Consider the following 130,292-nt stretch of genomic DNA (forward strand, 5'->3'; position numbering starts at 1 on the left):
GCTTCTGACATCCCAAAGCACTTTACAGCCAATGAAGTGCTTTATGAAGTGTTTTGCCACTATTGTGAAGGAGGAAACGCCAAAGCCAACTCCAAAAGCCAAAACAAACACTCAAAATGCTGGAAACACTCAGTAAGTCTGCATGTGTACAATAACTTCAGTGTTATGGGGAGGACCTGGTCATATTTCGTCTAGTAAAAAGAAAAGCAAGATTATTCTACATTTGGTTGAATTTTAACATCAAATTCTGTTAGTCCAGGTAACAATTGTTTGTGCCTGTTCATGGTGGAGGGGGGCAGTTAATGATTTTTAACTTGAATTAATCACGTGATTCTCTTGAGTTTCAAGTGTTATCAGATATCGAAGCTCTTTGCTCAGGCAACCCTAAGTGTAGACAAGCACATTCTGACAGTGGTTAAACTTCACTGCTGACTGCTCAGGCTGGTGATGTGCAGAATTGCCCCTCTGCATCGAGCTTTCTACCCCACGTCAGGCTGATCGCCAAGATAATTTCCTGGTGAAGATTCACCCTTCATCCAACGCCACCAAATATTCTGATGAAAAACCATTGACCTGAAAGTCTAACACTGTTTCTCTTTCCTGATATGCTGTCAGACCTCCTGAGTATTTCCAACATTTTCAGTGTTTGTTTTGGCTTTTGAAGCTGGCTTTGGTGTTTCCTACTTTACAACAGTGGCAGAACATTTCAGAAAGTACTTCATTGGCCGTAAAATGCTTTGGGATGTCCTAAAGTTGAGAAAGGTGCTAACGTTTTTTCTTTAGTTATTGAAGGCAGTGACTATGTTTTCAAGTTTACCTTTCTCCTAAAACTCTTGAATGCCAATCTGGCTCTTGTTTTCACTGGCGATCACTCTCCCAGTGCTGTAAAGACATATGATGGAGTGTGTATCGAAAGCTGTGTCATCACATCCATCTTGTGAATAAATGGACTGTTCCTCAGCAAGGCCTGTGACAATCAGTCTTGTTGCCAAGGTATGAAGATGAATCTAATTATGCAACAGAAACTGTCAAAGATGAAGCCTACTGTCAGCTCAAAGACTGAGAAATGTCGCCTCCCTTCAGGGTGATGTTCAGCAGTGTTAACGTACTGCGTTCATCAACTTACATCCCCATCTTCTGATGAGGTGTGAGGTTATGTGAGACATGACTCAAAGGATAAATAAGGCACAACTGTTGACTCCTGGATCTGATAGTTGTGAGAAATGGAGGTGATCCTGTGGTGTGGGGAAACTTTTATAGAAAATGACAGCATAGAAGGAAACTGCTGGACTAGTGTTTGCTTTCTAACTGCTGCCACCTCCTCTAATCCCATTTCTCTTAAATATTTTGAAGCCTATTCCACATCTTCTGTAATTCCATTTCTGGAGCTCGCCTGTCGACCAAGATCAATACACCCGCTGAATCTAACAGCTACTTTGTTCACACATCCTCTCACCCTGCATCCTATACAAACTCTATTCCATTTTCCCAGTTTCTCTGTATCTGTTCCTAATGAGTACATTATCCTTCTGTTCTCAGGCAGTCTATTCTGACAAGTCTTCCTTTTTCCCCAATCAAGGATTCCCCTCCATGATGGGTGAGAGGTCCCTTGACTGTGTCCATCTCATTTCCAAGCCACTCATTTCTGTTCCCACCCTGTCCCCTCCTTCCCAGAACTGTGATAGAGTCTCTTCCACCCCACTACCTTTAACTTTTCAATGAAACATCATTTGTTGTTTCTGTCACCCCTGCATGACTCCACCACCAAACACACCTTCCCTGCCACCATGAACCACTCCTCAATTGCCCTCAATGTACTCTCCCCTTTCCACAGCACCATCCCTTTGTTATGAGTCTGTGCCTCTTTTTGAAAATGTGACTTTTCAATATTCAACTGACTGGAAATCTTGCAACTTGAACTGAGACAAAGCAAATTGCTTAAAATGCAAGGCCACATTCCAAGGTGATGGTGAAAAACAAACCAATCATCCTCAGGGGAGTGTGAAGAGAGAGACATTTCCTATAATCCAGACACCCATCAAAACTCGTAACTGTCTAAGGAAGAGACATTATAAATGCAAAGAACTGGATATTGAAACAATGGCTGCCAAAGACAGAAACAAACTAAACCTCTTGGAAACACACAATGGGTGAAGTATTCCAAGGCAAGGCTGCTAGTCACGAGAGAGAGATTGCAAGTGACACAGGCGGTGTCAAGAAAGTCTTCAGCAGATGAAACAAGCTGAAGGCTAATCTCTCTCCCACCCTCTCTTTTGGAATAAGAGTGTTGCCTGGTTTGAGAAGCCAACACTACCAGAAATCTACAAGTGAACCAAGATCTTATAATAATTACAATATCTTCTACATCTGACTGCATCCAAGAAACCAGCTAAACCTAAAATCTACGCCTCAAGGATAATCAAAGGAGACAACCTTATATTATTTTACATTTTTTTTATTTGACTCTATCAACCATTGACCAGAAACTGAACTGGACTAGCCATATAGATACTGTGGCTACTAAAGCAGGTCAAGGCTGGGAATTCTGCAGACAGTAACTCACCTCCTGATGCCCCAAAGCCTGTCCACCATCTACAAGGTACAAGTCAGGAGTGTGATGGAATAGTCTCCACTTGCCTGGATGAGCACAGCTCCAGTAACACTCAAGAAGCTCAACACCATCCAGGAAAAAACAGCCCACTTGATTGGCACCCCATCCACAAACATTCACTCCCTCCACCACCAACACACAGGGGCAGCTATGTGTAAAATATACAACATGCACTGCTGTAACTCACCAAGCCCCCTTAGATAACACCTTCTAAACCCATGACTGTTACCATCTAGGACAAGGGCAGCGATAGATGGGAACACCACCACCTGGAGGTTCCTCTCCAAACCACACACCATCCTGACTTGAAATATATCACCGTTCCTTCACTGTCACTGGGTCAAAATCCTGGAACTCCCATCCCAACAGCACTGTGAGTGTACCTACACCACAAGGACTGCAGCGGCTCAAGAAGGCAGCTCACCACCACCTTCTCAAGGGTAATTAGGGACAGGCAATAAGTCCTTGCCTAGCCAGCGATGCCCACATCCCATGAATGAATAAAGAAAACTCTAACTCTGCTTATTTTGTGTGCGTGTGTGTCTGAATGATTGCATGAGGGCCGAATGTTTGAAGTTGCATTTTTATTATCTTTTTTGCATTTACTGGTTAATAAATTTGCTCTTTCTTTGACTCAAGGAAACTGATTGGCTCCTTATTGCTCACAGCTTAAATAGGAAAGTACATTCTGATTTGGAAAAGGCATATACTTGTGAAAAAGAAAGTTAAACTGTTGATGTAGCCAACCGAGGAGGTTGAATAGAGGGGGAGCCTGTTCACCCCTCCTCACCTGGTCAACACGATGCAAACGCAGGCATGCAACACCTGCCCTTTAACCTCCTCTCTCCTCACTATCCAGGTGAAACCACAATTTACTTGTACATCTTTCAATTTAGTATACTTATACTTTAGCATAAGTACTCGCTACTTATGATGTAGTCTCCTCTGCATTGGGAAGGCCAATCGCAGAATGGGTGACTGCTTTGCTAATCTCCTCCTTTCAGTCTATAAATGGGTTTCCAGTTGCCTCTCATTTTAATTCCCCACCCCACTCCTATTTTGACATCTCTGTTCTCTACCTGGAACATTGTTCCAATGAAGCTCAACATAAATTCTTCCTCTGGCCATAGGTTTTGTTTCTTTACTTGTCTCATTCCCACTCCATTTTGCCTTACACCACCATCCCTTTGCTATTTAATCTTTCCTACTCCATCCTATCACAGATCTTTGCTTTTTGGACTCAAAGACGGCATTTAGAGGTACACCGGGCCTTAGGGCCTCTTCTTTTCTTGATCTATATCAATTAGGGACGGGCAATAAATGCTGGCCTAGCCAGCGACACCCACACTCCATGAACAAATAAAGAAAATCAATGACTTAGACATAGAAATGTACAATTTCCAAATTTGTGGATGACGCAACAGCTTTGTGAAGTGTGAGGAGGATAGTGATAGGCTGGTGGGAAGGGCAGACTTACTGCAGGTGAAGTTTAATGCAGACAAGTGTGAAGTGATACATATTGCTAGGAAGAATTTGGCAAGGCAATATTGAATAAAGGGTACAACTTTAAATAGGTGCAGGAGCAGAGGGACCTGTGGATAAATGTACACAAAGTGTTAAAGGTGGCAGGACAGGTTGAGAAAGTGGTTAATAAGGTATGTGGAATTTATAAATAGAGACATCAAGTACAAAAGTGAGTAAGTTCTGTTAAATGTGTATAAAACGCTGGTTCAGCCTCAACTAGAGCATTGTGCCCAGTTCTGAACCCCACAGTTTAGGAAGGATCTGAAGGCATTGGAGAAAGTGCAGAATAAATTTACAAGAATGATTTCAGGGATGAGGAACTTTAGTTACGTGGATTGATTGGAGAAGCTAGGACTGTTCTCCTTGGTGAAGAAAAGGTTGAGAGTAGATTTAGTCGAGGTGTTCAAAATCATGAGGGATTTGGACAGAATACAGTCATTGAGTCATAGAGGTCTACAGCACAGAAAAAGGCCCTTTGGCCCTTGGAGTCTGTGCCAGTCAAACAAGTACCTAACTATTCTAATCCCATTTTCCAGCATTAGGCCCATAGCCTTGTATAGAGTCATAGAGTAGATAGGGAAAAACTGTTCCCATTGATGGAAGAGTCAAGAACCAGAGGACAGCAATTTAAGGTAATTGGCAAAAGAAGCAATGGCAAAATAAGGAAAATGTCTTCACACAGCAAGTGGTTAGGATCTGGAATGCACTACCTGAGAGACTGGTGGAAGCAGATTCAATTGTGGCTTTCAAAAAGGAATTGGATAATTATCTGAAGAGAAATATTTGCAGGGCTACAGGGAAAGTGGGATTAACTGAGGTGCTTTTGCAGGAAGCCACCAACATGATGGCTGAATGGCCTCCTTCTGTGCTGTAACCACTCTTGGATTCTATGATTTAAATCTTCCTTCCTTGTCTCTTAAACTGGAGTACAGTTCCACAAGTATCAACTCATCCAAGCCAATGCACTATAGAGAGCATCATGACCAAGTCTGGTCTAGTCCTCACCCAATATTTACACCTGGTGGTGGGTGGGTGGATGGGGGTGATGAATGTGGGTAGGAGAGTTGGAAGGTGGGAGGTTGTCAATGGATAGTAATTGGAAGAAGACCTTGTCTGTATCTAGTAAGGATTGGGAAATGATCCTCAGAGCACTCACTACTTCCTCCCTGGCTTCCTTCAACAGCCTGGGATACAATCCATCTGGCCCTGGTGATTTATCCAACTTCAAGCATGCCAGTTCCTTCAGCACTTCCTCTCTCTTACACTTATTGTGCCATTCTATAAGATCATGGCTGATCTGAATCTGGTCTTAACTCCGCTTTCTTGCCAGTCCCCCATAACCCTTAACTCTCTTGTCAATCAAAAATCTGTCTAACTCAGCCTTGAATATATTCAATGACCCAGCCTCCACTGCTCTTTGTGGTAGAGAATTCCAAAGATTAATGATCCTCTGAGAGAAGAAATTTTTCTTATCTTTAAACCGTGTCCCCTAGTTCTAGATTCCCCCATGAGGATAAACGTCTAACCTGTCAAACCCCGTCAGAATCTTTTATGTTTAGATCACCTCTCATTCTTCTAAACCCCAGTGATTATAGGCCCAACCTGCTCAACCTTTCCTCATAAGATAAACCTTTCATTCCATGATTCAACTTAGTGAACCTTCTCTGATCTGCCTCCAATGCTAGTGTGTCCCTCCTTAAATAAGGAGACTAAAACTGTACGCAGTACTCTCGGGCAGGATTTTCTGGTTGTTGGGTGGGCATGGTAGGTGGGCCTGGGAGCAGTCGGGAAATGGCCTGTTGCTTGCGATCGGCCCCTCTGACCACAATTTCATGCTAGCTGGACAATTAACCACCAGCCAGTGTGAAAGGCATGCTGAGAAGCTCAGTACTGCTGGGGTGGGGGCAGGAGGAGGGCAAGAACTGAAGTCAGCATGGGCGTGGGGGAAGCGCGCAATGAAAGCTCCCTGAAAGCAGAGAGCTGCCTCAGGCAGCTGAAGTGTTTTAAACCAGTGAATAAAGTTTTTAAAATTCTGGAAAAAATGCCCACACAGCGGATTCACTCACCTTAACATGTAGATTTGAAAATCCTGCCCAGACATTTTTTTCAAAATTTAATTATGGAGACCTCATCCCGCCCGTGGATGAGGTTTCCTCAAAAACCCAAAGGCCGCCTGGCCGATTCACCCACCCGCTGACCGTAGAGTTGGACGGGCAGTGAAAATTACAGCTTAATTAATTGATTCATAACCTTAATAGGCCTTTTAATTGTTGGTGGGCGTGCTGCCGACTCTCGCATGTGCCCGCTGACTGAAATATTGTGTGAGTGCGTGATGACATTGGCGCCGCTCGCCCGACACCATCAGACACTATTTCGCACTCGGGCATGTCAGCCATGTGCCCACATGCCAAGTGGAAAACCCTAGTGGTGCCACCAATGGCCTGTATAATTACAACAAGGCTTCCCTACTTTTACACTCCATCCACCCTGCAATAAAGGTTTGTCCCATTACTACTCCCTTCGTCCTTGCATCATGAACTCTTTTTGTCATGTAATCTCTCCTGCCTTTCATCCCATCACGTGGCCGTCCCATTTGTGCTTCCCCACTTTCACTAGCTTAAAACCTGTTACATCTCCAATTTTTCCCAGTTCTGATGAAAGATTATTGACCTGAAACATTAGCTGTTTCTCGCTCCAAGAAAATGCCAAACCTCTTGAGTATTTCCAGAATTTTGCGATCTTATTTCAGATTTCCAGTATCTGCAGTATTTTGCTTTCTTCTTGATGTGACCAACTTGCTGTGCCCTTGTTACTGCAGCTCTGCAGCCTATTCTAAATCTGAATTAAATAGAAAATGTAACTGTCACAGCAAGAATACAAATCTTGCCAGATTGTAATGATATCACCTTTCAGGCCACAGGCTTGTAAAGCTAATTCTGTTTCTCTCCACAGATGCTGCCTGACCTGGTGAGTATTTCCAGCATTTTCTGTTTCTATTTTTTTATTCCTTGTTTTAATTACCATCAATATCAAGCAACAAAATAACTAAAATTGTGTTTAATCTTAGAATATTAAGAGCTTGAAATTAAACTGTATGAGTATTAATGTCCTTGTGGTCAGGGTATTTATGCGAAATGCCTTGCCTGTGATTTTGACAGAGATATAACATACTTGCACTAAAATAACAGAGAAAGAAATTTGAAATGAAAGTGTTAAATGTTATTATTCGCACAACCTCATTTCAAAGACCTTACTCTGATTTCAAAATTTGCAACAACCCAATAACTGGAATATCAATTAGGCCACTGAATTCCCTATTGATGCATTAGATACTTTAAACTGGAAATTATAGTGCTCAGTATGTATGTAGTCTTACTGTGTCAAACTTTTCTGTGTACGATTAACTGGAGAGATTAATGCAATGTCTCCTTTAAAATAATGGGCAAAAAGCCATTTGACAGCAGTGTATTGCATGTTTGTGTAATGTGACTATGATTTTCAGGTTTCAGTCTATGCTTCCTTCCCCCCTCTCTTTCTCATGTTTTTACTCAAAATCTGGATGACAGACATAATGGCTTGATTCTGACCAGCAATGAAACTGTCACCAAAACAGAAGCATCATAGGGATAAAAATAAAATAGTGCAGATGCTGGAACTCTGAGATAAACACAGAAAATGCTGGAAAAGCTCAGCAGATCTGGCAGCATCTTTGGAGAGAAAAACAGGGTTAATGTTTTGAGTCTGTATGACTCTTCCTCATGACATAATTACAGCATCATAGGGAGATGTACATGTAGATGTCTCTACCCAGTAGGAATGTTTCCTATCTTGCTGTTTCTAGAGAAACAGGGATGAGAAGCGTTACAAAAATATGCAGTTAAAAGCTCATTAAAAACAGTGGCCAGTGTGCTGTTCCCCATTAAGTTTGCAGTGTTCATAATCCACAGCAAGAGGACAAATCTATCCCCAAAAATATTGCTGATCATGAAAAGAATTCAATGAGCCAGCAGCAACTGAAATTAAAGATACTTAACCACAACAGTCACATGTTTGTCTTTAGAAGTGACACTCTTTAGATCTATGCCATTGTCTATTTGCCTCTCCCAATCCCTTCTGCCAAAATGCATCACCAGAAATATTGACCAGAGGAAGGTTTCAGGATTGCAATTGCAATATAATTATACATGGAGGTCAAATCCATTCTTCCTTCTATTACACAGTATCTGATTGCATTGCTAATGGGGACTCCAAATGAATGCAGTCTTTAGATAGAGAGGAGTTAGAAGGTGGAAGGTATAATCGGACCTGAATATGTAGACATAAGTTTTTAAAATATTATTTATTAAATATTTATTAAATATCCATTTTAAAGTCATACATTCTGTCCTCATATTTATAGTTTCGCTATAAATGACTATACTCATATCTATAATGAAATTGTTTATTCAAACTTGTGACACTGTAATTGCAGACTCCTGTAAGGGTGCTGCTGCACTGCCTCCACTGGTGAAGGGTGTAATTACAGCATGACAAGTTTACATAGATAATTTCCATTATAAATGTAGATATAGAAATTTAGAATGGGGAAAAATGACAGGAAACACAGACAAATAAGCTGTTTAATGTCTTACAGATTTGTAATATAAAATGTTTTAAATGTGTGATATTCTTCTTAAAATTATACTAATAGCATGTAAAATGATACATTTTGAAGCACAGTAATGTATCAGAAACTATTTCAGTTAAATAAAAGCTATTGTGTTTTCCAGTTTTGTAATCCACAATTTTTCTTTAAATGCCATTTTGACGCAAAGGGCGAAATATCACCAAGATTAATATAAATTAAAATATATTGCAATATATATATTTTACATGGTAGTTAGTTAAAATATATTGCAAAGTATCTTTCTCCTAAGATAAAAATATTTTAAGTGCAAAGCTATATTATTGGGAGTGTTGGTAAAGAATTAGTTACAGTATTTGTATATGTGTCCTCTTCATCGCCCTGGCTTTGCTTCCAAGTGGGAGATGGCTGCCCCGTTTCCTTATTGAAGCTTTGTAGGGTGTAGTGGGCTTCAAGGTCAGTTGTCCCAGTGTGACCCGATTCCCTATTCGCCCAGATCTCTGCTGGATTGGTGGGGCCAGGTGATGATAGTCTTGGCGTGCGAGGAACAGTGGTTGCTGGGTTTCTGGTGGGCAATCGATCTAATCTGTTTCCGTGTAACCCAATAGAATGTTTCCTTTCTTGGTTCTTAGGTGCCCTGTCCAAAAACATTAATTTAGCAAATAGATTTTGAGTCTCTGTCAGATTGTTAGTGCTGTTTTTGTAAGAGTGCTGATGGTCCAACTCAGTATCACTCACCCTAGTGGGAGCAGTCTTAAATGGACCTGGGTCCGTTGTAGGTCTGGACGTAGCCAGAATGTTCTCAATCCCTTTGGATCTGCTGGAAGAGTGCACAACCGACTTCATTCCATCGTCTTCATTCACTTTACTTCTAGTTACTTCATCCTGCAAGTCATGACGAGCTGCATCTGTTGACATAGTCAGAGCGTGGGTGGTCTCCATGTCACTCTTGCCAGAAAAGCCACCTCTCGATCTCACCGTTGCCATTCTGTCCATTTTGATGTTCTTCATTTTGCTGTCAGAATCATTCCTTAAATGTTCATTCAGCCCTAGCAAACTCGATGCAGTTCCCAATTCCTCTGCATTGGAGGGACTGATTACCCAGCGGCTTGATCCTACATTCGCCACATCGTCCTTGTCGGCCTGATTCGGGTCATTAGGATTGTTTGTTGGCTTATTTTGGCTGCCCGCCTGGGGCGTTTGCAGCGTGGAGATCACTGGAGCGCCGATTCCGCTGTCCGCGGTGCTGAAGTTTCCGCTGTCGGCAAGAGCGTTCTGCTTATGGCTCCTTTGATCGGGAGCCTTGGGAGTGCCGCTATCCATGGTGCTGAACTCCACGCGTTTAGTGGCCCTGTGGTTACTGTTGTCCATGGTGCTGAACACTATGCTCTCGGTGGTCGCAACCTTGCCGCTGGTGACTCTGTGGTCACCGCTGTCCATTGTCCTGAGCTCCCCGCTCTCGGTGGTCGCTGCCTTGCTGTTGGTAACCCTGAGATCGCCGCCGCCGCTGTCCGTGGTGCTGAAGTGGGTGACAGCACCATCCATGATGCTGGAGCTCGCACTCTGCGAGTTCACAAAACCGCCAACCCCACCGCCTGTGTTTCTCAAATGGCTCCTCTCGTATCGCGGATTGCTGAAACCTTTTGGACTGCTTCTTATAGCGTTGAAGGCGCTTCTCTGCTTATGCCCGGAGCTGAAGTTGCCGGTGTCTGCATTAATCAGGGTCAAGTTGCTGTTGGACGGTCCTGGTTTGGTCCGGACCGGCTCCCAAATTAAAGTGTAATAGATCACCAGAATCACAGCAGTCAAAGATACACAGAGCAAATAAGCAAAAACCGTTGCAAGTCTCATCCACGTCTTTTGGGTTTTTGCCGTAATTTTTGCTTTCTTGTCTCCCGTGAAGCTGGGACCCCTGATCTGCTTCCCAATGCCATCAGACGCCCTGTTTTTCATTTCGGCCTTCAAGCTTTTCAAAGCAAAATAAAGTAATGGCCACTTTATAGCTCGGAGAAAAACGCGGGTCTAATTCGTCATTGCTCGCATGTCCGAAAACCTCTTATTATTAGCCTTATCTTTTCGGTCTCTCCAGCGAGACTAACATAGAAACATGCTTTTGTTTACAGCGCCAGGCAGAGAAGTTGTCCCGCCCCCTACCTCCACCAGTTGGCTAGTGTCAAAATGAGGAGTCTTGTTAGCTCGGCAGCATGTAATTTAAGAAATTCCAGCCCACCTCTGCTCGCTAAAACAGAAATACAGTGATTGATTTTGAAGGGCGATTCTTTTCCCGAATATTTCCCTCCACAAATAGCAAATAATCCATGTTTGTTGCCTCTTTTGATTCTTACACAGAATCATAGGTGACACAGCACAGGTAGTGATTATTCGGCCCATTATGCCTGTACTAGTTCTTTCCAATCTTTCCCCATAGCTCTGTATTTTTCCCGTTCAAGTATTTACCAATTTTCTTTTGCAAGTTATATGATAACCTGCGTCCATTATTCTTTCAGACAGTGCATTCCAGATCATAATAATCCACGATATAAAAATATGTTCTTCATCTCTCTGGTTCTTGAATCAATTAACTTAAATCTGTCCCCCCGGTTACTGCCTCTGTGGCCACTTGAAACATTTATTTACTCCTTAAAAACCCCATCGAGGTTTTGAATGTCTCTATTAAATCTCCCCTTAACCTAAAGCACAAAGGAGTGCTCGAAATCTGAAATAAACAGAAAACTCAGCAGGCCATGGCATCATCTGTGGAGAGAAACAGAATTAACCTTTCAGTTCTGATGAAAGGTCACAGGTTTGAAACATTAACTTTCTCTCTCCACAGATGCTACCAAAACCTGCTGAGCATTTCCAGCATTTTCTGTTTTTTACTCCCCTTAACCTTCTCTGATCTGAAGAAAAACAACTTCAGCTTCCCTAATTTCTCCATTTAACTTGAAGGCCTTGATGCCTGGTATCATTCCACCAAATCTCCTCTGCACCCTCTTTAAAGTCTTGTTATCATTCCTAAAGTATGGTGTCCAAAATTGGCCACAATATTCAGCTGGAGCCTAACAAGTGTTTATAAAAATTTAGCATAATTTTCTTGCTTTTGTAGTCTATGCCTTCATTTATAGATATAGTCTTGGGTTGATAAGTGACAACAACATTCATGCCACACAAATGGCAGGCAATGACCATCTTCAACAATAGCCTATCCAGCTGTACTTGACAGCATCTGAGACAAAACTTGGTCAGCACCTCATCCACTAGCACAAACCTCCACTCTCCCTATGACTGGCACACTGAGGCAACAGGATTCATGCAGCATTAAGTTAAATATCCCTCCATTATCAGTAAACCATGGTTGCAGTTTGGACTGTCGAAAGGCTGCACTGCTTCTCAAAATGTCAGTCAAGTTATCGGAATCAGGAAACTAAATTACAACCTTGTGTTTTCTGTTCTAATGTGTAGCTTGTTTTCTATAAAAGGAAAACTGTCACAATTAGATGGGGAGTGGAAACTGCACTAGACTGGAGCCATCATGTTAACAGTGCAGTGATGAATAAGGTGGATGAAAGAATTTCTTCTGCAGTTCTAGAGGGAATTGTAAAGAGCCTTTGATTATAGATGAGTGGCTGCATAGCAATGCTTAACTGGAGACCTGTAACTTACAAGAACTCTTCTCCCAAAGAGAGTAAGAAAGATAAATGAGACTAATATACATTATAACAAATACAAGATCATAATTATTTATAATTCATTTGTATTCAGTTTTTTTAACCTTTCTCAAAAGGTTTGTTTTATAATATGTTTGATTCTATACACGGATCTGGTAGGAATCCATTTATTAAATACTAATAAATCAGAAATTCCTAACAATGGCCTGATCCCAGCCAATCTTGTACTATCAGTCTGACTCATTCATTTAGTGGCATGAGTTGGCACAGCTCGTGTGACAAAACGTGCAGACTACATGTGTTGTTATTGATAAATCCACTTCTTTCAAGAAGAATACAGGGTTTCAGTAAAAGTGCACTTTAAAATATCTCAAAACACAATGTGAAGGTGCTCTGATGCAGAACCAATCCTTGAATGGGCTTAACAGAACAGGACAGGGATATGGAGAAGCTTGTTACATAGGATGAATGCTTTTAATGTTGATGTCAAGGTGGAACAGTTCTGTGTGCACATTAGGGGTAGGTGGTGGTGGAATGGTATTGTCACTACACTAGTATTCCATAGACCCAGGATAATGCTCTGGGGACCTAGGTTTTAATCTCACCATCTGTCATGGAATTGAATAAAAATCTGAAATTAAGAGTCTGATGATGATCATGAAACCATTGTCGATTGTTGTAAAAAAAAACCCATCTGGTTCACTAATGTCCTTTAGGGAAGGAAATCTGCTGTCCTTCCCTGGTCTGGCCAACATGTGACTCCAGATCCCCACAGCAATGTGGTTGACTCTTAACTGCCTTCTGAACAAGGACAATTAGGGATGGGCAATATATGCTGGCCCAGCCAGTGACACCCACATCCCATGAACAAATATTTAAAGAATTCATTTCACGTCATATTATTCCCAATCTGAAGCTGCCAGAGGCCAATCACACTTCATAAGGGCAACAGAGGAGAAATCAGAGAAAACCCCAGCCAGCCTATGGTTGGTTACAGATGGAGACATTAGCACAATGTTAATCTGTCCTGCTTTTATTTGAATGGCACTGTGGGATTTGTCTTTTAACATCCACCTGAAAGGGCAGACCCAGGACATCTCATCAGAAACAAAGCAACTCCAAGAAGGCAACATTCCCTCAAGTGTTGCCCTGAAGTATCAGCTGGTTTATATGTGCTTACTTTCTAAAGCCACAGCCTTCTGTCTCACATAGTGATAACACAGAGCAACAGCTGACATATTAACTTGTCCTGCATACCTTGCAATACTAGAAAAGACTGAGACACATTATACCATCGAGTGGGTCATTTGGGTCAAACAGCTGGATGGAATTAGGATACTCCTGTTTTGATAACATGTGAACATTTGAATTAGGAGGAGGTGGCCATTCAGCCCCTCGTGCTTGCTCTGCCATTTCATGGCTGATCTGATTGTGGCTTCTACTTTCCTGGTGACCCACTATCACATTTGACTCCCTGGTCAGTCAGGAATCTAACTCAGCCTTAAAAATATCTAATGACCTTGCCTCTACCACTCTCAGGAGAAGAGAATTCCACAGACCAACAACCTGCAAAGAAAAACATTCTCCTCATCTGGCTTAAATGGGAATAACCCTTTAAAATGTTGTGGGTGGTTGGGGGAAAACAAAGAGGAGCAGGCAGAACCTTGCATTGATCAGGCATTAGATAGCACAAATAGTGCACACTAGAGTCTGCCTGGGCAGTGGTTGATTACAGTACTACTGACTGAAGTCAAGTAGAAGAGATTGAAATAAATGGTCAACATGGAAGAGAAACATCACAACACACAACTGTCTTGGTGCAAGTGTCTTAGTAATTGCCAAAACTAGAAGGACAAGGACAGCAAGGACACTGGAATATCACCATCTTCAAGCTCCTTCCTCCCCAAGTCACACATCCTCAATTACCATTTCTTCTTCATTGCTGGGTCAAAATCTTAGAACTCTCTACGTAGCAGTGTCGTGGGAGCACGGTCACCACACAGATTGCAGCAGTCCAAGATGACCTTCTCAAAGGCAGCTGGGGTATGCAATAAAAGGAGAACATTTGCAACAAAATATTTGTTGGATATCATAAAGAGATGCTTCAATTTTAAAAGAATGAGTTCAGTGAATGGTTCCATTGCCAAGCATTCAATAGAAGAACGTAATTTGGTCCAGAACATGTTTATTATATTATAGCAATATAACTGCATTGCTTAGTGTTGCAAAAGTAATGTACAACTTACTGTTTCTCTCCCCGCAGCAAAAGGCATAACTCTAAATCTAAATTTGTTAAATTTTGTGGTTGGGGAAGCTGCAGTTTAATTTGCAACTGCTTGAAAAAAATATATATAGTTCTCAAGATCCTTTGGTATAAAAATTATTGCCGTTCCTGACGATCTTTTAAGAATTTCCAATCTGACCTTTCAACCCCAGGCCCACTAATTTCTTGTGCCAAACAATTTGCCAATCCGATTCCCACTGCCTCTGCTCCGACTAGTTCTGAACTCATTATGTGGTAGATGCCGATACATCAGTTATCTTCCCATGTGTGGATTGATGTGATATTCCTCCCGAGCTGAGCGTCTTCATTCCAGAGGTCTTGATCAACCTGTGAATAACATGGATGCCGGTTAGCAGGAAACGCAAAACAAGCCGACAACTGTGTTTCTAGATTAGTGCATTAATTGCTGCAGAAAATTCAATCTCCACTTAAAAGTAGCGTTCCCATCTCCTATCCTACCATCCTTCCAACACCCACAGGCCGGAGGTTGATATATTTCAGGAAAATCATTTGGCTTATTATAATGTATCCTTCCTGAATGAACCAACTCATCCACATTATCGTGGTGGTTATCTTGAAGCATTTCAGGTTCCTACCTCTGATATAACCCGGAACATCACGCTGAATGAAATTGCCACACATTTCCTCGATTTGTTTTTTGCTAGTTTAAATCTATGCCCCTTTATCCTGTCAGTTACACTGGAGGTAATATTTCACAGTAACATTTCTCTCATCTGCTACATGCATCTCACCTTCAATTATCCACACACACTTCTGGCTTCAGTAACTCCAAAGCTTCTTGCTTTTTCTTTTCAAACTTAACAGTTAGAGTCAGTGAAAAAGGACGCAAGATTTTTTTAAAAATAGGCCTTTTGAAGAAAGCTGCCAAATATTCAAGTCAGCCAACCACCATGGCTACACCACTTTAAAAAAAAAATCTGTATTAAAACTAAATGTGCAAAAAATCTGTATTAAACATCATTGAACTTGAAAAATCAAGGGAAGAACATATGGCCCCTCAGGTCTGTTTCATCGTTCAGTATGATCATGGCTGATCTTCTGCCTCAGCTTCACTTTCTCACCCTCTCCCTGAAGGGGAGCTAATGCATTCCAATATCTCCAATATCAAGCTCCAGAATCATGAGGTGTAAATCAAATCCAGGGAGCTCTTTCCTTTTAAATGAGTTATCTTCATTAACATGGAGCCCGTATAATTGATATGGACCTTCCCCACATTGAACTTTATTGGTTCACCATTTACATTAACCTCTGCCCTTTCCCAGTCAGGCACTACAATATTTCACCAGCTCCCCTATGTGTACAGCAGTTTCTCCTCAGGCTTCAGAAACAACGAAACCCTAATTTCAGCGAGATGGTGGCATTGTGGTACTGTCACTGACCAATATTCCAGAGACCCAGGGTAATGTTCTGGGGACCTGCGTTCGAATCCCACCAGATGGTGAAATTTGAATGCAATAAAAATCTGTACTTAAAAGTCTGATGATGACCATGAAACCATTGCCGATTGTTGTAAAAAGCCATCTGGTTCATTAGTATCCTTTAGGGAAGGAAATCTGCCGTCCTTACCTGGTCTGGCCTACATGTGACTCCAGACCCACAGCAATGTGGTTGGCTGTTAAATGAGCAATTAGGGATGAGCAATAAATGTTGGCCTAGCCAGCGATGCCCACTCCCCATGACTGAATAAAAATAAATAAACCCAACCAGACAGTGAAAATCTCTTACTGATTAACAGTAAGCTCTTCAGAGAAACATTACTGAACAGCGCAAGTTAGCCCCTTCCACCCTGATCACCCACCTCTTCAACTAGAGTACAAACATACGAGAATGACAGACAGGAAAAGGCACGATTGTCCATTCAGCCTGCCACACACCATGACTGCTGGAACTAACCTATCACATCACTCTTAAAAAGACAGACTTGATCTTTACCTTGCTTTTAAAAGTTGTTAAACACAGTTATAGCCAGCTGCTACTGTGGCTTATTGCGTTACGCACATGGAATCGTGTTAGGCCAGGTATTAAGGATTATGGAACCATGGGAAGTAGATAGAGTCAAGGTACAGATCAGCCATGATCGAACATACTGGTGGAATAGGCTTGAGGGGCTGAATGGTTTCCTCCCATTTCTAGGCTGCTGGTCTCTATCTGGCAACACCAGTTGGAGGTTTGCATGTGTGCCTATCAGGCTCAACTGTGATGGTACATTATTGGTGAATAGCCTATGGACATTCAATAACAAGCTTCACACTTCAATCGATGACCACTTAGGCAAAATAGCACAGGCTTCCTGTGAAATGCAATTCAACATGAGTCAACTAGAGAAAAGAGTAAGTTGCAGGGTGTGGGAAAGAGAGAGAATAGACAAATGACTTGACTGAGAACCTCCCCAATCAGCTTGCAGGCATTTTGGAACAAGCCAATTTTTAATATTCTTGCCCATTTGTTGGGGAAAATACAAACTTACTTTTGGTCAGGTGAAATAAACATCTGGGAAAAAAAAACAGTTCAACAGCAACGTAGCCATTATATAAAAAGACAAACTCATTTAAACATGATGTGATAATTAGAGACCTCCCAACACAGGCTCGGATTTCTGAGTTATTTGCTGAGACCATTCATTTGCATTAATATAACAGATAAAGAAACACCACACGGTGCGTTAAAGCATTGTTTAATACCCAGATTATAGAAAGCGTTTAATAGAAAAAAGTATTAGTCAGTAAAACAGCAATATTGTTATAGGGCCCAGAACTCACCTAGTGCCTTAGGTCAGCACTGCATTGTCAAATAGATTGCTTTCTTTTTAAAAAAAAAGCTATTATGTGGATCCATCTAACATACAAACATTTGCATTTATATATTCAGCAGCTGGAATGTTAGTTCCCTTAACAGTCACAAGTGTTAACAAAGTTCTGAGAATGTTGACAATTTTGTTCAATACGCCAGAGACCCTACCCATAGCCGCTAACGTAATTCTGATCCCCCTCCCTCCTACACCCATTATATTCTCCAGTTAAAAGTTCATCAAAAATATCTCAAGTCTTACAAGTAAAACCGCGACTGTCCAGCATGAATACTGATGCTGGTGAGATTGACAAACTCCTTTGTGTACAATTTTAACCCCATCAGGTGGTATCTAGCAGCATATCATTGAGTAATAAGCAATTTCAAGAATGTAATTGGGTGGAAGTAGATGTGCACCTAAAAAAAGGAAAAATTCCCTGGCTATGAGGAAAGAAAGAGAGGGTAGGGTTAATTGGGCTGCTCTTACAAAGGGTTAGCATAGACACGATGGGCTGAATGGCTTCCTTTTTTCTGTGCTGTATTATTCCATGATTCTGAGAACGAATTAAACTGATTACTTAAAAACTACTCTTTCCCCTTTCCTGAAGGCACCATGTCTCACTGGGGACAACTGTCCAGGCAGCACCAGCTTTATTAGTACACTGAATGGTCATATCTTAAATAGCAGGCAGTGCCAGTCTATTCAAACTCTGGTGGGGTACTTATAGTCGAGCCCTGATCTGGTCCACATCCAGAGTCCTAATACACGTTCACATTAATAGTCACTGGGTTGGAATTAGAAATCTTTATGTGCATTCAACAGCGCTCCTGTTGAAACATGGCATTCATTTATGAGTGCACACTGCAAGGATAAGTCTCAAAGCATTACCTTACACTGCATTAGCCATGGCTCAGGAGGTCATACATTCAAGTCCCACTCCAGAGACTGAAGCATAATCTAGGCTGACACTCCAGTGCAGTACTGAGGGAGTTCTGCACTGATCGGATGTGCTATCTTTTGGGTGAGGTGCTAAGCTGAAGCCCCATCTGTCCTCTCAGGAAGATGTGAAGATCCCATGGCATTATTTTGAAGAGCAGGGCTGCTCTCCCTCATAGCCTGGCCAACTTTTATTCCTCAACCCATCAGTAAAATAGGCAGATAATCTTGTCATTTAATCTGGACCTTTCTGCGTCTAAATTCGCTGCTTCCTACTTCTAAACAGTAATTACACTTCCAAGTACCTTGCTGGCTGTTAAGCATTTTGGGGCACTCTGGGGTCATGAAAAGTGCTATGGAAGTGCATGTTTTTTACTTTCCTAGTCTCTGCCACAGGAAACAAGGAAAAAAAAAAATACCGTGGGGGATCGGGGATTTCCAGCATTCGTAGTAAAGGTGAAAATCTATGAAAACGATTGGGTGCCTGGGAAAAATCCCACAGCCAGACGAGGATGTTAATGTAGAGTGGGAGCGGAAAAAGCACCCCTTGGGCATTCTGCAGCCCGCGACACAATGGATTCAAGTTGCTGTGTCTGGTAAACACTGCTTGATGGAAAATTCCAAAACAAAACACTTTGCGTCACTCCACCATCAATACTTGTGTTCATATAGGTTTGCATAAATATGACACAAAATTTGTATAAAGTCTATGCTTGTGTACACAACAAGTATTTGTGGATATATCTAAAAATGGAAAAATAAACTGGCAACTAATCATAACTAGAGAAAAAAAAAACTTAATGGCAAATCCAGAAAACGTACTATCGATAGTGGAGAAAAAGGTCCACCAAGGCATGGCCTTAATCAAATATACCTAGTCTAATCCTAATGAAAAAGAGTTCAATTCATTTACACGTTTCTGTTACTCTCTATGGACATTGTGGCTCCATTGCTTAATTTATCACTAATATTGGCTTTAAATACTGCTTCTTACGCATGCTACTTTTGGTAGGGTTTAGTCACCTTGTAGTTAAGATCAAACCTTGACAAAGACTGGATGAGGCCAGGGTAAAGAGCTTATGGTATGCATTGCATATTTGCTTTGGTGATGAGCACCTTACTGTTTTACTAATGTCTTGCACATCATGTCAAAGTAGCAGTAAAAACACACAAAGGGCATTTTCTACATTTAAAGACAATTAAAAATCAGACGTTATGCGTCCAGTTTATGTTCTATAACCCTCCCGACAGCCCACTGGAGGTCTCGATTGTCCAATCCAAAAACCAAGCAGGTGGTAAATAAATCCGACACAGGTAGAAACCACGGCCATTTCTTCAGAAAGCTTCCATTGTTCAGACACAAGAAGAAAACCAGAAGCACAGAATATAGAGGTGTAAAAAGGGGAAGAGATCTCACAAGCACGTGTAGCCCATGCTTTCCCGAGACAGCGCGGCAAGAGAATGAAGTTGGACAAGAAGATTGGAGAGTAGAAACTGCAGTTCAGAGTAACAGTCGTGGGATCTGTCCCAAATTGAGTCCGAGTCCTCAGCCCAGCACCTCGGAGACCAAAATGTTAATGTTAATGTCCTTGGAGCTGGTTAATATTTGCCTTTTGGTTAGGGCTGGAGGAGGTTAGAAATGTTAGGCGCATTGTCTAGTTTGGTTAAGCAAAGACTTGAGGTTAGACAGCATGCTCAAGTTTAGCCCAGAGTGAGAGGAGTCTTACGAAAACAAACCGTCTCGTAGCTAGTAATTCGGACTGCACCTGAGCTGGGCTCATTATCTTCCACACAATCCATGCTCTGTGCTGTCCTTCTGATGGGTTCCAAGGCATCACCTTCAAGAGAGAAAAATACATTTTTAAAAAGGCAACGCCCATTTTGCAAGCAACATTACGTTTTAAGAACTAAAGGTGTCAGGGAATGAGGTGTTGTATTAACCATAAAATAATAGAAAAGTTACGATGCAGAAAGAGGCCATTCAGCCCATCATATCTGCGCTGGCCATACTTAAGAGGAAAAAGAAACTAGCTGCTCATTTTAATCCCACTTTCCAGCCCCTGCTCCGTAGCCTTGCAGGTTACAGAACTTCGGATGCAGATCCAGGTACCTTTTAAATGAGTTGAGCATTTCAGCCTCAACCACCAATTTAGGCAGTGAATTCCAGACGCCCACCACCCTCTGGGTGAAAAAGATTTTCATGTTCCCTCTAATCCTTCTACCAATCACCTTAAATCTGTGTCCCCGGGTAATTGATCCTTCAGCTAAGGAAACAAGTCTTTCCTACCTACCCTATTTAGGCCCCTCATAATTTTGTACACCTCAGTTAGGCCACCCCTTAGCCTCTTTTGCCCAAAGAATAAAACCCTAGCCTATCCAATCTCTCCTCATAACTGCAGTTTTCAAGCCCTGGCAACGTTTTTGGGGGAATGCTTTGCATTAGGAAAGATGTTGAGGTCATGGAGAGGGAGCAGAAGAGATTCATCAAGCTGATACTGGGGGGGTGGGGGTGGAAGAGGCTTTAATTATGAACGGGGCTCTTGATTGGAACAGAGAGTGTGGAGATCTGCCAGGTGTATGTGAAAGAGAGAGGGGGGAGTTTTAACAAGGCAAACATGGAAAAACTAGACCTCATCAAGAGGGCAAAGATAGGAGTTTTTTTTTAAACATAAAGCAGGGTTCCTCAGACAACTGTGCAGAAGCATAGAATCCATAGAAGGTTTCTCTAAAGAGAAATTAAGAGTTCGAAAAATAACCATTTAAAAAAAGATAGCGGAGGAAAGAGCACAGTAAAGGAATTAAATGAATAGTTTTTTTCCCAGAAAAATAAAGGAAGAGATGTGATGGGCTGGATTTCCACCTTCCTCATCAGGAAATTCCATGATGGTCTTCATACTCCTGAGGCTGGGTGGGGAAAGACTGTGTACATTTAGCCTAAGGGCAGATCATAGAATTTATTTTATTGATTAATATATAGAAGCTAATTTCAAATAATGAGACATCGCTGCCAGATACAAAGTCAATATCCCCACTGAATATTAAATTTAAAAAAATTAAAATCTGCATGTGCAGATAGCATTTCACAGTAAAAACAGAACATCTGGAAAGAGAGCAGTCAGGAGGTTGTTATCAAATGCTGACTGGCCTATTACATATCTTAAGCTATTTTAAATTTCTGTTTTGCAGGTCTTTCCACATTTTTCCTTTAATAAAATATAGAGGGTTGAAATAATTACTCATAAATCGTGCTGCATGTAGTGGATTTTTAACAAACTGCAATAAAAGAATAATCAATGCTTTGAAAAATGTCTAACAGCCCCTCCATGTTATACATACCACCGTTAAACTGAATAAGCATGGATTAGATTCCTCAGTAGAAACTGGGAAAGCTTTACAATGGAGACATTTGACCGGCGAATCTTGCTGAGTATTCAGAACTGCATGAGGGTTTGGGTGAATTAAATTTGAACTGCATGTTTGATAGCATCACAATGGTGTAAAGTGATCCCAAAAAGTGCTCACCTTAATCCCAGATCCTAAAGTAAAAAAAGCAGGAAATATCCTCAACCCATATAAGATAAAAAGGGAAGTTGACCAGGGCTTGCAATTTCGACTGACGATGTGATTATAGTGCACAGTTAACACTGACCTGCTGTCTTATTGACTTCTTGTTGCTTAAGCGCCTCTTCTGTTGCTGCTTGTGCAGCCAATATAGTGGCAGCATCACTGCTCCGATCACCAGTGTCAGGTTCCACTCGCTCTTTCGGGATTTCACCAGCAGGATTGTTGCTGCCACTCCTGTCTTGCAGAGGCGACTGGTCTGTTACAGACACAGGCTCCTTCTCAGTCTGTACATCCAACGCATGTGATTCACCATCGGCGGTGATGCCCCCAGGCTTGATCTCCACTGCAAATGAAAGCATCGCTCATTAACTCAAACCGAACTACCCAAGCTCGAGGCACCCAGGAGCACAGGATAGGAGGGGAATTCTGGAGCGTGTTAAAGTCTTCTCCCCTGATGAAGAAGGCCGGGACCCAGAAATTGGGATAGGTTTCAGCTCAAGAGTACTGACAGAAGAAACATGGGAAAGGAGGTCTCTCTACTTATTCACTCAGTGGAACTGGTGGATGCACGGATGGGATGTAAAAATAAAAGGTGGCTGGCTGAGGCATTATGAAATGATCTCAAGGCAGTTTTTCCCCACCCCACTCTGAACACAATGTGCTGCCTGAGATTTGGGAGTTGGTCATTTGGTTTGGGACAGAGTTTAAAAAATAAACAGGTAGGAAAAAAATGGAGGGATAAATGGAGAGAGAATCTATTGTACTTGCCCCCCTCCCCCCAAATCTTACCATTCTCTTTACACTCTGGAGGAGAATCCTTCGTTGTGTTAGCTGTTTGCAAGGGACTCTGTTCCACATTGCTTCTTGGTGATGATGTTTCCATCTCTTCTGCCCAGTCTTTGACTGGGTAATGCCCATCGAGTGAGAAAGGGCTCAGGGGTTTGGATCCGGTTTCTTTAAGCTGGACAGCCACATCCTTTGGAGGAATGTGAAGTTTGGGAGTCTCCCTGGACTTCCTGGCTCGTTGCTCTTTGGCACCGATCTCTGGGCTTCTGTTGGTGTGCTGTGCTACTTCTACCCCCATCTCTACCTCCTCCTTTGTTCTTCCAACATCTTTCTTCTCCTCATCATCAAATGCCTTTGTTCCCTCCAGTTCACCTTCACTGTCTGATACATCTTCTCCCACTATCTCCTCTTCACCATCACTAGCATCTTCCCATTCATCTTCATCATCTGCCTCGTCTACAGGTGACTCTTCCATATCGGCCTTGAGCTCATTAAGGTTCAGATCTTGAACTGGTTTTTCTTGAAATTCCTTTTCCTGTAATGATCAAATGAAGAGGATGACTTACAGCTTCACTGTGCTTCAAGGATTTGACAACTTGAACACAAATACAAGCAGTCGCTCAAACCTTTCCCACACAGTCGAGGTATATTTCATTCAGGTTTAGTGAAGCAACTTTTAGTCAAGAGCTTGTAGCTACAAGACAAATATTAAACTGTTAACTGGGCAAGTGGAGTTCAACTCATGCCTACATCTGTACACAGACTGTTTCTGGTACAGCGCCCATCAGCCTTAGCCAGGGAGGGGAAGGAGGGGGTGCACCTTAGATTTTTATACAACGGGACCGTACCCACCTGTTGCTGTTCACTTATTTGCTTCTGCTCATGCTCTCCTTCACATGTTTCCCAGCGATTGTCATGCATGCTACAGAGAAAGAAGGGAAACACATTTCAGCACTGGAGAATTAAATGCACAAGGCCATTAAACACAGGGAGCTGCTTAAAAGAGATACATTCTGCACATCCTCTCCAGGCAGTTCCTGTTTTATATCATTGGAACTCGCTTCACTTTAAACTCCTTCCCTGCTAAATCACTGAAGAGTGTTGGACAGGATGTAGTATATATTATAGGACAAGCTTTTAGAAGGTGCATCTTTGGACAAATGTTGATTGAAAGGTTTTACATTTTTCGCCTCCTGGAATCTTTCTGCCTCCAGTGCCACCCCCACTTTCCTTCCCCACCCCCACCTACCTACACACGCACAATGCAGAGTATGGTTGGGTGACGTTCCAGACTGAGACTGGCTGAAGTTCCCACCTTCAGGGTGTCAAAAACCCAAAACCACCAGAGGTGCTGACCCTGACTAGATTAGAGGTTAAATCCGAGACCTTCCATCAGTGGGCCCTCTCCTCGTTCCCTCCCTTGTTTTTAAAAAGGGGCCCTGAGAAAGATTATTTGCCTTTTCACCAGCTTCTTAGACCCTCTTCTCAAGCCAGGTTAACCCTGACTATACCACTCAAATGGCTACAAGGACACAGGTAAAGACAAAAATGAATTTTATGACACAGCCAGGACTTGGCTCTGTTTTATCAATGGCAGCCATTACTGCTCTGATGAAACGAGCTTGGAAATTCATTTTCATGTAGTCAGGGAACTCCATAAGCTCAGCCCCCGAAAACTCACGTGGAGCAGAAACACCAGTAGAGACCAGCTGAGTCCAAATGAAAACCTGTTCAGCAAGGCTGCTCTCTTCCTTGGGGGAGATGGGGTAGAGTAGATAGGGAGAAACTGGACAGCGTAGACAGGGAGAAACTGTTCCCACTGGGAAGAATCGAGAGCGAGAGACAACAGATTTAAGAAAATTACTGTAAGAAGTAATGAGGACAAGAGGAGAAACCTTTCCATCCAGTGAGCGGTCAGGGTCTGGAGCGTGCTGCCTGGGAACGTTGGGGAGGCCGGTTCGGTGGAGCCATTTGAGGGGGAATGGGATTATTATCTTTAATCATTCATGGGACGTGGGCTTCGCTGGCTGGGCCAGCATTTATTGCCCATCCCTAGTTGCCCTTGAGAAGGTCGTGGTGAGCTGCCTTCTTGAACCGCTGCAGTCCATGTGTTGTAGGTACACCCACAGTGCTGTTAGGGAGGGAGTTCCTGGATTATGACCCAGTGACAGTGAAGGAATGGTGGTGCATTTCCAAGTCAGGATGGTGAGTGACTTGGAGGGGAACTTCCAGGTGGTGGTGTTCCCATCTATCTGTTGCCCTTGTCCTTCTAGATGGTAGCGGTTGCGGGTGTGGAAGGTGCTGTTGAAGAAGCCTTGGTGAATTCCTGGAGTGCATCTTGTAGATGGTACACACTGCTGCTACTGTACTGAGGGGGGAGGAGTGTGGAGGCCTACGCAGAGAAATGGCACAAGGTGAATTCCTCATTCAGAGAACTGGTGCAGGCATGATGGGCTGAATGACCGCCCTCTATGCTGTAACTATTCTGCAATTCGGTGCGGTGAATTCTATCAATACTTGCAACAGGAGTGTGGTGGTGCACTGGCTCTGTATAGTTTCCCCTGCTCCCTCATCAGAAGCGCTTAACAGAGCTCAGTTTAATCAGCTTCAAACAGGCTTCGAGGGAGGTCTAAGCAGTCCAACAAAGAGAAACATAGCAAAAGGTAAATGTCTTATTAGACAAGAATTAAAATGCTTCTCCTACCTGTAATTTTTACCCCCGCGTTTGTCTCTCCCTCTCCTGGAATCCCTGCTTCTGGATTGAGAAATAAAGTCTGAAACTGTTGGCAGCTTGGGAGGGCGTCGGTCATCTGAAAAAGAAGTGGACGTTACCAGCTACAGCCTCCACACAGTTAACAAGACCCCAAAACCAAATCCCACCCCACACCTGCCCCAAGGAAGAAAGCAGCCTTTTGCTGAACAGGTTCTCATTTTGTTTCTCAACTTGCTAGGCATGAGTTTTAACTGCTGAATAACAGCACTTGGAATTTCCTGAAAACAGTCCTGTTAGTGTCTCCAGAACTGGTGTATTTAGAGTTTTTCTGAAGACAGGCACTGATCGTCTCAGAAAGGACAGGAATAAATGAACGACTTTGTACATTTTGTTACAGTAAAGCAGTTAAGAGCCAGCTTGGCTCAGTTGGTGAAAATCTTGCAACCGTCCGAAGAGCAGGGGCCCGAGTGCCACTCCAGGGTCGAGCTCATAATCTAGGCCAATATTCCAGTGTAAAAATAGACGGACTTGTGTTTCTATAGAGCATTTCATGACCTCAGTGTTCCCAATGTGCTTTACAGTCAATGAAGCACTTTTGAAGCGTAGCTTCAAGGTAGTGTAGGAAACATGGCAGCAAATTTGTGTAAAGCAAGCTCCCACAATCAGCAATATGATAATGACCAGATAATCCATATTAGTGATGTCGGTTGATGGATAAATAATGGATCAGGACACCGGGGAGAACTCCCCTGCTCTTTTTCGGAATAATGCTATTAGTGCAGGCTGGTTCTCAAGTTTAACCAAAAAGGTTTATTTAAAAGATGGCACCTCTGACAGTGTGGCACTCCATTGAGGTATCAGCCTAGATTTTATGCTCAAGTCTCTGGAGTGGTTCTTGAGCCCACAACTTTCTGACTCAAGATGTGCAAGAGCAAGAGCCCCACTGAGCTGATTAAAAAGTGGGGAGATGTCAGGATTCACACTCACAAACCAAACATATGCAGAAGAGTGACACAGCAAACCTGTATGCTTGGCACTCAGATTTGATTTCTTAAAGGTCTTCAGTCCTCCAGATGTTAAGACAGTCATAAAAGAAATAGAAATAGGAAGAAAGTAGAAATGGCAAAATGATGAACACTTAAATATATAAAACACAAAAACACAAGAGTGCGCAAACCAATCCAGCAGAAGTTAAAATAGACAGCTGATTTGTAACCAATTACCTGCTCAATATAAGTGCTAAAACCATCCAAATATGACAGTATTTTAGCTTTGAAGAGGCATTTTGAGAGTCCACTTGCCAAACAAACCAATCAGCACTCTCTTCTCCTACAGTATATATTGCTTTACATTTGGCATCCTAGTGAATTGTCCTGATAAGTGCAAGGTGAAAAGTTTTGACAAAAAAAACCATTTTTCCCAACATTACTTAAGTTCTGTGCTCCCAGAATTTTTATTTTAATAAAAGCCAATTTCACTCGGTTATAAGTATCACACTCTTTCCCCAAGAAAGAGACAAAGGATTAAGTCTGTCTGCTAGACTGTCCCTGAATACACAACGTTGGAGAGCTCCTCAGTTCTTGGTCTACTTTGCTGATCCTCCATTTTCCATTGTGGGGAAACAATTCTTCACACAAAGAGTAGTGGAAGTGAGAAACTCTCTCTCTCTCTCTCTCCTGAAAAAGCTATTAAGACTGGGTGGGGAGATGGGTATATTAATTGAAGATTTAAAAACAGAGATCGATAGATTTTTATGAAGTAATGGGTGTGGGACCAAGTAGAGTAGATGGGAGTTTGGATACAAATCAAATGCGAGTGAATGGTCTCCTCTAGTATCTATATTACATCATCTCACTCGAAGTACCATTTCTACATCTTAATCTCTAACTTATTTCTTTTAAAAGTATTTTTCAGTAGTTTAAAGCAGAAAAAAGGGACTAAATTAGATTGTGGGAAAAAATGTTCCTTGCTGCATCAGGTATTCTATTTTTCCAATGGCAACACAGGCTTAATGCCACTGAGAGGCATTAAAACCTTCCTGGGTGAAGGTATAGGTGGGTTATTGGGTAACTCTGATGGCTGGGTCAGGAAAGGAGCACCACAGGTGAACAGTCACAGTCATGAGCATCAGGAGGCTAGCTCCACCATTTGGGTCTTGGTTAGGGAGGCCATCTGCATAATCCAGATGTGGGATAGGTGGACCTTGCCAGACTTGGGAATGTGACTACATACTCACTTCATACTTTTTCCTCAAAGACTTGCATTTTGATAGTACCTTTCACAACCCCAAGATGTTCCAAAGCTCTGTATGACAAATGAAGTACTTTACTCCTGCCACCAAAGTGTAGTCAGTCACTGTTATAAATATAGGAAGGGTCTTCTCCAGAGGTCTGTAACATCACAGATGCCAGTCTTCAGTCCATTCATTCCACATGATATCAAGAAACAGCAGAAGGCACCAGATAGCGTAAAGGCTGTGGGCCCTGATAACATTCCAACAATAGTACTGAAGGCCTGTGCTCTGAAACCAGCTGTGCCCCTAGCCAAGCTGTTCCTGTACAGCTACAACACTGGCATCTACCCAGCAATGTGGAAAATTGCCCAGGTAATTCCTGTCCACAAAAAGACAGGAGAAATCTAATCCAGCTAATTACTGCCCCATCAGCCTCCTCTTGATCATCAACGTGGTGGAAGATGTCATCGACAGTGCTATCAAGCAGCACTTACATAGCAATAACCTGCTCACTGATGCTCAATTGGGTTCCGCCATTACAGCCTTCATCCAAGCATGGACTAATGAGCAGAACTTGAGAGGGGCTGAGAGTGACTGCCCTTGATATCAAGGCAGCATTTGACCCATCAAGTAGCCCTGGTAAAATTGAAGTCACTGGGAATTGGGGGAAAACACTCCACTGGTTGGAATCAGACCGAGCACAAAGGAAGATGATTGTGGTTGTTAGAGGGCAATCATCTCAGTCCCAGGACCTCACTGCAGGAGGAGTTCCTCAGAGTAGTGTCCCAGGCCTAACCATCTTCAGCTGCTTCATCAATGACCTTCCTTCCATCATAAGGTCAGAAATGGGGATGTTCACTGATGATTGCACAATGTTCAGAACTATTTGTGGCTCCTCAGAAATAGAAACAGTCCATGCCCACATGCAGCAGGACCTGGAGAACATTTAGGTTTGGGTTGATAAATGCCAAGTGACATTTGTGCAGCATAAGTGCTGGGCAATGACCATCTCCAACAAGAGAGAATCCAACCATCACCCCTTGACGTTCAATGGCATTACCATTGCTGAATCCCCACTATCAACATCCTGGGGGCTACCATTGACCAGAAACTGAACTGGACTAGCTATATAAATACAGTGGCTACAAATGCATGTCAGAGGCTAGTAGTTCACCTCCTGACTCCTCAAAGCCTGTCCACCATCTACAAGGCTCAAGTTAGGAGTGTGATGGAATGGTCTCCACTTGCCTGGATGAGTGCAGCTCCAACAACATTCAAGAAGCTCAATACCATCCAGGTCAACGCAGTCCACTTGACTGGCACCCCATCGACCACCTTAGACGTCCACTCCCTCCACCATAGCAGCAACTCACCAACACTCCTTCGACAGCACCTTCCAAACCCACAACCTCTACCACCTAGGAGGACAAGTGCATAAGATACAAAAGAACCTCACCACTGCAAGTTCCGCTCACCATCCTGACTTGGAAATCTATCACCGTTTCTTCTCTGTTGCTGGGTCAAAATCCGGGATCTCTCTCCCTAATAGCACTCTGGGTATATCTACACCATACGGACTGCAGCGATTCAAGAAGGCAGCTCAACACCACCTTCTCAAGAACAATTGGGGGATGGGCAAGAAATGCTGGCCTAGCCAGTGATACCCATACCCCATGTGCACAGCAAGATCTCACAAACAGCAATATGGTAATGACTCCATTATCTGATTTATAATGATATTGGTTGAGGGATAAATGTCAACGCAGGACATTGGGCAGAGTTCCCCTGTTCCTCCCTGGAGCAGTGGCAATGGAATATTTTACATCCATCTGAGAAGGCAGACAGGGCCTGGGGTTTAATGTTGCATCTGACAGTCGGCAACTCCTACAGTGCAGCACTCCCTCAGTACTGCACTGGGACTGCCAGGCTGGGTTATGTGCTCAGCTGCCAGATTCTGTGTGCAGTATAAATGCAGTTTCCAGAGCTGCTGCTGCTGCTGTTGTTGGGGCTACAAGCCAAATGAACAGGTTCCAAGCAGAAAGATTTTCCATTGATTTGAGAGTAGCCAGCAAGCAAAGCAGAGCAGAGATAGTGCAATGACCTTTAATCGCCAGACTGCAAGGTGGCCTTGCTGGCTAAATATGAAAATCCTTTCTTTGATTGATTTTGCACTCTTGTGAAGGAGGAAACAGGTTGGAATTTATTTTACCATGCAACAGCAGCTGACTTTCTGCATTGTTTTGGCCAGTTCTGTTCCCTGGGTTTGAACCCAACGCAGGCTAGAGAAAGAGGTTTTCTCCCCTCTGCCAGCTGCACAGTCACAATGCGAAAAATGTCTGCGGAAAGAGTCTGAACTTGGCTCCCAATGGCTAAAGACTAATGGCATAAAGCTAGTAGCCACTTTGGCAGAAGCCACACAGGAAGAAATCAAATCAGTGCAGTGCCATGAACAAACTTTGGTTGGAATTTAGGCAAATAATAACTCGCCAACACCATACAGAGGGGAAGAAATACTTAGATCCACAAACTCTTTATCAGTGCTTCAAGGTCAGAGGCAGAGAATCTTACAGCACAGGAGGAGGCCATTCAGCCCATCATGCCTGTGCTGGCTCTTTAAAGAGCTATCCAATTAATCCCACTCCCCTACTCTTTCCCCAAATCCCTGCAAGTATTTATCCAATTCCCTTTTGAAAGTTACTAATGAATTTGCTTCCATTGCCCTTTCAGGCAGCACATTTCAGGTCACAACTCTACATTAAAGAAAAGTCTCATTTACCTCTGTCCATGTGTGCCTTTTGCCAATTATCCTAAATCTGTATCTCTGGTTACTGACCCTCCTGCCACTGGAAACAGTTTCTCCATATCCACTATCAAAACCATTCACGATTTTGAACACCTCCCTTAACCTTCTCTGCTCTAAGGAGAACAATCCCAGCTTCTCCACATTAACTGAAGTCTCTCATCCCTGGTACCATTTTAGTAAATTTCCTCTGGACCCTCTCCAAGGCCTTGACATTCTTCCTAAATATGATGGCCAGAATCGGACACAACCCTCCAGCTGCGGCTTGACCAATGATTTTAAAATTTAGCATAATTTCCTTGCTATCAGGGCAGAACCGCATTAATAGTTCTGGGACCTCCCAGTCAGCAGAGACAGAACTCCCTCATTCAATCTTCAACACAGGGTTATTGATCAGAAGGCAGCGATAATGTCAACCCATTGTAGACAGTGGCGCTGGGTAACTCTCCCAAATAGAGAAGAAAAGTGAACAGAAAGAAATAACCACACAAGGTGAAAGAAGTGCAGGCCTAACATTCAGACACAACCAGAGTCTTTATGCCCAAGCCCCACAGGGACAGGTACCAAGTACTGGATCCAACAGTGTGGATGTTAATTCCAAAAGGCAGCAGACAGGCAAAATTGACTTTGTTTCCCCCCAAGTTGTAACTTATAAAGAGGGCAGGCTTGGAGGAAGTTACCTTTTGCCATTTTCTTTAAATTTAGACAGACTAGGCAGGTGCAAGCCTAGGTGGGGTAGAGGTACAATGGGATCTCGGCGTACAAATACAACAATCACTATAAGTTGCTCCACAGGTTAGCAGGACCTTAGAAAAGCAAACTAAGCACGAGATTTCATTTCTAGAGGGATCGATTTGAAAAGCAGCGAAATAATGTTAAACCTTTTTATTCTTTCATGGGATGTGGGTGTCGTTGGCTAGGCCAGCATTTATTGCCCATCCTTAATTGCCCTTTAAAAAGGTGGGGGTGAGCTGCCTTCTTGAGCCCCTGCAGTCCCTGTGGCGTAGGTACACCCATGGTGCTGTTAGGGAGGGAGTTCCAGGGTTTTGACCCAACGACAGTGAAGGAACGGAGATATATTTCCAAGTCAGGATGGTGAGTGACTTGGAGGGAAACTTGCAGGTGGTGGTGTTCCCATGTATCTGCTGCCCTTGTCCTTCTAGATGGTAGATGTCGTGGGTTTGGAAGGTGCTGTCTAAGGAGGCTTGGTGAGTTGCTGTATTGAACCTTGGTTAGACCATACTTAAGAGTACTGTGTGCAGTTCTGGTCACCATATTATAAAGAGGATGCAGAGGCAATAGAGAGGGTGTAGAGAAGATTTTTACAAGGATGATACCAGAAATGCATGGGCATACTTATCCAGTCTGTCAATTCTTTCCTGATATCTCCTCTCTTGAGAAAAAGCTGAGTGCTGACCTAATAGAGCTAGGAGAGAGAGAATGTTTCCTCGTGAGGTGGAGATTAAATAGAGCCATCACCAAGAAATCCTATAGGGAATTCAGAAGAAACTTCTTACCCAAAGAGTGGTTGAAGCAAATAATATAGATGCAATTATGGCGAAACTGGACAAGCATATGCAGAAGGAATAGAGGGTTACTATGGCAGATTTAAATGAGTAAAGATAGGATGCAGTGCGAATGGAGCATAAACACCAATATGAACTGGTTGGGCTGAATGGCCTGTTTCAGTGCTGTATATACTATCCAATCTGTAAAAACATTTTAACAGTTGCGTCCCTAATCCTCTTGTCTTTCAATTCGAGACAAATTTCGATGGGAATTGAACAATCCTTGATGGTTATGTTGGGAATTCCTCCTCCTCTGCTACATGAAGCTCATGATTCTGCGACTGCTGATGGGGTAACCTACCTCGCCTGCTGCCTCCTTCAAAATTCCCAGTGGGACTTGGATTATCTTTGAACCTGATAGAGGGGGAGGAAGAGAAAAATAAATAAAATCAATGAACAGATTAAAATACAACTTTTCTCTTTGCTGGAACAGAGTACAATAGATAGGAGCGTGCAGCGAATCAAATCAAGAGCATCACAGAGGAGTTTTTTACGTTTGCCAGAATCATAGTGCAGCTGGTTGGAATGACAGGCCCCTTTAAAGAGACGAGTCATTAATCAGGTGTCTTCCTAGGAGCTGAGGGAGAAAGGATCAAACAATAATAAGTTTCTCAGTTGAGTTTGGCTGATGCGGCTGGATACAAGGGAACGAGAAGTTGCTGGTGGAAGGGGGCAATATTAACTGCAGCTTGCGCTCACTCCCTCCATTACTGTAAACATTCACTCCCTCCACCACCAACGCACAGTAAGCAGCAGTGTGTGTACCATCTACAAGGTGCACTGCAGCAGGCTCCTTCGATAGCACCTTCCAAACCTGTGACCTCTACCACCTAGGAGGACAAGGGCAGTGAACGCATGGGAACACCACCATTTGTATGGGTGTACCTACACCACATGGACTGCAGCGGTTCAAGGCAGCAGCTCACCACCATCTTCAAGGGCAATTAAGGATAGGCAATAAATTTTGGCCTTGACAGTGACGCCAACATCTGAAGAACTACATGGAGAATACAGCACAGTAACAGACCATTCAGCCCAACTAGTCCATGCCAGCATTTTATGTTCCATGGAGTCTTTTGCCATCCTTCTTCACCTAAGGTTCTAGACTCTTCTCCCTCGTATGCTTATCTAGCCTCCACTTAAAGGCATGAATTAATTTTAAAAAGCAATAGCTCAGTTAAGTAGTGGTGATATGCAATTGTTCTGTGGCCTAGTGTCTCAAGTCTTGTTCTATGCCTTAAAACTGACAGAAAATATAATGGGAAAAAATTCAAACCTTTGAAACAGATTATTTCCAAAACTAAAAACGATTATTTTTGTCATTGTCTTAGACTGACAGTGAAAGCCACAAGTATCACAACATAAAGGCCAAGAACTCTCATAAATGACCAGAACCACACAGAGCACTTTGACAAGAGGGATTATAAAAACAGCTGACACTCTTGAAAGGTACGAATAAAGCACCTGGGGAATAAAAATGGGGTGGAAATTAATGCTTGGGTTTTAATTAGAGATGGGAGTTAGCAATAGTTTAACAGTGCCCTAGCGCTCTCAAAAAAAAAAACACATACATAGATTCCGTTTTCTCAGCATCCCATTCCCGCCTCCACTGTCCTGTTGCATTGCGATGCCGTGCGAGCCTCTCCTGGTCGATCTGCTCCCGCTCCTTCTTCCAGCGCATGTACTCCGCCCTCTCGCGACCAGTCATTGACATAGTCATGTCAACGGAGCCCTTGGAACCTGACCGTCTGCCCTGTGGGAGCAGACACAAGCTGGATTATTCACTGAAGGAGTCACAATAGGCGAGGGTGAAACAGATAGCAGTTTAACGTGGTGCAATCTGCTCGATTAAATCCCGGATAAGGGCTCTGGGCAAAAAAGATGAGGACACTTGTCACTTCACTTACACATCCAATTCCCGTTGCCTTTACAGAGGCTCTAAATTTGTGAAAAACTGTTCGCAAAATAATCTTTGTTCTTTTCCTTTGACATCCATGCAATACTTTGGCATAAATTATGTCACTGAAGGGTTAAAGTGTTGCTTTTTCATGATACAATGACAGGGAATAAAGACACCCTGGGCTCCTCTTGCACCTCAACTGATGGTGATGGGTTTCCTTAAATCTGAAGTAAACCCCAGGCTGGATCAATGCGGATCAGGACGCAGGGAGGAAACAGATTAGAATCAGGGGCAGAATCTTTTGGTAGAAACTGAAATGGAAAGGGAGGCAAAGCTTTGCTGAATTTGATGAAGGTTTCCATCCCTCAGCATTAATCATCTGTTTCTGTTTACAGATCCTTTGGATCCTGCCATGTGTTTCCAGCACTTTTGCGTCCCAGGTTTTTAAGTATTCGGATAAAAGCAAAATACTGTGGATGCTGCGAATCTGAAACAAAAACAAAAATGGCTGAAAAAACTCAGCAGGTCCGACAGCCTCTGTGGAGAGAAAGACAGAGTTAACATTTCGAGTCCATACGAAGTCCTGAAGAGTCATATGGACTCGAAACGTTAACTCTGTCTCTCTCTTCACAGATGCTGTTAGACCTGGTGAGCTTTTCCAGCAATTTTTGTTTTTAAGTAGTTGGACTTTTGTGGACCCCATTCCCCCTTTAAATCTCCTCCCTCAGTGATGAACACAAGGGCCTCTCATTTAAATCTTTACAGATAAACAGGCCCCTTGTAAATCCTCCTCAGTAAAGGACATTGGACTCCCCCTGCCATTTAACTCACAGGACCCTATAAATGTTCTTCACAGCTGCTGCCCCTTAAATCCTCCACATTAAACAGACCTCCTTAAGTCTCCATCAATGGAGAAAGTAGACCGTGGTTCATTGCTTCACTCAGAGGGTGGCGAATCTTTGGAATTCTCTAGCCCAGAATGCTGTGGAAGCTCAATTTCTGAGCAAATTCAAGACAGGAATCAACAGATTTCTGGAGACTAATGACATCAGGGGATATGGGATAGTGGGGAAAAAGGTGAAGAGGTAGATGGTCAGGTATGATGTTTGAATGGCGAAGCAGGTTTGACAGGCTGAATGGCCTATTGCTGCTGCCATGTTCCTCTTTTAGCAGAGGGCAGGACTGCCACTGTGACCAGGGGAAGAACGCAGCCTGTTTCACGCCTTTCTGATTGAGTCAATCCATGTGGGAAATAACTGAGGTACATTTTTTTTAAAAAATTCATTCACGGGATGTGGGCGTCACTGGCTAGGCCAGCATTTATTGCCCATCCCTAATTGCCCTTGAGAAGATGGTGGTGAGTTGGCTTCTTGAACCTCTGTAGTCCATGTGGTGTAGGTACACCCACAGTGCTGTTAGGGAGGGAGTTCCAGGATCTTGGCCCAGCGACAGTGAAGGACCGGCGATATATTTCCAAACCAGGATGATGAATGACTTGGGGGGGATCTTGCAAGTGACGGTGTTCCCATGTATCTGCTGCCTTTGTCCTTCTAGATAGCAGTGGTCATAGGTCTGGAAGGTGCTGTCAAAGGATCCTTGATGAATTCCTGCAGTGCATCTTGTAGACGGTGCACACTGCTGCTATTGTGCGTCAGTGGTGGAGGGAGTGAATGTTTGTGGATAGGGTGCCAATTGAACAGGGCTGCTTTGTCCTGGATGATGTCGAGCTTCTTGAATGTTGTGGGAGCTGCACTCATCCAGGCAGGTGGGGAGTATTCCACCACACTCCTGACTTGTGCCTTCTAGATGGTGGACTGCTTTGGGAAGTTAGGAGGTGGGTTACTCGTCTCAATTCCTAGCCTTTGACCTGCTCTTGTAGCCATCGTATTTATATGGCTAGTCCAGTTCAGTTTCTGGTCAATGGTGAACCCAGGATCTTGATAGTGAGGGATTCAGTGATGGCAATGCCATTAAACATCATGGGGCGATGATTGGATTCTCTCTTGTTGAGATGGTCATTGCCTGACACTTTCTGGTCAATGGTAACCCCAGGACAAAAACAGAATTACCTGGAAAAACTCAGCAGGTCCGGCAGCATCGGCGGAGAAGAAAAGAGTTGACGTTTCAAGTGTTCATGACCCTTCAACAGAACTAGGTGAATCCAAGGAAAAGGGTGAAATATAAGCTGGTTTAAGGGGTGGGTGTGTGTGTGTTGGGGGGGTGGGGGGGGAGTGAGAGAAGTGAAGGGGGGTGGTGTGGTTGTAGGGACAAACAAGCAGTGATAGAAGCAGATCATCAAAAGATGTCAACAACAATAATACAAAAGAACACATAGGTGTTAAAGTTAAAGTTGGTGATATTATCTAAACGAATGTGCTAATTAAGAATGGATGGTAGGGCACTCAAGGTATAGCTCTAGTGGGGGTGGGGGGAGCATAAAAGATTTAAAAATAATAGAAATAGGTGGGAAAAGAAAAATCTATATAATTTATTGGAAAAAACAAAAGGAAGGGGGAAGAAACAGAAAGGGGGTGGGGATGGAGGAGGGAGTTCAAGACCTAAAGTTGTTGAATTCAATATTCAGTCCAGAAGGCTGTAAAGTGCCTAGTCGGAAGATGAGGTGCTGTTCCTCCAGTTCGTGTTGGGCTTCACTGGAACAATGCAGCAAGCCAAGGACAGACATGTGGGCAAGAGAGCAGGGTGGAGTGTTAAAATGGCAAGCGACAGGGAGGTTTGGGTAATGCTTGCGGACAGACCGCAGGTGTTCTGCAAAGCGGTCACCCAGTCTGAGTTTGGTCTCTCCAATGTAGAGGAGACTGCACTGGGAGCAACAAATGCAGTAGACTAAGTTGGGGGAAATGCAAGTGAAATGCTGCTTCACTTGAAAGGAGTGTTTGGGCCCTTGGACGGTGAGGAGAGAGGAAGTGAAGGGGCAGGTGTTGCATCTTTTGCGTGGGCATGGGGAGGTGCCATAGGTGGGGGTTGAGGAGTAGGGGGTGATGGAAGAGTAGACCAGGGTGTCCCGGAGGGAACGATCCCTACGGAATGCCAACGGGGGGGGTGAAGGGAAGATGTGTTTGGTGGTGGCATCATGCTGGAGTTAGCGGAAATGGCGGAGGATGATCCTTTGAATGCGGAGGCTGGTGGGGTGATAAGTGAGGACAAGGGGGACCCTATCATGTTTCTGGGAGGGAGGAGAAGGCGTGAGGGCGGATGCGTGGGAGATGGGCCGGACACGGTTGAGGGCCCTGTCAACGACCGTGGGTGGAAAACCTCGGTTAAGGAAGAAGGAGGACATGTCAGAGGAACTGTTTTTGAAAGTGGCATCATCAGAACAGATGCGACGGAGGCGAAGGAACTGAGAGAATGGGATGGAGTCCTTACAGGAGGCGGGGTGTGAGGAGCTGTGGTCGAGGTAGCTGTGGGAGTCGGTAGGCTTGTAATGGATATTGGTGGACAGTCTATCACCAGAGATTGAGACAGAGAGGTCAAGGAAGGGAAGGGAAGAGATGGACCATGTGAAAATGATGGAGGGGTGAAGATTGGAAGCAAAATTAACAAATTTTTCCAAGTCCCGATGAGACCATGAAGCAGCACCGAAGTAATCATCGATGTACCGGAGAAAGAGTTGTGGAAGGGGGCCGGAGTAGGACTGGAACAAGGAATGTTCCACATACCCCATAAAGAGACAGGCATGGCTGGGGCCCATGCGGGTACCCATAGCCACACCTTTTATTTGGAGGAAGTGAGAGGAGTTGAAGGAGAAATTGTTCAGCGTGAGAACAAGTTCAGCCAGACGGAGGAGAGTAGTGGTGGATGGGGATTGTTCGGGCCTCTGTTCAAGGAAGAAGCTAAGGGCCATCAGACCATCCTGATTGGGGATGGAGATGTAGAGGGATTGGACGTCCATGGTGAAGAGGAAGCGGTTGGGGCCAGGGAACTGGAAATTGTTGATGTGACGTAAGGTGTCAGAGGAATCACGGATGTAGGTGGGAAGGGACTGGACAAGGGGAGAGAGAATGGAGTCAAGATAACGAGAAATGTGTTCCGTGGGGCAGGAGCAAGCTGACATGATCGGTATACCGGGACAGTTCTGTTTGTGGATTTTGGGTAGGAGATAGAAGCGGGCCGTCCGAGGTTGGGCGACTATCAGGTTGGAAGCTGAGGGAGGAAGGTCCCCAGAGGAGATGAGGTCAGTGACAGTCCTGGAAACAATGGCTTGATGTTCAGTGGTGGGGTCATGGTCCAGGGAGAGGTAGGAGGAAGTGTCTGCGAGTTGACGCTCAGCCTCCGCGAGGTAGAGGTCAGTGCGCCAGACAACAGCAGCACCACCCTTGTCAGCGGGTTTGATGACAACGTCAGGGTTGGACCTGAGAGAATGGAGTGCAGTAAGTTCAGAGAGAGAGAGATTAGAATGGGTGAGAGGAGCAGAGAAATTGAGACAACTAATGTCGCGCCGACAGTTCTCAATGAAAAGATCAAGAGAAGGTAAGAATCCAGAGGGAGGGGTCCAGGTGGAGGGAGAATATTGGAGATGGGTAAAAGGATCCGTTGAACGGGGAGAGGACTCCTGCCCAAAAAAGTGAGCCCGGAGACGAAGACGGCGGAAGAAGAGTTCAGCATCGTGCCGAGCCCAAAATTCATTGAGGTGAGGGCGTAAGGGTATGAAACTAAGTCCTTTGCTGAGCACTGAGCGTTCAGCATCGGAGAGGGGAAGGTCAGGGAGTATAGTGAATACATGGCTGGGGCTGGAAGATGGGGTGGGGACGGAGGGACAGGCAGGGGTGGAGGGTCCTAGATGGGTGTTGGTGTCGATGAGTTGTTGGAGCTTGCGTTCCTTAGCACTTGAGAGAAAGAGAAAAAGTTTCTTGTTGAGGCGTCGGATGAGACGAAGAATAAAATGAAACTGGGGGCACGCGCAGCTTTGAAAAAGGGTACAGCAGTGCTGCTGGAGGGAGAGGTCGAGTGTGTTCATATGGCAGCGCATGGCACCGAGTGTGGATCTCAGAATGTGACGGGAACAGCAGTCCGAGAAATGTTTTATGTCCCGGAGATACCTGTAATCCTGGGTGGGATCGAAACATGGAGGGGTGGAATTTCAGGTAACCCCGGATGTTGACAGTGGAGTTTTTAATACCCTACCTGCCAGTCCTTGTCACGATCCAATCCAGTCTTCACCTTGTCGAAGTCAGGCCCACCCCAATTCCGGATGTGCCGTCGGCTGCCATCTTTCCGGTCACTGTCAGGAAGGGATCCCAAGCGCCGCGGGTCATCCAGAAAATTCCGAAAAGGGTTTTTCTCACCAGAGCCATCCTTAAAAAAAAAAACAAAATCCATCTCGTTTCAAAACAGCATCACCACGCGACTTTATAAATACCAAGCCCAACCTCATGTTGTCCAGTGTTGGCATAAGAAAGCCTAGTGTGTCAGCCATGGCTCACCTCTGGGGCAGAAGGTCATGGGTCAAGACCCACTCTAGGGCACAAAATCTAAACCGACAGCCCCAGGGAAGGGAATGAAAAAGGGAAGGGCAATCAAATTCAACTCCTTGATTTGTTAATGTTATCACCTAAAGATGAACTGCAGCAACGCACCAATGGCTTTTCACAAGCACCTTCCAAACCTGCAACCTCTACCATCTAGAAGGACAAAGGCAGCAGATGCACTGGAACACCACCGCCTGCAAGTTTCCCATCAAGTTATACTCCATCCTGGCTTGGAACAATGACGCTGTTCCTTCGCTGTCTCTGGTTAAAATATTGCCCATTCTCGTTGCCTTGAGGTCAGCCACATAGTGTGGGTGTAGTCACCTGTAGCCCAGAGTAGTTAGAGGGATACACCACCCTACTCCTGAAGGGATATAATGAACCAGTTGGTTTGAAATGACAATCTGACGACCTCCATCCAGTTTCCTTGCTGTCAACCTACAAAACCATCAGATTTATTCAGTTCAAAAACAAAGCTGTGGTACTGAGGGAGTGCTTCGCTGTCAAAGGTGCTGCCTTTTGGGTAAGATGTTAACTGAGGTCCCTGTGTGCTCTCTTAAGGCTTACATAAAAGATCCCATGGCCGAAGGGCAAGAGAGTTTTACCCAGTGCTCGGCCCAATACTTATCCTTCAAACAACATAACAACAAACAGCTTACCTGGTCATTATCACATTGATGTTTGTGGGAGCTTACTGTGCACAAGTTAGCTGTCGTGTTTCCTACAACTGTGACTACACTTGAAAAGTACTTCAGCGTCTGTAGAGAATGGTCATGAAAGGTGCACAGGATCCTGGGTATGAAGTGCTGTATCAGATCACTTGCCCTACATGTAAAACCTTATTGAAACTGAAATATGCCTCTAACACAAGGTCACAGCAACTTAGGTGGTGCTAATTCAGAGGCTGGTGTGCAGAATGAAAAGATAGACTTTAATGCCTTGCACTTGTCAACTACGGTTTTAAGCAGCCAGCTCATTTCTTTAACAATCCACACACTGTTTAACAATTATGCCAACCATCAGTCCTTCTGATCATATGATACCTAGTCATGGTTTAGACTAGTTTACAATAAAAGGGCTTGTGGACAATTCACACTATAAAAATGAATCCTTAAGATCCATCATGGAGAACACACGTTTGAGTCAAAATATACTGGAAGCTAAATCTGGGCATCACTTAAAGAAGGGGCAACAGAAATATTAAGCAGTCTCAGATACAAAAACAGAAAATGCTGGAAAAACTCAGCAGGTCTAACAGCAAGTGTGGAGAGAAAAAAAGTAGAGTTTACATTTCAAGTCCTTATGACTCTTCTTCAGAGCAGTCTCAGATGCTGCTCTGAACTTACTTTGCCTTCAGAACAAAAAAATATAGGAAGTAATCAAATCTAAATGGCACATTCACTCAGAAATAACACACACACACGCACACACAGTCCCAACCCTGCCATTCAACTGGGACTATTATCCAAAAAGCTCATCCATATGGAATAGGGCTCATTAAACACAGCTGTGTGTTTGTTAATAAAGAGACAAGACCTTTCCCCAGGAGATATTTCACGGATATACAGGAAGCAAAAGGCAGTAATTTAGGACAACAGGTGTATTAACAAGTCAGAAGGCATGCAGTACCTCCGCCGCACAGTCATGTCTCAATCTGCCCCATTATTCTAAACAAGTTGCCTTAAACTTTCTCAAAGGTATTAATCCTTGCTGAAATGTAGTTTCACTGGCTCCTCTACACTACGATTACCAGCTCTGTACGAGCCTAAACCAGAAACACCTGCAGGACAAGCCATTCAGCCCCTCAAGCCTGTTCCACAGTTATATCACGGCTGACCCGTTTATAAAGACTTCAGCTCCAATCCCCCATCGGTGTTTGATATCCCCCTATATTTTTGCTAGACAAAAAAATCTCTTTTCCCATGTTGATCCCAGCATCCTTTTCGGAAAGAGATTCCATATTTCCGCTACCCTTTGTGCAAAACATTGCTTCACAACCTCATCCCAGCCATAATTTTAAAGATTATTCCTGTCGCTTCCACACCAGAGGAAATAGTTTCTTTGCATCGACTCTGTCATTTATTATTTTGTCATTTTAAACACCTCAATTAGATCATCTTTCAATTTTCTAAACTCAAGGGACTGCACACACACACACACGAAGACCATGATTAATCTGTAGTTTGACAACATTTAAACCGATTTTCACTGTGCCCCTTTCTTACATCGATCAACCGCAGACTCGCCTGTAAAGACGGTCAGGCTGATTATGAGGCAGATGAGATCGGATAGGCCAGGGCACTGTCTTCAGTTGAAGATATCCTCAAAGATTTAGAATTTGGCTTAAAAACTACCCACATTTACGAATAGGAACAGAAAATACTGCAAATGTGCACCAAGTCAATTAGTCAATAAAGGGAAAGGTAAACTACTGCTTCAAGTTCTACTGGATTATGTATGCCACAGAAACAGGCCATTTGGCCCAACCAGCCCATGCTGGAGTTTATGATCCACTCGAGCCTCCTCCCATCTAAATCTACCATCGTAACCCCTTATTCCCTGCTCCCTCATATGCTTGTCTAGTTTCCCCTTAAATGTACCAATACTATTTGCTTCAGCCACTCCCTGTGGGAGTGAGTTCCACATTCTCACCACTCTTTGGGTAAAGAAGTTTCTTCTGAATTCCCCACTGGATTTCTTGGGGGCTATTTTGTCTTGACGGCCTCTAGCTCTGCTCTTCCCCACAAGAGGAAACATTCTCTCTGCATCCACTCTAGCAAAACCTTCATAACTCTAAAGTCCTCTATTCGGTCACCTCTCACATTCCAGCTGCCTGCCACCCCCACCACCAAGAAGAGAGACCCAGTTTGTCAATCATTTCCTGATATGTATAGGTTGAGGCATCATTGAGCTCACATGAAAGGTCACCCCCTTGACTGCACCTCCCAAACCTGCAGCTCCACCACTCGAAAGGTATAGAGCAGCAGGTGGATGGGACACCAACACTTTGTGCGTTCCCCTCCAAATTACACCCCATCTTGACTTGGAGATATATCATCCATTTCTTCATCACCGGGTCAAAATTCTGGAACTGTCTCCCCAACAGTGCCGTAGGAAAAGCATCACCGCAATTCAAGAGGGCAGCACACCACCACTTTCCCAAGGGCAATTAGGGATGGGCAATAAATGCAGCCCTTGCCAACACTGCCCACATCCCTAGGATTATCTTCCAGCATTTGTTGCTCTCAGTTTAATTTCCTTCTCCCTCAGCATTGGCCTTCAGTCTGATGGCGTTCGGTGTCCATGGGGTTAATGGAAGTTACAACCCTTGCAGGTCACTGCATGAACAGTACGAGTGAATCATTAATTGCTGCTGCCTTATATGCCAAGTCATCTCTAAAGGGCAGAGATGCTTCATTCATCTAATCAGTTGATGTTTTATGTAGAGAAGTTCCAATGCCCTCTCACTCAGCAGCGCTGCTAAGGGATCCACAGTATTTTTGCTTCCTTCAGCAATGTCAAACTGCAACAGAAACCATACCATCACTCAGTCGCCAGGATTTCTTTAGCATGTCAAAAACAAAAACAGAATTACCTGGAAAAACTCAGCAGGTCTGGCAGCATCGGTGGAGAAGAAAAGAGTTGACGTTTCGAGTCCTCATGACCCTTCGACAGAACTTGAGTTCGAGTCCAAGAAAGAGTTGAAATATAAGCTGGTTTAAGGTGTGTGTGTGGGGGGCGGAGAGAGAGAGAGAGAGAGAGAGAGAGAGAGGTGAAGTGGGGGTGTGGTTGTAGGGACAAACAAGCAGTGATAGAAGCAGATCATCAAAAGATGTCAACAACAATAATACAAAAGAACACATATTATCTAAACGAATGTGCTAATTAAGAATGGATGGTAGGGCACTCAAGGTATAGCTCTAGTGGGGGTGGGGAGAGCATAAAAGATGTAAAAAAAAATGTAAAATAAATAAATAAATATTTTTTTTTTATAATGGAAATAGGTGGGAAAAGGAAAATCTATATAATTTATTGGAAAAAAAAGAAAAGGAAGGGGGAAACAGAAAGGGGGTGGGGATGGGGGAGGGAGCTCACGACCTAAAGTTGTTGAATTCAATATTCAGTCCGTTGCTCCCAATGTGGTCTCCTCTACATTGGAGAGACCAAACGTAAACTGGGCGACCGCTTTGCAGAACACCTGCGGTCTGTCCGCAAGAATGACCCCAACCTCCCTGTTGCTTGCCATTTTAACACTCCACCCTGCTCTCTTGCCCACATGTCTGTCCTTGGCTTGCTGCATTGTTCCAGTGAAGCCCAATGCAAACTGGAAGAACAACACCTCATCTTCCGACTAGGCACTTTACGGCCATCCGGACTGAATATTGAATTCAACAACTTTAGGTCGTGAGCTCCCTCCCCCATCCCCACCCCCTTTCTGTTTCCCCCTTCCTTTTTTTCCAATAAATTATATAGATTTTCCTTTTCCCACCTATTTCCATTATATAAAAAAAAATATTTATTTTACTTTTTTTTTTACATCTTTTATGCTCTCCCCACCCCCACCACAGCTATACCTTGAGTGCCCTACCATCCATTCTTAATTAGCACATTCGTTTAGATAATACCACCAACTTTAACACCTATGTGTTCTTTTGTATTATTGTTGTTGACATCTTTTGATGATCTGCTTCTATCACTGCTTGTTTGTCCCTACAACCACACCCCCACTCCACCTCTCTCTCTCTCTCCGCCCCCCCACACACACACCTTAAACCAGCTTATATTTCAACTCTTTCTTGGACTCGAACTCAAGTTCTGTCGAAGGGTCATGAGGACTCGAAACGTCAACTCTTTTCTTCTCCGCCGATGCTGCCAGACCTGCTGAGTTTTTCCAGGTAATTCTGTTTTTGTTTTTGTTTTGGATTTCCAGCATCTGCAGTTTTTTTGTTTTTATTTCTTTAGCATGTATCTTTCCTAATACACTTTACACAATCTGACCGTAGAGAGAAAAGGAGATTGTGGCTACTGATGTGTGTTTTTCCTACAGCAGTAATTGCATAAAAATTCCTCCCCAAACCCCCACAACTGATTTTCTCTCTTCTTAATGCTCAGCTCTTGATGGGTTCCTGTCCTTAGGCACCGAGAACCCCCTCGCATCCTGCGCACGTGACTCGTACTGATATCCGAATCTTAACGGTGAACATCAGCAGCCACTCCGAAGGCACCACAGGCCAACCCAATCTTTCCCGCGTCCATATCTTATCAAACATCTTGCAGTGAGTAATCATGTCCTGTCCACAATTTTCAGTCCCGTTATTCTGTCCACGTTTCTCTTCCATTTTTGCTATGTCAACTGTTATAGTGCAGTTGCAGGCTTGAACCACTAAGTGGTTCTGTGGAGTGAGTTTCTGACATCTATGTATGAGGTGATGAAGGAGTTACTAAAGACTTGTATCCAACAAATTATGGACAACAGCCATCTATAATATTATAAAATTGTGTTAATGGTGTGCTCATGTTACATTGACATCCATGGGAAAACAGCGAAGGTAATGCCTGTCATGTGTATTTCCACCAGAGACAGAATAACATCTTTATGCCTGTTACAACAGACGGCTAATCATCAGCAGGAAACTTGGCTGATTTTTCACCCATCCAACACCCCTGGGACCATTACAGGCTGCCCTGGTTTCAACTGATCACAAACCCAGGCCCTCTGATTTGTGTGGCCTCAGTACATTTAACCAGAGCCTGAGCAGCTAATTAAAATGCGCTTGGACTGTGAATGACAGATATAAAATGAAGGACCAAATGGCCTCCTTCTGTATCTCTCTAATGGATCTCAGCTAATCCTTTTGGACTCTGCTTCATTCTCTATGAAAATTTTACTTAGCTCCAACGATGTAACCTGACCTGTACTGGTCTCTCCACTTCCTGAAAAAGTTGAGCATTTTAAAAGTTAGTTGCTGCAAACCAGTTTTAAAAGGGTTGAACAAGCTCAAGTTCACCCAGAATTCTGACCCATGGACAAGACCAAAAGGGGAGCTCTAGGGTGAAACGTGCTCTGGTTAACTAGCCTCACCATCTGGCTCCTTTCATACTCAGCAATCTTCTCCATTTCTTCATTCATTTTCTCAATGTTCTGTCTTCGCTTTTCTTCCCATTCCTGTGAAAGTAAAGAAATGGCCCAAGTTGAAATTTTTGCACAATTTGCCCAGGCTCACTTTCCCAGCCTCACGAAACTAAACTACATCCTGAAGGCCGCAGACCGCCCCCCTCCCAACCGCCACCGCCACTACTCTCGGGCCCAAGTCCTGTGGTGGGGACGGGAAGTCAGAGGGACTCCTGCCTCAGACCCCAACAGGAAAACCTGCTGAACCGCCTGATGTTGGGTCTATTAATTATGCAGCCGGGGTTTTCCCGGCAAATCAGATGGTGGGGGGGGGGGGGGCAGGAAGTCATGTGCCCCGCCGTCATATCCGGGTGCCGTATTTAAAAGGCGCCGGGACAGCTACTCTTTCATCACGCCAGGAATTTGGACCTAGACATGGCTGCCAGGAAACAGCAAGCCCCGGCCCCAAGGTTCAGTGATGTCTCGCTGGGCACGCTAATGAAAGCCGTGGCGGACTTGGGAGGGAGGGGGAACATCCCTTTCCTAAGGGATGGGAGGAGGGGGCCTGCTTGTCTCACCACACCTGTACAGAAGGTGATCACCAGGGTGGTCAATGCCAATTGCATTCAGAGGAGGACCGCCCTGCGGTGCAGGAAATAAATGAATGACCTAATTTGCGCCACTAGGGTAAGCAAACCCTCTAGCCCCCATATCCCCATCACTGAAAGAGAACTGGGACATGGGCCTCAATGGCAAAGCCACCCTCTGTGCTGCTCACACATAAAAGCCCTTCGCAAGGCGCTGGGGTGCTGCCTCATTGCCCCATTGCAGTTCATGTGGTCTGCTGGCAGATGGGCAACTGTGGGCTGTTGACCTAGGCACAAAATTTGGAGGGTGATTGGCACAGAGGGGTAGCCAAATGCTGCCATGTAACCAGATGCTGCTGCCATGCCTCTGTTGTCCTTGTCCTTCCATCGGCTCTGGAGGGTGCTGCCAAAGTACCCTCGGAGACCAGCAGCAGTGCAAGTTTCACACGGCACGTGCAGCTGCCAATGGGTCAGTGGCGGAGGTTGGCAGCGTGCGAGTGGCACCTGCGTCAGAAGGTGCTCCACAAACCATCTTCTGTCTTCTCACAGGAGACGACAGCGCACAGCAGGTGCGAGAAGGAGAAGGCAAGGTTCAGGCAAGGTCCCTGGCGCTTGGAGGACTGCTGGGGAAGGGGCTTCTGCTAATCCGAGTCTGATGACGAATCTGGGAGCGATTGTGGGCAAGGCGCTGGAGATGCAGCAAAAGGCAGAGGAACGTCAGGCAGAGGTGTCAAGAGACCCTCAGCAGAATGGCACGTGAGGTGAAGGAGCCCATCCGCCTGCTCTCTCATGTAGTGGCATTGACATTTGTGCACATCGAGGCCTCCATGGGAGGGATGGCCATGGAGAACCTGGTCCAGCAGACTGCCCAGTTTCTGCTGGAGACGCGCTCAGACCTGTAACCATGGGCGAGCTTTTCCTACAGGAGGGGGACAGGCACCTCGATCTCCCTCCAGGTGCCCCTTTCCCTCAAGGAGACAGGGATGGGTCCCTCGGGCACCCTAGCGGAGGGAAGAGTGTGAGGCGGACACCCCAGGGGCTTCCACTCAGGACTCTCCAGGGCTGTCCATGCGTTCCAAGTCCCCTCTGTCTCTGACCCTATCAGCTCCAGTCTCTGGGACCTTTGAGGGTGCATCTGCCCCACAGAAGGAGACCCAAAGAAGGCTGGGACCCTCTAGGCCACGAGCCTCCAGAGGATGACTGCCAAGGTCACTGGAGATGAGATGTAGGATGCCTCCACCTCTGGACATCAGGCAAGCACATAGATGCACTGGTAGGGTAAGGAAAATTAAGAAGTTCTAAGTTCACTCTGGTAGTATAGGTGTATAAGCATTGTAAATAGTTGTTGCACAGTTGTAAATATATGTTTAATTGCACCTTATGGAGGTCTGCTGGGTTTTAATTGCTTCTGTTCATGTTGATACCTGTACACTTCCCCCTCACCCCTTTTAAGGGGCTGGACCAGGCTGGGTGTGTGCCCCCCAAATCATGCCTGCACATGGGGGCATCAATCTTTGCAGGGCCCTTGCAAGCCATGTGTGAAAGGCCTCTCATACATGCTGCCCCCTTGCCCTCCTATGTCTAGTCTATGTAAAACACCTTCCCCTCCTCAGGGCAGCATATTAGGGTTCCCCTTCGCTTGTCCAGTTGAGCCCATCACCGTCACCATTCACATGCCTTCACTCCCCAACAAGCCCACCCCAGTCATAGTACCCATGCCCACCCTTATCCCAGCGATCCCTAGGATCTGCGTTCACCTGTGTCCCCTCCAACAAACCAAACCACCCTTCACCCACTGGAACCTCACCCTCCCACATCCCACTGCCCCCTTTAACTGTTATGGTTCCCACTTACCAATAGTACCCTCTGTTTGCCCCCCAGATCCCTCCACTGACCAGTCACCTGTGGACTAGCCCCTCACTGACCCCACTTTCACAGCCCCTTCCTCACCCCCTCAACCCAACCTCTGCTTGCTTACTTCCACCCCCCCTCCTCCCCCACCCCCCCCGGACCCACAATCCCCCAACTCTGGCATCCCCACCCCCTCTCTGCCCTCTCCTCCCTTCCATGCTCCAACCCTGCACCCCACCCCACATCTTCCACCGAGTGGCACAACCTGCCATTCCGGCGAGTCCTCCACATGCACATACCACGTTGGTTTGGTCATATTTCGGATGGGTGTGAACTCCCACTGGCGCGACCGGGGGTGGGTGGGGCGGAGCAGGTGCTCATTTCAATCTCCTTAATAATAAGAAGCTAAACACCTTTCCGGGGGCCTTTGGCAGGAATGTCGATCCACCACGACGTTTGGGAGCGCAAGCTCCCGCTGTCAGGAAACCGATTTTTTCCATGTTGTATTCTCTGTCCCCACCCGCCAAGAACTGTGCCCCTCATGGGGGTGGAAAATTCCAGCCTCGGCCACTGCCAAATTCTGTTGTGGGGGCTACAATTGACCTCACTGTCCCTATTCAGGCAAACAGCTATCAGGAGCAGGAACCCGGGCTGATTTGCCACCCACCCAATACCAGTGACCATCTTAGAGGTCCCCGAGAGTCAGAAATATCAAACACAGGTCCCATCTAGTATCACTGTGCAATGACTGTGTTAGCATTGGGTAAAGATAAGACTGGAATTGGTTCTGGATCCCCAATACACCAGGGCAAGCTGCCAAAACCCAGAGTGCTGATTGGTCATTTGGCCTACGGAGGCCCATTGACTGGTTAGCACCTGATGTGCCAGCTAGGCTCAGTTGGTAGCAATCTGATTGGAATCAGGATCCAATGGTTATGTCACTGAGCTCTCCCCTAGGTCCTCTCCCCTTGGTCCAATCAATAAAGGCACATATTCACTCCACTAGCTGGAAACTGCTTTCAGCCCAGTACCCCAAGCCTTTGGGAACTCCCAGTTCACTGCAAAAAGCAGCAAATTAATCACCAGTGAATTCTTAGCTTCCTTTCCAACCGGTGATGTTTAGACAGGTCTGGTGCCAGTTTTGGTCAAATTTCCGCAACAAATTCCAAAGCAGAAACCGGGAAGATCTACTACATGCACAAGGGAACATCTAGAGTGCAGCAGGCACATGGCAGAACCCAGAACCTTTTCCCTGGAACTTGCCCAATCGATGATGGATGTCGTTAAGGGGCAGAGGGGGAGATTAAGCACAATCGGACGCCTGTGCCCTCAGTAACCAGGGCACATATTTAAAGGTAAGTGGCAAAAGAAACCAGTGAGTTATAATGATGTGGAGGGCACAGCCGGAAAGGGTAGTGGTTGCAGATCTTGTAATAACTTTCAAAAGGGAAATGATAGAAATACCGAAAAGAAAACCATTTGCCGGGCTACAGGGAAAAGAGCAGCGGGAGTGCGGCTAATTGGATAGCTCTTTCAAAGGCACAGCATGGGCACAATGGGCCGAATGGCCTCATTCTGTGCTGCAGGATGCTTTGATTCACAAGATATTTATGAGAAGTGGAAAGAAGTTATTTTGTGTGGCAAGGGGCGTTTGCAAATTTAACTGGATTAGTTTTAGGGGTCATTGTAACCCATAACTGAAGAAAATAGCTTTAAAGTCAGGGTTTTGAGGTCGCTGGGCGGGCGCGGGAGCGGCCAGGTAACAGTCCGCCGCCCGCGATTGGGTCCCAACTGCGATTTCACGCTGGGTGGGCCAATAGAGACCCGCCCAGCATGAAACGCGGCTCTGCACTGGCTGGGGAGGGCTGGGAGGGTCCAACGGTGACCCAGATGCTGGTTTAAAAGTGCCCCAGGCAGCCCCTGCAGGGCGGCTCCGGTATGTCTGCAAAGGAATCGAGTGCGGCTGGACACCTCCCCCGCCCTGGCTTTTCCAACGAGTGCCTCGCCGTCCTCCTGGAGGAGCTGACTGCCAGCACGGGCACTCTTGTCTTCAGGGATGGGAGGCGGTGGCCACCGCACCTCACCGAGAGGGCAAGGGAGGAGGTGGCAGCAATGGTCAGCCGCCATGATGTGGTGCGGCACACCTGGGTCCAGTGCCGGAAGCGCTTCATTGACCTGCTGCGCTCAGGAAGGGTGAGTACTACGTTGGTGTGGGTCAGTGCGCAGAAGTGTTAAGGTGTGGCCATCCACCACGGACTTGGAAAGCAGCCAGGCTTCGGGAGAGAGGGGTTAAGACAGCGACACTCGAGTAGGAGTAAGGGTAAAATAAAAGCAAGGGTCCATATTCTGTCTGGTTAAGATACGTCTGGGGAGCACAGTCCTGTGATTTGCACATCCGGCGCAACGTGGGAAATCCTAGACGCTCCTAGGCGGTCTGGATGACCATGTGAGCAGGAGGTGCCTCTGAGTGGAGTAACTCGAGCTCTGGGTTTTGGAGGTTGAGTGGCAGCTGAGTGCACTATGATGCATTCACGAGGCTGAGAGGTTTGTGGACGTGGTCACCCTGCAGCTTAGGGAAGTGCAGGCAGAGAGGGGGTGGGTGACCACCAGACAGAAGAAGGGGACCAGGCTGGTAGTGAGGGAATCCCCTGACTGCATCTCACTAGCAAACCGTTTTTCGGCCTTGGAAAACGGTGAGAGTGACGGTTCCTCTGTGGAGGCCAATCAGAGCAAAGGCCATGGCACTGTGGGTGGTCCAGCTGCTCAGGGAGAGAGGAAGAAGTATGGAAGGGCTATATGGTTGGGGATTCGTTAGTGAGGGGAGTAAACAGGCGCTTCTGCAGCCATAGATGTGACTCCAGGATGGTATGCTGCTCCCTGGAGACAGGGTCAAGGATGTTACGGAACGGCTGCAGGACATTCTGAATGTGGGGAGGGTGAACAGCCAGAGGTCGTGGTCCATGTTGGGACCAATGACATTGGAAGAAAGAGAAATGAGGTCCTGCAAGCAGCCTTTAGGGAGTTAAGTAGGAAATTGAAAAGCAGGACTTCAAATCTCCGGATTACTCCCAGTGCCACACAGCAGTGAGTATAGGAACAGAAGGGTAGAGCAGATGAATGTGTGGCTGGAGAGATGGTGCAGGACAGAGGGCTTTAGATTCTTGGGGCATTGGGGCCGTTTCTGGAGCAGGTGAGACCTGCACAAGTTGGATGGGTTCGATGTGAACAGGAACGGGACCAACATCCTTGCGGGGAGGTTTGCTAATGCTGCTGGGGCAGATTTAAACTAAATTGACAGGGGGATGGGAACCTGAAAAGTAGTTCAGAGGGGAGAGAAGCTGAGATGGAATTAGAAGTTAAAACGCTGATCTTTGGCAGCCTGGCTGAAGGAGCGTTGGATCAAGGCATCACTGGTGTCCCTGCCTCCCTGCAGGTTAATGAAGTCTGCCTCCATGTCCTTAGCATTCTCACCATGCTCATCTTTGGGCCCATCATCTGTGGCCTGTGTAGTTGTGTCAAGATCCCCTTCCCCCAGTGGGTCCCCCCTTGCCAGTGCCAGATTGTGGAGAGCACAGTACGCAACCACTATCAGTGACACCTGCTCTGCGGGCATTGTAATGCTCCCCTTGAATGGTCCAGGCATTGGAAGTGCATCTTGAGAGGACCTATGGTCCTCTCTACCACCGCCCTTATGGAGGCATGACTTGTATTATAATACTTCTCTGCATCTGTTCTTGGGTGGCGGAGAGGCATCATGAGCCACCTCTTCAACAGATAGCCCTCGTCACCCAGCAGCCAACCATCCAGTTGGGCTGGAGCACTGAAGAGCCTCGGCAACTGTCTCAGGATATAAGCATTGTGGGAGCTGCCTGGGTACCTTGCGCAGACTTGTAGAATCAGCATCCTGTGGTCACACACTATCTGCACGTTCGAGGAGTGGAAGCCCTTCCTGTTGACGAAGGCACCCGGCTGACCCGCTGGTGCCTTAATGGCCACATGTGTACAGTCTATAGCACCCTGGACACGGGGGTACCAGCAATCACTGCAAAGCCACTGGCTCACTCAGCCTGGCTGGCCTCATCCATACAGGAAAGAATAAATGTCAGTACCCGCCTGAACAGAGCTTCTGTCACCAGCTTGATGCAACTGTGGACAGCTGATTGGGAGACTCCACACAGATCCCCCAGTGACCCTTGGAAAGAGCCGATGGCATAGAAATTGAGGGCCACTATGACCTTCAGAGCTACTGGCATGGGGGTGTCCATCCCCACAGTCGGAGATGATCTCAGGCCCAATCATCTGACAAATGGAGGTCACGGTCTCCCTTGAGAGGCGGAGCCTCCTTCGGTATTGGGGAGGCGATGGTACAGTGGTATTGTAACTGGCCCAATGATCCAGAGACCCAGGGTAATGCTCTGGGGACCTGGGTTCGAATCCCACGATGGCAGATGGTGGAATTTGAATTCAATAAAAAATCTGGAATTAAAAGCCTAATGATGACCATACTGATTATTGTAAAAACCCATCTGGTTTGCTAATGTCCTTTAGCAATGTGGTTGGCTCTTAAATGCCCTCTGACATGGTCTAGCAAGCCACTACAAAGTCACAAAAAAAGGAATGAAACTGGACCTCCACCCAGCATTGACCTAGACACCGTAAAAGACAACGACAACAGCCCCATCGACCCTGCAAAGTCCTCCTTCCTAACATCTGGGGGCTAGTGCCGAAATTGGGAGAGCTGTCTCACAGACTAGTTAAGCAACAGCCTGACATAGTCATCCTCATGGAATCATACCTTACGGATAATGTCCCAGACACCACCATCACCATCCCTGGGTAGGTCCTGTCTCACCGGCAGGACAGACCCAGCAGAGGTGGCGGCACAGTGGTACACAGTCGGGAGGGAGTTGCCCTGGGAATCCTCAACATTGACTCCGGAGCCCATGAAATCTCACGGCATCAGGTCAAATGTGGGCAAGGAAACCTCCTGCTGATTACCACATACCACCCCCCCCTCAGCTATACTACTTGGAGGAAGCACTGAGGATGGCAAGGGCACAGAATGTACTCTTGGTGATGGACACTGAAGTCCCCAACCCAGAGTGGCTCGGTAGCACCACTACTGACTGAGCTAGCCTGAGTCCTAGAGGACATAGCTGCTAGACTGGGTCTGCGGCAGGTGGTGAGGGAACCAACAAATGGGGAAAAACATACTTGACTTCATCCTCGCCAACCTGCCTGCCGCAGATGCATCTGTCCATGACTGTGCAGTGGTCACTCCTACCGATACTGTCATTGTGGAGACAAAGTCCCACCTTCACATTGAGGACACCCTCCATCATGCTGTGTGGCACTACCACTGTGCTAGATTTTGAACAGATTTAGCAACTCAAGACTGGGCATCAACACTGCCCTGTGGGCCTTCAGCAGTAGCAGCAGAATTGTACTCGAACACAATCTGTAACCTCATGGCCCAGCATATCCCCCACTCTACCATTACCATCAAGCCAGGGGATCAATATTGGTTCAATAAAGAGTGCAGGAGGGCATGCCAGGAGCAGTACCAAGCATACCTAAAAATGAGGTGCCAACAAGGTGAAGCTATAACACAGGACTACTTGCGTGCCAAACACCATAAGCAGCAAGTGATAGGCAGAGCTAAGCGATCCCATAACCAACGGATCAGATCTAAGCTCTGCATTCCTGCCACATCCAGTCATCAATGGTGGTGGACAATTAAACAGCTCACAGGAAGCTCCACAAATATCCCCATCCTCAATGATGGGGGAGCCCAGTGCTTTGGTTCAAAAGCTAAGGTTGAAACATTTGCCACATCAGCCAGAAGTGCCAAGTGGATGATCCATCTCGACCTCCTTCGGAGGCCCCCAGCATCACAGATGCCAGTCTTCAGCCAATTTGATTCACTCCACATGATATCAAGAAATGGCTGAAGGCACTGGATACTGCAAAGGCTATGGGCCCTGGCAATATTCCGGCAATAGTACTGAAGACTTGTGCTCCGGAGCTTGCCTCGTCCCTAGCCAAGCTGTTCCAGTACAGCTACAACACTGGCATCTACCCGGCTTTGTGGAAAATTGCCCATGTATGTCCTGTACACAAAATGCAGGACAAATCCAACCCGGGCAATTACTGCCCAATCAGTCCACTCTCAATCATCAGGAAAGCAATGGAAGGGGTCATCAACAGTTATATCAAGTGGCACTCGCTTAGCAACAATCTGCTCACCGACGCCCAGTTTGGGTTCCACCAGGGCCACTCAGCTCCTGACCTCATTACATCCTTGGTTCAAACATGGACAAATCAGCTGAACTCCCGTGGTGAGGTGAGAGTGACTGCCCTTGACATCAAGGCAGCATTTGACTGAGTGTGGCATCAAGGAGCCCTAGCATAACTGGAGTCAATGGGAATCAGGGGGAAAACTCTCTGTTGGTTGGAGTCATACTTAGCACAAAGGAAGATGGTTGTGGTTGTTGGAGGTCAGTCATCTCAGCTCCAGGACATCACTGCAGGAGTTCCTCAGGGTAGTGTCCTTGATCCAACCATCTTCAGCTGCTTCATCAATGACCTTCCTTCCATCATAGGGTCAGAAGTGGAGATGTTCGCTGATGATTGCACAATGTTCAGCACCATTCACCACTCCTCAGATACTGAAGCAGCCCATGTCCAAATGCAGCAAGACCCTGGGCAATATCCAGGCTTGGGCTGACAAGTGACAAGTAACATTCACACCACACAAGTGTCAGGCAATGACAATCTCCAACAAGAGAGAATCTAATCATTGCCCCTTGATGTTCAATGGCATTACCATCACTGAATCCCCACTCAACATTCTGGGGGTCACCATTATCCAGAAACTGAACTGGACTAGCTATATAAATACTGTGGCTACAAGACCAGGTCAGAGGCTGGGAATCCTGCGATGAGTAACTCACCTCCTGAACTCTCCAAAGCCTGTCCACCATCTACAAGGCACAAGTCAGGAGTGTGATGGAATACTCCCCACTTGCCTGGATAAATGCAACTCCCACAACACTCAAGAAGCTTGACACTTTCCAGGACAATGCAGCCCGCTTGATTGGCACTCCAACCACAAACATTCACTCCCTCCACCACCAACGCACAGTAGCAACAGTGTATACCATCTACAAGATGTACTGCAGCAGCTCACCAAGGCTCCTTAGACAGCATCTTCCAAACCAATGACCATTACCATCTAGGACAAGGGCAGCAGATACATGGGAGCACACCACCTGGAAGTTCATCTCCAAGTCACTCACCATCCTGACTTGGAAATATATCAGCCGTTCCTTCACTGTCGCTGGGTCAAAGTCCTGGAACTCCCTTCCTAACAGCACTGTGGGTGTACCTACACCACGTGGACTGCAGCGGTTCAAGAAGGCAGCTCACCCCCACCTTCTCAAGGGTAACTCAAGGGATGGGCAATAAATGCTGTTCCAGTCAGCGAAGCCCACATCCTGTGAATGAATTAAAAAAAAACAGGTAGCTGCTTCATCACCTGTGAACCCTGGCAGCAGGATAGTGGTGTCTTCTGTGGTCCCTTCTGCCTTGGACTACCTGCTAGCCCTGCACCCCTTGTGCCTGCGCCTCTCCTCCCACAGGTCCCTCCCCTGGAAGCTGCACTGGGACACCTGGCTTCCTCTCTCTTCTGCCCCTCTCTTCCTCCTCAGAGGAGGTGCCTCCAGTGGAGGCCACAATCCCCATTACCAGGGTAAGGGAAGGCTGTCTGTTACCTGGGAGGGTCCACACGGTCTGAATCCTCTGGGGTCCTGGCAGGCAGCAATGAGTCCTGAAAGGAAGCCTGGAAATGCTAAGAATGAAGCCCAGGACAGAGATGAGGCTGCCAAGTACCAACAAGCAACCAATCTCCAAAACTCCTCACTACTCGCACTGGGCAATGCTGCTGCTGACCCTTTTTATCCCACCCGTGGATGAGGTTTTTGAAAACGTCAGCTGGCTGCCTGCCCATTTCGCTCGTGTGACGAGCACGAAATCATACAGGCAAGGGGAAAACAAATCAATCGCCATCAGTTGGACTGTTAAGGGCCTTAAGTGGACTCTTAATTAATGGTAAGTATAGCTCTGGCACATGCACGATATTTCGATCGGCGGCACGCACAAGTGTGTCAGGACACTCGCCCGACATCATGGCGGGTAATTTTACCCCTGATTGGGTGGGGCACGCGCCCGCCCACGAGATGTAAAATTCTGCCTTCAGGGTTTAAATATATTTACATACAGCAGCTGAGGCGACAAACTCCACCTTGCAGCCTCCTGGTTGTGGAAGTGTGCTCCAAGCAAGTGACTAAATTGATAAAAGGTCAAGACACAGGTCGTTGAGGGATTTTCCTACATTAGAGACCTTAAATTGCTATTGTTCCTTACTCACAATTAAGGAAGTTGGGAGAGTGGGTGTGTTCAGAACCTCAGTGATCTCAGTTTTACTTCAGCAAAGCAGCATTGGATCTAATACGGTCCTTCATGAAAACAAAGAGGAGTCATATAAAGTTGCTCAAAAAAGTAGCAAGCCTGAGGATTAGGAGCAGTTTAGAATTCAGGGCTAAGAGGTTGATTAAGAGGGGAGTACGAGAATAAACTTGCAAAGAGCTTGAGAGGACTGTAAAAGCTTCTCTCAGTATGTAAGGAGAAAAAGATTATGAAGACAAATGTAGGTCCCTTACGGTCTGAAACAGGAGAATTTATAATAAAGAACAAGGAAATGCCAGAGCAATTAAACGACTTTAGTTCTATGTTCGAAAAACTTCCCAGAAATGTTAGGGAACCAAGGGTCTAGTGAGAAGGAGGAATTGAAGGAAATTAGTATTACTAAAAAAAAAGTGCTGGAGAAATTAATGGGACTGAAACCCAATAAATCCCCAGGACCTGATAATCTACATCCCAGGGTACTAAAGGAGGTGGCCATAGAAATAGTGGATGTGTTGGTTGTCATCTTCCACAATTCTGTAGATTCTGGAACAGTCCCAGATTGGAGGGTGGCAAATGTAACCCCACTATTTAAAAAAGGAGTGAAAAAACACCAGGGAATTACAGACCGGTTAACCTAACATCAGTGGTAGAGAAAATGCTAGAGTCTATTATAAAGGTTGCGATAACAGAACACTTAGAAAATATCAACAGGATTAGACAAAGTCAACATGGGTTTGTGAAAGGGAAATCATGTTTGACAAACCTACTAGAGTTTTTTTTGGGGACTTAACTGCAGAATAGATATGGGAGAATCAGTGGATGTGATGTATTCGGATTTTCAGAAAGCTTTTGATAAGGTCCCACATAAGAGGTTAGCGTGCAAAATTAAACCACATGGGATTGGGGGTAATATATTGGCATGGATTTAGAATTGGTTAGCAGACAGGAAACAGAGTAGGAATAAATGGGTCTTTTTCAGAGTGGCAGGTGGTGATTAGTTGGGTACTGCAGGGCTCAGTGCTTGGGCCCCAGCTATTCACAGTATATATCAATGATTTAGGTGAGGGACCCAAATGTAATATTTCCAAGTTTGCTGACGATACAAAGCTAGGTGGGAATGTGAGTGGTGAGGAGGGTGTTAAGAGGCTTCAAGGCGATTTAGACAAGTTGAGTGAATGGGCAAATACATGGCAACTGCTGTATAACGTGTATAAGTGAGAAGTTATCCACTTTGGTAGGAAAAACAGAATGGCAGAGTATTATTTAAATGATGATAGATTGGGAAATGTTGATGTACAAAGAGACCTGGGTGTCCTTGTTCACCAATCACTGAAAGCAAGCATTCAAGTGGTAAGGCAGCAAATGCTATTTTGGTCTTCATTGCGGGAGCAAGGAAGTCTTACTGCAGCTGTACAGGGCCTTGGTGAGACCACACCCGGAGTAGTGTGTGCAGTTTTGGTCTCCTTATCCAAGAAAGGATATACATGCCATAGAGGGAGTGCAGCGAAAGTTCACGAGACTGATTCCTGGGATGGCTGGATTATTGTATGAGGAGATATTGGGCCAACTAGGTCTGTATTCACCGGAGTTTGGAAGAATGAGAGGTGATCTCATTGAAACGTATAAAATTCTGACAGGGCTGGACAGACTGGATGCAGGGATGATGTTTCCTCTGGCTGGGGCGGGTCTAGAACAAAGGGTCACGATCTCAGAATATGCGGTAGCTCATTTGGGACTGAGATGAGGAGAAACTTCTCCACTCAGAGGTGAACCTGTGGAATTCTCTACCACAAAATGCTGTGCAGACCAAGTCACTGAATATATTTAAGGAGGAAATGGATGGATTTCTAGAGTCTAAAGGCATCAAGGAGTATGGGGAGAGAGTGGGTGTATGATGTTGAGACAGTGGATCAGCCATGATCATATTGAATGGCGGAGCAGACTCAAAGAGCCGAATGACCGACTCCTGCTTCTATTTTCTATGTTTCTATGAGACGTTTGACCCATTTTATTCCTGCTGTCCCCACTCATTAATCTTCTCCACTTTTGAAGCTACTCCCACAAACATTAACAGCTTAAGTCCACCCCCAGATGACCACTCTTAGTGAGAGTGCAGGAAAATAAGCTATGGGAAGCCCATCGGAGGGCATCACATCACAGCTGGGTCCTGCCCTCCTCTCAGGCCTGCACACTTGTCCACCCGCTTCCCAGCGGCAATCTCAGGGCAGCAATTAGACAGTCAGAGAACAAGTTCCTCTCTCTTTTCCAACATCCGGGGGCAGAGAAGGGAATTGTAACATCTCCAAGAGTTGGGGGGGTTTTCTTTTCTATACACTTGTCCTCCCCACACTGGGGATTCATTTACTTACCAAGCCACTTCAACTTAAAACACCCCTTTATAGCATTTACAAATTTACATGAACTCTCCTCGGGTGGCTTTGTGGAGGGAGCCCAAAACCAGGGGGCCATAAATATAAGATAGTGACTAATAAATCCAAGAGGGAATTCAGAAGAAGCTTTTTACCCAGAGAGTGGTGAGCATGTGGAGCGTGCTACCGCAGGGAGTGGCTGAAGATGAATAGTATGGATACGTTTGAGGGGAAGCTGGATAAACACATGAGCGAGAAAGGATATGTAGATAGGGTGAGATGAAGAGGGATGGAAGGAGGGTCGTGCGGAGCATAAGCACCAGCATGGATCAAATGGGCCAAATGGCCTGTTTCTGTGCAACTTTTAAGTTGTCCATTTGTGCCCCCTTCTCAATTAAGCCACTTCCCAGTCTTACTAACCTTTACTCTTCTGTCCTGTGGCGAAGCACTGCCAGTTCCACAGGCCCCACTATCGCCACCTCCACCTCCAACACCACCACCACCTCCACCACCACCGCGGCCTCTTCTGGTGCGACCCCCTCGGTTAGGGTGCTCCCCACCGGGGCTCTCGTGCCCACTGAAGCCTCGGGGGCTTCTTTCTTGGTGATCTGCCCGGGTTGTCCTGTCTGGCCTGCTGCCGGGGGAACGGAGATGGCTGCCCCTGTCTGCTGCCTGCCTGAGGCCTGGGGAATGGGGGCCCGATGTCCACGGCCGTTTCCCGGGTGATTCCAGGTTGCCGCGGGATGAGTTCACCGTCTTTCTGTCGTTCGCCATTCGTTTCTCCTGTCGGCGATAAGGGTAAAGGATTTTAGACAGCGTACAGCAAGACAACACTATTGCCTAGTGAATGATTTTTATTCAGGAACACACAGCGTGATTGGGTTTAGAGCAGGCTGTGTATCTTTAACCTTTCCAACTCTGCCTCTGCTGAGGAGATTGGAACCCAAAGTCTAGGCTGATCCTCCCAGTGCAGTACTAAAGGAGCACCGCACTGTCGGGGAGGGTCAGGGCCGAGGGGGTGCCGCACTGCCGATGGGACCTTCTTTCAGATTGGACATTAAGCCCCAGGCCCCGCCAGTACTTCGAGCACCTTACTCACCGTTGGGGATTTACTAAGGTCGACAGTGACGGTTAGAATCTCCTTTTCACCCCACTTGCGATCGTGCTCGGTTTCATGTTTGGGTTTCCGATTGGTCACGGAGATTCCGTCCTCTTCTGCCTTCATCCGATCTGCTTCGATCTCCTGTTTTAAAACCAAAAGAAAAATAATAAAGCTCATCCCGTTCGACCAACCATCTGGAAAATAAGACAAGGGAGAAAACTGCCGCCAAGTGAAACACTTTCTCAACTCGCCAGGAGTAAGGACATTCTTGTATGTCTGCGCGATGTGTTTTGAGGGAACAATGGTCCACAGTCACTCCTCCTCATCCTGGGGATTGTTACAAATGGTAACAGTCAAATTGGGCTTGGGGAAGGGATGATTTGATGGGGTTTCCATGGCTTTTTAATCCAACGGCCTCTATTGGTAGCGAACGGGGGAGGGAAAGGTCTATCTCTGCTTTGGTGACGAGGGATTGGCCTGGGAAGGAGGACCCAGCCCAATGGGATGAGCGGGAGGTGGGGCCCAGCTCAGTTCTGATGCACTGCAAGTTCAAAATTGCCGACACTCACTACAAGGTTCTACTCACTAGTAAGCATGCTGCACCTCACCTTGTGTCTCTTCATCAGTGCCTCGTTCTTCTTTCGGAGGGCTTCAATCCTCCTGTCCAACTCTGCATCTTTCTCCTCTCGTGTCTTCATATTGGGATCTACTGTCATTGACTGAAATGAGAGAAGGGTTACCTGATTCGCAGCTCAGTGCTCCTCGAGGCTTAACTGGGCCCAATATCTCCCAGCTCTGTAAAAAGCGACAGCAACAACTTGCATTTATACATTGTACCTTTACTGTGGTGATGCATCCCCAGCCACTTCACGGCAGTGTTATCAGACAAAGAGCTGACACTGAGCCAAGGAAGGTGACATTAGGGTAGGTTTCAGGAGGCTCTTGAGAGGAGAGAGAGAGAGAGAGAGAGAGGTGGACAGGTTTAGGGAGGGAATTCCAGAGCTTAGGGCTTTGACAGCTGAGGGCACAGTCACCCATGGCAGAGTGATTAAAATTGGAGGTGTGCAAGAGGCCAGAACTAGATGAGTGCAGATATCTTGAAGGGCTGTAGGATTGGAAGAAATTACACAGATAGGGAGGGAAACCATAGGAGGAATTTGATTTGGAGGATGAAGATTTTAAAAAATTGAAACATTAAGATAGAGCGTGTCCAAGAGCGATCTAAAGGGTTCGAGGACTGGAGGTGTTCACAGAAATAGAGAAGTAGAAGGCCATTTAAACAAAAGGATGATCATTTAAATTTAAATGCGCATTGCCAAACTGGGAGCCAATGTAAAAATTTACTTAATTAGCCAATTAGTGTCCCGAAGGTGTACTTGCTGTCCAATTAAGAATGGTGGATGGGCTCTCGAAACTGGAGGGCCAATTGGCAGACGTCCAACATAAAGGAGCTGCAGCCTGCAGTTCAGGTGAGGCAGAGAGAGGGCACCTCCATCTTGAGGAAGCCTCAAGCAACTTTTAAAAAATTTTCATTAAGAAGTAGCCATAATTGTCGGTGCCAAGGGAGCGCTGCGCTGGCGGGGGGGGGGGGTCAGCGTCGAGGGAGCGCCACGCTGGCAGTGGGGGGGTCAGCGCCGAGGGAGTGCCGTGCTGGCGGGGGGGGGGGGGGGGGGGGGGGGGGGCGGGGGCATCGAGGGAGCACCACGCTGGCAGGGGGGGGGGGGGGGGGGGGTGGTCGGCGTCAAGGGAGCACCGCGCTGTCAGAGGGTCAGTACCGAGGGAGCGCCGCGCTGGCAGAGGGTCAGTACCGAGGGAGCGCCGCGCTGGCAGAGGGTCAGTACCGAGGGAGCGCCGCGCTGGCAGAGGGTCAGTACCGAGGGAGCGCCGCGCTGGCAGAGGGTCAGTACCGAGGGAGCGCCGCGCTGGCAGAGGGTCAGTACCGAGGGAGCGCCGCGCTGGCAGAGGGTCAGTACCGAGGGAGCGCCGCGCTGGCAGAGGGTCAGTACCGAGGGAGCGCCGCGCTGGCAGAGGGTCAGTACCGAGGGAGCGCCGCGCTGGCAGAGGGTCAGTACCGAGGGAGCGCCACGCTGGCAGAGGGTCAGTACCGAGGGAGCGCCGCGCTGTCAGAGGGTCAGTACCGAGGGAGCGCCGCACTGTCACAGAGGGTCAGTACTGAGGGAGTGCTGCACTCTCGGAGGGACGTTCTTTCTGATTGGGTGTTAAGCCAAGGCCCTGCCAGTTCTATGAGGACTTTACTCAATGTTGGGGATTTACTGAGATCAAGAGTAACCATCAGGATCCCCTTTTCACCCCACTCCTTTTGCCTGAGATGCCTTTGAATGGGGGGCCTGTGACCACAGCTGTGGTTGGTCAAGTGGGGTAGACCTCAAAACCTGCTTGGAGCACTGATACCCTGACTGTTAACTTGGTACCCTGACTGTTAACTATGCTGTTGCTGGGTTAGTTAAGGAGTGGAACAGTCAGCCGGAGATCCCAGTCCCAATCTCCAACTGGTGCCCTCTGCTGAAAAGTGCATGGACTTAGAATAGACTGCGATGCACTCCAAGGTCAAATTGCCCACCAATACTCATTATCTAAGAGAAGGGATTGGAAGGTTGGAGGAGGCAAGGCTGTGGAGGAAATTGAAAACAAGCATAAAAGATGAATTCACACAAGAGGAAAAAGGTACTTTAAACATTCATTCAACCAAAGCTGCAGAAATGTTGTGAAATTCTGTGCACTCACCATTGTGACTTGCTGTGCATTGGTAATAGTGCTGGACTCTCTTTAAAACTCCTGCAGAATGTGAAAACAGAATCAGGAATTTATAGAGTTTTAGTAAAACTACAAAACAATCAAGTTAGCAAAGTTTGTACTGTGAAGAGGGAACCAGATTGTTAAACGCCGTGGGACTGTGATGAGTTAGTTGATGCCAGCTGGGTTCAGGGAGAGAGCAGCTGAGATAAATATTAAAGAGGCCACCTTGTTCCTGCTCACATGGTTAGTGAGGTCTGTCATTTAAAAGGGGCATCACACCCCCCAAAGGTTTAGCGGTGGTCCCCGGTTTGATCTGGTCTGAGTTCAGTGATCTCAGCTGTAATAGTAATAAGACTGGCCTCAGCATTCTCAGGTTAGCAAGGAAGAGTACAGCCAGGGTTCGGGGTTCTGATGGGAACATGTTTGCATACAGTCAAGGCTGAGGTTAGCTGAAATGCTCCTGGTGGCTGCAGTGTCCATATTGAAATATCACTTGGGCAGGACCTGTAGTATGTGTGTTACAGTTCATTCTGGGAGTCTGAGTTTCTATGGCAACATGCACATTGTAGTCTGGAGCTATGGATAGCGATGGTAGAGGCTCCAATCTTCTTTCCATCACATAGCTGACCAGGAATCTCTCCCACTCTTACCGCCTGCCATTGGCGTGTATTGGAAGGATTTGCAGGTTGATACCCAATCTGTTTGGCCACATTATGAACACACCTTCCATAAAGCCCAGAGTTCAGAGGCAGGGATGCTAACCCACTGTGCCACGAGACTTCCGTCATGAACCTATACTCAAAGGGATTACTGGACAGTAACCAACTCTTCCCAGGATTTTGACCCAGCATTGGCAATCTGTCCAAGATGGCCAGGGAATGAGATAGGCCAAAATATTCAGGGGTCTCGGGGATCAGCAGGGAAAGCTCTTTCAAAGAGCCAGCACAAGCATTATGGGCCAAATGGCCTCCTTCTGTGATGTAAGGTGCTTTGATCAATGGGCTTAGAGCCAGCATCATGGTGTCAGTGGTATAAAGCTATACTAACAGCACTGCCTCCTGATACATGGGCCTTGCACAAACTGCATCTTCCAGATTTCCTAAGAGGAAAGTTGCCCGTAACAACGCAAATTATTTTTTTCTAAAAGCAACAGCAGTGGCTCTGGACTCAACTCAATATAGCTGAAGCTTTCAACATTAAACAAATGCAGCTGCTGATCTCCGGATTCATCAATCAGCATATCAAAGCTCTTAATCAAAGACAACATCAAAGGACGTCTTTACTGGGATACCAGGCAGGAAATAAGGGAGGGTCAAAGCAAAGTTCATTTTAGATTTTAAAAATGGTGTACCGCATATACATATACATATTCATACGCAAATCATATACAAAAATGATATTATTTCCTGGAGATAAGAAGTTAAATCGTCCGAACTCATATGGTCTCTTTCATATATCACCTCTGTGCTCGCTGACCTTCATTGGCTCTTGGTCCAGAAACACCTCAATACTAAGAGTCCCATCCTTGTTTTCAAGTCCCTCCATGGCCTCGCCCCTCCCTATCTCCTCCAGCCCCGCAACCCTCTGAGATTTCTCTGCTCCTCCAATTCTGGCCCCTTACCCACGCCCAATTTTAATCTTTCCACCATTGGCGGCCATGCCTTCAGCTGCTTGGATCCTGAATTCTGGAATTCCCTCCCTAAGCTGCTCCATCCCTTTCCTCGAAGATGTTCCTTAAAACCTACCTCTTTGACAAAGCATTTGGTTCCTTCCTTTTTATTTTTTCATGGGATGTGGGTGTCGCTGGCTAGGCCAACATTTATTGCCCATCCCTAATTGCCCTTGAGAAGGTGGTGGTGAGCTGCCTTCTTGAACCGTTGCAGTCCATGTGGTGTAGGTACACCCACAGTGCTGTTAGGGAGGGAGTTCCAGCATTTTGACCCAGCGACAGTGAAGGAACGGTCATATATTTCCAAGTCAGGATGGTGAGTGACTTAGAGGGGAACTTGTAGGTGGTGGTGTTCCCATCTATCTGCTGCCCTTGTCCTTCTAGATGGTAGAGGTGGTGGGTTTGGAAGGTGCTGTCGAAGAAGCCTTGGTGAGTCGCTGCAGTGTATCTTATAGATGGTACTATAACTGTGCATCGCTGGTGGAGGAACTGAATGTTTAAGGTGTTGGATGGGGTGCCAATCAAGCGGGGCTGCTTTGTCCTGGATGGTGTTAAGCTTCTTGAGATTTGTTGGACGTGCACTCGTCCAGGCAGGTGGAGATCACACTTCTGACTTGTGCCTTGTAGATGGTGGACAGGCTTTGGGGAGTCAGGAGGTGAGATATTTGCTGCAGAAGTCCTAGCCTCTGACGTGCTCTTGTAGCCACAGTATTTATATGGCTAGTCCAGTTCAGTTTCTGGTCAATGGTAGCCCCACGATGTTGATAGTGGGAGATTCAGCGATGGTAATGACATTGAATGTCAAGGTGTGATAGTTAGATTCTCTCTTGTTGGCGATGGTCATTGCCTGGCACTTGTGTGGCGTGAATGTTATTTGCCACATGTCAGCCCAAGCCTGGATATTGTCCAGGTCTTGCTGCATTTGGACATGGACTGCTTCAGTATCTGTGGAGTCACAAATGGTGCTGAACATTGTGCAATCATCAGCGAGCATCTCCACTTCTGACCTTATGTTGGAAAGAAGGTCATTGATGAAACAGCTGAAGATGGTTGGGCCGAGGACACTACCCTGAGGAACTCCTGCAGTGATGTCCTGGAGCTGAGAAACTGACCTCCAACAACCACAGCCATCTTCCTTTGTGCTAGGTATGACTCCAACCAGTAGAGTGTTTGCCCCGATTTCCATTGACTCCAGTTTTGCTAGAGATCCTTGATGCCACATTCGGTCAAATGCTGCCTTGATGTCAAGGGCAGTCACTCTCACCTCACATCAGGAGTTCAGCTGATTTGTCCATGTTTGGACCAAGGCTGTAATGAGGTCAGGAGCTGAGCGGCCCTGACGGAACCCAAACTGAGTGTCAGTGAGCAGGTTATTACTAAGCAAGTGCTGCTTGATAGTACTGTTGACGATCCCTTCCATCACTTTGGCCTTTTCTAAACCTGTCCTAATTCTGTGGCTCGATGGATAATTTTGATTGATAACACTCGTATGCAGCACCCTGGGACATTTTACTTTTAAAAGGTGCTATATAAATGCAAGTTATTGTTGACAAATGTCCTGCTGTCAATGTCAACAACTTCTAGTTTGTTTCTCATACACAGAGGCATCTCTGACTGTTTACTGAATAGGAAATAGAGACTGCTGAACTGGTCTGATAATCCCGGTCTATTCCCACTCCCAGGCCTCCTTGACGTAGTCCAGGCCCGACACCCACTGGAACCTGTCGGGAATGCTGAGGGAGAGGGATGAGTGTGGAGGGAGTTCTTGGGCCCTTTGGGAAGGGTCCCTACCTGCTCAGTGGACCAGAGGGGCTCCAGGTAGATAGAGGGTCAATCATTCCTGGTCAGACTTGGTGGAAGATTCCAGCTCCTTCACACCTGGTGATCTTGGTGGGATGAATATTGGGTGGTAGATACATGATAAGAATATAAATAATGTCAGGGATCAACAGACTCAGGAGTTCTCACACACTGACACACACACACACACTCTGACACACACACACACACACACACACAGACACACACACACACATACACTCTGACACACACACTCTGACACACACACACACTGACACACACACACACACACACACAGACACACACACACACACACACACACACACACACTGACACACACACACACACACACACTGACACACACACACACACACACTGACACACACACACACACACACAGACACACACACACACACACACACACACATACACTCTGACACACACACTCTGACACACACACACACTGACACACACACACACACTGACACACACACATACACACACAGACACACACACACACACACACACACACATACACTCTGACACACACTCTGACACACACACACACTGACACACACACACACACTGACACACACACACACACACACACACACACACATACACTCTGACACACACACTCTGACACACACACACACTGACACACACACACACACTGACACACACACACACACTGACACACACACACACACACACAGACACACACACACACACTGACACACACACACACTTTTCTTATTGAGCTCGGGAATTAAAACTCAGGTCTCAACTCAACAGTTAAGTGAACCTTTTGACAAAACAGGAGTGGAAATTAGAAACCAAAACAGTGAGTGCCAGGAAAACTCAGCAGGTTGGCAGCCTCTGTGGAGAGAGAAATAAGGGTTAACGTTTTGAGTCCAGTATGACTCTTCTTCAGAATGAAATCAGGCCCACAAGACAACACTTGGATTTTCTATTCCACTGGCCAAAACTAATTTCACCCCATCCGCAACCCCCCCCCCCCCGCCCCCCGCAAAAAGGAACTGAGCCGAAGGTAAGAACTGACTAAACCTCAAAGCTCCTTCAGACGAAGGAAATCTCAACTGGGAGATTAACTGCTTGACCCTGTCAGATCGCTGTGAACAGCAAAGTGTCACACCGGCATGGGATTATGCAGCCAGCACAAACTCCACCCTCCCACCACCATCTGAGTGCTGAATCTCACACACGTACAGATTACATTGGGAAAATTAAAGCCCTGGAATGTTGGCTGCTTCGTGTCTGAGAGATGGACAGCTGGGTGAGATAGCAGTGCTGGCCAGATCCTGTGAATTATAAAGAATATTCCAGCACAGAAACAGGCCATTCAGCCCATCTTGTCTGTGCTGGTGTTTATGCACCACATGAGCCTCCTCCCACCCCCTCTTCCTCTCACCCTATCCTTCTACTCCTTTCTCCCTCGTGTGTTTATCCAGCTTCCCCTTAAACGTATCTATCCTATTCACCTCGACCACTCCTTGTGGGAGCGAGTTCCACATTCTCCCCACTCTCTGGTTAAAGAGGTTTCTCCTGAATCCCCCATTGGATTTATTAGTGACTGTCTCATATTTATGGCCCCTAGTTCTACCCTACCCTACCCCCAACACCAACACTAACTCCCACCATCCAACCCTAATCTCCATCCACCCCCACCCAAAACAGTCACATGGCCCAAGTACACCCAGCATTGGGCTTGTCTGCCAGGGGAAACTGTCTCCGGAACGCTGTTCCCATACAGCCTGCCGCCTTGGACCAGCCTCTGATATGTTTGCCCCAAGAGTTAAAGAAATGGAGGGTGGAGCACATAAGCCCAAACTCCCTGAAACTGCCCAGAAATGCTGGGTATGAGAGTGACACTTAACGTGGCGAAAGGCAGTCAGTTTGATATACACACACAACAAAATACATGCAGCTGTTACATTACAGGCCTAAGCTGGGTCTGTTTCACAATATGTATCAGTTACCTCTAAGGCCCCTTAGCAAACCGCTCCAGAAAGTTTGTCCTCTCTCCCAGCACCTTCTAAACATCATTCACGACAGAAACCTGCTCAGCTGAACTGTTTACTGCCTGAAACTGGACATAAATCTACCCAGGATTATGGCCTTGTCTCTACCGCTAACTAGTGCTAGCCACAGGATTGCCAAGTCAAACCCACTGAATTGGAAAGGACTCAGCAGGAGTCTGTCGTCAGTTAATGAGTTCCCACTGACCACTCTGCTCTGTGCCACCCCACAGTACCTCACCGTGTCTCTGTGCTCTCAGCGCTTCCACATTCTTCACAGAAGCCAGTGTGTGAATTCAGAGCTGCAAAATCCTGCCCCCACACACACTCACTTCCTGTGGATAGAGTCCCACATTTCCTGCCAAATACTGAGCACTCACTTCCCTTAAGGGGGTCAGAAGTGTCTCTTTATACACTGTGACGAAGAGGCCAGATTAAAAAAACCCTTGTGAAAGGAACACAGTGACCAAACTGCTTTAGCCCTCGCTCGGAGTCTTCTGGAAGCCCTAGGCAATTTGATTCGGTGCAGTCAAGCAAGAGCACACTAATTATTGCGTGAAGGAGGTTAGCTGGCAGGATTAAAGAGAAATCTGTCTTAAAGGCAAAGTCTGAACTGAATTTGTGCTTGCACAGAAAATAATCTGCAAAGAAAAATACACAACAATTGTGCCTTCCTCGAAAAGCTTTGCTGTTTGTAGCATTGATTCTTGGAAATTGTTAAACAAATGCTCCTCATTAATTAATTTCGGGAAGGGGTCACTCGTTAAGGATTTTTCATCTTAGCTCATAGTTTTTATTCCTTCCTTTCTGAAGGTGCTGATGCACACTCAGAATCAGATGTCACAAATGGAACCTCACACTCTGGAGCTCTGCAGTGTTTTGTTGTGTGGGGATGTATTCCTGTCAGCCTGCGCCCTATCCTGGTGCCCACACGCAAGTAGTTAAAGTGGATCCACGGGCAAGGCTCTCACTTATGTGTCAGAAGGTTGTAGCTTCAAGCCCCACGCTAGAGATTTGAGCACATCTTCTTGGCTGACACTCCCAGTGCAGGACCGAGGGAGTGCTGCACTGTCAGAAGTGCCATTTTTCAGGTAAGATGCCATGTCAGCTCTCTGAGATGGACATAATAGATCCCATGGCTGCTATTTTGAAGAAGAGCAGGGGAGATCTCCCTGGCGTCCTGATTAATATTTGTCAATTGCGAGTGTACGAGAGAGAGTGAGAGTGTGGGAGAATGTGTGTACAGAAGCGTGTGTGTTTGTGAAATGTGTGCATGCATGTATGCATGAGAGAGAGCAACTCAAACAAATCTGGTTCTATTGTTCCTTGGCATTCTTCCACTGACACACTCCAGCAGAGAGCACCTAGAGAGTTCAAGAGAAATTATTATTGCTTTAAACTTGGCATTTAATTCCAACCTTGGAGTGTTGTCTTCCCAGTGAACAAATTGTGTAGGCCACCAGCAGTTTGGCTGGTGAGCAGGAGTCAACCATAACATCTGCGATAATGCAGAATACTGTCCCAATACACTTCACAGGAGCAGTTACCAAATAAAACCTGACACCAAGTCAAATAAGGAGATATCAGCACAGGTGACCAAAAGCTTGGTCGAAGAGGTAGGTTTTAAGGAGCATCTTAAAGGAGGAGAAAGAGGTGGAGAGGTTGAGAGAGGGAATTCCAGAGCTTAGGGCCCAGGCAGCTGAAGGCAGGGCCTCCAATGGTGAAGCAATTAAAACTTGGGATCTGCAAGAGGTCAGGATTAGATGAGATCTCAGACAGCTGTGGGGCTGGAGGAGATCACAGAGATGGGGAGGGGAGAGGCCTTGGAGCGATTTGAAAAGAAGGATGAGAATGTTTAAATCAAAGCTTTGCTCAACCACCTGCCCATGTAGGTCAGCGAGCAGAGGGGATGATGAGTGAACGGGACTTAGTGCAAGCTAGGACAGGGGTTTGGACGAGCTCAGGTTTACAGAGGGAGGAAGATGGGAGGCTGGTCAGGATTACGTTGGAATAGTCGAGTCTGGAGGTAACAAGAATGCGAATGAGGGTCTCGGCAGCAGATGAGCTGAATGCAGCTGGGCAGGCTTCATTCTTCATACCCAAGAGGGGTAAGGAAAATTTGGGGGAGTTGACCATATTGAGTTGGGACAAATCAGAGTGTACTGGCAACATGATTTTGTCACAAAGTCTATTGTCCCTTTTCGCTACCACATCTGAAGAAGGAAGATGGGGAGGATACATAATGCAGAGCACTGGTAACAACTGGAGGAGAGCAGGGCTCATTGTGTCTGATATATGACACATAGTAGCGTGGAATTGAGCGTGAGTGGAGTGAGCCCAATAGAGGAACAGTATTCCACAGCAGAGTGGCAAAGTATGAGCAGGTGAGTGTAAAATGGAAGCAGTTCAATTACCAAGAGGCAAAACCATTTTTAGTACATTGTCTCCTTTTTTACACTTGTCATTAAAATAAACGGATATACCTACATGAGCATTAAAATATGTCTGGGTGGGCTCAGTTGGTAATAGACACTTGCTGTGGTACAAAACCATAAAGAACAGATTGTGCCAGACTCAGTCACACCTGCGACAGGCAGAGTAACTTCAAAAAGGAAAAACTTGCATTTTTGTGGCACCTTTCACAACCTCAGGACATCCCAACGTATTTTACAGCCAACGAAGCACTTTTTTTTAAAGTGTAGCTGCTGTTGTGATGCAGGAAATGTGACAGCCAGTTTGCACACAGCAAGCTTCCATGAACAGCAAAGCAATAATGACCAGATAACCTGTTTTTTTTTGTGATGTTGGTTGAGGATTAAATATTGTCCCGGACACCACGGGGAGCTCTTCCTCAAATTAGTGTCATGGGATTTTTACATCTGCCCAAGAGGACAGACTGGGTCTCAGTTTAATATTTCATCCAAATGACAGTACCTCCAGCAGTGCAGCACTCAGGAGTGTCAGATCCTGGAGTGGGACTTGAACCCATAACTTCTGATTTATAGTAAGAGTGCTACCAACTGGGCCATGAGTTAACAAGCAAGATTGTGAACCCTGATTGCTAAGACTGGAATCACACATACTCCAACATCCAATGAATTAGACACTCTTTCAAAGGGCCAGCACAGACATGATGCACCAAGTGACCGCTACACATGCTGTATCATTCATGTGCTGTGTACATGTTGTGTCATTCTGATTGTACGAACTGGTCAGTCATATGATAGAGAGAAACATTAAGCTTTAAGGAAAGCCTGAGGCAAGAGTTTCATAGTCAAGCTTTAAAACTGATTCACAGGTTGGAGCTGCTGATGGTTTGAGGCTTACGCTACTTATAGCCACAAGGTGGCGACAATTACTGCATTTGGCTCCTAAATAAAGTCATTCAGCTGAGTGTAAACTGCCAGGCAGTAATAATCTAATAAAACTTGTGTTTATACAACATCTTGTTCCAGACTCAAGCCATTCACACAATGAGTCACTCTTTGAAGTGTAATGATTGTTGTTAATTAGGTAAATACAGCAGCTATTCTGACCAGCAACATCCCACAAACAGCAAATGACTGACCAGTTCGTACAATCAGAATGACACAACATGTACACAACATATGAATGATACAGCATGTGTAGCGGCCACTTGGTGCATCATGTCTGTGCTGGCCCTTTGAAAGAGTGTCTAATTCATCCCACTCCCCCTGCTCTTTCCCCATAACCTTGCAATTTCTTTTTCACTTTCTCAAGAATTTATCCAATTCTCTTTTAAAAGCTAATATTGTACCTGCTTCCCCCCGCTCTTTCAAACAGCGCATTCCACATCATGAAAAAAGTTTCCTTGTGTCGCCTCTGCTTTCTTTGCCAATTGTCTTACATCTGTGACCCACTGGTTACCGTAGGAACATAGGACATAGGAACCTAGGAGGAGGAGTAGGTCTTCGACCCTTCCAGTCTGTTCCACCATTCAATAAGATCATAGCTGATCTGGTTGTGGTCCCAGCTCTGCTTTCCTGTCTGCACCCCATAACCCTCGACTCCCTTGTCTAACAAAAACACAACTCAGCCCTGAATAAATTTAAGGACCCAGCCTCCACTGCCTTCTGGGGAAGGGAATTCCATACTTTAACGACCCTGAGAAAAAAATTCTCCTCATCTTTGCCTTAAAATGGAGATCTCTTATTCTCAAGATACGTCCCAGAATTCTAGTTTTCCCCCCACAAGAGGAAACATCCTCCTTGTATCCACCCTGTCAAGTCTCCTCAAGATCTTATATGTTTCAATAAGATCACTACATATTCTTCTAAACTTCATTCGGTATAAGTCTAACCTGTTCAACCTTTCTCCATAAAATAAGCCCTTCATCCCAGGAATGAGCCATGTGAACCTTCTCTGAACTGCTTCTAAAGCAATTATATATTTTATTCGAATAAGGAGACCAAAACTGTACACAATATTCCAGATGTGGGCTCACCAGGGCCCTGAGCAGCTGCAGTAAAATTTCCCCACTTTTATGTTCCATTCCCCTTACAATAAAGGCCAACATTCCATTTGCCTTCCTATTCACTTGCTGCACCTGCATACTAACCTTTTGTGATTCATGTACCAGGACACCCAGATCCCACTGTACCTCAGAGTTCTGTAATCTCTCTCTATTTAAATAATATTCTGCTTTTCTATTCTTCCTGCCAAAGTGGACAAGTTCACATTTTCCTACATTATACCCCATCTGCCAAATTTTGGTCCACTCACCTAACCCGTCTATATCCCTTAGCAGACTTTCTACCTCCTCTTGACAACTTACTTTTCTACCTGTCTTGGTGTCAAGATTTAGCTCCCATACATTCAGTCCCTTCATACTGACCATCTGGAAACAGTTTCTCATTATTTACCCTATTGAAATCCTTCATGATTTTGATCATCTCTATCAAATCTCCTCTTAACCTTCCATGCTCTAAGGCCAATCCCAGCTTTTCCAGCCTCTCCATTTGTTAATCTCGATGGTATTGAGCATGGAGAGACACAGGGGGGAATTGGTGGTGAGCGGGTGGGGGATGGTGAACAGGACCCCGGGAAAACTCCCTTCTCTCTCTCGTATGTTGCTGTGGGGTTTCCAACAATCCCCAGAACCGTTTGGACAGGTTAATAACTCATTCAGAGCACAGCAAGGTGACGAGGAGAAGGGTGAGGAGTGGAGACAGTTCTATAACATTAAATGTAAGAGCAGGGCCACAAGATCCCATCACCTCTCACACCTTGCAGACGATTTTTACACATCTTGACATCCGGTGGGAGCTGACAATATTATTATATTGTCTATCTCTGTCCTTTCCTCTGGGATATTGCCAAACAATGTGCAAACATCTGAAGCTCAGCTAAGAAGATAAACATAAGGATATGAATGATTTCAAGATAACTACAGGGGACAAGCAGTGACCTCTAGGAAATATAACATTTTTAACACTTAATCAATTTCTCCTCCTCTAACTCATTGTAGGTCCCCTCCCTCAGTCAGTCCTGCCTTGGTCAAGATGTCAACCGAGACCCATCTGCCCTTTCAGGTTGATGTGAAAGATCCCATGGCACTATTTCAAAGAAGGCCGGGGGCATTATCCCTGGTGCCCTGGCCAACGTTTATCCCTCAATCAACATCACTGAAACAGATTATCTGGCCATTGGCACATTGCTGTTTGTGGGAGCTTGCTGTGTGCAAATTGGTTGCTGCATTTCCTACATTGCAAATTGATTACACTTTAAAAAGGACTTCATTGTCGATAAGGCGCCTTGAATGTCCTGTGCTGCTGAAAGGCTGCATAAGATCTTCACACAGAAAGCCACAGGAATCTCTGCAGAGTCTGGAATAACCAATAAACAGCGATCACCTCAACCTCATTGTCAAACATAGTGAAAATCTGGAACTCTCTCCCTCAAAAAAGCTGTTGAGGCTGGGCTCAATAGAAAATTTCAAAACAGAGATTTATAGATTGTGGTTGGGTGGGGGTAGTAAGGGTTACGGAACCATAGAGGGCTGATGGAGTCAAGATCGAATGATCAGCCATGATCTAAATGAATGGGAGTTGGGGGGGAGGGGGTGGGAGGCTTCAATGTCCATCACCAAGAGTGGCTCGGTAGCAACACTACTGACCGAGCTGGCTGAGTCCTAAAGGACATAGCTGCTAGACTGGGTCTGCGGCAGGTGGTGAGGGAACCAAAAAGAGGGAAAAACATACTTGACCTCATCCTCACCACACTGCCTACCTCAGATGCATCTGTCCATGACAGTATCAGTAGGAGTGACCACCGCACAGTCATTGTGGAGACGAAGTCCCACCTTCACATTGAGGGTACTCTCCATCATGTTGTGTGGCACCACCACTGTGCTAAATGGGATAGATTTCGAACAGATCCAGCAACTCAAGACTGGGCATCCATGAGCTGCTGTGGGCCATCAGCAGCAGCAGAATTGTACTCGAACACAATCTGTAACCTCATGGCCCAGCATATCCCCCACTCTACCATTACCATCAGGACAGGGGATCAACCCTGGTTCAATGAAGAGTGCAGGAGGGCATGTCAGGAGCAGCATCAGGCGTATCTAACAACGAGATGTCAACCTGCTGAAGCTATAACACAGGACTACTTGCATACCAGACAGCATAAGCAGCAAGTGAAAGACAGAGCTAAGCGATCCCACAACCAACAGATCAGATCTAAGCTCTGCAGTCCTGCCACATCCAGTCGTGAATGGTGGTGGACAACTGAACAACTCACTGGAGGAGGAAGCTCCACAAATATCCCCATCCTCAATGATGGAGGAGCCCAGCATATCAGTGCAAAAGATAAGGCTGAAGCACATGCTACAATCTTCAGCCAGAAGTGCTGAGTGGATGATCCATCTTGGCCTCCTCCTAAGGTCCCCAGCATCACAGATGCCAGTCTTCAGCCAATTCAATTCACTCCACGTGATATCAAGAAATGGCTGAAGGCACTGGATACTGCAAAGGCTATGGGCCCTGAGAATACTCCGGCAATAGTAATGAAGACTTGTGCTCCAGAACATGACGCGCCACTAGCCAAGCTGTTCCAGTACAGCTACAACACTGGCATCTATCCGGCTATGTGGAAAATTGCCCAGGTATGTCATGTACACAATAAGCAGGACAAATCCAACCCGGCCAATTACCGCCCCATCAGTCTACTCTCCATCATCAGTAAAGTAATGGAAGAGATCATTAGCAGTACTATCAAGCGGCACTTGCTTAGTAATAACCTGCTCACTGACACCCAGTTTGGTTCCGCCAGGGCCACTCAGCTCCTGACCTCATTCCAGCCTTGGTTCAAGCATGGACAAAAGAGCTGAACTCCCGAGGTGAGGTGAGAGTGACTGCCCTTGACATCAAGGCAGCATTTGACCGAGTGTGGCATCAAGGAGCCCCAGCAAAACTGGAGTCAATGGGAATCAGGGGGAAAACTCTCCGCTGGTTGGAGTCATACCTAGCACAAAGGAAGATGGTTGTGGTTGTTGGAGGTCAGTCATCTCAGCTCCAGGACATCACTGCAGGAGTTCCTCAGGGTAGTGTCCTCGGCCCAACCACCTTCAGCTGCTTCAACGACCTTCCTTCCATCATAGGGTCAGAAGTGGGGATGTTCGCTGATGGTTGTACAATGTTCAGCACCATTCATGACTCCTCAGATACTGAAGCAGTCCATGTCCAAATGCAGCAAGACCTGGACAATATCCAGGCTTGGACTGACAAGTGGCAAGTAACATTCATGCCATACAAGTGTCAGGCAATGACCATCTCCAACAAGAGAGAATCTAACCATCACCCCTTCATGTTCAATGGCATTATCATCACTGAATCTCTCACTATCAAGATCCTGGGTTCACCACTGACCAGAAACTGAACTGGACTAGCCACATAAATACTGTAGCTACAACAGTAGTTCAGTGGCTAGGGATCCGGCAATGGGTAACTCACCTCCTGACTCCCCAAAGCCTGTCCACCATTTACAAGGCACAAATCAGGAGTGTGATGGAATACTCCTCATTTGTCTGGATGAGTGCAACTCCCACAACACTCAAGAAGCTGGACACCGTCCAGAACAAAGCAGCCTTTGAGTGGCACCACATCCACAAACATTCACTCCCTCCACCACCGACGCACAGTAGCAGCAGTGTGTGTACCATCTACAAGATGCACTGCAGGAATTCACCAAGGCTCCTTAGACAGCACCTTCCAAACCCACGACCACTAGCATCTAGAAGGACAAGGGCAGCAGATAGATGGGAACACCACCACCTGGAAGTTCCCCTCCAAGTCACTCACCACCCTAACTTGGAAACATATCGGCAGTTCCTTCACTGTCACTGGGTCAAAATCCTGGAGCTCCCTCCCTAACAGCACTGTGGATGTACCTACACCACAGGGACTGCAGCGGTTCAAGAAGGCAGCTCACCACCACCTTCTCAAGGGGCAATTAGGGATGGGCAATAAATGCTGGGCCCAGCCAGCGAAGTCACATTCCGTGAATGAATAAAAAGAAACAGGTTCCGGGGCTGAATAGACCTTCTCTCACTCCTGTGTCGATATATAAAGATCTTTGTTTACCGCATCCTGAGAACCAGAGTCTTTGAAAATCCAAATGTAAAACCCAATCCAATCACTGGCCATTGTTCCTTTTCAATCTTAATGTCGTGTGCTGCAGTCTTTCAGCCTGGAATCCTCAATTATAGTAATAGGATTGTTAAGTAACCTGACCTTAACTTCGCTCAACGCTACCCATCACATTCCTTCCAGCTTGACGCTCGCCTCTCCTGAGGGAGCTGCCTCCTCACTGGAGAGCGTCTGCACTCCTACAGGAGGCAGCGGGCATCCAATGCTTACACAGCAAGTGTTGTGTGGGTTTAGTTATTAAGAGACCATGACGGGGTATCGCAGGCTGATCCTGCGCTCAACCCGGCAGCAAACCGACTCGCACGCTTTTTGCCAGCCATGGGTATATATGACTTGCCCAGGATGTGTTGCTGGGGGTGGGGGGTGGGAGTGGGTGCAGGGGGGAAGCGAGGTTTGCTTGTGGGCAAGGTGAGGGGATGGGGAGTTGCGGATGGGCTGGAAGTGGGTCATCTCAACTGCGTTCAGCACCAGTAGGTGAATCAAGTGTTTATCGGGTCTAATGAGAATTGAATTCAGCCCAGTGACTGTTCCGGGCAGTGCAATCTAATAAAAGACTTTTTGCTCGATTGTCCAGTTTGTTCTGTCTTGACTAGTTCCTCAGTCTCTATTTCACATCAGGAGCAGCTGGTGGTCCACAGAAAAGAAAGACTCTCCTTGTGCTCGCTGTCTCTCCCGAATTCTTCAAAGAAATTCCACATCCCGATTATCAATCTTAATTTCTCCAGATATAGCAACACGTAAGACTCCCAGACACACTAGTGCCAGCTGCAAGTCAGTTGTAGACTGAGTGCTGCGTTGTTACGAGTGAGGTCTCACATTCACGGCGTAACTGTGGTCAGAGCCGTTTTTACTGAGAGGAACTAGCTTTGGCATTTCAGGGAGAAGCTGCCAACCTTTCAGTAAATTCCATCATTTCATTCATTCCTTTTAAGAACAAAAACGGAGCCTATTTTTAGATTTAGTTTCAAATCCCACCCATTCTCTCAGCCTCTCCTGTAAGTTTCTTGCCCTGGTGGGGTGGGGGGGGAGATGGGTTACAGTATCAACGCCCACCGACTCTCCCGGTAGGAACAATCCCAAGTGGCCAATATTCATTATGTAAATACAATGAATGCTTCCAAGCTATTAAACTGTGGAGGCATCTACAAGATGCACTGCAGGAATTCACCAAGGCTTCTTAGACAGCACCTTCCAAAACCATGAGCACTACCACCTAGAAGGACAAGGGCAGCAGATAGATGGGAACACCACCACCTGGAAGTTCCCCTCCGAGCGACACACCATCCTGACTTGGAAATATATCACCGTTCCTTCACAGTCGCTGGGTCAAAATCCTGGAACTCCCTCCCTAACAGCACTGTGGGTGTACCTACACCACATGGACTGCAGCGGCTCAAGAAGGCAGCTCACCACCACCTTCTCAAGGGCAATTAGGGATGGGCAATAAATGCTGGCCCAGCCAGCGAAGCCCACATCCTGTGAATAAATAAAACAACACATTTTTCAGCCGAGCCCATTCCTATGACACACAATGTCAAGTGGGAGAGCAACTGGATTAATATTTCATGTAGGAGCTCAAGCTGATTCCCATTAGGCCAACCAAATATACAGAAGTCTAACCCGTCACAACTCCTACAGCACATCCCTACATCCCTAGAGTCAATGAGTCATTTTGGCACAGAAGGAGGCCTTTGAGCCCATCAAGTACATGCCAGCTCTGTGTAGAGCAATCCAGTCAGTCCCATATTCCCTCATTCCATCCCTGTGGCCCTGCAAGCTTTTAACCCACAAGTGCCCATCCAATTTCATTCATACTGTTATGACCGGAATGGGGGGAGTATACTGTCTGTCTCCAGTTCCAATACTCCACGGGTCAACAGTGGGGTGTGTCTATGTTTGTTTGTGTGTGTGTGTGAGATTTAATTGAATTACAGGCAGTCAGTCTGGGTGCTTTGATGTAAGAAGAGAAGCTAGGTTTGAAATGTTAATTAGGTAAACATGGGGGGCAGAATTTTGCCGTCGGCGAGCAGGGGGCGGGGCCCACTTACCAACACATAAAATGACGCAGGATGATGTTGGGCGGATCCCCTGATGTCACCGCACCCCATTTAAATTTTCAGGTAGGCAGGGGCTCAGCAAAATCAGCTGCGAGCCCACCGACCTGTCAGTGGCCAATTGAGGCCATTGACAGGATCATTGAAACAATTAAAGGACCTGCCTATCTAACCTTAAGGTTGGCGGGCAGGCCAGGAGCCCCAGTGGGAATTAGAAAAAGCGTGAAACCTCATCCACTGGCGGGATGAGGTTTCATGTAGGGATTTAAAAAAGTTTAATAAAGTTTTAGTGTGATTTATGAACATGTCCCATCTCATGTGACATTGTCACATGAGGGGACATGTTAGGGAATTTTTCTTTTCTATTTGTAATCTTCTTCAAAGTGTCAACGATCTCCCTGAGGCAGCACTTAGCCTCAGGGAGATGTGCACTCTTTTGTGCGCATGCGTGAAACAGCGCACTCTCGCTTTTGGCGAACCCCCACCTGCCCGCACAGGGAGCGCATAGTGCGTAGGCCTTAATTGGCCTGCCCACGTCAAATGGCAGCGGGACCCACTTTCCCCATTGGGAGACTTCATCTCACCTGCCCAGCAGGCAGAAAATACCGCCTGGGAAGTTTGAGAATGTAAAGTGTAAAGGGAACATTTGCATTTTTATTCAAACTATAGTTGCTTGAATTCAAAGGAGGGGGTGAAATGTATACCTAGCCAGCACAAGTAGTAAGAAGTAGTGTGTTTATTTATTTTTCCCAAAGATTACTGGTGGGATTGGTACCATGGTAGAATTTTTGTTTGTAGAGAGGCAAAGTTCAAAAGGTAATGGGAATTTGCATTCAAAGAGGAAAATATGTATAAAGGAGAGATGAAAGTTTGTAAGGGAGGCATTTTAAGATCTTACAAGTGTGAAAAGCCTTCAGCGTCTATGCCTCAAACTGCTGTCTTCAAAGGACTGAAGTTAAGAAAACTCACTTTGAATTCGACTCGTTCAGGATATCAAGTTTCTTTGCCTGGGTCTTTTAAAATCCATGTGTCTTACTGTTGCCTTAACAAAAGTGTAACTGGGAATTAGATTGATTAGGGGATTTGGAAGTTACCACAGTAGTAATTTGTAGATCTATGTATGTGTTTAAAATCAATTCTCTTATTAATAAATGTTTAATGTAGTTTTATAAAAACCTATAAGACTTGGGGGTCTTATTACTACTGAATTCAAGGCACGCATCTCGAAATTTATACAAACTGCAAAATAAGTTGTTTCAAGTTTCCCTTTGGGATTTGAACAGCTCAGCATTTACCATCGGCTGTGCCATAACATACCTCAGAATGACCACTCAGTGCCCAGGTTTCTTCAACAAACAACAAAACTATTAGTTTGTTAGAAAACCAGTCTTGTCAAGTACAAAGGTGAAGTTTATTAACATACAGTATGAAATATGAAAGTATAATAATTACTCTTTCTAAATACCCTATCACACACACACTTTCTCAGCATTGATTGGGGAAACAATCGATGACTCTTGCATTAATATTCAGGCTGATTCCAGGGAGAACTTTGCAGATACCCAGTTTTACCAGGTAAAGTAACTGAGGAGCAGCTTCTATTCGCTTCAGGCTTTGGGCTGACCCTGGACTGTGAAGAGCTGTGGTCTTTGTACACAAGCAGGTGATCCCTCTTGTTTCTCCTCCAAAGCAAAACCAAAGCCAGCTTTTAAAACACAGATTTTTTGGGCGTGTTTTTTTTCAAAGTCATAAATCACCATGTGACCCTTTTGTAAACATCCACCGGGGTCAAAAGGTTTCTGGCTTCTTTGAAATTGCTTAATTACCTTATTTTGTAAAATGCCGTCTTTTCCAGGAACAGCAGCACTGTTGGACTAATCCTTTAAGGGACAAAGTCTTTTAAAAACACAAACTCTTCCAGAATGTTCTTAGTCCTTGAAGATGAGGCATTTTCTGTGATTGAAGGATTTATGACAATATTATTCATTTCTACCTCCCTCCAGATCATTACCACTCATTAAGTAAAAAGGTTCTTCCTCACGTTCCCCCTGCTTCAAGTGCTGCACTGTCAGAGGGTCAGGACTGAGGGAGTGCTGCACTGTCAGAGGGCCAGTACTGAGGGAGTGCTGCACTGTCAGAGGGTCAGTACTGAGGGAGTGCTGCACTGTCGGAGAGTCAGTACTGAGGGAGTGCTGCACTGTCGGAGGGTCAGTACTGAGGGAGTGCTGCATTGTTGGAAGTTCAGTATTGAGGGAGTGCTGCACTGTTAGAGGGCCAGTACTGAGGGAGTGCTGCACTGTCAGAGGGTCAGTGCTGAGGGAGTGCTGCACTGTCAGAGTGTCAGCACTGAGGGAGTGCTGCACTGTTAGAGGGTCAGTACTGAGGGAGTGCTGCACTGTCGGAGGGTCAGTACTGAGGGAGTGCTGCACTGTCAGAATGTCAGCACTGAGGGAGTGCTGCACTGTCAGAGGGTCAGTACTGAGGGAGCGCTGCACTGTCAGAGGGTCAGTACTGAGGAAGTGCTGCATTGTCGGAAGGTCAGTATTGAGGGAGTGCTGCACTGTTAGAGGGCCAGTACTGAGGCAGTGCTGCACTGTCAGAGGGTTAGTACTGAGGAGTGCTGCATTGTCGGAGGGTCAGTACTGAGGGAGTCTTTAGGATGAGACTTTAAATTTCTCAGGTGGATGTAAAAGATCCCTCGACCATTATTCTCAAGAAGAACAGGAAAGTTCTCCCTGGTGTCCTGGTCAGCGTCTGGTCATTATCATGTTGCAGTTTGTGGGCATTTTCTGTACAGAGATTGGCTGCTGCATTTCCGATATTGTGACAGTGACCACACATCAAAAGCACCTATAAAGTGCTTTGGGATGTCCTGAGATTATGAAACGCAAGTCTTTCTTTCTTGTAAAACGCCATTATTCATGTGATTATTTGGTCCCTGAACACTGAGAGTTCCATTTGCCTTAGGAATAACAGAATTCAGTCTGATCAAATTCTCGGCCAATGTGTGTAACAGTACATTGTCCTACCAGGGATCAGGATCAGGAAAGCACTATAATTTCTCCCTCCCTAGCTCAGGGAATCCCAGGCAACTGTAATAGGTCAATGCACATCCACACTGAGATTAGCTGACATGGCAGGAACTTGGAAATGAACTTGAGATCTTTTTCATTTGATGGCTCATCTATTCACACTCTGAGGTCTCTGCATTCCTCCCTATCTCCCTCCAGCACTACAACCCTCCCTTTCTCTAATCTGCTCCAGTCCTACAGCCCTGTTAATGTCAGAGTCCTGTCACAATGAAGTGCATGCTCTAGTTGTAAGTGAGAGCAGCTGTTACGAATTGGGTAAATGTTAGGGCATTATTCTTAAGTATATATAAGAACCGGTTTCCACCTGTGAGGTAGGAAGGAAAAGGGAGTCTGTTTCTGTGTTCTTTGTAACCCTCTCCAACCCTCCCGATCTCTTTAACCCTCTTCGGCCCACCCTCCTTATCTCTGTAACCCTTTCCAGTCCTCCCTCCCTATCCCTGTAACCCACTCCAGCCCTATAACCCTCTAAAGTCTCTGTCCTCCTCCAATTCTAGCCTCTTGAGCATCCTCAATTTTAACCACTCCACCAGTGATGTATGTGTCAGCGGCTGCCTGGTCCCTGAGCCCTGAAATTCCCTCTCTAAGTCACTCTGCCTCTCTCTCTCTTCCTTTTGAGATACACTGTAAAACTTACCTCTTGGTCAGCTGTGCTGATATCTCCTTAAGTGGCCTGGTGTCAAGTTTTGTTTGATTATGCTCCTGTGATGCATCTGCGGATGTTTTACTATTTCAAAGGCACTATATAAATGCATGTTTTTGTTGTTTACACTCATGGCAACATTGGGGAAAAGGGTGGAAATTTTATGAGGGAAATTTCCTCATGAATATGGCTGGATTTACTGTCGATCTATGAGGCATATGATTCATAAATTGACCACATCCTGATCTTCAGAAAGGAAGCTTCAGAGAAACAGAGGAAATAGCAGCTTACATTAGCTCTGTGTATTCCTGAGAGTGCTCCCTTTCTTGTAAATCAGGTTCCCAGCTCTGATTTAATGCACTCCCTGGAGGCCACATGACCTCTCGCCTACAACCAGACAGGGGAGATGGTGGTGTAGTGGTAAGATCATGGGACTAGTAATCCAGACTGATGCTCTGGGGATGGCAGTGGACGGCCATTATTTCAAAGAGGAGTTGCCCCATGTTGGCCAATATTTATCCCTCAACCAATATCATTAAAATCAGGTTATCTGGTCATTATCTCAATGCTGTTTGTGGGAGCTTGCTGTGCGCAAATTGGCTGCTGCATTTCCTATATTACAACAGTGGTGACGCTTCAGGAATATCTCATTGGGCGGAAAGCACTTTAGGACGTCCTGAGGTTGTGAAAGGCGCTATATAAATGCAAGTCTTTCCTTCTTTCTTGGCTTGGACAGTTGAGACTTAGCTTTAACTCAGTGTATCCCAGACTGCCTGGGGGATGGACTGTTGGCTGAGGTAGTGGGGAGGACCAGTGTGCTTGGACAAGAGGCAATGATTTCCATAGAGAGACGGGTGTGGGGGAAGGGAAAGGAACAAAGAAAACACACTGGGAGGTGCAGTAAAACTTGAATGGTCACAGGGGTCGAGCAGTCCACCTGTTAGTAAGGGAGACCCTATGGGATAGGATTGGTCCCAGTGATGGTGTCACATTCAGACAGCGACTGAGTGAACACAGACACAGCTTGTGTTCTGCAGCTTCTAAATCCAGCATCAGACTCAGACAGCGACATTCCCACCCCTGGATGCCACATCTCACTCTGCACTAATCTAAAATAGAGCCTCTCAGAGTTACAGCGAGTAGTATCGCTCCTGATGTCCACACACTGCTCTCTCGCTGTTGTACAGACCCGGGATGGAGGGTTTGTCCGGGGTCTGCGCCCGATCAGCCATGGCTCAGTGGATAGCACCCTCGCCCCTGAGTCAGAAAGCCCTGGATTTAAGTCCCACTCCAGACGCTTAAGCATTTTAATCTAAGTTGACACTCACAGTGCAGTACTGAGGGAGTGTTGCACTGGCAGAGGCGCTGTCTTTCAACTGCTATCCCGTCCATCCTCTCAGTGGATGCAAAGGATCCCATGGCACTATTTCAAAGAGGGGCAGGGGGGTAATCCCCAATGTGCTGGCAAAGATTTATCCCTTGATCAACATCGCCAAAAACAAATCCCTGTTAATGGGATCTTGCTGTGCACAATTAGCTACTTCATTTTCTACAGGACAATGACACTAAAAGTACTTCATTGGTGGTAAATGCCTTGCAATGTCCTGAGGCTATGAAAGGCACTATTTACCTTTTATTTAACATGAGTGTTTGATAACAAACTGAATAATGAAGGCTTTGTGATGGGCACAGCATCTGAGGGCCTAACAGCCAATCCTGAATCCCCAGCATGTTGGGCTACACATCCGCAGGCTGGAAGGTCTATAGATTACAGATCAGCATTCTCGCTCAGTGATGTCTAGAACGTAGCACTGAAATACCAGGTGTTTGCTGTACTGCTGCTCTACCACGTGTAGGCTTGAGTCACCTTATCAGTACAGGTAAGGGGAGTATGCTCTGTACTTAACTCGCTGCGTAACTGTCCGTTTCCTGACTCTGAGGCCTGAAGACAACATGTTTCATTTCCCCATTTTACTCCAAAGGGATTTTTTTCCTTTATTTTCTCCATCTCTTTCCTTAAGGTGCAGACCAAGGCTCCTTCAACAGCATCTTCCAAACCCTACCCTTCAACCTCTACCGCCTAGAAGGACAAGAGCAGCAGACACATGGGAACACCACCACCTGGAAGTTCCCCTCCAAGTCACTCACCATCCTGACTTGGAAATATATCGGCTGTTCCTTCACTGTCACTGGGTCAAAATCCTGGAACTCCCTCCCTAACAGCACTGTGGGTGTACCTACACCATATGGACTGCAGTAGTTCAAGAAGGCAGCTCACCACCACCTTCTCAAGGGGCAATCAGGGATGGGCAATAAATGCTGGCCCGGCCAGCAAAGCCCACATCCTGCGAACAAATAAATTTTAAAAAAGACCTACATTTGCATGTACAGTCACTAGAGTGGGAGCATTGACACAATATTCAACTGTACTGGGGCATGAAAACTCAGCTAATCACATACTCACATGACTTTACCCAGGTGGGTGCCCATCAGAAGCAACCACCACATATCTTCCATTTATATAGCGCCTTTAGTGTAGTCAAATATCCCAAGGTGCTTCACTGGACCATTATCAGACAGGATTTGACACTGAGCCACATAAGGAGATATTAGGACAGGGGACCAAAAACTTGGTCAATGAGGTAGACTTTCAGGAATGTTGCTACAAAGGAGAGAGAGGTGGAGATGTTTAGGGAGGGAATTACAGAGGCAATTTAAGACATGGATGCCAATAGTGGAGTGATTAAAATTGGAGTAGTGCAAGAGGCCAAGATTGGAGGAGCTCAGAGATCTCAGAAGGGTATGGGGCTGGAGGGGGTTACAGAGATAAGGAGAAGTGAGGCCGTGGAGAAGGATGAGAATTTTAAAATAGAATTGGTGCTGGAACAGAAGCCATTGTAGGTCAATGAACACCGTGGGAGCGACGGGTGAAACTGACATAGCGCGAGTTAGGATTAGCAGGAATCCCTGGTAGAGAGGTTCTCTCCTTGAGCCCAGGGTTGCTGAGGTCAATTTTAACAACCCTGGAGAACCCCTCCCCCACATTCTGGCTTAGGCCAGAATGGGCTAGCGTTGAATTTGGTACTTTCCTAATCCGTATGACTCAGTGCTTTGCTAAAGGTCAGAATCTATTAGTTCCCAAGTTTTAAAAATGAAAATAGTGAACAATTGTACAAGAACAGCATCCTCATTCTTTGGTATAAAGAGGAACTAAGGCTTGAGAAATGAAGTTCAGGATGGGTGGCTGTGTCAATATGACATAAAAATAACCATTGTAAACCTAAAAAAACTCTGTGGACACCTCAGCCAAAATTTTGTTTTTGTTAGCTCATGGGATGTGGACTTCACTGGCTGGGCCAACATTTATTGCCTGTGCCTTCAAGAAAGTGATGATGAGCTGCCTTCTTGAACCGCTGCAATCCATGTAGTGTAGGTACACCCACAGTGCTGCTGGGGAGGGAGCTCTAGGACTTTGACCCAGCGACAGTGAAGGAACAACGATATATTTCCAAGTCAGGATGGATTTTTTTTTACTTGTTCATGAGATGTGGGCATCGCTGTCCAGGCCAGCAGTTATTGCCCATCCCTAATTGCCCTTGTGTGTGTGGTTTGGAGGGGTGTGGTTTGGAGTGTTCCCATGCACCTGCTGCCCTTGTCCTTCTAGCTGGTAGAGGTCATGCATTTGGAAGGTGCTGTCAAAGGAGACTTGGTGAGCTGCTGTAGTGCATCTTGTAGATGGTACACATTGCTGCTTACTGTGCGTCGGTGGTGGAGGGAGTGAATGTTGAAGGTGGTGGATGGGGTGCCAATAAATTGTGCAATATAATGGACTGCTTTGTCCTGGATGGTGTCGAGCTCCTTCAGTGTTGTTGGAGTTGGACTCATCCAGGCAAGTGGGGAATATTCCATCACACTGCTGTCTTGTGCCTTGCAGATGGTGGACAGGTTTTGAGGACTCAGTAGGGAAGTTACTCTCCTCAGAATTCCCAGCCTCTGACCTGCTCTTGTAGCCACAGTATTTATATGGCTAGTCTAGTTCAGTTTCAGGTCAATGGTCACCCCCAGGATGTTGATAGTGTCCAGGTTGTACAGACCTCATCAGTGCTGAGGTGAATGACCCAAGCTGGGGTACCTTTAGTGGTTTCATTGAATGCCTTTCACAGCCACAAGACATCCCAAGGTGCTTTACAGCCAATCAAGTGCTTTTGAAGTGTAGTTTGGTGCTGCAATTAAGGAAACATAGCAACCAATTTACACACAGCAAACTCCCTCAAGCTGCAAAGTGATAATGACCAGATCATCTGTGTTTAGTAAGTTTTCTTTTAATATTCACTCACAGGATGTGGGTATCGCTGGCTGGGCCAGCATTTATTGCTTATCCCTAATTGCCCTTGAGAAGGTGGCGGTGAGCTGTCTTCTTGAACCGCAGCTGTCCATGTGGTGTAGGGACACCCACAGTGCTGTCAGGAAGGGAGTTCCAGGATTTTGACCCAGCCATAGTCAAGGAATGGACAATATATTTCTGAGTCTGGATGGTGTGTGGCTTGGAGGGGAACTTGGGTGAAGGGGTGATATTAGCCAGGAAGCTGTGGAGAACCCCCTGCTCTTCTTCAAAATAATTGATCACAGTATCATTTACGCCCACCTGAAAGGGCAGATGGGGTCCCAGTTTAATGTGTTATCTGAAAGATGGCACCTCCAACAGCAAGCACTCCTTAAATACCGCACTGAAGTGTCAGCCTTGATTTTCTGCTAAATCACTCTAGGCTATTCTGATTATAAGACCATAAGATGTAAGACCATAAAAAGTAGGCTATTCGGCCCATTGAGTCTGCTCTGCCATTCAATGAGACCATGGCTGATCTGATAATCCTCAACTCCAATTACACCACTGTTATACCAGTGCAATTTTTTTTTCAAAAGTGTGAAGGTAGCTCAGTGGATCTCACTCTCACATCTGAAGGCTGTGGGTTCAGGACCCACTCCAACTGTACTGAAGTAGCATATCAGTCCCATAATGAACCTTGACGTGCTAAGTGCAGCTCTGGGAGAGTGCTACACTGTTGGAGATGTCATCTTTTTGATGAGATGCAAAACCAGAGGCTTCGAAAGCCTACTCAGGTAGATGTGAAAAAATCTAGAGCACTATTTCTGAAGTGCAGGGCTGTTCCCAGTGTCATGATCAACATTCCTCCCCCAAATGAAAGAGGTTATGTAATTTGTCACTCATTTCCTGTTTATGAGATTTCAACCTGCACAATTTATATTTGCCAACGTGACAAGAGCTAACGCACTTTAAAAGTTAATTCATTGGTTGCCAAATGGTTGAGGATCAGGTGCTATATAAAGTTCTTCATCCATTATATTGCACAGTTTATTTATATCTCGGAGGGGAAACATCTGTCACACACCATCCAGAATAAAAAATTGTGAATTTTTGTAGGCATTTAAGTACTTTTTCAAGAAACTTTCACCTCTGTTGTGAGATCATGCAATTCCCCATCACACAAACTCAAACCACAGGGTGATATCATTTCCTGCGAGTCATTCCTTTCAACTAGGAATCAGCGGTGACCACAAAGGTCACAGGTCAGCCACGTTGCTTAAACCAACTTTGAGGAAATGGTTTAATGGCCCCCACCTGACAACAGCCCGAAAATATCACCCGTCAAACCCACGCCACAGTTGCTCGTTCCTGTTATAGCCCTCGTGCTGTCCAGGTGCCCTTGCGTTTGAAAAACAAAGTGGGATCCGAGCAAGAAAATAATATTCACACGTCAGCACAACGCAACCCTGCCCCACGTCTCTCACTCCCACTGTTTCTCGTTCGAGCATCCTTCTATGTCAAAAACAAAACCCAACAGAAGCTGAACGAGGGGACAAGGAGAGGGTGATTCCACTTGTGGGGCGGAGTAGGGTAGGGGGGTAGCGGGAGGGGGGGAGAGGGAGGCCAGAACTAGGGGGGCCATAAATATAAGACTAATAAATCTAACAGGGAATTGAGGAGAAACCTCTTTACCCAGAGAGTGGTGAGAATGTGGAACTCGGTCCCACAGGGAGGTGGTTGAGGTGAACAGTATAGATACATTGAAGGGGAAACTGGATAAATGCATGAGGGAGAAAGGAAAAGAAGGATATGCTGATAGGGTGAGATGAAGTAGAATGGGAGGAGGCTTGTGTGAAGCATAAATATCAACCATGGGCCTGTTGGGCCGAATGGCCTGTTTTTCTGCTGTAAACACTATGTTATTCTATATAAAGCTGGTGCAACAACAAGGTGCATTTACATAGCACCTTTATTGTAGCAAAACATCGCAAGGGACTTCACGGAAGCGATATCAAACTAAATTTAACACTGATCAGCCTAAGGAGATATTGGGACAGATGATGGAAAGCTTGGTCAAAGAGCTGGGTTTTAAGGAGCTAAAGGTAGTGAGGCAGAGAGGTTTAGGGAGGGAATTCCAGAACTTAGGGCCTAGGCAGCTGAAGGCATGGCTGCCAATGGGGAAGCGATGGAAATCAGAGGTGCTCAAGAAGATGGAATTGAGTCGACGGAAAATGTGAATAAGAAGCTAAATAAAAGTCTGATTTCCCCAATGGATTCAGTGATTTAATATCCGACTAACCTTGTATTATCATAAACCAGGCAATCAGGAGGTTGCATTATCTGATTTGCGCTCTATGTTATTAGCCAATCACAGCCAGGGCTGCAATGTGAGTGTAGAAAGGAATGGAAGGACTTGCTGATAGGGTGAGATGTAGTAGAGTGGGAGGAGGCTTGTGTGGAGCACAACGCCAACCATTCCGATAACATGGAAAGAAAAACTTGCATTTCTATAGCACCTTTCATGACATCAGAGCACCCCAAAGCACTTTACAGGCAATAAATTACTTTGAAGAGTAGTCACTGTCATAATGAGTGAAATGCAGCAGCCAATTTGTACACAGCAAGCTCCCACAAACAGCAATATGATAATGACCAAGTCATCTGCTTTTAGATGTCAGTGGAGGGATATATGTTGACCAGGGCACTGGGGAGAACTACACAGCTCATCGAAGACTGCTGTGCAATTTTTTACATCCACCTGAGAGGGCTGATCGGTTTAACATCTTATCCAGAAGGTAGTGCAGCCCTCCCACAGTAGTGCACTGGGAATGTCTGCTAAGATTTTGTGCTCCAGCATCTGGAGTTATTTTATTCAGGGAATGTGGGCTTTGCTGGCTGGGCCAGCATTTACTGCCCATACCCTGGTTGCCCTTGAGAAGGTGGTGGTGAGCTGCCTTCTTGAACCGCTGCAGTCCATGTGGTGTAGGTACACCCAGAGTGCTGTTAGGGAGGGAGTTCCAGGATTTTGACCCAGCGCCAGTGAAGGAATGGCGATTTATTTCCAAGTCAGGATGGTGAGTGACTTGGAGGGGAACTTCTAGGTGGTGGTGATCCTGTATATCTGCTGCCCTTGTCCTTCTAGACAGTAGTGATCATGGGGTTGGAAGGAGTCTTGGTGAGTTCCTGCAGTGCATCTTGTAGATGATACTCACTGCTGCTACTGTGTCGGTGGTGGAGGAAGTGAATGTTTGTGGATGTGGTGCCAATCAAGCGAGGCTGCTTTGTCCTGGGTGATGTCAAGCTTCTTGAGTGCTGTTGGAGCTGCACTCATCCAGGCAAGTGGAGAGTATTCCATCACACTCCTGACTTGTACCTTGTAGATGGTAGACAGGCTTTGAGGAGTCAGGAGGGGAGTTACTCGTCGTACGATTCCTAGCACCTCCCTAGAGTGGGAGATGAGCACACAGAGGTGAGAGTGCTACTCACTGAACTACAGCTGACAGGTAATATTACAGCTGTTACATCAATCAGGCCCCCAAACATGTCATTTAACTTTCAGCAGTTTAAGAATTGTCAGTTGGTATTTATCAACGACTCATTAGCATCCTGTCAGAGGCCCTGTTATTAGGTTTGCATTTACAATCTCAGGAGAAAATGTGCTTCAGACCCCACTAGACACAAGGACCTTTCAACCTTTCAGCATTCTCTTGCTCCAGGGAGGGGTGAGTTAGACTATAGGGTTTGAAGTACCAAGAGACCCCCCCATCTCCCCACCCCCGTGGGAAATCAGAGCTGGGTCACAGCTAGGCTGTGTTTGATAGTTCTTAAAATCATTCCTAGCCCCCCTCCTCTGATGAGGTGGCTGATGAAGTGTCATCTTTCAGATGAGATGTTAAACCAAGTCTTCCCTCTCAGGTAGACGTCAACAATCCCATGGCCAGTTTCTCTCCAATGTCCTGGAAAATACTTATCCCTCGAACAACTTCACAAAAACAGATTATCTGGTCATTATGCCATTGTTATTCATGGGAGCTTGCTGTGCGCAGATTGGCTGCTGTGTTTCCTACATTACAACACTTCATAAGTACTTCATTGGTTATAAAATGCTTTGGGACATCCTGCGGTCATGAAAGGCACTCCAAAAGTACAATTCCTTTTGATCTATACATTGATTTTATTTGATTACTGGCCATCAAGAATTCCCTCCCTAAACCTTGTAGCCTCGCTGAGTGAGAATGCTAATTTTTGGACTGCAGACACAAGACGCCCATGGGAGCCTGAGTGGGGCTACCCAAAGTCACATCTTGCTCAGGACCAGTACAGAGTTGATGGGCTGAACGGCCTCCTTCTGAGCAGTAATGACTATGACCTGCTGAGCCAGTGGTGGATTCTACACTAGATTCAAGAATTGAAAGGTCAGCGACTGGGAAATGGTGTCGTCTTATCCCCAGGAGATGCTGCTTTATACAGCTGCCGCCTACTGCTCCCACATAGTGCTTTTTCTGATTTCCGCATGAGGTTACAAGGGGAGGGCGAATGGTGGCCAGATGGTTTCCCCCAAGGTGGTGAGCGCTGGGAGACAGAGAATCAGAACAGTAAGACATTGAATGAAAGGTTTGCATTTCTATAGCACCTTTCACGACCTCGGGGCGTCTCAAAGTGCTGCACAGCCAATCAATGGGCTTTTGAAATGGAGTCCCCCTGTTGTAATGTAGGGAATGTGACAGTCAAATGTGCACAGTAAGTTCCCACAAACAGCAATGTGACAAATGACTGGGCTGTTTTGAGTGATTTTGGTTTTATGTATAAAATATTGACCAGGACACTGGAGAGATATCGTAGGTTATCAGATACCAACACAGGATCTTTTGTGTCCAGGGCTGGCAGGCCAGGCCTCAGCTTAATGTCTCACCTGAAAGACGGCAGTGCAGCACTCCCTCAGTGCTGCACTGAAAGGGTCAGCCTGGGTTTTGTGTTCATGTTTTCTGAAACTTGTACTTATGACCTTCTGACTCAGAGGGGAGAAGGTTAACCATTGAGCTACAGCTGACAGGAAGACGGTAGGAGTGCTACACATAGCAAACTATAGAAATGCCTTTGAACGTTTCATTGATTAAATCAATGAATATATTAAATTATATCAATACTTGTTATTGTTATGTCTTTAGTCAACTGATCAATATAAATCTGCTGTAACAGTATTATTAATTCTTGTGTGTTACATTAAACCTCCCCATGTATTAAGGGCATGGGGCACAGGCAGTCACACTAACAGGTTCTAACCAGAGATAAACTGACCAAAACCAGAGTAAAACACGGATTAAAACTGCGTGTCAGCTCTCGCCACGTCCAACTTGGAGAATCCACCCTGTGCTGGAGCACTCTCCTGGGTTCAGTCAAGGTCACAGTCGGGGTGACAATTAGGGCAACAGAACTGGCTTTGGATCTCCTGAGACAGGAGCCTAGATCAACCAGGATTCCTGCTTCTGACCACTGTCTGAAAACTGAACCATCCCCTGTCCACCTCCTGCCTCCCTGTCAGACCACCTCCAGTTGGAAAGTCCCTGTGTGTTGGATGTTGAAGACCAATTTGCACTCAGTTATGGACGAGACCACTACACCTCACAGCCACAACTCCCACATGGTAATGATCACTCACCAAGGTGCCACTGAGAACAGGCTTTCAGGAGCAGAGGGAAGAGCTTTGGGGCAGCAAAAACTGATGGAACCTACATAAAAATGCCTTGTTCATTTACTGACCACTTTATTTTTATCTCAGATTTAAAGCGTAAAGCTCTCACTCTCTCCTTCTCTCCCTTTGTCCGTCTTTGCATCTCAGTAGTTCTTTTTCTCTGTCTGATCTCTATCTGTCTCTTCCTCTCTGTTCTTCTTCTCTCTGTTCTTTTATTATCCATTTGCTTCTGTTTGTTTTCTCTGTTTCTCTCTGTCTCTCGCTCTGTTTGTTTATTGTTGTCTCTAACTCTGTCTGTCTCTCTCGATCTTCTCTTTTTGTTCTTCCCCCTGTTTATCTTTGTCTCTGTCTTCTCTCTCTATCTCTCTGTGTACCTATCTCTCTGTCTCTCCCTCTCTGCCTGTCTTCTGTTTCTGTCTCTCTCTCTCTTTTCTCTCTCAGTCCTTCTCCCTATTTATCTGTCAGTCTTCTCTCCCTGTCTGTGTACCTGTTTCTCTCTCTCCTCCGTGTTTTTCTCTCTCTCTTTCTCCATATATTCTTCTACCTCTCTCTGCCCTCTCTATCTATCTTTCTTTGTCTATATCTGCCAGTCTTGCTCTCTCTATGTCTGTTATTTCGTCCCTTGCTTGTTCTGTTTCTCTTCTCTTTCTTTTCTACCTTTCTCTCTCTCTCTCTCTGTCTCATGGACCAAAAATCATTGACTTCAGTTAAGCCATGGATACAGCCGAGCCAATCATCTGGGAACTGAATGACCTCACATAGACAGCACTCAGTAACAGTTTAAATTAAACGATGATCTCAGTGTGTTTGTCAGGACTGTTATTGTTTTTGCTTCACATAATACAGATTAAAAAATGAGTGATGTCATTGAGGCTCTTTCAAAGAATGAGTCAACCTTTTTTCCCCCTGTGAGGGGCAGGCCAGCGATATGCAAAGTCTCCTCCTTCCCTCTGTTATAAAACCACAACCCATCAGCACGTGTTGCTAAAGCTGCTCTCTGTTTATATCATTAGTGACTTAACCTGCCAACAGAAGGGGACGGTGGGAAATTATGATTCCTTTCATATATACAGGCCTCAAGTTAAGTAAATGAAGTGAGTTGTTTTCTAGGCTGACACTGCAGTGCAGCGTAGTCAGAGGTGTCATATTTCAAATGTCAACATTAAACCAAACGACTGTCTGCCCTCTCAGGTGGATGTTAAAAAGATCTCACGGCACTATTTCAAAGAAGCGAAGGGGAGTTCACCCTGGTGCCTTGACCATTATTTATCCCTCAACCAACATCAATAAGACAGATTATCTGGTCATTATTACATTGCTGTTTTTGGGAGCTTGCTGTGCGCAAATTGGCTGTTGTGCTTGTCCACATAATAACAGTGACTACACTTCATTGGATGTGAAGCACTTTGGGATGTCCTAAGACTCTATACAAATGCTAATCTTTTCCTTCTGCAATGTCTCAGTGCCACTATATATTTGATCTTCCTGTTCTTTTCTGAGGGGGTTTGGCAGCTGAGAGAGTGTTTCACTTCATAGGAAAAATCTAGAAGCAGGGGGCACAGTTTCAAAATAAGGGGTCTCCCATTTAAGATGGAGATGAGGAGGAATTTCTTCTCTCAGGGTGTGGTTGGTATTTGGAATTCTCTTCCCCAGCGAGCAGTGGAAGCTGGGCTTTTGAATATATTTAGGGTTGAGTTTTCTGATTGACAAGGAAGTCAAGGGTTATGGTGGGGATGGACAGAAAAGCGGAATTAAGGTCACAATCAGATCAGCCACGATCTTATTGAATGGTGGAACAGGCTCGATGGACAGAATGGCCTACTCCTGCTCCTAATTCGTATGTTCTTATATCTTCCCTTGCTTGGCTGTTGGCGCTTTCGAGGTTGGCAGCCGGTGCCACTCACCCTAACGTAGGTTTAGACTTCAATGGGCTCCTAATAGAATCATCCATCAGGTGTGTACTGAACTGCACAACTTCCTTCTCCAATCGAATATGGCGTTGAAAACATGAGCAATTTTCTATGACGTTGTTTCACGTTACTGATGAAAGCCAATTTCGCCCTGAGCACTAGTAAGATATTCGATCAAGTGTACAGTAATTGAAAATGAGTTTGAATATAAATAATGTGAGATGGTACATTAATAAAGGGGTCATATACTCCTTCTGTAAATGAAGGATCTGGGGCTACAGACACACAAATCATTATATGTAGTGACACAGCTTAATAAGATCATTAAAAAAAGCAAACCAGGCTCAATTCTAAAGGGGTAGAATTGAAAAGTGGAGAAGTTGTATTCAACTCTTACTGAATCTTAGTTTGCTCATACCTGGAGGTACTGTGCACAGCTCTGGTCTTTATATTATAAAAGCGATGTAGTGGCATTGGAGAGGGTGGAAAAAATACGATACCAAAACTGAGAGGTTATATAAACTAATACTCAACAGGCTGGGACTCTTTTCTGTAGAAAAGAGGTGGGTGGCTGTGGGGGTGAGCTGATGGAGGGCTTTAAGATTATGAAAGGAGCTGTTAGGGTAGATGTAGGTGTGTCCACTTGTGGGGAACATCAAATCTAATGGACATAAATATGAGATTGTCACTAATAAACCCAATAAGGGATTATAAAGAATAAAGCTCAAATCAAAGTTTCCAAACTTTTTCCATGGGTTTAAAGATGGAGAATCTCTTATAAACTTCTTTGATCTTTTAACGCGTGACAGCTCACAATACTCCTCCCCTTTAATAAAAGTTCAAATGACACAAGCAGTGAAAATGAAACCTCGTATCCTAGTAACTTATCGCAGTGTTATACTCATATTTCACTCTCTTCTAAAGTTTACACTCTCCTGCCTTAGCTGCCACTAAACTTTTACACAAATGTTTTAAGAAACTCAAGGGGGAATACGTTATTGATTATTTCCTAATTTTAGCATAAATACAGGCACAACAAAAACCCACCTCATACTTCCATTTGATTTTCTGTTAAAACTAGCCAAGAGTGAAAATATGTACCCCACAAAGAATAATACAGGGTTTTTGTAGCATTAGAGGGTTGCCCTCGAGCCTGGGGGAATTAAGATAACTGGACACCACTGTGAGAAAAACCCAGGAGAAAAATCACAGAGACACTAATAAAATTGTCCTCTTACATTCAAAAAAATTTCTTTCAACACTTTGGTTCCAAATAGCACAGGTTGTCAGAGATGGGGCAAAATCAGCTGAATGGCTGACAGCCATGAGCCATCCAATTGGACAATGAAAAGTCTGTTTGCTTTCCGATTGGCGGGAGAAGGTGGATGGACGACCAACGGTGGCAGCGGTTGGGTTGGGGGGGATTGGGGAGTGAGAGGCTGGAAGTCAATGAGGTGACATCTCCAGGAATACATCCAACTAGAGTAGGCAACTATAGATGGATTGTTTGTATTTGGATGGGAAGGTTCAATGGGTTAAAGTGTTCTGAGCCATGTCCAGAGGAGATCTTAAGCTCAATTTTCAGGCTATGCTAAATACACTGATCTCAGTCTTTCTAAACCTGACCCTGGATTTCTTATCCAAACCTTTCCTAACTTTGCACACCTCAACTGGACCTTCTCTAGTCTGCCTTCTTTAGAATCCTCTTATCGTTGGGATCCTTCAAGCGGGTCACTCTCTAACCCCTCTGTAGTATTGACATTCTTCCTGCAGTACTGCAAGAAAGACAGAATTGAATTTCTGTAGCACCTTTCACAACCTTAGGATGTCCCAAAACATTTTACAGACAATAAAATACTTCTGAAATATAGTCATTGCTGTAATGTAGGAAATGCAGCAACCATTTTTTACACAGCAAGATCCCACAAACAGATAAACTGTTTACTTTGCTGATGTTGGCAGAGGCAGAACTGCCTTGTTCTTCTGTAAAAAGTGCCGTGAGATATTTTACATTCACCTGGGAAAGCAGACAGGGTCTCAGTTTAATCTGTCATCCAAAAAAATAGCACCTCTGACAGTGCAGTACTCCCTCAGTATCACACTGGAAGTGTTGGATGGATTATGTATTTATGTCACAGGAGTGGACCTTGAAACCACAACTTTCAGGCTCAGAGTTCAATGTGGGTAGCCACTGAGCCAGAGCTGCTGGGCACTTCAGGTGTTCCAATTGAAGGCCAACTCAAAATTCCTGCTATTGACACAGACTATTCCATGAACACTCTGCATTGCATCTCAAGGTGAAAGCACTGTTCCATTTCCCAATCCCCTCACCTTGACAAACACCAATAGTTTTTACACACAACACGACCCCATTGCGCAGAATTAAACATGCTCACCTGGGACTGATGTCAGTGGCTGGGAGGTTTTCACCTGACCAGAGCCTGGGTGAGACAAATGGAAATATGTTCCAGAGATACTACAAATATACACGATATCTCAGCAGTTTATTATGTAAATAGATCCGCTACTTAAAAAGGAAAAACAGACAGACACACGCACACACACACTGACAGGCACACACACGCACAGACAGGCACATGCACGTACACGCACATACGTGTGCACACATTGGCAGGCACATGTACACACAGTCAGACAGACACACACACATGCCCAAACACACACACACACATGGACAGGCACATGAACACGTGCGCACACATAGACAAGCACGCACGCACACACACACACAAGCGGGCACACACACATACACACACACAAGCGGGCATACACACACACACACACACACACACACACACACACACAAGCAGGCACACACATACACACACACACAAGCGGGCACACACATACAGATACACACACAAATGGGCACACACACATACACACAAGCGGGCATACACACACACACACACACACACACACACAAGCGGGCACACACATACAGATACACACACAAATGGGCACACACACATACACACATATACACACACACACACAAGCGGGCATACACACACACACACAGACACAAGCGGGCACACACATACACACACACACAAGCGGGCACACACATACAGATACACACACAAATGGGCACACACACATACACACACACACATACACACACACACACAAGCGGGCATACACACACACACATACACAAGCGGGCACACACATACACACACACACAAGCGGGCACACACATACAGATACACACACAAACGGGCACACACACATACACACACACACACACACACACAGACATGCACACACAATGGTTCGTTTTCCTGTTTTTTTCCAATGGCTGAGTTCTTGCATTCAGCAACACATTTTTTTGCCAGTTGAGAACAAAGGAAACAGTTGCTTTTACACAGTATCATTCATGGATGCCCCAAAGCATTTTACAGCACTTTTGAAATGTAGTCACCCTTGTAAGGTAGGACACCAAATTTGCACACAGGAAGCTCCCACAAACAGCAGTGACTACATGTGTGGGAGAATCTAAAACTAGGGTCACTGTTTAAAAATAAGGGGATGCCCATTTAAGACAGAGATGAGGAGAAATTTTTCTCTCTGAGGGTCGGAACTCTCTTCCTCAAAAGGCGGTGGAAGCAGAGTCTTTGAATATTTTTAAGGCAGAGCTAGATAGATTCTTAATAAACAAAGGGGTGAAAAGTTAATGGGGGTAGGTGGGAATGTGGGGTTGAAGTTACATTCAGATCAGCCGTGGCCTTATTGAATGGCGGAGCAGGCTCGAGGGGCTGTGTGGCCTTCTCCTGCCTCTAATTCGTATGTCCGTGTGTCCAAGACATACTTAATTGACAGTAAAGAGTTTGTGACATTCCGGTCATGAAAGGCAATACATATAGGCAAGTTGTCTTTCTCTTTCTCTCTTTCTTTCCCACACTCTCTCTGTCTCTCAGCTCAGGGTCTCACTGGCTATCTAGTCTGGTTCAGACTGAGGTATTAGCCATTGAGGGAAGAAGGGGACTGGAAACTGGGACACAACCAAGAGGGGTGAGTGTTGAAAACGATGGTTTCCATCTTACTCATGTTTAGTTGGGGGAATGTTCGGCTCGTGCAAGACCAGCTGTCGGCCTACTAAAGTGGCAACACAAGGGATGAGAGGCTGGCAGAGAGCTAGAGCTGGGGGGAGCCACCAGAGTATGCACGGAAGCTGATTCAACCCTGTAATGGCAGCAAAGAGAGCGGGAAGTCAGAGAAAGGAGGGATGGAATTAAAAACAGAAAACGCTGGAAATACCGGGCAGGTCAAGCAGCATCTGTGGACAGAGAAACAGAGTTAATGCTCTGTAACCTTTTGTCAGACCAAGTGATGAGTTAGGGTAAAGAATAGGGGTAATGATGTAAAGTATCTGCCAGGTAAAAATCAAAAATGGCTTGTCTGGTTGACAGGAAAAGGAGAAGGTTGTAGACAATTCATACCTTTGTTTTGAATGTTTGGTCTTTCGAGTTGGTACATAGGAGATAAAATGACGTAATTTTCTCTCTGATGGCCTTCCATTGGCCAGCAGTGATGTAATGCACCTCAGTCCCATCCAATCAGCAGTGGCAAGTCAATGATGTAGAAGAATGTGGCGTGACTGGCATCCGATTGGTTGAAAAGGAAGATTTTGAAGTGAATGGGATGGAGTAAAGTGTCTGTGCCCTGGACTGACCCTGGTGGAAAAAAAAATCTCCCTGTGGAGTTTGAGCAGAACACGCCCACTTTTAGGGACTTTCAGCAAATAGTTTTCGTATGTGATCATCTCACCATGATGCATACATTGATGCATATACATTGCCAAAATCTTTACAGTGCCATTTTGCTGCCACAAATCCCTTAAGGGCAATATTACAGTCAAAATGCTCTCAGCAACATTGTTCAAGCAAGGGAAAAGTCTCCCTCGATAACTAATGTTTAGGTTAATTTTCACCCAGATTTTTCACCACCCATCCCTGCACCACCCCCCCTCCCCCCTTCTAACTTGACCTGCTGACTCCTTGTGCAGGGACGTGAGGTCCAATAATCTATTTGGGGCCTCCCAGAGATGTATGCCAGTCAAACAGGCACACAGCTACTTGATTTCCCTACAAGGCATTTGACCCAGCGCTCAGGCAGCTCCTTGATAGCAAGCCACTTTTCTGCTTGTGTGAGTCTTGAATATTGATGAGATATTTGACTTTGGGAAGCATCACACGTGAACAGAGTCTGTCCTCTGTCAAGTTCCGCATAGGATGTGTCCCCCAGCGGGGATCAGGCAACACAAAAGCTGATGGTGATATAAAATCAGCAACGAGTAACACACTTGCCTCGGAGTTAGAAGCTTCTGGGTTCAAGTCCCACTACAGAGGCTTCAGCATAAATTCAAGGCTGATGCTCTAATGTCCATACTGGGAGGGTGCTACGCAGTTGGAAGCGCTGCCTTATAACATGATTTCCATGTTACAAGTTATTGCCATGTTAAACTGAGGCCCCATCTGTCCTCTCAGTAAAATATCCCATGGCACTATTTGAGCAGGGAAGTCATTCCTAATATTGGCGTCAATATTTATCCCTCAACCAATGTCACTACAAATAAATTATCTTATTGTTGATTTTGGGAGCTTGCTGAGTGAAAATTGGCTACTGTGTTTCCTGCATTACAGCAGTGGTTACAAAATTACGTCATGAAAATGCTTTGGGACATCCTGAGGTTGTGAAAGGCGTTATAGAAATGCAATTCTTTCTTTCCACCAAAGTTGTTGGTTGTAAAACATTTTGGGATGCGTTTGGGTTCAGTGTGAACACAAACTTTCTTTCTGTCTAAATGTAGAATACAAATCACTCGAGTCTCGAAGTATTGGAAGCGAAATATGAAATCTGGAAGAGACAGCAGGGAGAAGGCAGGAGACTGGCGGGTCTCATTGGAATGGATGGGCTGAAAGTCCATTGTCATGAACACCTGTGGGAACATCTTTGCGCAGGTTATCAGTACCACACTCATGATATCAATTTTGCCTTTCTCACCTGATAAAGGTCCTGATGTGCACTTTCTAATCTTTGTGTGAAAAGAGCTATCACTTGTCAATTTAATGTAAGGTGTCACATTTACTGTGATGTCTGTGTGGTTAGCCATTTCCCATTGCTTACTTCATACTGCCTTCAAATGGTGCCTGAGAGATAAGGCGAGAGGTGTGATCGCCTGGCCCAAGCCTAGAGCTGTACTCCCAGGAATTGGGAGTCAGGGAACATAGGCTCTAATGTTGCAATTGCTGCTGACTCAGGGATCACAGGGTCAAGGAATGACCCGCAACAATTCTGAGTCAAAAGGCCATGGACTCAAGCCCCGCTCCAGAAACCTGAGCATTAAATCCAGGTTGACAGCCCCCAGTACAGCACCAAGAGATTCCTGCACTGTCGGAGGTGCCGCCTTTCCGGTGGGATGTTAAAGCGAGGCCCCTTCTGCCTTCTCAGGTGGAGTTTCACATGGCACCATTGTAGGAAGTGTGAGGGCATCATGGCCAGTATTTATCCCCCAGCTAACATCACTACAAAAGGCTTATCTGGTCATGATCACATTCGGGGGAGACACTGGACTAATCATCCAGAGGCCCAGGCTAATGCTCTGGGGACAGATTCAACTCCCACCACGGCAACTAGTGGAATTTAAATTCAATTAATAAAATCTGGAATTGAAAGCTAACAGTGACCATGAAACTATTATTTGGAAAAACTCAGCAGGTCTGGCAGCATCGGCGGAGAAGAAAAGAGTTGACGTTTCGAGTCCTCATGACCCTTCGACAGAACTAGGCGAATCCCAGGAAGGGGTGAAATATAAGCTGGTTTAAGGTGGTGGGGGAGTGGGGTTGGGTGGGGGGAGAGAAGTGGAGTGGGGGTGTGGTTGTAGGCAAAAGCAGTGATAGAAGCAGATCATCAAAAGATGTCACAGACATCTGTGTTTTGTATTTCCAGCATCCGCAGTTTTTTGTTTTTTGTTTTTATGAAACTATTATTGATTGTCCTGAAAACCCATCTGGTTCACTAGTGCCCTTTAGGGAAGGAAATCTGCCGTTCTTACCTGGTCTCGCCTCCATGTGACTCCAGACCCTCAGCGATGTGGTTGACTCTTAACTGCCCCTCTGAAATGGCCAAGCAAGACACTCAGTTCAAGGGCAATTAGGGATGGGCAACAAGTGCTGGTCTTGGCCAGCGACACCCACATCCCATGAAAGAATAAAGAAAAAAAAAAATTGCTATTTGTGGGAGCTTGCTGTGTGCAAATTGGCTGCTGTGCGTCCCAATGTTGCAACTAAATTTTAAAAAGTAGTTTGTTAGCCGTAAGGTGCTTTGGAACATTCTGAGGCTACCAAAGGTGATATATGAATGCGAGTTTGGTTTTCCCTCCAGGGTAGAGGAGGCAGTGCAGCGAGGAGAAGCAATCTTGAAAATGACAGGAGAGATTAAATGTCACAACGCCAGTTGCGAGAGCATGATGACGTGAATACCTATATTTCTGATCTCCGGTGTTTGCCAGCTGGAAGTGCAACTGTCAGCAGCTTTGCAGGAGTGGCAGAACGGCGCACCATCCTGGTGAAGACAGCAACAGTCTGAGCCTCCATGACTCAGGACCTGACCCTGAGCCTGTGGAGACTGTGAACTCGCAGCGAAACAGTCCAGCTCCTTCTCAAAACTCCAGTCGCAGCAACAGGAACATTAAGACAGTCAGCAACAACTTTTGTATCTCAATCCTAATGTTACACAGTCTGTTTACTAAAAATACACCTAACAGTACACATAACTGGAAGCAGTTGCTTTGTCTTGCGCGACCTCAGGACATCCCAAAACACTTTGCAGCCAATGACATTGTTGTAATGTAGGAAACATGGCAGCCAATTTGTGCACAGCAAGCTCCCACAAACAGCAAGGTGGTAATGAACAGATCATCTGTTTTTAGCTGAGGGATAAATATCGGCTAGGACACTGGGGAGAAACCACCCCCCCCCACCCCGGCCCAGCCACGGCACAAATTTGAAATAGTGGCCTTGGAATCTTTTACATCCAGGAGAGGGCAGATGAAGCCTCGGTTTAACGTTTTATTCGAATGATTCGCCTCCGTCAGTGCACTGCTCCCTCAGTGTCAGGTCAGCTTTATGTAAAGTCCTGGTGAACTCACTGATTCAGAGGTAACAGTGCAACCCACTGAGCCACAGGCCGATGCTGAACATGGAGAGAGTTTACTGGGCTCGCTTTCTAGAACTGAAGTTCAGTTATAATCCATTAACATCTGATAAAGAGTGTAAAAGGGTTTATCAGGGCACAGCCTTCAGTAGGTGTGGTGTAGGCCACATTGTGTACAGTTGCTTGAATGTGAATAACTATGTTTAAAGCTCGTCAGAGGGACAATAGTTTGGTGCATGTATACTGTGCCCAGCAGTATCAGTCTCAGATTTAATCCCTGGGTGTGTATTTAGTTATTTGATCCCACCCTTGTGCACATCTGCCATCTGGTCCCAAAGGCACTTCGACCATGAGAGTCCTCACATCCTCCAACAAAATCCACGTGATCAAGCTTCGATTTGGGAGAACCCAGACCAAGCCATGATAATGCATGGGGTGGGGGTAGTTTTGGGGGAACTTCCAGCCCAGTTTCTCACCCTGCGATCCTGGCTGGTAATTTATTTTTTAATTCGTTCATGGGATGTGGGCTTCGTTGGCTGGGCCAGCATTTGTTGCCCATGAGAAGGTGGTGGTGAGTTGCCTTCTTGAACCACTGCAGTTCATGTGGTATAGGTACATCCACAGTGCTGTTAGAGAGGGAGTTCCAGGATTTTGACCCAGTGACATGCACACTGGTCAAAAACTGTAAAGCCCACCTCAGGTGAATAGTCTGCCAGAACTCACTCTTGAAGCTCACAACATTACAATGCTAACACAGGAGATGTACTGGCGAAACTCGATAAACTAGACAAAATTTGACATTGAGCCACATAAGGTGATTTAGGGCAGCTGACCAAAAGCTTGGTCAATGAGGAAGGTGTTAAGGAGCATCTTAAGGGAAGAGAGCGGGATGGAGAGTTTTAGGAAGGAATTTGAGAGCTTAGGGATCACACGGCTGAAGACACAGCCTACGATGTTAGAGTGATTAAAATTGGGAATGCTTAAAAGGAAAAAGATTTGGAGGAGCGCAGAGATCTGGGAGAGTAGTAGGACTGGAGGAAGTTACAGAGGGAGGGGGGCAGAAAGGCCATGGAGGGATTTGAGCAAAAACAGAAGGCAGCTCACCACCACCTTCTCAAGGGCAACTAGGGATGGGCAACAAATGCTGGCCCAGCCAGCGAAGCCCACACCCCATGAATGAATAAAAAAAACCTTAGTGGGGAGGGAAGTAGTTAGGAGTTAGCTCAGGAGTTTGGGTGCAACAGCTGCTGTTAGACTAGACTGGAATGTGACTGGTCTTTAACAGTGTGACTTGTGGGCTAAAGGAAATGACTTCAGATTTTTACTTGACAGAGGAGAGGGTGGTGTCAGAATCATGCAGAGCAGTCTGTTATCTCATTCAATCCACTCACTTCCTGAACAGTGCTGATCTCCAGACATCTTTTCTGGCAAGTACCTGCACCATCTCTGTGGTGAGTACCATTACTATAGTTTTTATATTACTATAGCTGTACTTGGCTGTGGCGAATGTTGAAATGCATCTCTTGGGGTAGAGTTTTTTTTTATATTATAAATCTCTGTAGCTTGCAATAAAACCCAGATTGTCTTAGGGGTGAAATCACACTGAGTGTCAAGAAAGTTATTTAGCTCTCAGGAGTACTCAGTGTTATGAATACACATTGTGGAATTTCAGCCTTAAACCTGTCTGCCATTTAAACCTTATCACTATGGCCATCCTTTCGGACACCTGTCTAATGTGCTTATGTGACTCAATGTCAAAGTTTGTCTAGAACAAATGGAACAGGAGGAAGCCAGTGTGATCAGTTAAATAAACTGCTTAATGTGGTGCTGAGTCAGGGAGAGGCAGAACAAACAACAGAGGGAGAAAAACTGAGGGAAGAAAGGACTTGCCAGACTTAAATGTTCAAATTACACGAGTATTTCACCCTTGTCTTCTATCTTGCAAACAAAAAAAACTCCCATTCTCAAAAACGTAGCCACTTTGGATCAAGGTAACAAAGATAAGAATTTGTGTTGGGTCACATGTTCACAGAAGGCTGTCCACGTTAGTAAAGGTATTGGTCTTTGGTCCACACAGCACTGGAATCCACAGGAACCCCAGAGGTAAGGGGGTAGTGAGCATCCCCCCCATCAGAGGCACCACTTTCAGGTCTGAGAGTTCCTGTCTCCCTGTTATTAATTGAGACTATCCCACTCCCCATACAGCTTAGAGATAAATCCATTATTGACCCCTAGTTTCTGCTGATCTCGGCCACAGCATTCTTGTTGGGGTGTCTAGGTGAGGGAAGAAGGAATAAACCAGGGTTCCTGCTACTAAAGGTGACCTGGTGATTCCTGCAGGAGACTGTGCAAACTTGCAAGTGTCTGCATATGTGCCAGGTATGAGTGAGGTGTGTGTGCCAGGTGTGTGTTTGTGTGCATCCCAGGTGAGTGTATGTTCCAGGTGTGTGTACCAGGTTTGTTTGTGTGTGTGCCAGGTGTGTGTATGTGCCAGGTGTGTGTGTGTCTGTGTGCCAGGTAGGTGTGTGTATGTGCATCAGGTGAGTGTGTGTACCAGGTGTGTGTGTGTGTGTTTGTGTGAGTACCAGGTGAGTGTGTATGCTAGGTGTGTGTGTGTATGTGTGTCTGCCAGATGAGTTTGTGCATGTGTGTACTGGGCGCGTGTGTGTACCAGCTGAGTATGTGTGGCAGGTGTTTATGTGTGCCAGGTGTGTGTGTGTGTCAGGTGAGTGTGTATGTAGGTATTTGTGTGTATGTGTGTGTATGCCAGGTGAGTTTGTACATGTGTACCAGGTGAGTGTGCTAGGTGAGTGTGTGCCAGGTAAGTGTGTGTGCCAATTATTTGTGCGCCAGGTGAGTGTATGTGCAAGGTGTGTGTGTGTGTGTGTGCTGCGTGCCAGGTGTGAAAAGGATTGGGCTTAGCAATAATGCCCTATGCAGTCGAATAGCTCGTCAACAATCAGTGTTTGGGCTGACACATGAAAAAGAAGTACAGGTGAGATACTGGACTGATTAATCGTGTCCTCCGTGCTGATTCTGTGACCCTTGTGAACTGATTCAAACTCCTGTCTCAGTTGATTGTGAATCCCAGCGAGGAGTTGGTGGGTGGGGGGGGGGGGGGAAGCGGGGGAATGTAAGGGGGACATGGATCAACTTCAGTGAACCTTCCAGGAACGTCCGACTGGACCCAGTTGTAAAGAGGATGCGCAGGCCATTCTCTGGAGAACTGGCTCCTTATGTAACAGGTCCATAGAGTGAATGCCCTCCTCGGCTGCTGTCACCCCGGGCGAGGTGGGCAATGGGTCCACCCACTTTCCTTGTGCCTCCAGCGGGCTGGCGGGGGTTGAGGCTGTTTGCAGGAGCAAACTCCGCATTAACTTGGCAAACCGAGTGAAGTGGCCGTTTCTTGAGCGAGAATTAAGTAAGACAGTAGCCAGGCTTAACAACAGTGAGAGGCATCAGCATGACCGTCTATCGTGGTGAGATCGCCCGACCATAAAAAAGGTGTGGGGGCGGAAGGGGTGTTGAATTTCTAGACTCCGCAGAGTTTACACACACACACACACACACACACACAGAGTGTGGGACTGTGCTTGGTGGAGACGGTGCCCCTTTAAGAGGGGAATCTCCACATGGCAACAAGTCCTGACTTGTTAGACGAGGAGTATACGTCAGGCGCGGAGTGTGATATTGGGAACAGAGTGGCTGAGAATTCAGTTTGTGTTACATGGACTGTGAATGACTCACTCCATCACAGCGGCGCTCAAAGAGATTCGAGGGGGATTAACAAAAATACATATGCACTAGCCCCCAGAAACCGTACAAAGGAGGAGGATTTGTTTCTTTGCATTGAGGGTTGCTTGCTGGTGAGTTTCAGTGTGAAGCAGCGCCTCCTTGATATAACAGTGCAAGTGAATGTTGTTGTTTTTTATATTAGATATATGGGATTATGGTCTAAAATGCTGTCTTGTTTTCCCTCCTGTGAAAGGTGACGGGTGAAGGACAGGTCCATTGCGGACAATGACGTTTTAAAAACACTGAAACCGATCACAGGTGAGAGCTCCTTCCAGATTTGAAATGTTTCATTTATATATATATATATATATTTAAAAATTAAACGCTGTAATCGATCTGGGATATTCTCTGCTCTGCAAACTCGGATTGTTACCTCCAGGTTAGGAGCTTCCACACCTACCGATTTATTCCCGATTAATTTTTATTTTAAAAAATATCCTTGGAAAATTGCAACTAAGGTCTGTGCAATTGATTCAAGTCGGCTGGGAATTGTGTGAAATGAATAGAAATGTTAAAATCGGCACAAATTTGTATTTAAGAATGGCCATCATTGTACTTGTTTACTGGAAAAGCAATATGATTTTTAATTTAAAAAAAACCCATTATGAGGCTGTTTGGTGCTAAGCTTAATTTCCCTCGTAGGTTGAATTTAGTTGTAATAAGTTAACGACTGGGAATGTATGTACAGTGAAAGCTCTTGAGTCACGTTTATGTGATGTTCCTCCCGATAAGTTGTTATTTTTGACGATATGAAGTTGTGTCCGGAGCTCAGACATGTCACATCATGTCGCGGTGTGAGAATCTGGATTTTAAAGCGAGGATGTTCTTGCCGCCTTCTGCAGCTTTAAATGCCTTTTTTAAAAAAATATATTTCAAATCTGTCAAAAACGGCAAGTCAACCATTGCGGAATTTCTTCAGTTTCGGATGTGCTTTCACATTTATAAACTGGCTTGAATTAGTTGTTCCGTTCCGTCACCCAGATGAGGTCCTGGCTGCTTTTCCATTGTCTAATGCAATTGAAGAAGTCAGCCGGTCAGAAACGTAGTGGAAACATCACAGCTTGACGTCTTCAGTGAGGGTGTTGGCATTTTTAATGAAATGTGTGCTTATAGTTTGAAGGGCAGTGTCGCTTTAAATGTTCCTCACTCTCTCGCTGGAAACATGTGGGTGTTTGTTTGCAAACAATCCGCAGGCAGCGAGTGCACAGCAGCGGCTCCTTGTGGCCTGCTCAGGTTCTGCAGAGCCGTGGCTCAGCACCTTTAGGGGCACATGTGTTAAATTCCACCCCCCCCCCCCCACCCCACCACCACCCCCGCTCTCTGAAAGGGACTGCCTCTTGTTTGGCTCCGGTTCTAGGCTCAGCAGCTGCTGCCGATACCTTCACTCCACCACCCCCACCTTCCCACTCCCCACCTCATTTGTCATTCCTCTTGTGTGACCCTAGGCAGTCATTCTCAGCTGGCTGTTCGACTATGGGGCCATCACAGTCTAAACACAGATGGTGTTTAGAAGGGGCAGCCTTTGTCCGTTTCCGCGCCAAAGGCCAGGGGCTAATTGCAGCTGTCCATCTGACATCAACTAATTGAGACCCAGGTTCATGCTCTGGGGACCAGGGTTCGAATCCCACCAGGACAGATGGTGAAATTTCAATTCAATAAGAATCTGGAATTCAGAGTCTGATGATGACCATGAAACCATTGCCGATTGTTGTTAAAAACCCGACTGGTTCACTAATGTCCTTTAGGGGAGGAAATCTGCCATCCTTACCCGGTCTGGCCTACATGTGACTCCAGACCCACAGCAATGTGGTTGGCTCTTAAATGCCCTGAGAGTAAGGGCAGTTAGGGATGGGCTATAAATGCTGGCCCAGCCAGAGACGCCCAAACCCCATGAACGAATAATAAAAAACAATTCCACACAGATTGAGGTCTGGGGCTGTATCACACACCACATGAGCCATCGGGAAGTGTTCCAGTTGACTCCTTGGCTGTTACTGGAAACAGGGAAGGTAGTTGAAACACAGGGGTGCAGTACTGTTGTGGTTCAGTTTGCTTTTCTAAACCATTAACAGGATCCCAGCTCCAAATCCTTATTTGGATTATCAGAGGCAGAGGAGAAGGCAGAATCTGTAGGCCAAAGTATTCCTGAAGATTTCTGTTTAAGCTGCAGCAGGCGTTGCTTTAATAAGGCAGACCTGACAGCTCACCCATTGAGGTTGAGTTCAGTTTGGCCGTGACTGAGGTTTGAATTTAGAATCTCGGGAGGGGAAAGTTGTGTTTTACTGCAAATGCTACTACCAGCCGCCAGCGATCCTGAATGCAAAAGCTTGTTAAACTGCATGCCCATACCAAACTTCCCACAGCTTTCGTAAATTCAGCTTAGTTAACAGGCAACTGAAAATCATGGACTGATTCATGCCAGTTCTGGCTCTTTGAAAGAGCTATCCAATTAGTCCCACTTCCCCTGCTCTTTCCCCCCAAATCCCTGCAATTCTTTTTTTCTTTTTTTCCCTTTCCAAGTATTTATCCAACTCCCTTTTGAAACTGAACCTGCTTCCACCACCCTTTCAGGCAACGCCTTCCAGGTCACAACAACTTGCTGCGTACCTTTATTTTTTTCACGCCGCCTTCCTTAAATCGGTGTCCTCTGCTTACCGGCCCTTCCTGCACAGGCAGAACCTGCATTACCCCAGCTTCTGGTTCCAGCTCCCCTGTCTCAGGGGAACTGTCTGTCCCGGGTGGGACGCTCGCTCGGGCACATGCTGCGCGGAACAATGCGAAATTGAGTCCCCCTAGCAGTGTGGCAGCATGTGTTAAGAGAAGTGATGCCTTGCACAGTTGAACATCCAGTTAATGCCCACTGTAGAAGCCCAGCCATGAATAATGGCCAGTGGGTCAAGACACCAGAAGGACCCATGCCGTAGTGAGGGGGTGCCAACAACATGGGTGAGAAGGGGGCAAAAAATAACGAGAGTGAGGGTGAGGTAGGTACCCTGCTTAAGTGTACCCCACCTTTGCTATATTGGCTGCGCAGAAATTGTAGCTGTAAGGGAGGGGGGGGGGAGGATGCTCTTTGTTGAGTGTTTGGAGATGTGCATGAAGTCCAGGGGCTGGCACTATGTCTGTCACCTCTCACCTCTTAGAGGTTGTAAACTCTGTGCACGGAGTTCCCTTGGCAAGCAGTTCACAGCAAAGACGATGTTCCTTTAAGATGATAAAACAAGTTGCCTTTCATTGGCTGCAGCGAGTCTGAAGGGACTAGTGGACATTCTGTAGCTCAAGGGGAAATTGTCTCGCCTTAGGAGTCAGAAGGTCGTGGGTACAAATCCCGCTCCCAAAACTTGAGCAGTTTAGCCCAGGCTGATGTTCCTGGTGGGTAGGGAGTGCTGCATTGTCAGAGGGGTGGCCTTATGGGTGAGACATTAAACTGAGACTCTGTCTGCCCTCTCAGATTGAGGTGAAAGATACCACACCATTATTGAAAGAAGCTTTGGGCGTTCTCCCTGGTGTCCAGGCCAACATTTATCCCTCAACCAACATCACCAGAATAGACTATCTGCTCAATATCACATTGTTTTGCCCAAATTAGTTGTTGCATTGCCCACATTTAAACAGTTTTTTTAAAAAAAAGCACTTAATTCACAGTAAAGAGTTGTGGGACCTCCCGAGGTTGTGAAAGGTGTTATATAAATGCTAATCTTTCTGTCTGACAGGCCTGGCCTTAATCCTTGCCATTTGTTTCCTACCAGGTGGTTTGCAGCATGGCCAAACCATTTGATGACGGAAACTCATCTGAGCCACACGCCCAGGAACACATCCCAAGGGAAGTCCAATCGAGTCTCGCCAACTGCACTGCCACTACCTCCGCTCAATATTCACCTATGCCCCTTGCTCATACCCATTCCTTCAGGCACCAGACGGAATACTGTAATCGCTCAGCGCCAACTCCGAGCTGCGGAGGACAGCTCACTTGCGGAATGAACGCCATGTCCGACAGCCCGCTTCCTGGTAAGCCTTCGGATCACCCAGTGTTTCACTTTTTGGTGTCCTGCTCTTTTCCTGCCTCTCAAGCTGCTGGGTGGTACTGATGCGCGGCTCTTGCAGGTGCCACCGGCACTGTTCACTTGGTACCGCGGTGGCTGCGGTTCCTGCCTGAGCTCGGTTGTTTAAACATCGGAGGCTGCGATTCCTCCTATGGTCAAATAGCCACCAAAGTCTTGGTCTCACACCTTGAACAGTCAGCCAGGTGAGGGGATGGAGGTGCCTGTGCTCTGTGCACCAAATATGAGATGCACACACCCCGCCCACACCCCCCCCCCTTTGGGAGAGGAGGAGAGAAAATAAAAATATGAATTTCACAGAAACTGCAAGAAATCTCGTCAGTGGTGGCCAGCTATTTGAGCATGAAGGGCATCACAGATTAGCCAAATCTGGCCCTTGACCAGTGTCCGCACCTTTTTAGCAGGAATCACTGGGCGGTGTGAATGCTGACTGATTTTTCTCCCTTCCAGTTGTAGTGATCTGACTGCTCAGATCACATGGCACAGGAGAGGCTGGGAATCGAACCAGTGACTGTGTGGCCTGGCTGGGCTAGTTCCACGCTGAAAGGGGGCCGGGGGGTTTGAGCACCGCCTGAGGAGATCCAGCCGGTGCCTTTTAGCGCTTCTGGCCGTGATGCCTCCCATAGCTAAACAACCCTCCAGCCCTCAAGGTCTTGGTTTGCACCTGAACAGTGGCTGCTCCTTTGAGTCTGCTCCCCAGCACGAGCATGAGTAGAACCCCTTTAGGAGGAGGAGAGAAAGTAGAAGTGACTTTCACAGAAATCAATAGGTGGCTCTCGATTGGCCTGTGGGCTCCTGGCTGTCATGTACTTTGGTAGACAAGTTCAGACATGCCCCTCTCTCCTTCCTGATTATTAGCAAGCAACTTCAAAAATGTAGCCTTATTAATGCAGGCATTTAAGGTAAGCATATGGGTAGCCAGCATGATATTTAAGCTAGAATATTCTGCAGCACTTGTGTGTTTACTGAAGCTGTTGCTAAACTAACTCCGGAATGAGTCACTACATCGGGGTGTGAAAACTCCTCTTTAAGGGTGACACCATTTGGAAAGATATTTTAAAACAGCAAAAATGAATAAAGCTTTGAGAACCTGCTGCCTTTAAAGGTGGTTTATTTTTATATCTCATTGTTTCCGATTTAGAAGCTGAGTTTTTTTTCAGGATGTTGTACTGTGAAATTTCACTTTTCCTTTTAGACCAGGGCTGTTGCTCTCAAAAACAACTTGCATTTATATAGCTCCTTTATTAAATAGACATCCCAAGGCACTTTACAGGAACGTAATTAGACAAACAACTTCACCCAGAGCCCAAGGAGGAGACTCGAGGACAAGTGAAGACTTGGTCCAAGAGAGAAGTTTTAAAGTGTGTCTTAAAGGTGGAGAGAGAGATGGAGGTGGGGAGAGGATTAGGGAGGGAATTCTAGAGGTTATGATTTTCCCACCCTCTGTCTATCCTCTGGCATGCACTAGCTTGTGCTTGGGATATGGGGCTGGCTGGAATAGGGCACTAGTGGGGACAGGGGCATATGGGCACAAGCTGTCCTCCTGTACACTGTTCCAAGTGACCATTCCTCTTGTATTGCATGTTGGGGCATGAAAGGCTGCTGAGGAGTAGGGTTAGGGTTCTCCTGAACTCTGTCAAGTGACGTGTGCTGCATGTAGTATTTAGCATATGATTGGAGAAGAGGATCAGGATGAACTGCGATGCCCCACATAGTTCACCAAATTGCCAGCAAAAATTGAGTTAACTTTTTCAACTGTCCAAAGCTAGGACAAAAGACAGTGCAGAGTGACGGTCTCAGGGGAGAGTGATGGTGTTGGTTGGGGGAGAGTGACAGTGTTGGGGTGGTTGGGAGTCGGGGGAGAGTGACGGAGTCGGGGGAGAGTGACGGAGTCGGGGGAGAGTGACGGAGTCGGGGAGTCGGGGGAGAGTGACGGAGTCGGGGAGTCGGGGGAGAGTGACGGAGTTGGGGAGTCGGGGGAGAGTGACGGAGTCGGGGAGTCGGGGGAGAGTGACGGAGTCGGGGAGTCGGGGGAGAGTGACGGAGTCAGGGGAGAGTGACGGAGTCAGGGGAGTCGGGGGAGACTGACAGACTCGGGAGAGAGTGACGGTGTCGGGGAGTCGGAGGAGAGTGAGGGTGTCGGAGAGTCGGGGGAGAATGAGGGTGTCGGAGAGTTGGGGGAGAGTGACGGTGTCGGGGAGTCGGGGGAGAGTGACGGTGTCGGAGAGTCGGGGGAGAGTGACGATGTCGGGGAGTCGGGGGAGAGTGACGGTGTTGGGGAGTCAGGGGAGAGTGATGGTGTCAGGAGAGAGTGACGGTGTCGGGGAGTCGGGGGAGAGTGATGGTGTTGGGGAGTCAGGGGAGAGTGATGGTGTCAGGGGAGAGTGACGGTGTCGGGGAGTCGGGGGAGAGTGATGGTGTTGGGGAGTCAGGGGAGAGTGATGGTGTTGGGGAGTCGGAAGAGAGTGATGGTGTCAGGGAGAGTGACAGTGTTGGGGCATGTGCAGATGTTCTCTGATGTGTTTTGTACAATGTTTGCCTCTCATGCAGGATCCGTTTGTATAAGTAACCTCAGCTCATGTGTTTAGTTTAAGGCGGGGGGAGGTTGTTCTCCTTGAGGTTTCACTTTAAATATTCAGTCAGTGTAGAACATTAGAGGGACCCTGCCAGCAGCAATGTTTAGTGACAGTAACAGGCATCTCGGGATCACATTTCATCCAAATGCCCATCAGCAGTGCTTCAGCTACAGATACCACTTAGAAATTCCCCTCTTTGAAGGGGCTCCTTTGCTGATTTTGCAGGAAGTGGTGGGATATAAGATCCCTTGTCACACCCTCCCACTGAAACATTTGAACTTTTATAGAATGAGGTAGTATTTACAGCACAAAAACAAGCCATTCAGCCCAACTGGTGTCTGTTGGTGTTTATGCTTCACATGAGCCTCCTCCCACTCTTCTCTATCTTAGTCTAGCAGTGTAACCTTCTGTTCCTTTCTCCATCACATGTTTATCCAGTTTCGCCTTAAATGTATCTGTGTTATTTGTCTCAACCACTCCTTGCCTTAATGAGTTCCACATTCTTACCACTCTCTGGGTAAAAAAGTTTTTTCTGAATTCCCTATTGGATTGGTCAGTCATTATCTGATAGTTCACCTAGTTCTGCTGTCGCCCACATCTGGAAACATCTTCAATATGTCTACCCTATCGAACCCTTTCAGACTCTTGAAAGCCTCGATCAGGCTTCACTTTCCTGGAGAAAAGAGGCCCAGCCTGTTCAGCCTTTCTTGACGGTTATAACATCTCACATCTCAGGTCAGAGGGAGGGGATCTGACAGAGCTGAGTCATTTGGCACTTTTCATGTTGCCCGGCGTAGAAACAGCTTCGATAGAAACAGACGGTCCTTACGCTTGAAGTCAGCAATTGCCAAGGGGTCGGGTTGCACTGGCCCTGGGCTGCTGTCCACAATCATTGCCAAGGGGCTGGTGTTAAAAAGTGCAAGCGCACGGAGCGAGTTGCAGCCCAGCCAGATCTGACCCCATCATCATCCAGCACCCTGACATGCCAGGGACCCTCCTCCTCCTCCTCCTCCCCCCCCTCCTCCTCCTCCTCCCGTCACTATCTCCAGCCCAGAAAGGCTGCGGCCAGTATTGGCCAACACTCCTGACTCATCACTGTTTGTGGGGTCTTGCTGTGCGCAAATTGGCCATCGCGTTTCCCACTTCACGCAGTGACCACACTCTGAGCACACTTTGAAGCACTTTGGGATGTCCGCAGGTGCTAGAGAAACACAAAGTCTCATGTTCTTTGCTCCCTTTTGAACATTCAATCGTGTCCCACGATGCCCCAAATATAGTCACCCAAGGGTTTCCAAATCATTTTTATCAAAATGAAATTAAAACATCAGGATCCTTCCCACTCCCACCTCCTCCCCAACTCCCACCATCCCGGGCTAATTTTAAAGTCTTTAAATGTAGGTGGCAATCCTAGTGCCAGTCGATAACCTCCCCACAAGAGAAAGATTTGGAAACACTGAATAGGACCTTTTAGTGAAAGACTTTGTCGAGTGGGCTGGATCGAGAGCAAAGGGTAAAGAGGTTGTCGTAATTTCATAAAGGACAGGTTGCTAATCAGAGGTTTGGCTGGTGAGAGGGCTTGTCCACTGGCTCCTGTCCAGGGTGTTCCAGGACAGGATGCACTCGGTGATACTGAGCCAGTTTGATCCGTCTAAGACTCAGTCAACAGGAACTAGGAGAACAATGACCACAGATGGAGGGGAAGTCTGTGACCAACCGAGCAACAGGTTATGAAATGAGTTGGTAAATAGGTCATTGCATGTGATCAGTCTTAAATCCTGGGTTAGGGTTGGACAATATGATGCACGGCAGGTGATCCAACCACTGATCTGTCATAACAGGCCTGGACTTGAGTGTTGGAAGTAACAAGTGTCTTCCTGAGGATCGAATCATTGTGATAACAATTTAGTCCATTTATCTCTATATAGCGCCTTTCACGACCTCAGAATGTCCCAAAGTGCCTTAAAATGGCCAGATTATCTGTAGCAAGTATTGTTTTGGGGGATAAGTAATGGCCAGGACCCAATGGAGAACTTCCCTCCCTGAAATAGTGCCCTGGGACCAATGACGCCCACCTGAGAGGGCAGGTGTGGCCTCAGTTTAACATCTCACCTGAAACACGGCACCTCCAACAGTGCAGCACTTCCTAACTACTGCACCTGGGAGAGTCAGCTTGTGTTAAAGTCTCTCAAGTAGGACTTGAACCCATGACTTTCTTGTCTCAGATGTGAGTGTGTGACCAACATAAGGGAATTTGTATTTGAGTCACATGGTATATTTTGCAAACTTTGCAACTCATTGTGTCAGGCTAAGACAGACTGCCCATCTCCAGTGTCAATTAACATGTCCAGAAACGTGATGTGTGTTTGCACCATCTCTTAAAGTGAGAATCACAGAACTGGGGGAACAATATCATGGGCCTTAAATTTAAAATTTTCATCCTTGTCTTCAAATCCCTCCGTGGTCTCACCCCGTCCCTATCTCCGGCATCCCCACAATCTCCGAGATAACTGCCTCATGCATATCCAGATCTGAATCACTCCACCTTCAGTGGCTGTGCCTTTCAGCTGCCTGGCACCTAAACTCTGGAATTCCCTCTCTAAACCTCTCTATCCATCTCTCTCTCTCTTTATGACGCTCCTTAAAACCTGCCTCTTTGGCCAAGCACTTGTTCACCTGTCCCAATGTCTCCTTCTGTATTTCGGTGTTGAGTTTTGGTTGATAGCTGCTCCTGGAGAAGAGCCTTGGGATGTTTCACTGTGTTAAAGGTGCTATATAAATGCAAGTTGTTGTTGAATTGCACCATCTCTTATAGTGACAGTCAAAGAATGATGGGGAACAGTATGTGGATGGCACACGTTGGTTGTGGGTGACACCACTTGCTGCTATTCTGACGCTCTTGTCCAAATATTTCCAGGTGGGTCCCGGCAGATTCAGCCCGTCATGTCGGATGAAGCCGTTGGCTCACCGCTTACAACACAAGCCAGAAACTCCCATCAGGAGGCAGGGGATGACGAGGCCATAATCAGACAGATTGGAATCCAACTCCGGCAGATGGCAGACCAGCTGCACACCTATCACATGGAAAGGGTGAGTTCACCTTTATCCCCTGCTATCTATCCCATATGTTCCGACGGCGGTGACTGCGCCCAGTGACAGTGTCACAGAGCAAGGATCAGATCTGAGGACCTTTGCTGTGGTTTGTGTGACTCAGCACCTGTGGGTCAACCTGGCCTCGGGGGCTGACCTTCCCAGGTCTCTACGCTCACACCTGTAGCAGTGAGGCTGGTGTGTCCCTTACAAACTGCTGAACTGGAACTCTGGGAGCTCAAATCCTGAACTTGAAACTCAAGGGAGGGAAGGAAGGTTCTGCTTGGCGTCCTGGCCAACATTCATCCCTTCAGCCACCGCCACCAAATCAGATGAGCTGGTCGTTCACCTCGGGTGGGATTTTCTGGTCCTGTCCAGGATCGTCTGGTCCCGCCAAAAGTCAATGGAGTTTTGGCTGGGTCGCCGTATCCCCCACGGTGGGTCCCGCCACAATGGGAGCCCGGAGAATCCCGGCCCCCGTTTCTGCTTTGGGATCTTGCAAACCGGCTGCTGTGTAATTTTGCCTCCATTTTTAGGATGTGGGAGTCAACCTGTAAGTCCTGCATTTATTGCCCATTTCCCATCCTATTAGAGAAGGCAGCAGCAACACCTCTTGAAATAACCGCCTGGCTTGCTAGGCCAGCCCCCTTGGTGTGGGGCTGGAGTCACGTGTAGGCCCAGAGTGGGCGATGATGGCAGGCTGCCTCCACTGAAGGAACGTTGGTGAACCAATTGGGTTTTCATGACCATTCGAGAGCTTCACTGTCACTTTTACTGAGATCAGCCTTTTAAAAAAAAGGCACGAGAAAGAGCTTAAATTAATTAGATCATTATCTTGGGAAACTGGATTACTGATCTGTGCCTAAGGACTCCAGTAAGGTACCTGACCCAACAAGAATTTATTGAGTGTTGAGTATTCAGGGTCTCCTGAGAATTTAAAGATACCGAATGGAAGTAAATTATTGTACTTTTTTTTCCCAAACAAAAACCCAACTCCACTACTGAGTCGTTATGGGTTCTAATTCTATAGCTGTTTGCCACAGAAGCCCCTACAACCTCGCCACCCCCTTGCATGAAGGAATGTTCATGTAGTTCACTGAGCATTGTCTAGACATGGCCAGGAGACAAACAATGATTTGTGTTCCGGACGAGGAGCTTCAGGTTTTTAAAGAGGGAACTAGGAGGGAAAATACCTGGAGCAATAAAAATGAAATTGGAGAGGGGAGTGTATAGTGACAGGATTATTGTTTCAGTCTGTGTTCCTTTGCTGTTATGGTTAAGGTCTTTGTTGGGTTGCCCCTCCGAATTGGTTTGTTTTTTTCTTGATGACATTGTCGGTTATTTTAGAAAAGGAATACTTACTTTCAGGGCTTTAGAAATAAATGGGCCGGAATTTTACAGCCCTATTGCAGCCGGGGACAGGGCCATAAAATGCGGAGAGCCATCTAAAGTCCATTGACTACGGCGGGGCTGCAAAATTCCGCCAGTGGAGTTTGCAGACCCTCCTTCCACCACTTAAAGGGGCAGCTCCTCAATTTTTGGCTGTGTGTCAGTCCCAGGTTCCTGATCTTTGGAGAGCAAGCGATGAGTTGGAGGATGTCCTGGCGGAACTGCCCCCGGACCTGGCCAAGGTAACAACCCATAGATCCAGGCATCTTGTGGCTGACCGGGAGGGGTGGTGGGGGGGGTGGGGGGGGGGGGGGGGGGGGGGGGGGGGGGGGGGGGTCATTTGGTTCATTTTTGCCTGCAGTTATGTATCCATTGTAAGCAAATGAGAAGCCTGTTTACTAACAGCCCTCAAGACTGTGCCGAGTAACCGCAAACATTATCCAACCATACCAGCACTGTTACCTCCTAGCTTGACAGACATAAAGCAGCAACCCTGGCACAACTGCAGGAACAACAGCTTGTATTTATAAAATGAAGCAAGGCATTTCGCAGGAGCATTCACAATGTTTATTCCTCTTATGGCACCCCCCCCCCCAAAAAAAAGGTTATCTGGTCGTTATCAGATTGCTGTTTGTGGGAGCTTGCTGTACCCAAATTGGCTGCTGCATTTCCTACATTACAAGTGAATACACTTTAAAAAGTACCTCACTGGCTGTGAAGCACCTTGGGATGTTCTGAGATTGTGAAAGATGCTGTAGAAATGCAAATCTTTATAGTACAGATTGCCTGCTCAGTCCACAGTTTGCTGAATTACCTGAGTTTAGCTGGGGCCAGCAGTTGAGTTAGTCTCTGGTGTGGCTCAGGAAGGGAATATTACCCTGGAGAATCACTAGCCATTGACTCCCCACCCTGTTCTTGGTAGATGTGTGTATGTAGGTATGTCTGTGTCTGTGTAGGTGTGTGTTGCGTCTGTGTGTTATGTCTGTGTATGTCTGTGTCTGTGTGTCCATGTATCTGTATACATGTGTGTGTATGTCTGCGTCTGCGTAGGTATGTATTGTGTCTGTGTGTTATTTCTGTGTGCATGTGTGTGTGTGTGTGTGTATGTCTGTGTCTGTGTAGGTGTGTGTTGTGTCTGTATACGTGTGTCTGTGTGTGTGTGTGTCTGTGTGTGTGTATGTCTGTGCTTGTGTGTGTGTATCTGTGTCTGTGTAGGTGTGTGTTGTGTCTGTGTCTGTGTGTGTGTGTGTTGTGTCTGTGTCTGTGTGTCTGTATACGTGTGTCTATATACGTGTGTCTGTGTGTGTGTGTGTCTGTGTGTGTGTGTCTGTGTGTGTGTGTCTGTGTAGGTGTGTGTTGTGTCTGTGTCTGTGTGTCTGTGTCTGTGTGTCTGTATATGTGTGTCTATATACGTGTGTCTGTGTGTGTGTGTCTGTGTGTGTGTGTGTGTGTGTGTGTACGTCTGTGTAGGTGTGTGTTGTGTCTGTGTCTGTATACGTGTTGTGTCTGTATACCTGTGTCTGTGTGTGTGTGTCTGTGTGTGTGTGTCTGTCTGTGTGTGTGTCTGTGTAGGTGTGTGTTATGTCTCTGTGTGTGTGTATGTGTCTGTATGTCTGTGTGTGTGTCTAGGTGTGGGGTGCGTACCACATTAGGCCTGGCTGATTTGGCCCATTTTGTCCATGACCACATGGCCCTGTTGTTACTGAACCAGTAGTAGTTTGCCAGCACAGGCAGCCTTACTGGAAGGGAGAGGGAGGGGATTTTGTGGGAGGGAAATCATGGTCCAGCCACCACAGCAAAGTTTTGATTTTGTAAATAGTGTCACAAGATAACCGGGTGGAATAGTCACCTCCAACCACTGCAGTGACTGAGGGGCATCAGGAGAACCCTCAATGTTCCTCAGTGATATAACAGGGAAATGAGGTCTGAAAACAGCCCTATGGCCACTCCCATAGGTTGACTGACAGGACCAAGGCATATAAACAAGTGGAGCTTTATCTCTGACGTAACTCTCGTCTTTTTTTTAAAAGGCCCATATGTACCAAAAAAACAAGTTGGGCTATTTTGGGATGTGGTTTAGGATTAAAGAAAATTGTTGGGTCTTGATGTTTTCTTTCTGTATATGTATGTTTAAAAAAAAAAATGAGAGCCCTGATTGAACCAGGTTTTTGGTACTCAATGTTCCTTCCTCTCTAATTCCTCACGCCGCGCCATAACCCCCCCCCACCCTCCGCCCCATTCTCCGACAGAAGGGTGGCAGCCCTCAACAACACCCGCCCACATGGCCCCTTTTTGTGCTTGTGTGAACTTCCATGGTAAGCGCTGGCTGACTATTGGACTGTGAGGGGCATCACTGCCAAGTACCAGTCCCCCGCTGTCCTCGATAGACGTCTGCTTTCAGCCATATTGATCATCGGGCGCTTAATTTATGGCTTCCACATACCCCACCCCGCCCTTTCCCTTGATCAGGCCAGTTTTGGTAACCTGTCTCCCCTAAAGCTGCCAACTGTGTACAGACCTGAATCTTCCTGATCTCTATCGTTCTGTTCCACATTTGGCAACACGTTTGTCAATGAACCCTCAACGTTGTACTTTAGTCTTAGCTGACTGTATGTCCATAGGGTGGCACATCGAGAGAATAACGGAGGTTCCTTGCTCTCTCTGTGATGGACGATGAGCTGAAATGTCTTTTTTAAGGAGTAACTTTGTGTTGAGTTGATGAATGTGGGCCAGGATATTGGGGAGAACTCACGGCTTTACCCTTCCTCCAAAATGATGTTGCAGGATCTTTTCGCGCCTGCCCCTCTCCCCCCACCCCCAGCCCCCCACCCCCAGCCCCCCACCCCCAGCCCATCAACCCCAGCCCATCACCCCCAGCCCATCACCTGACCGAGATGAGGAATTTCTTCACTCAAAGAGTTGTGAATCTTTGGAATTCTCCACCCCAGAGGATTGTGAATGCTCCATTGTTGAAAGGGGGAGGTGGTGGTGCAGTGGCATTGTCGCCAGATTGGTAATCCCGAGACCTAGGTCAATGCTCTGGGGACTTGGGTTCAAATCCCACCACAGCAGATGGTAGAATTTGAATTCCATAAAAATCTAGAATTAGTGCTGACCATGAAATCATTGTTGTAAAAGCCCACCTAGTTCACTAATGTCCTTTAGGGAAGGAAATCTGCCATCCTTACCCAGTCTACTTGTGAATCTAGACCCCCACCAATGTGGTTGACTCTTAAATGCCCTCTGGGCAAAAAATGCTGGCCCAGCCAGTGACCCCCCACATCCCAAGAATCAATCGAAAAAAAAACACACTTCAGGCTGGGACAGACAGATTTTTGATCTCTTGGAATCATCACGGGAAAGGGGGAGCAGGAGTTGAAACACAAGGTGGGCCATGTTTGTATCAAATGGCGGAGCAGGCTCGATGGGCCGAATGGTCTACTCAAGCTCCTTTTCCTTGCGTTCCTCGGGAGTCTCGGTTTGCCCGAGGGGCTGACACCTGCGACAGTGCAGCACTGGAATTCCAGCCTGGACTGCGCGCTCAAGTTCCGCATTTCTGAGTCCTCATCAGGAGCGTAAAGCAGAAACCGGGAAATGGGGGGGTGGTGGTGGTGGTGGTGTACTTTACACCATTTCATGACATCTCGGAATGAAATGGCAAAGGAAAAGAGAAGATCATGGGACAGGTATGTTTTGCTTCACGGAATACAGGTCTATACAAAATTCCAACTGCAGAATACAGCTCCCCTGGACCTACTCACTGGCACTACAGTGAAATTGAAAAACTAAACTAAGCCTGTGGCTCTGCACTTTCACAAAGAAAATCTGATAAGGCCAGGGTATCTTGATAAACCAGCTATAAAATCACCATCAACTAGTTCAGTGTAAAATAACCCCCAGGCTAAACAGCAGAATACTAGAAAATAAGGAAGACTTGCTTTCCTATAGTACGTTTCACAACTCAAATTGCTTCACAGGCAATGAAGTGCCTTTTTGAAGCTGTGTCACTGTTGTATTGTGGGAAATGTGGCAGCCAATTCACGCATGTCAAGCTCCCACAAACAGTAATGTCGTAAAGACAGGATAATTTGTTTTTGTGATGTTGACTGAGGGATAAATATTGGCCAGGACACTGGGGAGAGCTCTCCTGCTCTCCTTCAAAATAGTGTCGTGGGATCTTTTACATCCACCTGAGAGGGTCGATGGGTGACAGGACTGCACTAGGAAGTGTCAGCCTAAATCTCTCTGCCTCTCTCTATCTCTCTCTCTCTTTCCTCCTTTAAGACACTCCATAAAATCTAGCTCTGACCAAGCTTTTGTTCACCAGTTCTAATATCTCCTCGTGTGGCTCTGTGTCACAGTTTGCTTGATATCGCTCCTGTGAAACACTTTGGGATGTTTAACGATATTCAAGGTGTATGACACTGTATGTTACTGACAGTGTGTGAGTTCTCCCACTTCTCACCAACCCCCCGCACCCCTCCTCCCCCCCCGCACACACACTGCCTCCGCTCTACTCTGAGAGGCGATTTTACAAGCTTCGCTGCTCTCATTGCTCTAGTCCTGGTTCTCCGTGTAAACTCTCTATATACACTGTTTTATTTTTAGCCTCTGACTCACTGGGCAGCTGCCTGAATGTCTCGTGACTCCCTCTCCACTTGCTTGCCTCTGGGCACCGGCCCAATCCAGCCCAGCCTTTAGCTCATAAACAAATTGATTGTCATCACAAGAACCAGACTGCAGGCTTCTGCGGTTTAGGAGTTGAGTGTCCTACCCCCACCCGACAGCTCGCTGTATAAATCAAGGATCTTTAAAGGCATAGTCCCTCTTGCTGTGTCAAACCGTAACAAATACTCAAGAGGATCGCTTTCTCTTGCACGTTTTCTCTTGCAATCACTAACTTACCGGGCACGGCTGGGTGGGGAGGGGTAGGCAGGATGTGGACATGTTGTCTGCTGGGAGAGGGAAGGTGGAGTATCCTTCAACTTCCACTAACATCTGAAGTGATATATTGTTCCAATAGCCACTCGTGAAGCTAGGCTATGCTCTCCACAGATACTGTCTTACCTGCTGAGTGTTTGCAGCCAAAATCCAGGCTAGAAGGGGCTGTCTTTTGTCAGGACGTTAAAACCAAGGCCCTGTCTGCCCTCTTGGGTGGATGTAAAAGATCCCATGGTGCTATTTAACAAAGAGCAGGGGAGATTTTCTGGGGGCCAATTTTTATAGCCAGAACAGGTCATTATCAAATTGCTGATTGTGGGAGCTTGCTGTGTACAAATTGGCTGCTGCATTTCTCACATTACAACAGTGGCTACACTTCAAAAAGTACTTCATTGGCTGTAAAGCACTTTGAGACATCCTGAGGCTTGTGAAAGCCTTTCTTTTATCTTCATGTTGCTGACGTTGTTCAATTCTCCCTTTCCCATTTTGGGTCACAAGCGATTTAACTGGAGCTACAGAGAAGCCTGGGTGAGGTCAGTAATGACCGGGAATCGAACCTGGAGCACCCCCCATTCCCTGCTTCCTTCACCTTATTTTCATAAGTGAAAATAGATCAGGAGAAATTGTTTCCACTGACTAGAGGAGCGTTAACCAGGGGAGACAGATTTAAAATAATTGGCAAAAGAAACAGTGAGAGGGATGAGAATATTTTCACACTGTAAGTTGTACTACCTTGAAATGTGCTGCCTGAAAGGGCAGTGGAAGCAGATTCAGTAGTAACTTCCAGAAGGGAGTTGGATATACACTTGAAAAGGAGAAGAGTTTGTACAGCAGAGAGTGGAAATAATTGGATAGCTCTTTCAAAGAGCCAGCAGGGACATGATGGGTTGAAAGGCCTCCTTCTGTGCTGTGTGCTGCACTGATTAAAGGAAAATAGCGACAAAGATTATCTTCCTTACAGTAGCAACTAGTATTTTGATAGCAGTTTTAATGTCATAAAAAATCCCAAAGTTTAACACTGAGCTGCATAAGGAGATATTAGGACAGGTGGACTAAAACCTTGGTCAAAGAGGTTGGTTTTAAGGAGCGTCACAGAGGAGGGGGGAGGCAGAGGGGTTCAGGGAGAAAATTCCAGAATTTAGGGCCTTGGCAGCTGAAGGCATGGCCACCAAAGGTGAAGCGATGAAAATTGGGGATACACGAGAGGCCAGAATTGGAGGAATGCAGAGGTCTTGGAGGGTTGTAGGGCTGAAGGAGATTGCAGAGATAGAGAGGGGTGAGGCCACAGAGGGATTTGAAAACTAGAATAAGAATTTTAAAATAGAGGGTGTTGCTGGACCTGGAGCCAATGTAGGTCAGCAAATCATGAGCAGAAAACTTCCACAAAAATGTTCATGCGGTCAATCTGCTAGCTCAGCACATGGCAGTGAATGACCTTTGTCTGCACGGTCCAGGCTAGGCAGTGAGCTTAGCCATGGAGCTACCTGGTGTAAGGGAGCAAGAAATCCAGTAACTATCTCATATTTACAGTGTTCACTCTGCTGGCAATGTAACAATTATCTGTACATATCGGCAGTATGAACCCATCAAAGTACCCTGGAATATTTTAAAAACATTTCATGTTTTGGTAATAACTTGTAACATTTCCCTTGACGTTGCCCAGAAACAATTGATGTATAAACAAAAAAAAAATGATATTGAAGATGAAATTGGGAGTGCAGTAACAGAAATGGGGCCCGCAGAGACACCTGGTGGGTAGAGTCTGCAAATACACCGTGACTGTTGACATAGCAAAACTGAATTGGAAATTATTGACACTAGCAATTGATGATGGTAAAATTTGCCAGAAAAACATGACCAAAAATCTTGACAACAGGAAGCAAGGTTTGGGGACAGCAAGATTTTTGATAATGTACAAAGATTCATATCTGGAATTTGACAATTAATGTGACAATCTTGAATTCTCTTTGTGTCTCAGTGAGAGATTTGCAAATGATGTAAGCATTCTCCTTAATGACCTCGGTGTTCTCCTTGATATTGCAGGTTGTGGAGTGGGATCGGAGACGCTGGCCAGTCTGGTACTGGACGTTTCTCAACTTCTTCATGCATACCATGGCCATCTTCCGGATGCCTCGGTGGAGATGAACTCTCGGGAGCTGGGGAAGGGCCACTTGGTCAATCCCTGAGGGGATTGTTGGAATTTTGGAATGCCCCTCTGAGAACTTTTGACTCCGCTGGACGGATGTGATGAAAGAGAAGGAAAAGACGACTCGTCTTTTCATGACCGAGATGTAGATTATTTTGTTGGAGTGACCAGCATGTGTAGAGGCTGTTGAAACTGTAAGCCCTTTCTGTGGGAGGTTGGCTGGTCTGTAGCAAAGCTCTTCCTGTGCTTCCTTGACCTGAAATAACCTTGAGCACCCTGGAAACCCTGCAGAGCAGAGCATCCCGAGACTGGGGCCGAATCAGGCTGCAATGGTCAGGTTCAATTGGGGCATGAATCTGAGGTGAGGGCTGGGGTGTTAGTTGGGGAAAGGAGGGAGGAAAGGAGGGATTGGAAGGCCACTAATAGTCTTAGCATTGCCCATTACATCTGGAGTTCTGGGTTTAAAGCCAGATGAGAATCTCCCTCCAGTGGCAGATATTCGAGGTTACATATTGGCATCAGCCTTGCACTTAGATCTTAAAGTACTGTACTATGGGGTTTTGTGGAGTCACAATACAGGGTATAACCACTTTTCTTGCAGACAAGAACTTGTCATGACTGCAAATCTCCTTGTGGGGGTCTTTAATTTGGATGTTCCACCAGAAGTTGGTTTGGGACCCACATTTCTCCAGTGGTGGAATACATCTCCCTCAGGAATCCATTCCCCTTGTGTGACCAAGAATGACTTCTTGAGAGAGGCAGACTCCATGACCAAAATTACCTACTCGCTTTCCCGATTTCTGTTGCACCCACACACCACCCTTAGCACCTGAAGATGGTGGAAAACCAAAACTGGAATTAAGTGACAAAAAAAACTTGGTTGGGCTCACTGTTGCTTGAAGCAAGTGAGTCGTACATGTTTATTGTGGCTTTGTGAAGTGGGGAGTGGGTGGTTAAAGTTACTCTGCCCCATCAAAACAAGCACTGAGGACGGTTTTACAGATGGATGCTACTGATGGGGTGTCTCGTACCTACCAGAAAAAAGGAAAGGTTTTGATAAACTTGTAGCCATGGCTGTGCAACAGCTGCATCAAAGAGCTAAGTATCAGGCTACTCAAATCCACCTCAGGGATGAAATATGGTGGACTTGGCTCCTAATTCTGTGTTGTTTCTTTTTGTGTACCATCTGAAGGAAGGCTGCGTGTTCCATGATTCTTTTGTTTCAAACAGGCTTCGAGATTGCTATTTATTTCTGTGTGATGTTTCAGTTTGAGTCCTTGTTTAGTTCAACGCTTGAAAGACCAACTGAAGTTTTCAGCGAATCAAACAAAAAAAAAATTGAGGAAACCTGTGTTTAAACTGGGCCAGTGGTAGTGATAGTAAAACCTGTGGTTCTGATAAGTCTTTTCCCTTTAAGGGGGCGCTGCCTTCAAAAGGGGTGATGGTGTTTGGCTGTTTTTGTCTCATTCTGCAAGAGAGAGAAACGAGGAAAAGACCCATTAACCCTGTCACGCATGCAAACATGTTCAGTGGCGCCTTTCAATCTGCGTCATAAGGATGCTGACATCCAGTGCTGGTGGGTCCAGCGAGTGGTCAGTCTGAGCCAGAGCAATGAGTGTCTGCCCGTTGTTCAACTGTGAGGTGCCTGCCGCTGGTGATCAAAAGTGGGGAATCTGGACTGGCTTTGTTTTCTCCCCCAGCCTCAAGGGTCACTGAAATCAACAGCAGATATTCCAACCTCTCCCCCCCCCCGCAACCCACCCACCCACCCACCCACGCAAACCCACTCTCTGGACTACTGTTCGGACAGTGCGTGTGGACCTGGGATTAGAACCTGGGATCCTTCTGATCTTTGCCACTTCACTGCTAGGAGGTGCATTTACTGACTGAGCCACTAGGGGAGCCAAATGCTGTTATTTTTTTGAAGGAAGAAGCCCTTCCAAGTTGAGAAAGGACACAAGTCTTTTAATACTGAGACGCAGGGGGCGAGATTTGCCCGGTGGGGAGGGGGTGGCACAGAAGAGGCGTTGGCGAATCAGCCACCTGTTTCACTCCCTGCCCAACTCCTTTTCCCATGGAGTTTCGATCAGGCTGCAGATTCTCTACCAATGCAAATTTCAGTCCCAAAACACTGAAACTCCCACCTCATCAAGGTGACTGGTGGCTTTAAAGAGCTACTGGCCCCTCCTGAGTGAGGGCCGCCTAGTGAGGGGAAAGGATGGGGGTTTTCAGGGGCTTGTACAGTGATGTTTTGTACATAGAACATTTCATTTTATAGAACGACTGCTTAGATTTCCTTTTTTTATTGTTGTTTTTGGAAGATTAATTTTTGTAAAATAATTTTCCAATAAAAGTTCGAGCAAAGAAATTCGTTGTCTTGTAATGCGTCCCTTATGGGAGTCAAGTTGCCTTTTAAAGTGCATTGATGATTCGGAGTGTTAACACAGATGATGGAGCCAAATGATAAAGACTTGCATTTCTATAGCACCTTTCACAACCTCAGGGCCTTTCAACGTGCTTTGTAGCCAATGAAGTGCAGTCACTGTGGTAAGGTGGGAAACCCAGCGGTCATTTGTGCACAGCAAGCTCCCACTAACGGTGATTATGACCAAATAATCTGTTTTGGTGACGCTGGTTCAGGGGTGAATATTGGCCAGGACACCGGGGAGAACTCCCCTGCTCCTTGAAATTTTTCATGAGACACCTGAGAGGTGTTAACAGATTAATTGGTCTATCAATCCACCAATGCCACAATGTTAAAATGCTCGTAATTATTTGCAAATCCTTCCAGGGACTCAGTCCCCTCCCTATTTCTAACTTCCTCCAGTCCCACTGCCCGTTGGCTGAGATCTCTGCGTTCCTCCAACTCTGGCCTTTTGAGCATTATCAATTTTGGTCACTTCACCACAGGCAGCTGCCTGGGTTCCTAAATTCTGGAATTCCCTCCCTGAACCTCTCCGCCTCTTTCCTCCTTTAAGATGCTCCTTAACACCCATCTCCTTAACCAAGCTTTTCGTCACCCGACTTAATATTTATGTGGCTCGGTGTCAAAACTTGTCTGCTAACCACTCCTGTGAATCCCTTTGGCTCATTTACTAGGCTAAAGGTGCTATATAAATACAAAGCTGCTTTTACACACAACATGGGAGTGAAAAAAGAGAACTGACGCTCAATGACATACACTGTAGAAACATAGCAAGGTGCATTATAGGAAGGATGTGATTGCACTGGAGAGAGTGCAGAGGAGATTTACCAGGATGTTGCCTGGGCTGGAGAGTTTTAGTTATGAGAAGAGATTGGATAGACTGGGGTTATTTTCCAGAGGAGATTGAAGGTTATGGGCCAAGTGCTGGAAAATGGGTTTAGAATAGAGAGGTACTTGTTTGACCAGCGCAGACTCGATGGGCCGAAGGGCCTTTTTCTGTGCTATAGACCTCTATGACTCTATGAGGGGGGACATGATTGAGGTGTATAAAATTATGAGGGGCATAGGGTAGACAGGAAGGATCTTTTCCCCTTGGTGGAGGGATCAATAACCAGGGGGCATAGATTTAAGAGGCAGGAGGTTTAGAGGGGATTTGAGGAAGAATTTTTTCACCCAGAGGGTGGTGAGAATCTGGAACTCACTGCCTGAAAGGGTGGTAGAGGCAGAAACCCTCATAACATTTAAGAAGTATTTGGATGTGTACTTGCGATGCCATGGCCTACAAGGCTATGGGCCTAGTGCTGGAAAATGGGATTAGAATAGTCGGATACTTGTTTGACTGGTGCAGACTTGATGAGCTGACAAGCCTTGTTCTGTGCTGTAGACCCCTATGAACCTAAGATCCCACAAAGAGCATAATATGTGGGGCCAGTTAAGCTGGTTTTGCTAGTATCAGCTGACAGAGGGAATTTTTAAATAAATCATGGGACATGGGCTAGGTCGGCATTTATTGTACATCCCTAATTGCCTTTGAGAAGGTGGCGGTGAGTCACCTTCATAAACCGCCGCAGGCATGTGGTGTAGGTACATCCACTGTGCTGTTAGGAAGGGAGTTCCAGGATTTTAACCCAGCGACAGTGAAGGGACGGCCAATATATTTCCAAGTCAGGATGGTGTGTGGCTTGGAAGGGAACTTGCAGGTGGGGGGGGTATTGCCATGCATCTGCTGCCCTTGACCTCCTAGGTGGTAGAGGTCACGGGTTTGGAAGGTGCCGTCAAAGGAGCCTTGGCGAGTTGCTGCAGTGCATCTTGTAGATGGTACACCCCTGGCTTGGATACCTCATCAAGTTACTAACTTGGGATCTATAACATCCGCTTGAAGGGGCAGATTGACTCTCAGCCTGGATCAAATGTCCCAGGCGAAATAAGGTTTTGAGTGCACTACCTCAGACCAACTGCTGCAGTCTGACACACCCGGCTGCGGATGCTTGTTGCCCACGCTGACTGAAGAATAGGCCCATCCTCAATACTGAAAACCGCACCTCACCCAAATCCAAAGCAAATATCTCCCCTAGCTCCCACCTCCATTATCTGCCAATTTCCTCTCTTCCTGAAGATGTTGACTCTAAACACCACAATCTACATCTGGTCATCAAGACTTTCAGAGATAAAGAACCACAAGATTGAATGTCAGAGGTTCAGGAGGAAGGAGCAAAAACTTGGCTTTCAGTCCTGACAGACAGAGACTAAGAGGCAAGCCTCTGGAAATTTAGAATCTTACAGCAAAGGAAGAGGCCATTCAGCCTGCCATTTCTGTGCTGGCTGATTGAAAGAGCTGTCTAATTTAGTCCCAAACCCCAGCTCTTTCCCCAGAATCCTGCAAATTAGTTCAAGAACACATCTGATTACTTTTTAAAAGTTCCAGTGAAATCTAATTCCACCGCCCTTTCAGGCACCGAATTCCAGATCTTAACAACCCTCTGTGTGAAATAATTTCATCCCATTTCCCCTCTGGTACTTTTGTCAATTATTTTACATCTAAGCTCTCTGGTTACTGACCCACTTGGCACTGGAAACTGTTTCTCTCTCTACTTGCTCATCAAAACCCCTCATAACTTTGACCACCTCAATTTTGACCCCAGCTTCTCAAAACCCCGCACAGTACTGAACTCCCTCATTCACGCTGTTATCCTGGTAACCCTCACTAAAGCCTTGACTTCCTTCCTAAAGTGTGGCATGTAGGATTCTACACAATACTCGAGTGATTTGTAAATACTTGGCGAGGTTTCAGAGAATGCTGGAAATACTCAGCAAGCCAGGCAGCCTCTGTGGACGGAGCCACAGAGTTAACGTTTGGGTCTACGCACCCAGCGGTCCCTCTGTTTTTGAATTCCACACCCCGCTCCCCACCCCCCACCACCACCACCACCACCACCACCACCACCACCTCCCCACCAAGTACCACATTGTAGAGAAGTATACAATGGTGAAAAGTGCAGAAAATGTCAATCTAGAAAATTACATTAAAACTTGAGAGTCCTCAAGAGGACAT

The 130,292-nt window shown here is 46.2% G+C and overlaps 1 protein-coding gene across 5 annotated transcripts; it reads right to left on the bottom strand.

The window, feature by feature from the left end:
* Positions 1 to 14,595: 14,595 nt before the first annotated feature.
* On the bottom strand, positions 14,596 to 68,608 carry ccdc9 (coiled-coil domain containing 9). 5 transcript variants are annotated; one of them, XM_041179456.1, is made up of 16 exons: positions 68,500 to 68,558; positions 66,211 to 66,305; positions 62,739 to 62,789; positions 60,602 to 60,712; positions 59,991 to 60,134; positions 59,312 to 59,674; positions 45,589 to 45,672; positions 39,163 to 39,333; positions 33,692 to 33,873; positions 32,422 to 32,474; positions 25,511 to 25,616; positions 23,659 to 23,728; positions 22,810 to 23,341; positions 22,106 to 22,363; positions 20,223 to 20,294; positions 14,596 to 15,038 (listed from the first exon to the last, which is right to left on the bottom strand). In XM_041179456.1, the coding sequence occupies exons 3-16, from the start codon at positions 62,739 to 62,741 to the stop codon at positions 15,034 to 15,036; spliced, it is 2,154 nt and encodes a 717-aa protein (XP_041035390.1). In that variant the 5' UTR covers positions 62,742 to 62,789; positions 66,211 to 66,305; positions 68,500 to 68,558; the 3' UTR covers positions 14,596 to 15,033. The 5 variants fall into 5 exon arrangements, with proteins under 5 accessions (XP_041035390.1, XP_041035391.1, XP_041035388.1 ...); XM_041179457.1 differs by having other exon boundaries at positions 68,495 to 68,547; XM_041179454.1 differs by lacking the exon at positions 66,211 to 66,305 and having other exon boundaries at positions 68,500 to 68,608.
* Positions 68,609 to 130,292: the final 61,684 nt, after the last annotated feature.

Source organism: Carcharodon carcharias, chromosome 34 (genome assembly GCF_017639515.1).
Source record: "Carcharodon carcharias isolate sCarCar2 chromosome 34, sCarCar2.pri, whole genome shotgun sequence".
Taxonomy (NCBI): Eukaryota; Metazoa; Chordata; class Chondrichthyes; order Lamniformes; family Lamnidae; genus Carcharodon; species Carcharodon carcharias.

Coding starts and splice junctions, on each gene's coding strand:
- ccdc9 (XM_041179454.1), bottom strand. Junction 59,675..59,990: donor ACCTTAGTAAATCCCCAACG/GTGAGTAAGGTG, acceptor TATCGCCGACAG/GAGAAACGAATGGCGAACGA. Junction 39,334..45,588: donor AGTATGAAAGGAGCCAGATG/GTGAGGCTAGTT, acceptor TTTTTTTTTAAG/GATGGCTCTGGTGAGAAAAA.